Source organism: Myiozetetes cayanensis, unplaced genomic scaffold (assembly GCF_022539395.1).
Source record: "Myiozetetes cayanensis isolate MyiCay16 unplaced genomic scaffold, myiCay2020 scf24, whole genome shotgun sequence".
NCBI classification, from domain to species: Eukaryota; Metazoa; Chordata; class Aves; order Passeriformes; family Tyrannidae; genus Myiozetetes; species Myiozetetes cayanensis.
In genome coordinates, this window is record NW_026087456.1 from 9,663,294 (window position 1) to 9,802,876 (window position 139,583).

The 139,583-nt window shown below is 46.9% G+C and overlaps 4 protein-coding genes and 3 long non-coding RNA genes across 13 annotated transcripts in view; 3 read left to right on the forward strand and 4 right to left on the reverse strand.

Annotated features, from left to right (window-relative positions):
- Window positions 1-8,496: 8,496 nt before the first annotated feature.
- Window positions 8,497-32,823, reverse strand: USO1 (USO1 vesicle transport factor). Of its 4 annotated transcripts, none has more exons than XM_050320558.1 (25): window positions 32,701-32,823; window positions 32,402-32,488; window positions 32,217-32,281; window positions 28,932-29,011; window positions 25,549-25,649; window positions 24,581-24,683; window positions 24,368-24,423; window positions 23,984-24,104; window positions 22,463-22,641; window positions 21,877-22,017; window positions 21,052-21,140; window positions 20,391-20,545; window positions 19,947-20,152; window positions 19,115-19,135; window positions 17,299-17,409; window positions 16,531-16,649; window positions 16,153-16,334; window positions 15,149-15,270; window positions 14,306-14,444; window positions 13,375-13,538; window positions 12,715-12,804; window positions 11,862-11,948; window positions 10,405-10,503; window positions 9,752-9,967; window positions 8,497-9,358 (listed from the first exon to the last, which is right to left on the reverse strand). In XM_050320558.1, exons 1-25 carry the CDS (start codon window positions 32,764-32,766, stop codon window positions 9,281-9,283), a joined length of 2,877 nt encoding a protein of 958 aa, XP_050176515.1. In that variant the 5' UTR covers window positions 32,767-32,823; the 3' UTR covers window positions 8,497-9,280. The 4 variants fall into 4 exon arrangements, with proteins under 4 accessions (XP_050176515.1, XP_050176514.1, XP_050176517.1 ...); XM_050320557.1 differs by having other exon boundaries at window positions 19,947-20,158; XM_050320560.1 differs by lacking the exon at window positions 19,115-19,135.
- A 2,567-nt stretch (window positions 32,824-35,390) lies between these two features.
- G3BP2 (G3BP stress granule assembly factor 2) lies at window positions 35,391-56,038 on the forward strand. Of its 2 annotated transcripts, XM_050320622.1 has the most exons (12): window positions 35,391-35,552; window positions 42,573-42,691; window positions 43,750-43,831; window positions 44,800-44,973; window positions 45,267-45,357; window positions 45,630-45,732; window positions 46,627-46,807; window positions 47,758-47,856; window positions 51,632-51,734; window positions 51,974-52,102; window positions 52,288-52,406; window positions 53,140-56,038. In XM_050320622.1, the coding sequence occupies exons 2-12, from the start codon at window positions 42,597-42,599 to the stop codon at window positions 53,410-53,412; spliced, it is 1,449 nt and encodes a 482-aa protein (XP_050176579.1). In that variant the 5' UTR covers window positions 35,391-35,552; window positions 42,573-42,596; the 3' UTR covers window positions 53,413-56,038. The 2 variants fall into 2 exon arrangements, with proteins under 2 accessions (XP_050176579.1, XP_050176580.1); XM_050320623.1 differs by lacking the exon at window positions 47,758-47,856.
- A 2,374-nt stretch (window positions 56,039-58,412) lies between these two features.
- Window positions 58,413-59,855, forward strand: LOC126642753 (uncharacterized). The gene is made up of 2 exons (XR_007629523.1): window positions 58,413-58,621; window positions 59,406-59,855. It is a non-coding gene; the product is annotated as an uncharacterized LOC126642753 (long non-coding RNA).
- A 2,975-nt stretch (window positions 59,856-62,830) lies between these two features.
- Window positions 62,831-68,540, reverse strand: LOC126642755 (uncharacterized). Its single transcript, XR_007629525.1, has 3 exons — window positions 67,935-68,540; window positions 67,200-67,297; window positions 62,831-62,968 (listed from the first exon to the last, which is right to left on the reverse strand). It is a non-coding gene; the product is annotated as an uncharacterized LOC126642755 (long non-coding RNA).
- A 1,183-nt stretch (window positions 68,541-69,723) lies between these two features.
- Window positions 69,724-79,330, reverse strand: ALB (albumin). Its single transcript, XM_050320621.1, has 15 exons — window positions 79,165-79,330; window positions 78,846-78,906; window positions 77,913-78,045; window positions 76,979-77,193; window positions 76,286-76,418; window positions 76,016-76,113; window positions 75,145-75,274; window positions 74,055-74,269; window positions 73,776-73,908; window positions 72,904-73,001; window positions 72,625-72,763; window positions 71,746-71,969; window positions 71,127-71,259; window positions 70,149-70,205; window positions 69,724-69,918 (listed from the first exon to the last, which is right to left on the reverse strand). The coding sequence occupies exons 1-14, from the start codon at window positions 79,247-79,249 to the stop codon at window positions 70,155-70,157; spliced, it is 1,848 nt and encodes a 615-aa protein (XP_050176578.1). The 5' UTR covers window positions 79,250-79,330; the 3' UTR covers window positions 69,724-69,918; window positions 70,149-70,154.
- A 10,008-nt stretch (window positions 79,331-89,338) lies between these two features.
- Window positions 89,339-92,709, reverse strand: LOC126642754 (uncharacterized). The gene is made up of 3 exons (XR_007629524.1): window positions 92,552-92,709; window positions 91,745-91,858; window positions 89,339-89,640 (listed from the first exon to the last, which is right to left on the reverse strand). It is a non-coding gene; the product is annotated as an uncharacterized LOC126642754 (long non-coding RNA).
- Window positions 92,710-92,818: 109 nt separating this feature from the next.
- ANKRD17 (ankyrin repeat domain 17) overlaps window positions 92,819-139,583 on the forward strand; it is a 69,116-nt gene continuing 22,351 nt past the window's right edge. For 2 of the 3 annotated variants that reach the window (XM_050320615.1, XM_050320617.1), the window contains exons 1-14: window positions 92,819-93,325; window positions 127,089-127,242; window positions 127,804-127,960; window positions 129,262-129,409; window positions 129,695-129,842; window positions 130,909-131,142; window positions 132,552-132,646; window positions 135,637-135,874; window positions 136,054-136,245; window positions 136,618-136,727; window positions 137,543-137,630; window positions 138,195-138,322; window positions 138,813-138,956; window positions 139,505-139,583. The exon at window positions 139,505-139,583 is cut by the window's right edge and continues 24 nt beyond it. In XM_050320615.1, the coding sequence (XP_050176572.1) occupies window positions 92,951-93,325; window positions 127,089-127,242; window positions 127,804-127,960; window positions 129,262-129,409; window positions 129,695-129,842; window positions 130,909-131,142; window positions 132,552-132,646; window positions 135,637-135,874; window positions 136,054-136,245; window positions 136,618-136,727; window positions 137,543-137,630; window positions 138,195-138,322; window positions 138,813-138,956; window positions 139,505-139,583 (2,290 nt within the window). In that variant the 5' untranslated portion in view covers window positions 92,819-92,950. Of the gene's footprint in view, window positions 93,326-108,914; window positions 108,978-127,088; window positions 127,243-127,803; window positions 127,961-129,261; window positions 129,410-129,694; window positions 129,843-130,908; window positions 131,143-132,551; window positions 132,647-135,636; window positions 135,875-136,053; window positions 136,246-136,617; window positions 136,728-137,542; window positions 137,631-138,194; window positions 138,323-138,812; window positions 138,957-139,504 lie in introns of those variants that run through there. The other variant, XM_050320618.1, reaches the window with a different exon arrangement.

Below are 139,583 nucleotides of genomic sequence, written 5' to 3' on the forward strand. Positions count from 1 at the left end.
TAGACACTGTCTGGCAGGAGTGCACCTTTGACACTTGCATCATGATTAAGTGCCAGTGACTCAAGGAGGTCAGGACCAGGTCTTCAGAGAGGAGAGAAGCTCCCGTTCAGAGGGAAGCGGTCACAGGAGATAGCAAGGGCTGGTTTTTCACTTGTTTGATAATACTACTGTAGGACCCAGGGAACAAACGTCACTCACACTCAGTCATCCGCAAATAATCGACCTAAAGTAAACCACCTCCACTTACTTCTCCTTCAGGTGTAGACAACTTCCAGGTCCTGGCTGGGTGGGGGATTTCCTGTCTGCATTTGGTTTGTACCTTTTCCAAGGCTGGTGGTTTGCCAGCTGGTTCGTGCCTTCCATTAACACCTGCTACGTGTTTAATTCCTTTTTAATTTTTCAACCAGGGGAGTGAGGCCTGACTTCTACAACTGGCACAATCCATCCTGGCAGCTGAGTCTGTGCCTTCTTCTGCCTGCTGTGAGCCAGAGGGTGTGCTCAGTTTTGTTTTGCCAAAAATTACCTTGATAGTGTAGAAATGGAAAACAAATGGAAAGAAAGGAGCAACACGGAAGCACAGCTTCCAAGTTATCTCTGTTCATTTGCCAAGAGGCTGTGCAGAGCCATGCATTGCCCCCTTGCTCTCTTGGTTTGACACCTTTTGAGAGAGAAGCCGTTTCAAATGAGGATTTCCCTCCCTCTGTTTCTTTCTTGGGGAATCTGGGACTTGGGGCTTTCTTTGGAAAGATGCACATCTGGAAATCTGCCTGGAAAACCACAGCTAGAGATGCAGGGAGAAGCTGAGCATAGGCTCCTTCCTCCCAGGCAGCATTGTGGCCTCTGGAAGGTCTGGGTCATGGCACCAGATGGGAGCAGACAGTTGAGGCAGGCACTGGGAGCACATCTTTGATAACATTGCTCCAAGGAAAGCAGCACTGCTTTCCACTACTGGCAGAGGGGACTGGATGTAAGGAGGGGCTTTGGGGAAAAAGCAAAGATTCTCTGTGCAGATCCTGGTCTCACACTGACTTACAGCTGCTGTCAGTCCTGTCATCTTCTCAGAGATGGAAAGATGTGCTACATCATCCATCCTCTCATCCTGACACTTCAGTTGGGACATTCTTCAGGGAAATACAGCAGAAACTCTGCACGTAACAGATATTTGTGGACAGGTCAAGCAGCATGTTACCTGAGGAACAACTGCTTTGACTAATGTCCTGTTGCATACCATGAAGCAACTGGGAAGATGGAATAATAGTTATCTGCTCAATCAGAAGTCTGCACAAACCTCTGATGAGGAGCTCGGAGCATCACCAGGAACATTTAACCCAGAGGTGAAGCCTGAAGAAAATTTCTGCATAGCACCCCATTGTAAACGCTGCACTGCAAGGGTGAGAGCAGAAATGGGGGGAAATTTCTCGCTTGGTCTTTTCTGTTGAGGTCAGACAGGAGGTTTTTAGAGCAAAGGGCAGAGTGACTCAAGTGTACGTGAAACTGCCGGGAAATGGTCTCAAGTCCTACAGTTGTGACATCAGAGCACTTCACCCCGAGCACCAGGCCCGGCTCAGGCCCTCGCACGCTCTGTGTGCAGAGCAGGGGCACTCGACTCGAGATGACCAGCTCAGGGATTGCAGGGGTGATGTAAGTGCCTCAGAGAGCACAGCTAGTGCTCAGCCTCGGGGAAGGGGCATCTGACACCGCTGCACCAAGTGCAGACACTGCTGGGGATTGCTCCCCACGCGTGGGAGTGCGTGTCCAGAGGGGTCAGCTATGCCTGGGCCCTGCCAGTAAGAGGAGTGAGTAATGGGGTACCTGCAGCTGAGCTGCTCAGAGTAGAAGCCTTGTATGGGCTGCCCAACCATCATCCCTTTCCTTCCCAGTGAAGCACATAGCGTGCAAGATAACATTGGCTCCAGACAGCTGATGACAAGTTGACTGTAGGTGTCTGAGAGATTTAAAAAAAAAAAAAAAAACAACAGAGAAAGTTTGTTCTTATCCAAGCGGATTTCCTGGAGCGATGAGTGAGCCTGGCGTGTTTCCACTCTACCTTTGGCATATGCCTGTACATCTGGGCGGGCTGACACAGCCCCATCCCTTTCTAGTGAGAAAGGAACAGTTGCCCTCACAAATACTGTGTTAGAGCCTGCTCTGTCCTCACCTCTGCTGCAGCAACCCCAGCCCTTGTGCAGCCTCTGGGGCAGCTCTGCAGGAGGAAGAAGGGGAGAACTAACCTGCATCTTGCTGCTGTCACCTTGAAATGCCGTACTTGCTGTCTTTGCTTGCTGCTCTGGGCCAAAACCCACTGCCTCCTCCCACCAACAGCTGCAGTAATTCAGACCCCTGGCTGCCCCCATATTCCTGTACTCACTCGTGGCTGTGACAGGCCAGAGAAGCCCTTTGCTCCTCACCAGACATCCTATTAGGTGCTCTCTTCTTTAGCCACCTCAGAAAATGTTTTCCCCTTGTTTTAAATAAACATATGTCCTGACACTGAGCCAGCTACTGTGACTATTTCAGGTTGAGGATTACCAAATCTAGGCAGCAGGACAGCAAGTTATATTACAGCTGTTTGCCAACAGCTCTGTTTAAAACCAAAAGCTTGGAAACCACTCCACTTGTGTAACCTCTGCATCTGCAGTGCTTGAATTCCAAACCTGCAGCTCTGGCTGGCCATGATATCTGGTGGCTACACTCGGGCTCAGCGAGTGCTGGGGTGTCTGGTAGCAAAACATTCCCCAGGATCACTGTGGCAGGTGCAGATTGATGCAGAGCCATGCCTTGGAAACCCTTCCTTGTGTGTAACCTCAGCAGCCACAACACTTGTGTTCCTGCCTGTAGCGCTGGCTGGTTTGGTCCATCCGTGGGTACACCATGACATCTGGTGGCCACACTGGAGCAGCAGGTCTGTGACTGTGAGTGTGATTCTGGGTGGTTTGGTTCATTTGTGGGTACACCATGACATCTGGTGGCCACACTCGGGCTCAGTGAGTGTTGGGACATGTGGTAGCAAACTGTTCCCCAGGATCACTGTGGCAGGTCCTGATGGATACAGAGCCATGTCTGGGAAACCCTTCCACAGGTCTAACCCCAGTGGTTTCAACACTTTTTTCCTTGGCCTGCAGCTCTGGCTGGGTTTGGCCCATCCGTGGGTACACTCTGACATCTGGTGGCCACAGTGGAGCTCTTCAACTGTCGGGACCTCTGGGAGCAAAGTGTCTCTGGAGACTTTCAAAGCACACCTGGACACATTCCTGTGTCGCCTGCTTGAGGTGACCGTGCCTTGGCAGGGGCTTTGGACCATATGATCTTCAGAAGTCCCTTCCAACCCTAATAGTCTTGTGAGCCTGTGATTCTGGTTGGGTTGGCCCATCTGTGGGTACACCACGACATCTGGTGGCCACAGTGGAGCTCTGCAAGCGTCGTGGTATCTGATAGCAAAGCACCAGGACCACTGTGGCAGGCCCAGATGGATACAGAGCCATGCTGGAGGATTAACAAGGCCTAAATAATCACCTTGGCACCCTTCGCTTTCCAGACACTCGTTTCCCCCCGAGCCACCGGGAGGAGAATGCAGCCTGCAGCAAACCCACAGGCCCACAATCAGTTTAGACTGAGTGTCCTTGTGAAAGTTCAGCAGAGAGAATGTGTCACCAAACGAAGGCCATTTGTGCTAATGACTTAAACCGGAGCGTCTCAGGACACCCCTACTTAGAGGGGAAGCCTTGTTTCTCCTTTGTGTTTGCACAGGATGTGTCTCTGGGGTTAAACTGGGCTTAAAGAACCTAAAGAAGTTCTTTATCCAGTGCCATGTCCAAGTCCGTGATGGATTTAGAGGTGTAAGCCCACCCCACAAAGGGAGCCTGTAGAGTGGGAGATGTGAGCGTGCAGCAACATGGCCCCTCTGCCACCGAGGCAGCAGAGATCCTCCCACAGTGCACCTATTTTGTGTCTTAAACTGCAAATAGCAGCTGTGCAGGCACTTCGTTCTACTCTGCACTTCGTTCTGAAAGAGGAGGTAGGAATAGACAGGGCAGGCTGAAATTTGGAGTGAGGTAGGTGATATAGAATGAATAAGAAAAGGTCTTTCAGGCAACATCCATGAGAGTGTGTTCAGGTGTAGGCAATAAATCTGTCTTCAAGGGAGGAACAGGTGTTGGGAGTTCAGGAAGCAAATTTAGTCATGCAAGTGCTAGCAAAGCTTCTCTTTAGACTTGTGCACTTCCACCATTTGGATCATATTCTGTTGGAAAACTAGGATCAACAGGATTGAGGGTGTAAGCAAACAGTTTGCCAGCTGTCTTTGGCATCAACCTGGCTCAAATGTAGAGACAGGAAGCCAAAGAACAAGGTGATTCCCTGCTGTGGATGCAGAATTTGCCTTCCTTGGGCTCACCACATGGCTCCATGGTTTAAGGTGGGGTGTTTAGGATTCCCTGCCCTGCCTAGAGCCCTGGCTGCACCAGACAACTCAGCAGCCGTAAGGGAAGCTATGGGAACCCCTCTTTGGTCATGAAACTCAGATGAGAGCTTTTCTCCTGTGTGAAGATGGGGCATAGTCCTCCTGTGCTGTCTCTGATGAGGGCAGAGTGCTGAGCTGGACATATATCCATGCTGCCCTGTTCATTTTCATGGTGACACTTCCAGGCATAGCCAGGGACTTGCATAAAAGTCAGACTGTTCTTCCCATGCCTAAATGGAGACACAGCAACAGCAGAGTCAGAAATGGCTCACTGCTGTAGCACGGGCCGGATGCTGTGACCTGTGTGCTGGGTGTCAGCCCTGGGAGCTGTGAAGCTCCTCTGTTCCCCTGGTCTGTCACGTAGCCTGGACACTCAGGGCCAGCACAGAGATATGATCTGGGTGCAGGGGCTCTGCCTGCTCACATGGCTGGGGGGTCCCAGCTGTCATGTGCCTCGGGTCTCGCCGACAGTTGGGGATAATTCATTTTCTTGGTGCTGAGCTCATCTGTCACTGGCTGTCCCGGGGCCAGTCTGAGGCCCCTCTGTAACACTGACCCTGGAGTATGTGCTTTCTCAAGGACCTTCCCACGTGTAAAGGCACCAGCCTGAAGAGCCACATCCCTTCCTGACTGGCACTGGTATCTCCCTCAATCAAGAGGCTGTCTGCCCCGGGAGTTGTAAAACACGTGTCCTGCCAGCGGCCTTTAATGACCGCTGCCTGTCCCCTCCCTGCACGGCTGTGACACTCCAGCCCCAAGGCACAGCACTGCAGCGATGTATTTTGGGCCTTGGCCTGACCTTCACATGAGCCTTGGGGTTCAAAGCCATTGCACCACCATTTGCTCCCAGTAGCATGTCCATCATCAAAAACAGTGTCATAAGATTACTGGTGTTTTGTAGAAGTGATAGAAAGTGACCACAGGCTTGCCCAGATCAGTTCTTGTTTCTGAAATGTTGATTCAAATAAAGGTCACGTTCTAGCACCTGCTTCAGGGAGCAAAGGAGCTCGGTATGTACAGTAAAACCCACAGCCTGCACAACAGGGCTATAGAATTAGTAGAGCAGCTTGTAAGTGCCACAACTATCCGTGTAGTGACAGATTCACCATCTGCCTCCACAGAGAGGGCCTGTGGGCTTTCAGACGTCAATTTAGCTGGATCAGCATGCCAGGTGAACATGGCAGGGAACCCACCTCCCAACACCCATTTCTGCAAAGGGGCACTGGGGAGGCTGTTCCATGCACAACTGTGCCATGCAGGTGTGAGTCAGAAACAGGCCAAATGGTGGAACAGAGAAATAACAGCATGACAGAGTCCCACCTCAAATAGCAGTTGAGAGGGGTAGTGAGCAAATAAAAATGTGCTGCACTTCTCTTTTCACAACCAAGTTGTGCTGCAGAAGCAAAGTGCACAGCTTGGCCCACAACAGGGATTTTGGTCTTGTTTGATGGCAGTTGTCCTTTTGTAGCTGCAAAATGAGTGCACAAGGCTGAGGTAACCCAGTCAGCATTCTATTTCAAGTGGAGATGCTGCTTGGTGAACACTTGGGCACTCAGGAGGAACAAACAGGAGGAAAGGTCCTGGTTCTCCTCCAGGTCTCTGGGGGCTGAGGGACAATGACAAACCTTGCTCATGGGAAGGATGGGCTCAGAGAGGGGAGTGCAGAAAGGTTGATAATCATCGTGGTGGAAGGGAGAATGACACTGCAGGTCATGTGGGGGCACCTGAGCCATCCCCAGGTTGTTTGCCAGCAGTAAATCCCTCTCACACCACTGACAGGCGGCCAAGGAGCAGCTCTGTTCCCCAGACCCCCACACCTGCCTCACCTGAGTGCCACACAAGCCGGGCCAGGGATTTCCTTGCTTGGCAACCAGTTTCCACCTTCACTCAGTCTCCAGTCTCTCCCCATTCAAACCTCCCCTCATTGCTGTAGTTTAAAGAAAGTGAGACAGTCATTCCAGTAAAGCATTTACAAAACAAAGATCTCTTAAGCTTGTATGCAGAGCTGAACACTTTGGTTTGATTTTATTTTCTAGGAAGAACTTCACAAACGAAGAGGGTTCGGCAGTTTTTGAGCTTGCAGGAGCAGAGGCTGCGTAACACAGGTCAGACTGCTTTAGATTCCCTGAAATCTGTATTTTGCAAACAACTGATCCAGAAACAGTGTAGCAGCACCTGTCTCAAAGAAATGCCAAAGCCTTCCCATGCTCAGGCAGCACGGGACCTAACCTGGAAACCCTTCCTGGAAAGGGTGTGCACGAAGGGACCTGCACCACCTGGTCTGGACATGGTGTATAAGCCCCAGCTCTGGACTCCAGGTGGGTTATGGTGCTCTGCTCTTAGCATTCCCTCAACAGAATTCTTTGCTCCTGCTCTTCCCTCCTGGTGTTCTCTGCAGCTCAGCACCTCAGTTTCTCTGTATTATTGTCAGTAGGTGCAACAAGTAATAGAAATGTGTGATGCGTGTCCCTTTTTGCTGGCAGCAGTTGTTTGCTTTGACAAAGAGACTCTGGGGAAGGGATCCAAACACTGTGCAGCGAGGAAAACCACCGTGTGTTCATGATAGCCCAGTCACAATGGGACAAGAAAAGATTCAAAGAATTAAGAATAATTTTTATGACACAGCCAAGAATGTAGACAAGCAAATACCTCCTGGGCAAAGGCCACCCATTTGACAGCAATACAGTTATCACCAGGCACGTCTGCTGCCAGCAGGCAGACAGACCACTGGGATGGTGCAATAAAATAATCCACAAAACAGTTTTTCTGATTGGGAAAGGTGCTTTGGGCAGGCTGCTTTAAAACCTGTTAGTAACCAGTTTATCTGTCTCCTGAACTCCCTACCTGACCTAGTTAGGGCTGAACTTCCCAAGGGTAACACGGCAGAGAATGGCAACAAAAACCATGTTGTAGCATCCCACCTTTTTGGGGAGGGCACCCATCGGGGTCAGGCCACACTATCCCTCATTTGCCTTCTGCTTTCACATGCTGAGGCTGAGTTTATTTTTCATGTGATTTTGTCTCATCATGCAAGGCCAAGGTTCCTTTATCTTTCCCCATCTGCTCTTCTCCATCCCCCTTCCCTGTTCTCTAGAGGCCCACGTGCCTCCTCAGGTATAATCTGATCAACTTACAGGAATACCTGTTCATTCTGCCCTCAGCCTCTGCAGAGACCTCGCAGAACAGCTCCCAGAAGTCAATAAGGTAAAAGCACCTGGGGCAGTGTGAAGGGTGTGTAGAGCAGACTGCAAGGTCACAGGTCACCCAACAGGACATGGGGAGGGAGGAGCAATGTCCACACCGGTCCAACCCCACAGGGCACATCAGCTTTTCCACACACAACAAAGCCACATACACAATTGGCACCACTGCTCCTCCACTGTCCCCTTTGCTCGCTCCTGAAGGATCCAACACTTCCAAAGAAAAGCAGCCTCATGGGACAGTTGACAGCAATGGGGAAGAGGTTCAAGCAGATATAAGTAGGTCTGCCTTGTCCAAGCAGGGATGGGCAAACTGTCACCAGCTCCCTAGGGGTGGCACTGCTGCCAGTGTTCACTGGACACAGGGATACTGAAGCTGTCATCTCTGCCAAGGCTCTTACAGAAAGGTGTTGGTAAAATTGACTCCTCAAGCCTGGCAGCTGCAGCCCTGGGCAGTGCCCCCCACTCATGCTCTGAGTTGGAATAAAAACAATATCCCTGCAAAGCTTAGTACCATTTATGTCTATCTTTCCTGCTGCTCTTCATGTTGCCACCTGATTAAGAAATTATTTTACTTTTAAAAAAGGTCCAAAGAAGTTAAGCAGTTACTGAAATCCATAGTGTTCCAAAAATCAACTGAAGCAGGTGTACTCTCTGTCTCAGGTGCAGGGAGCCACAGGATCTGGTATTTCATTACTTGCCTGGGGCAGAGTGGATGAGTTTTAGACTCTTATGTGTATTAAAATATATTTTATTAAGACAAGAGAATAAATGAGCTAAGTAGGCATACCTATTTTTATTACCAAAAGAAGAATTTGATGCATTTACCATTTTCAGTTTTCTTTTAAAATTTTATCTTTTATTCATGTATCAAGACCCAATAAGTTATATAAATCAGAGCAGTTTTCATTTCCTCAATGAAGTAGTCAACAAGATTTTAACTGTTTATGCTGATGCAGTAGCATGTTAGTTCTTTTCCAAGAGTGTACTGGTCTTGGGTTTTCACAGAGATTCTTCTCCAAAAGGCTACCTTTCTTGCACAGCTTTTCATGGGAACTCTTCCATGGTACTAGCAGAGCACTGTGGTTCGCCAGGAGGGTCTGAGTGCAGCCAGGTCAAGTGTCAAGGCACACACCTGTGGGCAAGTGCACCCCAAGGACCAGCCCCCCAGGCTGTCAGAGGCCATCCCAGCCCTTCTGCCTCCCACTGCTCTTTAGAGGAAGCCACAAACTGCCCCGAAGCTCCACACTCAAGGCAGGGGCAATGACTCCATGTGACAGGTGTTAAACCAAATACTTTTGTATTTAATTATAGACAAATGCACAGGACTGTCAATGACAATGAACCGAGGCATCAGCATTGTCAGCTCCCTGCTTTAAACAGTGTCTAAAGCAACTTCTAAACAAGTACAACTTGGGATATTCATGTAGAACTGAAACTGTGATTTGCTTGCTTTACCTAGTACGAAGGGTTTTCAAACACTCCAGTAACTTGTAACTAGGTCCAGGGTTGCCATTTCCCATCTGCTTCCCATAAGCAGATATTTTGCTTTGTATACCAGTAATAGATTTTTCCCCAATAACAATGCAATCTCACTTCCATAGTAACATACAAAAGCATTCTAGTCTTGCTCCTCTTCATCCCCATCCTCATCTTCATCCCCTTGGTCTCCAGATTCAATATCATCTTCATCTTCAACCTGAAATGAATAGAAGATCTGCTGTGAGCAGTAACACCTCTTACTTGATCCAGCCACTGGAAGGCAAGACAAATGCCTAGGGAATGCAGCTAAGCTTATAGCTGACCTCAGATTATCATCCAGATCAATTAAAGCTTAATGCATGCAACTGTCATAATGGCACAGTTTCACTTCTCTGCTCATAGTGGCTGAGTACTGGGGACAAGAGGCAGGGGCCATCTTTTACTGCTGGCTGCCAAATGAAGTTGAGAAAGTAACTGAGGTGCATTTAGCATCCCTCTGTTCATAGAAAGAGGCCTCACCAGACTCTCTGGATCAAGCTCTGCCATACCCAGACCGGCCAGACGTGCCTGCCTCAGACCCAAGAACTCATGGCTCCATTCCTTCGCTTACCGGTACACCAAGATCCTTTAGTTTGATCTTGAGTGCAGATATCTTCTGATCCTGGTCAGCCAAAAGCACCAGGAGATCATCCTGTTCCTTCTTGGATTCTGCAACTTCTCGCTGCAGTTTGCTCTTCTCATCTTGCAATATCGCAACCGTACTACTGGAGGAGTCCAGCTGCTGCTTCAGCGACTCCTTCTCCTCAGAGAGGGCTTTCACTTCACTCTGGCAACAGCAAAAATCCCACACCAGCTTACAGTACAAACACAGAGCAGCTGCTCCCTAAAAACACATTCCATACGCTACCCTGACCAGCTCCAGCCCACCTCGTGCCCTGTGGCCTTGCTCCCACACACACCTACACATCCTGACCCAAAGCATTACCGGGACAAGTACTAACTGGGGCTCTCTTCTGCCCAGTCCAACTGCACTGTCCGTGCCAGGGTACAGCTGACTCCTAGACTTGTCCTTACCCACTCTTTTGAGGCAGACAAGGCCTACATTTCCCAAGGGAAAAATGGGAGACATCCAGCTTCCACTACATGGCCTGAGACACTGAAGATGCTGAGGAAACAAACACTTCCACCTAAAGCCTTTGCTATTGTAGAAACCCTCCTAACTAAAGGCTGATTATGTAGCAGCTTGGTTTGCCCACTACCAACCTTCAGTTCTTTTATTTCTTGCTCCAGTCGTGCCTCCAATTCAGAGCTGGTTGCTGCTGTTGCACCACTGTCTCCTAACACAGGATCTGCAGTTGCATTCTGTGGACAAGGAATTCACTATCAGTGCCTCACATACCAATGCAGCAAGCTAAGACAGTACACAGTCATTTCTTTAAAGCATCTTTTTACAGCATAGCCAAGGTATGGTCATTATATACATCCCATGCTGCAAGGCATCAGCAAACACATCTGTGATTTTGGGGTCTCAGTGAACTCTCATGCACAGGTACACACATGTTCACACAAGGTGCAAACTTCTATTACATAGAAGCCAGAGTTGAAACAGACTGTTAGGGTTTCTTTTAGGCAGACCCCATAACAGCCAACCCACTCAGACACTTCGGAGGGGCCAAAGATGCTTTTAGTAGATTTAATACCCAAATCTCTGTATGTGGCTACTAAAAATAGCACTAGTGAAGCCTCAGCCAGCCCTGCCCAGTTATGATGTCCATAATGTGGCAACTGTCTGTCAGCTACAATGGCCACCCAGCACAAATTCCAGACAGGTGCCTTCCCAGCTGTACCACACTTGAGCCAATGCTCCAAGCAAGGGAGGCAGGACGTAGGATGGCAGTGAGGTGGCCTGACAGCTGCGGGCACCATGGGACACAGACACACCTCTGCCTCATGAGCACACATGGCCAACACACGTGCAGTGGCATCTCCCAGCAAAGCAGCTGACACTTGTGACGGTAGCAGTGTTCAAAGCCTTCCTCTCTGACCAGCTGTCCATTCAACAGTTGTTTGTCAACTGTTTGTGTGTCCCATGTTCCTGCAGCTTCATCTGTTTAGTGGGTGTGGAGATGTCTGTAACACTTCCATACAACATGTTGTTCAGGTTGTGTAGCTTAATGTTCACTTCCTAAAGCTGTTTGCTAGTGCTGAGGACAGGCACATTTATTTAGCTATTCTGTGAGGCCTTACTGGTTTATCACTCCAGTACTGAGTCAGGAAAAGCTCTGCAGCATTTGGAGGCCTGCACAGACAGATGCACTTCCCACTTGCCATTCAACTGTACCTCAACTTTCTAGCCAGCATCCTCCACTGCTTGAAAGAATAATCCCTTTTGTGAACATGATATCATAGTTGTGTCTCACAAAACTACTTTCTTTTATTAGAGTGTAAGCTTAAACCCCCAAGAGTTGGTATTTGCTTGTTTCAAAATACCAAGGAGCAGTGCCCTCATAGAGCACTAGCTTGACTACCAGTCCCCTCTGTTCTCAGGAGGGCTTTGTCTCAGTAACTCCTTACGGGAGGGACACTGCTAGAACCACCTGTTGATGTGTATTCTTAAAACAAGCTTGGTTGAGGACAGCAGCTACAGACACTGTAAACAGCAAGGCAAGGCTGGAAGATTTAGTCCCCAGTAACAACATAAGCAACTTGTGCACTGGTACCATTACTTGTAGCTTTTGATTCTCCTTCTGAAGTGTGGAGATTTCTGCAGACTGTAGTTGTATCTGACTCCTGAGCATTTCTAATTCCTTTGGGAAACAGACAAAAACTTAAAGTTAATTTGACAAAGCAAGGGAGTTATTTACATGATATTTTTGTCAAGTTCAATGCTACCAGACTCACTGCCTCACATCAGCAAAGCTGCCTCCCTCTTAATGGGAGCACAGCAGCCATTTCCCTAGGAGATCAAACTACACAGTTTGCACTATTTTCTACCCTGCTCTTACAAACCATTTTCTCTGGAATGCCCAACCAAGGCACCTGTCTGAGTCCCAGTCATGTTTATCACAGTGTTTCACACCACTTACACTCCCATGGGCATCTTCGGTCTGTTATCCCTCTCGGTGCACAAACCCACTATGACGACTTACTAATCCAGGCATGATTAGTTTTGTGGTCAGACAAACTCTGCCAGGTATTTTCTTGAGCAAGAGCTACCTTTAATTCATGGATCTGCAGTTATTTAAACACTTAGTCTGTGCTGTACAGCCAATACCTGGACACTTCCTTAGCAACATTTAAACCATGTACTTTGCAGTGGATAAACACATTCTACCAGTCTGAAAGTTAAATCAAGTGTCTTGTTCTGTCTCAAACCTGCTTAACAAAAACTGACTTTTTTTTTGGATGCATAACCTTGATGCTCCAAGATTAGGAGCACCATTACAAAGATAAGTGATTCAAACCAGCACCACATTCAAGAATCAGTGCTCCTCCCTTAAAGGTGAGCAAGCTCCCTTCCCATCCCAAGCTACCCCCGTTCAGCCCAGTTTTGCTGAAATGCCACAAATTCACCTTCTGGAGCTCACTATTGTGCTCAAAGCCACCAGATTTGCTGGTCTGTGAAGACTGCTCCGTGGTTCCCATTTCCAACTGGGAAGAATTCTGTAAGAGCAACACAAAAAAAAAAAAATCAGCCTTAGAATGAAACCCCTAAATATAGTTATGTTGTCAGAAAAGAAAAAAAAAACCTCAGTGTTCTTGTGTGATCAAAATTCCCAGCAGAGAAGCTGCAAATAGACTCAGGAAGGCACATCAAAGCTCTCTGGTGACATGAGAGCAGCTGAATGGTCTCCCCTAAGGGAGGTGCAGAGGTGTCTCTCCCCAGTGCACACTGAAAGCAGCATCTGTCAACTGCAGTGTGACAGGCAGGCCACCAGGAGCAGGTTCTTGGGCATTACCCCCACTAAGCTCCTAGGAGATGCCCACCATTTTTTCCCCACCCAAAACACACTAAAACTACTGATTGTAAAGCTGCACCAGTTTCCCATGCCAACAGTGTGAAGCAGCACAGGCTCTGCTCGAGCCATCTCCTACCACGTTCCCTGTTTCCAGCATGCACTCAGGCAGGATAGCTTGGCTGCCACCACAGTGAGGACATGCACAGCTTCAGGCAAGTTACTCTTGAAACCAGGAACCGGCAGCTGGATTGAGTTCTGCTGAGACAGCACTTACCAGTTTTTCTATCACAGAATCCTTTTCCCTTAACTGCCCTTGCAGCAGTTCATGCTTGTTTTTCCATTCTTCCAGCTCCTCTTTCAACTTGCTCACTTCTTCTGTCTGAATGCCATTCATCTGGAACGTGTCACTGTGGGAGTTATGATGCTGGGTGTCCTTTCCTAAGGAACAAGAGTTTACAAAGATCAACCAAACATCATTCTAAAGCTGGCTTCGAGCACACCACTGGAAGTGCTTACTGTCTGTCCCCCTTGTGCCCCACAGGGCAATACAAACCATTCTAACTCAAAAAGCAAAGCACAATATGTAAGAATGATTTAAGAATAATAAAAGTACATGATAAAGAGCTCTAATTTGCCATTCCTTCGGGTATTAATGCTGCTTCAGCCATTCACTCCATCCAAAGTAAGGCCATAACAAATTCTATAGAGGGAAGATAATTGTTTCCAATCATAAATAATTAGGACTTTTTTCAAATAATGTCATAACCAGCTTATCAGGCATCTTGACCTTGGAATCAACTGGAACATATTGCCCTGATTTAAATACTCAGCAATTTCTCTAGTGACAGCAAAAGGCCTCACATTGCACATCTGCCCTACTGACATCTTCCCTAACCCCTGCTTTCATTCCAGATCCAAACTTCAGCACACTCTGTGGCCCTTCTATAACTGTTCTGACTGAACAGGCAGTGACTGGTTTGGATTAACTTGGCCCAGAGCAGAGGCAGCCTCTCCCAGCAGCTCCCTGGTAGCCACAGTTCCCCAGCAAACCTGTCTGCTGGAACTCTGCTGCAGTCAGAAATCTGAATGTAACTGTCAGAACTCTGCTTGCCAGAAATCACACAACATCCTGGCACAAGGCAGATTTTATGTGTGATGTTATATCATTCCCTCTAATATTTTACATTATTCTTCATGAAGCCTACCTAGCTGTACTTTGAGGAGATTATATTGGTCCTTGTGCTGTTGGATCTGGGACACTTGCTGTGTGACAGTTGCCTGGAGCTGTTCATTCTGAGATGTTAAAGTGTTGATGCGTTGCTTTAGTTCTTCAAGCTCCTGGTCCTGGGAAAGGAAAAAAAAGCACACTTAGAACTAATAACACTTCTGAAAACAAAGGAAGGTGAATAAAGACAGAAAAACCTTACCAGGACCTGCGCTCTAGTCCACTTCAAGAATCTTTAAAGAAGTTACGGTAACTGCAGGCATCCCATGGTCATTAGAGCCTCACCGGTGGCTCAGAAGTGCCCCTGAGTTTCTCATGTGCCCTAGACCCTGTTCCCTAAACTCAACACCTGCTTTTCAGTTTAAGTTCATTACCTTTGTTCCTCTACTTGCTGCAGCAACCTTGCAATTGAACTACCCCTGGAAAAAAGGGTTTGAGAGTCCACCCACAGTGGGGACAATACTCAAACTACACCAACAAACCATTTCTCCATTCAGCTCCATTTCATCTGTCACCTTCCCAAAGGTGAGAGCATAGAACTAAGAACTACATCTCTGAGGGGCTGCAGGTTCTCCAGTGACTCATGTGAGAAGAAACGCTCCAACACAAGAGCAGATGCACCTTAAGAAAAAGGAAAACTAACTTCTCCAGTATCTTGAACACTGACATTTCAGTTAAATCTAGGCAGAAGTGTTTTTAGAAGTGTCTGTGCGTTGCAAGATTCCTTGTTACTTGTTTTGGAATGGGGTATCAAACTGCACTGCAATGCCTCTGAAAGACAAAAAGCTTGTCAAGGCACATGTACAGGGTTACGCCCTCTTACCTGCTCCCTAATGACTTTTTTGTAGTGAGTCACGATGTTGTCATGCTGTTCCAGTGTCTTCTTGACCTCCTCCTCCTTTTTATCCTCCTCGCTGGACTTGTAAATCGCTTTACTTATAACACCTGTCAAAAAACAGTCTTTGTCAATTAGAGCCCAGTTTACTTCTTTTTGTCTTCAAAAGAGTTCCAAAAGTCACAGTTTGAGTTCATGGCTTGATAAACAAAACCTGCACATTAAAAAAGCAAAGGTTCAATAGCAAGCGGTGACTTCTTTATTGCAGGGTTTACACACTTACTGCTTTACTTGGTTTCACACAAGTAAATGGGTGCTTTGAGTCCATCCTATCAGAAAAGCTGTGTTTTACTTGCACTGTGTCTGCACTAGAACTGCAGCCCAAGTGGTTGTACAAATAAGTGCAAGACTTTGAACTACAGTGGCAAAATGCAGATCAAACTGCTTGGGCAAACCCATATTTACAGTTGCTGCTTTAAGGCTTTTTCCTTCTCTAGTCTCAAATATTATGTTAATAAACAGGACACCAGTTACATGTTAGGAACAATGACAACCTGTCTATTCTGTGAGGGACAGAAAAAAGACTAAAGCAAGTGTCCATCATGTCCTAGCAAGCCAGGAAATTCAGCATTAAGTTTTCTTAATGAAACAGTTGGAGACAGCCAATATTTGGCTTGTGTACTTCAACAAATCAAACCTTTATGATCATCACATGTGCTCAATACTTGAGTTTCCATGTGAGCACAGGTAAACACCTCCTGGCCACTGTGGTAACTCACAGAATCTGTTAGGAATAGTTTCACCTAAGAACACAGAGTAATCCAGTTCAAGTATTTTTACTAAACACTTGAACTGCAAGCTCAGGGATATGATGACTTCCAGCTATTCCTGTAGCCTTTTCGTGTCATCACATTACTTGAAGAAAATTACATTCAGCACACTTGGAGGCCACCAGCTCATCACAAACTAGAGAAATAAGTGCAACATCTCACCTTCCAATTCCTTTACCAGCTTGGTAAATTCATGGTCAAACATCATGTGGTCTGGGCTAGAGAAACTAGGCTGGGGCTTCTGAGCAGCTCTGGAGTAAAGTTCATGTTTGCTAATGAAGCCAAGCTTCTCAATGAAGTTCTCCCTGCCAATCCTCTTCTCAATCAGCTGCTTCAGCTTCTCTCTAAAAGCAAGAGACAAATCAATCCCAGTGCAAGAACTGAGAAGAAGTGAACTCCTTCCCTCATGACAGGTTTTACAGTTGCAACTCTTATCTGTCTCAACCCCACTGCCCTGCCCCAGTTAAAGGCTTCTTAAACCACCGCCTGCCATTCACAGAACCTTCTCCTACAGTTCTTTTATTCCTACATCATACTTACTTCCTATAATTCTCAAGGGAATTGTCATTGTAGTAGATGGAAATGCCAAGCAAAAGTGCACACAGGCCTTGGACGAGCTGCTCCTCTTCTCCCAGGTTCTCAGCTATCTGCCCTGTGAGCTAAAGCTCTTGTTAAGGATATTGGAGATATTTCAGCATCCCAGCACATGCAATGTGTTTCTCCCTGTATACATTCCCATTTTTTTTCACATCTAAGGCCGAGCTCGATTAAGAATCAGACAAAAGAGCTGTTAAAACCCTTGCAAAGTTAACTCCTATTTTGAAGGACTGGGTTAATCAGTGGCTTTCCTGAAATTCTCAGTGTTCAACCCAAGACATTTAGTTGTTTCAAAACTAAAGACTTGCAGTGTAGATAAGGTGACAGTTTAGCCTTACAGACCTCAGTATTTTTTCCTGAAAAGCGAGCACATCATTTCTTCTTAAGCAGAAGTATGAAGCACTCTTCCTGCCCCCTGAGTGCGAGTTTAATTCACACTAAAATCATCAAGGGGCTTGTTGCAGTAACACCCCCCTTGGCTGGCCAGTTGAGGTGCTTTTCCACTGTCCTTTGGTATGTGCATCCTGCAGACAGGGCAGTGTACTCAGAGCACTGGCAACAAAAGGCTGATTTTGTCTTTTGGCCCAGTGCATTTTCTTTCGTGTCACGCAGAATCCCTGTAACCTCATCTACACAAACCTTTGATGGGAACAGGAATAATCCAGGTAATGTCTAGGCGAGGGGTTCTACCCACAAGCAGGTCAAGGATACAAAAGGTACATTGGCTGGATTGTGAAGGAAGTGGGTGACAGCAATGGAGCAGTTGCTCAGCCAAGTGCAAAGCAACATCAGTAGTCCAACCCTGGTCTGTACTTTGCTGCCCTGCAAAGAATAAAACCCCCCAACGTCACCTTCACGCAGTGGATACTAAAACACAAAACCCAAGCTGTACTGGATCAGAACTCACCTACTCCCACCTCATCATTTCAAAAGTAAGTCATGTCTTTAAAAACAACCCACTCTTTAGCTATTCTGGAAACAGCTTTAGTGCTTAGATCAAACAAAAATTAAACTGTTCATACTGAACTGTCTTCAGAGCACACCAGCAAGCAACACAGATGTGAATCTTAACTCAAGGCAAGTTAGCACCAATATAAAGTCATAACACATTAGTTCTGCATTTGTAATTAATACAAGGGTGGCACAAAGGAACATACACACAACCCCCCTAAAGAAGGAACAAGGTGTACGTTTAGTCAGGTAAGGATTCCCTGGAAGAGATGCATCACCAAGACTTGCCCTGCTGACCAAAATCTGCCAGCTGGTCAGAGTATTTTCTAGGTCAAAGAAAGACAATACTGGAGTGGCTTTCAATTCACACAGGAATGCTAATGGCAGTATTTTATTTTTGTCAACTTGAGAAAATTTGGGTTTGTCTCTGAACTGACTGTCTAATTCCATCTCTCCTGCAGGGTTTTGGGGATGCTAAAACAGGCATCCATCTCTTCCAACAGTCAATAGTCAGATAGAAGCAAAAGTGCTCCCTCATTTCCGTTTGCAATACTGGCTCTGATTGGCCCAGTCCATACTGGGAATAACCCCTGGAACTGGGGGTGTTGGCCCTACAGCACGTGGGCACACCTCAAGCTTCCTGCAAACACTGGCACACACCCTTCACTCAGAAACATGGAATGACTTTTGTTTACATGGAATTACTAAGTGGAACCCAGCACTTAGAGCACACAGTTTATGCTGGAAGCAGCTGCAAACCACATTCATTCTCATGCACTGCTTCCTATTCTGAGGTCAAATTGATGTGTTCTGCCTAAGGATTTTCACACAGTACAACACAACCTCTCTATAAAACAACAGTTAGTTATTTTCTTGTTATTACACCATGGTAACAGCCACTCAGAGAAGACAGGTCTCCATGGTTGCTGCTCTACAGTTCAGGCCCAGTAACAACACAGCCCCACCCCTCAGGACAGCTGTGATCAACAGGGTAAATGAAAATATTCTACAGCAGCAATCATTTTTTTGTGCTTCAATTAACAGCCTGGAAGTCAAACAACTCTTCAAGTTCTCAATGAGAACCCAGCTATTCAGGACCAGTAGAGCCAAGGTTAAAGTATCTGCTGGTAAGTAGAACACACCAAGTGTCTGGAAGGCAGGTTAAACAGTTTTTCGTTCAGCAGTCAGGACACCAGCAGCATGTTCCCACTTCAGATGGTCCCAGCTGTTTGCTACAGGCCAGTCAGAAAACAGCACTCCCAACAGTTTTAGTTTTCCTTACAAGAAAGCACATCTGTTACACGAACAGATGGTCCATGAGTCCACCCCACTGCAAAAAAAGCACCCGTGCTGCCCAAGACCTGTATCCCCTAGTTCTGTGGAGCACCCCCAGAGAATCCCCTGGAGACACAAGGGGTTTGTTATGCCAGGGAAAACCCAAACCCACTGCAACACAAAGCTGTAAGTGGAAACACAAAAAAAGCAGTTAAAGAAAACCTCCCCAGCAAACCCCAGACAAGAGGGAAAGGTCTGCTTTTGGCAAGAAAATGCCCAAGCTGTGCCAAAAAATACATACCCGTCTGTCGATCTTATCACCCTGCAAGTTACACACACATTACTGGAGAACCTTCAAGTGGAACACAGTTCAGAAATATCCCCCCAGTTCCTTCTATTACTTAGGACCAAAGAGCCAAAGTTTTACTGACTCAAATTTACCATACATAAAAATGCCAGGAAGATAAAAATGAGTACTGGCTCTTCTGAGCTAAAGCAGCTGAAAGAAGTCACACGAAGGAATTCAAAATTCCAGCCAGTATTCTCACTTGCAGGACAAGTCCAATTACCACCAGAGTAGCTCCTTACTATTCCCTGTGCTTTCTTCCCCAGGCAGTTCTAACAAAGGGGAATGTCACAAGGAGGTATGGGCTAGGAAGGAAACTTCCCTCACCAGGCATCTGCCAGGCTGGGTATTAACATGTTGAACAAGTTCAAAAAAGCTTTTAGCCTTTCATAACAAAGGCAACAATCAATACATGAGAGCCTGCTGTTTTCATGATGTTGCTAGTTAGCAAGCCCAGGTTAAAAACCAAATGGGCACTTCTTGAACACAAAAGCATCGTGACTGGGGATCCTGTCAGTTGGCCTTGTCTCTTAAGCCAAGTTTTGTGGTTGGATGCTTCAGGGCATCTGAGAGCAGGCAGCATCAAAAAGCCATGTGATGGAAAAGCAAGATTTGCTGCTGTTCTCCTCCCTGTGAAGCACAGAGTGCTTTAAGCAGTGCTTAAAAACCACCTGCAAAAGAGGACCCTCCTCATTAGGCACCCTGTGTCCCTGCAATGCCCCTGTCCAGGAGCAGCATCCCCTGGGCCACCCGGAGCTGTATCCCGAGGGTGCAGGCAGAGCCGTACCTGGGAGAGGATGTTGGTGCACTGCTGCAGCAGGGACACGGGCGGGTTGCCAATGCTGGTTGCCAGCTGGACCCTCAGCAGCTGCTCTTTCAGAGTGGCATTCTCCTGCAGGGCATGGGCCAGGGCCACGGCAGCACACCAGTTGGACAGGGAATCCGTGGAGAAGAGGCCCCCACACAGCAGCTGACCCGCCGAGACAGAGTTACCTGTAGCTAGCACAGAGGCCAAGAGATTAAAACGAGCCCCAGAAACAGCCAAGTATTTAGGACAGCATAGACTTTAAACCCAGGAGGAAAAAACCCCAAGAACTAGTGAGGTTTTACAGCACTCCTGAGCACGGTGCCAAGTTGCCTTGCTGGGGTCAGACCTGCACAGCAGGTACTGCCTGCAGCCAGGACACAGCTGGTGCCTTAGCACCGTGCCAGCTCACAGCGCCTGCCCTACCGTCAATGGTGGATGGCAGCAGCGTGGACACGATCTCTCCTTGGCCTTTTTGGTTTTTGTAGAGGAAGCACTGGAAGCAGTAGAGAACAGCACAGCGTAGCACAAAGGGCTGCCTCTCGTTCACCATGGACATCAGCAGGACTACGATGGCAGGCCTGTGGGGAAGGAAGGCAAAGCCACCAGAACAAAGGTGTGAATGCAGACCACCTCAGCTACAATTTGAAGGGTGTTCTACAGGTAAGGAAAGATATCTTGGCCTACCACTGCATCTATAGCCATTTTAAACAACAGCATTAAAATACCAGGTGTTACTCAGAAGTTTTTCAGTTACTTAAGACACAGATGGATTATCTATCTTCTTTGCCTCCAAATGCTCTTGTTGTAGACTGTCCTTTGGCTGACAGGGGCAGCTGATCCTAATTTAGGAAATTCTCTGCTATTGCTCATTCAGTTTTCAGGTGCCACCAAATATAAATTCTAGGCCTCATCTCTGTACAAACAAACCTGACACCTTCATGCTGTACCCAATACCCCCCACATGAACTTCAAGGTGTTGCTCCAGATCATAATTCCAACTCTGAATTTAAACAATCCTTTGGATTAGACTGTCATGACCTGTACCAATACACACTACCAGGGTTAAACACTTTCCCTCCCCTACCTTGGTGGATTAGAAGGTGCATTTACAGAGGCAAAGTAGTCTTGATTGGTTTGGCATCCTCGGATGACCTCTGATACAGTATTAATGGTCTAGGGAAAGGGCAGAGAGAAAAGTTAAAGATACTGAAATGTGAGCCATCATCTACCACCTAGATCACTTCAAGTTATTCAGCCTGACCCTGACATCTCAGTATGTGAAGGCCTCAGCACAGATCAGTGCAGTAAAACCACTGCACATGAAATCAAAGCATTTACCAGCTGTGAAACACTGAGCTAAGGTTATGGGACAAAGAGCTCAGGTGGCTCTACCACACCCAGTCACCTCCAAACTTAATTTTCTCTGCCAGATCAGTTTTGCTATGTTAGCCAGTTCAACTGGACACTTCAAAGAACCTTTTAAGGAACAAAGAACTGCAACAGAGTAACCAGCCCACACTCAACCTACTCATGACAGGGCTTTCTTTCTAGAATGTAAAATTCCTCATCATTGGAAGCCTGCCAAATAAGAACACTTGTAGACTCTCATAAAAGAGAATCAATAAAAAACCCACCCCCAAACCAGGAAAACACAGATCGATTCAGCTGCTCTGGGATATGCTGAAATCCAGCAGAAAAAGTAAGCAAATCCAAATCCTTTCTGGCTGCAGAACACAATGTAAGTGACTTTCCCATTTATGCTGCCCACACAGGAAGCTGACACCTCTGGCATCTGAAATACTTGCTTAGCAAATATTCTATTTGTCTCTGCGGCAACTGGGTCTCCCTGTAGACTGCTGTTATCAGCCCTTTGGTTGCCCCCATCCTGACATCCATTTGCCCCTCTTACCTCTGTCAGGATGTCAGCAGGAACCCCAGTTGCCATGAGGATCGTGCAGAGCTGCTGTAACAACCCGCAGTGGAACATGGCCTTCTGACAGCTGCTCGTGGCACCAGGAGGGTTTGTGGGAGACACCAGCACCCGCACGAGCTGGAAAAAAGGGAAACATTCCCATGTGAAGAGAGCACAGGACATCCTAAAATGCAAAACCAAGCTCATTTGAGGTTTAATCATGAAATAGAATTGCTCCTCACAATGGAGGACTGGAGAAAAACAAGCTGTTCATCTCACTGCTACCTGTGGCTGCTCCATTTGGAGTTTCATACAGGGGATTCTTTACACAGAACATCCCTGATTATGTTTTGACCTTCACTCACTGCTACAGCTCAGGTGACATGAAGCTGTGTGATACAGCAGCCATTCCAGGCCACCTTCAGCAGTGTTGGTGCTGAAAGCAGCACAGCTCACGAGCACTGGCAGCTAATTCTGAGCTGAAGGGAACACGTGGGTTTCACAGTTGTGACGTGACACCTCACCACAAGGGAGCTGACAAAGGGCTGGCACTGGTGCTTAGGAGTTAGAGCAAGAGGTTTACCTGCAGCATTAGGTGAAGATTAGTTACTTTCTGTGCAGACCACCCACAGTTGTCATCTCCCACCTCAAACCAAGGCTTCATCCGCTGAATGTAGGAGCCTTCTTTGAAGAAGTTCTGATTGGAATTATTATTCTTCAGCAAGTTTTGTAAGAGGAGGAGACAGTCTTCCACTACTATTCCTGATGAGAGCAAGAAATAAAAATCAAAGTGAAGAGATGGAAACAAACTAGTTTCCCCTTGCAGGTAGGATGTGTTAGGTGGAACAGAGCACACTTCTGAGCTCTTCACTCTTAACACATTACACTTGGATCAAGAACTGGGCACCTCACAAAAAAATTAAGAAAATAACCCAAGGACACTCTAAATTAAACACATTGGTGTTGATCCAGCATATTTCCAAGGAAATCATAGTTGTTTTTTCTTTCACAAGTCCAAGGCAAATTTCCAAAGCACATACAGCTCACGGTCAAATGGGTAGGAATGGGAAAAACCTTAAACAAAACCTCACCATCACTGTGCCCTGATGTTCACCTACTTTAGAGTCAGACTACACTGTCTCTATCATGTGCACTCAAATGAAGTTCCTCCTGAACTGCATTGTGGTTCCAAGGCAGCAGTTTCTTCCTGGGTTACACATTCATTCTCTTCAACCACTGGTTACATCTTCAGCTCATTTCAAAGCTACTTTCTAGTTTGTGTTATCCTCAGATAGAGGTTCCTCCTATCAGAGGAACAGATGTAGCAGGGGAGAAGCAGAGAAGCCTTAGCACTTAGGAATTTACATACCAAGTCTCCTAAAATTATTAACTGCCTAAAAATAGTACCTTTAAATCAAAGGTTTGCTTAATATTTCCATGCCAACATACCTGGAATAACTGAGCTGGAAGAGGAGCATTAGCTGCTCCTGAAGCCCACAAAAAGGTCATGAACAGCAGCCTGTCATGTTACTGAAACAGACTGTGTAGTAAGCGACAACTGATTGTAAACTCATCGGGTGTTGCTAGTAAAAAAAGAGCCCCTAAGTGCTGCACTACTTTTGCTCATTTTTAAATCCTTTATCCCAACAGGTAAATCACTTGGCAAGGAGCTGACCAGAAAACTGAAGTTATTCGAGCAGCTGAAGGAACTCAGCAAGCTGTTACTTCCAGCCACTCCAAGCATCCAAGGATCTCACAGGAGGAATGCAGATGCTGAACTCTGTAAGTGGCAAATGCAGCACACACATGTGACACTGCCATTCCAAGTCCATACGTCCCCAGGCCTGAGCCAAGCAAGAACACATTAACTCATTCACACGTGCTCAGGGAGGTTAACTGATGTTTTAACTGTAGTTTTCAGGAGACACAGAAGCCCTGCCACTTGGTCCATCAGGTTTTGCTTGCTTTGTTACAACCAGTGTAAGTTTTGATCCCTCTACCCACTGACCCAGGTCCATTTACCCACGTAGGGGTAGGCAGGGGTAAACCTAATATAAACACTCCCTAATAGCTGGTGTAGAAGCACAAGACTTTTAGACTTTACCTCCATCACTGTTTCCTTCCTCTGTTATGATATCCAGAAGTCTCTCGAAGGCATTTTCAAAGGCAACAATTTTCTGTATGGCTGCATTACTTTTGGTCAGTTGCTGTAACAACAAGACTCCCTTGACAGGAGAGGGAGAGGCGAAATTCAGCTTAGTTTTTCCAGAACTCCATTGCTTTTCTCAAGTCACAGCCCTTAAAGGGATGCTGAATGAACAGCATAATCCTCAGCCAGGGTTACAGGCCTGGACTTCACGCCCTGCAAGTCAGCACATCTGAAGCCCCACCAGAGACACCAGGCAGTGGTTCCCTCATGCCTCACTGTACAACACAGAGGATGAGAGTGGCCCCTCAGAACAAAGGGGGAAGTTCCTTCTGTACTTACATCATTCCGTATAACCTCCCTAGAGTCTGCCAGTAAATCCATCAGTCTGGAGACACCTGCAAGAAACACACTTGTTTAAAGAGTAGCATTAAAAGATGCAGCTTGTTTGTGCCAGGGGTCTTCAAGACCCTTTGCTCAAGATTCCTCCAGCCCTCTGCCATGACTGCTGAGCTTCCAGCTCCAAGGTTAGCAGCAGTGAATTCAACCACTCACCCATGGGGCTGACAAGAATGATCTGCTGCACTTGGGGGCCTTGCTGCTTTAAAAGGGATGTAAGTAGCTTCACTCCAGGCCAACGAACATGGAAATCAAATTCCTGCAGAAATGGAGAGGAGTAAGTCAAGGAATCCATCCCTCAGTATTTAACTCAGGTACACTGACAGATTCTTAATACTGCTGAAAGCCTAACATGGGTTCCACATGGGAAAAGCACACTATCGTACTGAAGTCGGACTAGCAAGAAAAAAGAAAGGTATTTGTGTTGCTCTCTTCAAGTATAATACTTTTAGTTTAGGAACAAAATTTTTAACAGCTGCAAGTGAAGAGGCAGTCCTGGAGGATAAAACCATTGGAAAATGGGTTAAACATACCATGCTGTGGGAAAGCAGTCACCCTTTCCACTTGAACTCCATCTCAGACATTACTGTCTCATGATCATTTAATGATCATCTCAAAAATTATCCTTGTACAAGGCACAGCTGCTGCTGTTTGGGGAGCAATAATTTTCATTGTTTCTAATCCAGTATCTAAAACCCTTTCCCAAGTAACAGGATGAGAGGAAAGGGCCTCAAGGTGCACCCCGGGAGGTTTAGATTATTAGGTATTAGGGAAAATTTCACCCCTGAGAAGGTGTTGAGGCACTGAACACGCTGCCCAGGGCTGTGGTGGAGTCACCACCCCTGGAAGTGTTCAGAAACACGTGGATGTGGCACTCAGGGACATGGTTTAGCACTGAACATGGTGGTGCTGGGTTAACAGTTGACTCCACGACCTCAGAGGTCTCTCCAACCTCAAAGATGCTGTGATTGTACTGCATGTTACCCTGCTTTAAAAGCTGCACTGATGGTGTTCATCCAGGTCAGTCCTGACTCCCCTCCAACCCCACAGTCACTCGATGCCAGCACACCTCACACAGGCTTCACTAGGACAAAACCACGGCTCTCTGCAGCCCAAGTGCTCACCTCTACAAGAGTCAGCAGTAGAGTGACATTTTCTTGCTGTTTAATGAAAATCTCTGTGAACTGACTTCCCAAATCATCAACTTGTTTTGCTGAGTTTTCTTCTGCAATAGTAAAAAACAACATATTACAACACAATTGGAGTAACTTGAGCAGCTGCAATTTTTATTCTCACTAAAATAAGGCCAGGGGTGACCAAAAGATTGAGTCACTGCTATAATAATGTTAATGGAATTATTTTCAGGACAAACACCAAAACAAGCTTTTCCCAAAACAAACCCCCTACATTATTCTAAGTGTAACTTAAAAGTCTCAGAGCAGTCCATCCCCATGCAGCTCAACTGATCCAGGAGAGCAGGTCCCCCCAAGGACAGTTCACTCATGTGTAAAAGCAAAGCACAAGTCACACCACTGCTGCACGAACAAAAAACAAATGCAGAAGTATCCCACAAAGTGACAAAAACATGCAGACAGCCTCTCTGCACCACTGCTGTTTTTCTAGGCTGAGTGACAATTTACATAACTGCCCCACAAAGCAATGGCATGTAGGCACTACTGCTTGGCACAGTTAGGGAATGTCAGCTGAAAAACTGAGGAAGAGCAACTCTAATCCCAAGGGAAACAGATTTTTTAATAGTAGAAATAAACAGAACACAAACAGTAAAGCTAATGAATTTCTGACTAAATCTAAGAGTCTTTGGATTTTTCCTCCTACTTGAAGTGCAGGATTTACAGCCTTATCAAGAAGACATGAACCATTAACAAGTGAGCAGCTATAAAAAGGGTCAAAGGCCACACACCATCTCCAAGCTCTGCACTTGCTGGGGGGTATGGCAAAACAAATCTGGTGTCAACAACATGAATTCAATTCAATGAACCTAATTCCAACTGTTGGCCACAGTGATTCACGGCAAGGTCCCAGTAACATCTACTTGTTAAGGATTTCCAGGGCAGCACAAGTCTTTTGTTTGGCTTCCCAGATATTAATTTCCCATGTCATACAGCTGCATTTCCCCCTTCAGCAGGCTTATCAGTACAGAGCTTACAAGAGGGACAGAGAAGCAGCAACAATCTCCTGTAAGTTTCTTGCTGCAAAAATGATGAAATATTACCAAAAAGGGATAGAAGAGAGGACAGACTGTGTGCAAAAATAACTGCAGCCTAGGCATGGAGCACCTAGCACAATAAGTCCCAGAGTGAGCTCTCTGAAGCTGAGGGTCTTAGCAAGTCTGGCACACTCCTGGTTTACATAAATGAAAATAAAAACTCCACACAGGTTCAGCTTCTGCACTTGCTGCTGCAGAGTAAGAGGCAACTCAGTTGGGAATCAACCAGACATGGATTGCACACTGTAGTTTGCTGCAAGCCAAAGAGAGAAAGCCCCAAACCCTAAACATTTTACTTTTAAAATTAAGTCTAAATGTCTCATTTTGACTTTTCCTTGAGCTGAGACTGAACATCTTGTCCTTTTCCCAAGCCCAGCTGCAAATAGCAAGAGTTTGAACTCTTGATACCAACTGTTGTCCTTGCACAAGTTCCAGGTGCTAAGGCAAAACCTGAGCAGTACCCACAGCTTGCACAGCCTCTTTCAGCTTTGCTGTAGGTTATTTACTCTAGGTCAGGATTCTTCTACAAAAGGGTCAAGTCACCTTTTTTCTCTCTCAGCTCTTGCTTATTCCTGTCAGTATTTCTTCTGCTACATTCAGAGAAAAGAGGGAGCTGGACAAAACAGGCAAAGGGAAACTGCATCTTCCACTTACATGGATACACCACACATCTTGCAACCAGCCTTCTACCCATAACTGCTCTTTGAATCTAGACACTCACAGGGTTCTCAAATAAAAGACCAACTTCCATCTAGTAAGAGCAGCTCTTAGCAATTCACTAACAAGCAGCACAGCAAACTAGAATTTAATCTTAAAATAAACAGATGAAGTGCATTTTGATTAAATCAGTTTAAAAAAGGAGAACATGACAAGAATTAGTGGTGACTTGGAGTAGAAGTGAGCACTATTTTGAACATGCACTGCTTAAAAAAGACACTGTGAAGGATGCTCACGTGCAGCTCATGCATTTGTGTCCAACTTCAGGGCTGCTTGCAAACAAACTGTTCACAGACCTCGGCCCATGAAAATCCTACCAGCTCTGCAGCTGCACACTTTTATGACATCCTTATCAAGAGCTTATCATGCAATCTCTAGAGGTCTGCTGGCATTCAACATGCCAAGTCACAGGAGCAATCCAATTGGGAACACGAGTTCCAAGGAGTAAGTGTAGAGCAGAAGGCAAAGTGCTTCCCCTGAGCTCCGGTTCAGGTTTTTACAGTGTCCCTTTTAAGTGCCAGCAAGTGTTACTGGTGTGAGTAGCAACTATGGCTAAAGTAAAGTGCCATATTCATACAAGTAAAGGTTCTTTTACCTTCAGAGTCATCTGTCAGTGCAGATAAAATAAAAAGAAAGAGGAGACAGGTTTACAAGTTGAACAGCTTTCCACACCACACAACCCATGACAGCATAAGCTCAGGTTTCCCAAACAGCCATCCCAGCTTCCTACAGCAGCCCTGGCTCCTTTGGAAAGTTCTTATGGAAGGGGCTGAACCAAACCACCCCTTACTCTTTCAAGAGCAGTGATCTCTCACACATAACTCTAGTTTGACAATTCTTTGCTCATTTTAAGAGACTGCCAATAACACTTTAGTCCAGTCCATAATCAAGGCCACTACCACTAACATGGATTTACCAGCAGTGTAAGACTCTGCCCTTGTTCAAAACATCTTTCATTAAGATCAGGGCACTAGATGAACAAGGAAAAGAAAGGCAAGTAAGCCATGCAGCAATCTGCTAGTGGTTGAGACTAACATTCACAGGCCTCTGAGACCAGCTTTGATGGCATAGCAAGAAAGCAGAATGGATTTTCATAGCCCAGCTGTACAGTGTCTGCTTGGTCATCTTGGGAAGGACTGGCACAATCACTCTGTAAAGTGCCACAGCAGGGCTGAAAAGCATCTTCATACTTAGATGGTATCATTATCACAGGTACCTGAGATCTTAGACTGTAGTGTCCCATTTGACAGTAACAGCTAGAATTATCCTTTAACAATAACAAACCATTACTTGATTTTTAACTTACAAAACTAGAAAAAAAACAATTATCCCATTCCAACCTGACTGCTGTTCACAGAACATAGTTTTTAAAATTAATAAGCAAGAGATCAATGTTATTTTAATGCAAGCTGCATACAAAATTTTTAGCATTGCCCTAACAGCTACACAGTAACAAAGCAAGTCTCAGCATTAGTAAATCACAGTATTAGAGTTGATGATTTGAACAAAGCCCCAAGGAAAGGAGCCCCACAGTTAATACAACTATTACTACCAAGTGCTTACCTTGCTCCTCCTCTTCTAGGTCATTCGATATTACATTGTAGAGAGTGTCCAAGGCATAGCCAATTATTTCAGAATCTGAACTGCAAATGAAAGAACCACTTTTCTTTAATGACTTATTTCCAACTACTCTTGCAAGAGATCGCCTTTCTGCCCAGGCAGTTCCCTTGGCAGCTTTAGGTCAAGTGAGAAGCACAGATTTGCTGCAGTACCACATAACCGTGAGCTGTGCAGCCCCTGAGTGACCCAAACTCCTGTTCTTGGTTCCATACCCCCAGGTGAGCCTCAGCAAGTCTGGGGACACAAGATGACCACAGGAGGCTTCACTGTAGCTATGTCTTATTTCCTGAGTCACTTTCTCCAACCCGGTCCTCAAGTGTACCAGGAGAAAGCTCTGGGAAGGCTTCAGACCATTTCCCAGAAAGTCACCCAAGGAAGCTGCAGACAAGCTTCAGCACCATCCCAGGATGTCAGCGAGAACCCTGCCAAAGCTTGGAGGAATGCAGCACCAGCTGTGAATGCTCCCGGACAGGCCATCCTCTGTGTCACCAACTCCAGCTACACCCAGTTATTATGGGGTTTTGAACTCCGAGCATCCTCATGAATGCAGGGCAGCCTTGCTAACCCCAAAGCATTAGTTCACCTGCTCACACCCAGACCTGCCTCAGGACAGACCTGTTTCTTCTGCATTACCGAGACTGAACCATCTGTAAAGCCTGCACTACAACCGAGACACAGCCAAGAGTCCGGGAGAAGAGTGTAGCCATTTTTCTGCTGCTTGCTTTGTTACTCTTAAACCAGAAAACAATCAAAGCACAGTTGGTCAAAAAAATAAAAAAAAATCTAAGATCGCAGAGGAATGCACCTCTGGTTGCACAAAGGCACCTCACAGTACTTGCATGACTTTGCCAAGTATCTGAAAAGCACACTGTCAAAAGAAGAGTTCTCCTGCTGATTTCAAGTGCTTGCCTGCACTGATCTTCAAGGCATACCAAGTAAGGCTCCAACCAAAGACACATTTACATTTTAGGAGGCTGCTAGGTAGCTCAGAGCAGAGGCCTGAAAAACCACCACACCTTTTAGTCCATGGAAATGGTCTCATCTAGCAGGTATGATCACATCTCCAGCCTGCTCATGTTTTCCCTTTGTCATGTTAGTTCTTCAGTACACTACTACAAAGTCTAAGCTTTCCTTTTCATAGAATTGAAACAATTCCACATGTAGTAACACACAGAAGTTTCCTGGAAACCTAAAAACACCCACCAAGCTGTGGCCTTGCTTTTCCTTTCCACTGTTAAGAAAATCACAGCAGCTACAAAAGAATAAGCAAATTTAATGTACACACAGTTAAAAGTAGGCCTTATTTCTGTAGCTGAAAGAGGACAATGTACACAGCCAGCACAGGAGTGACTCACATGAAAACAGTGACATGTGAGAAGACACCTCGAGTCAGTCATTGACTTCTCTCTTCTCATCCTAAGCAGCTGCACTGCAAAGCTAGTGAGCAACAGACAGAAAAGAGCATTTTCTACTGCTGCATAAAGCTTTAGGGTGCCTCAGGTGGACACTAGAGAGGTGCAAAGGTCACACACCAAAACAGTAACCACAGCACCGCCCTCTGTCAGCCAGCCTGCCTCAGTTCAATATGCCTGTCACACTGGGCATGGGGGACAGGTGAGACTGGGGGTCACTTAACCAGTTATTCAGATGAGCTGGCTTGGATCGGTGTTGAAATAATCCCAAAGCCCTCACCTCTACCATCACTGACAGCAAACAAAGGATCCCAGCCCCTTTAGCACCTGCACTGGTCAGACACAGGGCCTGCAATGCTCTGTCAAGTAAGCCAGGGCACACAATGCTGGGCTGGCTGACGTGCTGCCAACAGCAAATCAATTTACCAACATCTTGTGGCAGACAGCGTTTCTGCAGTTGAAAACCCAAAACAAACATGTATTTAATGGTTTTTTGAGCTGCAGTCTGAGTCACAGAAAACATTTGCAGGGGCCCAGGATGCTCCAATTCCCAAGGATCAGCTAGAGGCCAAAAAGCATAGAAAAGCCTCAAGTCCCTGCCCTGAAGGGTTTGGCTTGGCATCTCAGCTAGGAGATGGGTAAAGCCCCACCTCTCTTCTCCAAGTTCAGATCTGCCCTCAGGAGCAGAGAGGTGGATGAAAGCAAGGCTCCTCAACCTAGTTTTTTTGAAGGGCTTCCCTATCATACCAGTGACAGTTACTCCTCTAACCTTCCCTTTCACTGTTTGCACCAGGTCAGACATTCAACTTTAACTAGCCAGGCAGTGGAATAGGAATAACATGGACTCACCTAGACAGCAGCCCCACACCTTCTTCCCAGCTGGCATAACTGGCTGGGCAAGGAAGGCCTCAACCAGCAGCCTCGGGTTGAGCACTGAAGGGTTTCATGTCCTACATCCATAACTAGAGCAAGAGGCCTCCTTCCAGACACACAACTGCTGCTTCCCTACCTGTCCTTTGTCTTGGCATCAAGAGACACACTTGTCCTTCCCACGTATGCACAGCCAGGTATTCCGTATAAGACCTTAACACTGTTTCATATCACTTTATCAGTTTAATGGTTCAAACCCAGATGGAAAGACTGTCCCAGTCCAAGCACTGCAAACAGGTTCCATGTTACAACCTATGCGTGCTATCAAGTACAGCAGTGCAATCAGCTGCAGAGATAGATAACCTATTTCAAACACTGGACTGCACAAGTACTACATTCTGGGCCACACAGAGCATTCGGACTCACGTCATCTGCCACAGCAGCAGCCCTGGCATCCTGCTCTCCTGTTAACCTGAACCCCTCAGTGTCAGTGCCTGCATTACCACCCAGGACAGAATTATTCTACCAATTCATTTTCTAGCACAGCAGCACTAACTCACCCCTGCTGACTTCATTCACTTCCTCTTAATTGTGCCTACTGCACCTTTTGCCCAATAACAGGCTGATCTGGGTTATTTCAAAACCTGTATTTAATTAACATTGTCATTTTGGTCTCGCCTTCCCACAGTAGTGAAAACTAAACACTGAGAAGCATGAAGACACTTCGGTACCACCTTCACTCTTGAGCTGGTGTTTCTGTCCCTCATCCAAGACCTGGAATTCTGTCCTTATCCCCTCCGAATACGCTCCGATAAACACAATCATCACAAGAAGCCACTGTCACAGGAATTATTAGAAACACAACTCCCCTCCGCGCCTTGTCAGTCCAGAGCTGTTTCAGCAGAAGGGGGTCACGTCACTGGCCAGAGGAGGCTGCAGCACTCACCGGTCTGTCTGGAGAACATGAATGAGGTGTTCCATGGCCTGTATGCCGACTTCCAACCGGTATTTCTGTTCGGAGAAAACCAGATTTGTCAGCGGTCGAAGCACGAACACCAAACAAGGCTTTTTTAGTAGTACATGACAAAGGTAGTTCAGATCCACGCGGCTCCTCGGGAAGTTGGCAGTTACCTTGGATAACGACTTGAGAGCACGAACGGCGTCCCTCCGGTCATCCAGCAACGTGGACGAAGCCACCCGGTCACAGAGCTTCTGGATCTGGAAAGGTACGTAACACCCGGGCTAGGGTGGCTGGGCAGGACCGCGGGACAGGCTCCCGACACCCGGCCCGGGCTCCGGCACCGCACGGGAGAGGTGCCCCCTTCCCACCCCGCGGCCCCGGGCACACCCCGGGCCTGGCAGCGGGGCCGGCACAGGCAGGGCGGGCGCGGCCCCGCGGGGCTGGCCGGCCCCCCAGCGAGCCCGCTCACCGTGTCGGCGCCCGAGGGCTGCGGGCCGGCGCTGGGGCCGCCCATGACGCCCCGCAAGAAGTTCATGGCGGCTCGGCCCGGCCCGGCCGCTCCCGCTCCGCCACCAACCCCCGCGGAAGCGCCGCCGCGCCTGCGCTGCCACGTGGCGCCGACGCGGCAAGGGCGGGCCGGGGCGGGGCAGCGGGGACACCGCGGGACAGCCGTCACCCGCACTCACCGGGAACAGCGGGCAACCCGGCCCTACCGGCACCTCCGGCCCCAGGCGGCGGCAGCTGCGCTCCAGGACAGATCCCAGCCCTTAGCGCACTTCCCAGCCTCGTTCGGGATCCACGGCTTGACCTGCATTTCTAGTTAGGGAGAAAAAAAAAAATCCCCAACGGGTGTGAACAGCAGGGTCAGCTCGCAGAACGTTTTGTGATGTACTGGCGCCCAATGACAGACGGATGAGCAGCTGCTGGGGGCATTCACCTGTCTGAAAAACAAACGCAGCACATCCCTGTAATCCATTTCCCCGAGGCTTCTCAGGGGTCTGTGCACCCAGAATAACCCCAAGACTTGCAATTCAGAAGTCGTCTTAAGAGTAGCTAGCACTTTTTTATTTTAACTACACGTAGAAAAACACTACTGTGTTTTTGAGACTCACTCGCCTTAGAGATAAACAGAAACTTACCCAAATAACACCGATGGCTCAGTCCAAGGGAAGGGCACCAAGTAGTTGAATTTCTTTCAGATGCTGAATTTCCCCACACTGGACACTACCACAGTACTTCCTGGATTCCTGCTGAAGAGCAGCAGCCAAGGACCATCACTCCAAACCCTTCAAGCGCTGCATCCGCACACCAGATCCCACTCTGATGCTGCCCTCCGGATGGTTACTGGTAGGGTTTGGCAGTGTTTGCTTTATTCTACATATCTAGTTAAAGCAATTTTAGTTCCCAATACGGCAAATGAGCACAGAAGGCTCCAATTGCGATAGTCAGTTCCTAAAATTGCTTTGTTTCATTCCAGGGAGAAAACCCCTCTCACAGCACAATTTAAATCGGGATCTTCAAGGATTTGGTTTTTCCCAACTAGAGAACAGAGTCAATACTTTACTTTGAAACATGCAACTAAAAGCAAACATTCACTCTTTCTGTATTCTACAATTAATAGCTTCCTCCTCCATCTCAAGACAGGCACCAAAAATCAATGTATTAGGTGTAAAAAGATGAAATACCACAGCAGTCATTACAAACTAGGGTTCTGTCAGGCACTTACCTTAGTTTCTAACTGCACTTCTTGTAGCATCAGGAGATGAAGGCCTGAGCACCTCCAGCCCTTCAGGACCCACCCAAACATCACAGTTGACCAGTTTTGCTTTTCCATTGCCCCTGTTTTTCCCTGTACAGACACCACCCAGCTCATGGCCCCAGAGGGTTTTTATCTTGCTGGGCAAGGTCTGGTCCCCAAAGTAAGCAGGTGCTTTACAGCAGCCACAGCTGGTCAGCTGCTGTGTGAGCCACAGCAGGACAACTCCAGCCTGCAGTCACCTCACACCAAACTGGCACTGGGCATCCCTGGCTCTGCTTCTCACTTCCCTTCCCAGCAGAGCACCCAGAGCCAGGTCACTCACAACTGGCCCAGTCTGGAAATTCTTAAGTTCCTCTTATAGTGTCCAATAGCAGCAAAATAAGGTGGGTGGTTGTTTTGGTTTTTTTTTCCTCAAAGAAAATTTAAGTTCCTCTCCTAAATCAAAGGGCTTCAGATACCACTGAGTTAAAAAAGGAACCCCTCCACCTTCCCAATAGGGATGGTTGAAGGTACTCACTTTTCTGAGCCAGTGCACACACAAGAACTCACCTGGAACACTCAAGTCAGGCATAAGGAGTGTCTGCTCCTTACCAAGAAACAAACAAACAAAAAAAAAACCACCAAAGAAGGTTTTTCCACTAAAGAAATTTATTTATTTCTAAGTATTTCCATACTTACACATATAGCCCACAGGAAAGTAAGTGAGTTATTTGCAAAAGAGATGTCTGACACACCTCAGCTACCCTCTGGGAGATACAACACACTACAAAGGGCAGCTTTTGCCACCTCGGAAAGAATTATTTGATATTTCACCCCCAACCTTGGCTTATTTTGTATCTCAGTATAACTCCAGGAAAGTCCTGTTTCAGCAAGAAGCCCTAAACTTCAAGCTGAGCTACGGACGGGGGCACAGCTCTGCACGGACCCGCAAGGTATCCTAACACTGACGGCACCCCTCTCTCTGCAGGCGGCTGGAGACCTCGGTCCAAGCGAAACGCAGCTCCGGTCCGGTAGCGCGGAGCCGGGGAGGTGTCAGCACCCAAACTGCCCAGGTAACACACTCCCGGCGAGCTCGTGCCGCGCTCCACGGTGGACAGCGGTGCCTTGACCCCGCAGCAGGACCCCGACGCGTACCTAGAACAGAACGAGATCAGTCAAACGAAGAACAAAGAACAGAGCGCCCGCTACCTCCTTACCGCCGCCGCTACCGCCGCTGCTGCCGGAACGGCCGCCCTTCCCGCCGACGGGAAATACGCGCGGCGCGCCTGACGTCACCGCGCGGAGCCGGCGCAGATTGGCGAAGAGCGCGGGGAGGCTCCGCCCCCTCACCGCCCCTCGCCCTCGCGGCCCCGCCCGCACGCTCGCCCCGCGCAGGCGCACGCGCGCACGCACGGGACCGCGGACGCGCGCCCTCCCCCGCCCGACTGTGACATCGCCGCCGCCGCCCTCGCCCGGGACGCGCCGCCACACCGACACCCTCGCCGCGCCCGGCACCGAGCAGCTCCTGGCGGCGTGCGGGGAAACGCGCCCCGGCCCCGCGCCCCGAGATTTCTGTCCCTGAGGTGAGCGAGGGGCGCAGGGGATCAGGGGCAGGGTAGGCCCCGCGGCGGGCTGTGGGAGCTGTGTGTGTGGCGGGGGTGACCGTTGAACGGCCGCCGCGCTGAGGGAGCGGCGCGCGCCGCGCTGAGGGAGCGGCGGGCTCGGCGCTGAGCGAGAGGCGGGAACGGCGCGCGCCGCGCTGAGGGGAGCGGCGGGCTCGGGGCCGAGGGCTGAGGGAGCGGCGCCCGGAGCGCCGCCGTGCCCTGCGCCGCACGGCCCGCCCGCCGGCTCGGTCCCGCTCGGGGCTGGGGGGTGGCGGCTTTTGTTCGCCGTCACCTTGGCGGCTCTTCCGCCTCGCCCCGGGCGGCGCGGGGACGCCGGGGAAAGGCGCCCCCAAGCCCGCGGTGTTCGATGCGGGCTGCGGCGCTGGGCCCTGCTGTCCCTCTCTCGGCTCGCCGCGGGGATCGATCGCCGTGCAGGTATGTGGGCTTTGGCACGGGCAGGGGGCCGCTTCGCCGGTCTCGCTCGGACTGCAGAGCCAACCTTAGCTTCCCGAGGTCGGCTCGGCGGGCCCTCTGCTCTCCTGCAAGTTAGGACTGCCATGGCAGCGCTGGCTCTGAGGGCTTCTCCAGCTCTGCAGACCTCACCCTTCTCCGCTCCCCCTTTCCCCACTCATAACCGGGGCTGCTCTGTTTTCATACAGTGTAATATGGCCGAAGTTGTTCGAGCACGTTTTATTCTGCAGAGCTGGATGCCTTGAGTAGATCTTGTCCGAGCTGCTCTCATTTGTCATCTGAGCTGAGCTCAGTGTGTTCTCAGGCTTTTGCCCCCCTTCCCCTCAAAGGTCACTGCAGTTGCAGTGTGGATACCCAGAAGCATATCCACAACAAAGCTTTTAAATCCCTTGGGTAGCTGGGTGAACCTGGGTCTTGAGCTTGGTGCCCAGTACCACTACATGAAAGAACTATCACAGGAGAGAACAACAGGATATGAGATTATTGTTTGATTTCGACTAGAAAGACTTAGTCATTCATAAAGATTTTGTTATTGTAGCCTTCCATGCGGGTTTGGCAATTCCCAAGCCCTTTGTATGTTCTACATACTTCAAGTTCAGTGTGCAAATGTTCTGCTTTGGTACAGAAAGCAGTATAAAGATACCCAAGGTAATTTTGAGCTGTTGAGAAATAGGGTAACTTATATCTATCCATACACAGGTTTCTTGAGGTATTATGTCTGTTTCTGTAGCATTGCAGGATTTGTCAACTTGGATTCTGAGCTGAGAAGTTGTGGTTGCTGACAAACTGGTGTTGCTTTAGCTCCCGGAGTTGATTTATCATTAAGGAGGCATTCTGTGTCCGTTGTGACATCTTTTCTGTGAAAACTGGTTTAAACTGAAGAGAAAACCGAGTGAGCTGGCCATCCATCTGCTTGGCTGCTGGTGCCCGTGGGAATAACACGTTTTCTTTCATGGAACCAAGGTTTCAAATTAGGCATCTGCTCTCACACTTAGGATTATTTCAGAGCATTGGAAATGTGCTGAGGAAACGCGGTACCTTAAACACAGTGTTGGATTTGAGTCTTCCTTCTACTGTAGCAGTTGTGGTACTGGATATCATCGCTATTGAGAGTGTTTGACAAATGAACTGCACTGCGACTCAGATAACATGTGAAAAGATGAATATGTCAAACTAATAGATGTATCTGATGAGATACTAGAAGAAGGGCACTGAACTTGGTGTTGGATGATGGCATAGTAGAGATGGAGTGGCTTCCCCAGAACAGGTCACTGCTGTTGCAGTGGGTACTGGCCCTTTTGGATGGCACAGCTGAACTGCCCAGAAGCTGGTTCCCTATGGTACTTGTGGGGCTAAAATACAGGGCGCTGTTAAACTCCTCCCAAAAAACCCCACCACAAACCAAAACCAAACCATCCTTGCAGGACAGCATGATTTGAAAGAGCTGCACACTGTGCCTTGGGGCTCAGCCAGCTTGGGTGGTAGCAGATTAGGTAAAGGAGATCATAAAGTAAAGGGAATCTGGTAGATCACTCAGCTCTGCCGGACCTTATTGCAGGTGGAGGATGATCTTACCTTGCAGACTATGACAGAGGGAAGGTGGTTTCAATACTGAAATGGGCTGTTGGAGACTTCTGATTGCTCTTTCTGAATTCTTTTCCTGGCAGCTGATGCTTTCTTTACTTTTCCATGGGGTACCTGCCAGTCTCTGCAGGGCTGTACTCAGATGCCAGCTGGACAGTCAGCTGCCCGTTGGATTTTTACCTTTATTCAAGGTGTGGCTGCTCGCACAATGTGAGGCAGTGGTGGGATCTCGGTCACGCCTATGGGCTGCAGGAGCAAACACACTCTGTAAGCTGTTACTGGCTTGTCTGCAGTAGGAAACACAGTTTACAGGTGGTAATCCGAATTCAAGAGAAACCTGTCCAAGATGGTTAAAGCTGCTCTCCCCTTCCCTTCTGTTTTCCCTGAGCTCCTGTGGTGTGGGAAGTGACACAGTGTCTTTTGTGGCTTTGCTGAGTGTGCTTATGGTGTGGGGAGCAACTTTCTGATTTGCAAGAACATTTTACCCAATTTTTTTTTTTTTCAGTTAAATGCTAAATTCAAATCTGATCAGCAGCTTGGACAGGAGCCACACTGTTGCAGATTTATGTAAAAGTATAGCTTGATGTCTGTATGCCTTAAGTTATGGACAAATGCTATGGATGAACTGTTCAGAGGGTAAAATTTACTTGTCAATAAAACAAGACACTCTACTTGTTTATAGTTCTGTATTAAAACAAGTGGTGGGGCCCACATCTCCCTCACAAAGCTTAGAAGTTTGTCTCGATGGAGGTTACCTTCAGCTTCAGGTGGCACTTTCTTGAGCTGCTGTCAGAACTCGGTTCAGCCTTTCAGCGTTGCTGTTGTTGGTCTGTCTTGATGCAGGATGGAAGTGGTTTTGAACTACCTCTTTGGGCACAATCAAAGACTTTGTGCCAAAGTTTATTCTCTGGATACCTAAATTTGAGCACGTAGGCACCATTCAGTAGCTTAGTCATTGCCTCAGGTAACAGTGCCTTGCCACAGAGACTGGTCGCGTTTCTTCTCTCTCCAGGCCAGGGGAAAGAAGAGCGGCAATGCTTGTGTGTATTATAGGGGAAAAGGCTTCTCCAGTGCCACAGCTGCTTACTGAGCACAGTGCGCGCCAGGGCACACTGACTGCTCAGCGCCCAGCCGTCTGCAGGGCTTCAGGAACTGCTGCTGCCCCACGGTGCAAACTCAGGGCTCAGGACTTGGGCTTTGGGTTTTGGCTGGGGTTTTTTATTTAGTTATAGGAACAAACACGGCTTAATAAAGTTCCGTGTGTAAAGATGATTACAGGCTGAATGAATTTTCATGCTCTCACCTCAGCACGGACAGGAGAGATTATTGCAGCAGTTGATTCTCCCATGCTTCAGCACAGTGATCCTAATTTGAGTGAGCCCTGTGTCATCCCTTCAGCCCACAGCAGTTTCATCTCCTTGCAAGGGCTGACTTTGTGCTTTATTTGTCACAACCATCCAAAGATGTTAAATAAATCTCACACTACCCTGCAGTTGCTCTTTGGAGGAAAATATCCTTTCCGCTTTTGTTCATTTGCTTATCTTTGCCTGCAAATAACAAATAATTCCTGTCCGTGCCAGTTCTCCCATTGTTTTTGTTCTCTTGAAAGAAATCCCACCTGTAAAGTTGTTGTTCTGAACCTGTGTCACACCTATCGAAGTTACAGGCAGTATTGCACTGGCACAAGTGCGTGCTCCTTCAGTTTTGGAGTTGGGTCCCTTGGGTCCCAACCTCTGAGTTTTTTTGGGGGCGGAGAGAGATTGCGTGTGTCATTTACTCTTCCAGCTTGCCAGTTTATTGCAAGATCTGTCCTGTGGCTGCTGATTCTCCTTAGATCAAGAACACACTGCAAATCCTGTGTGCCTTCCTGGCAGCACAGGAACCAGAAGTACTGAAAGGGTGGAAATGACATCTGTCAGTGAATTATGGCAGCCCAACATGGGCAGGATTACCTGTGGACGGGCAGCAGTTGCAGGGCTGGTTGTGTTACTCTGTGTGTGTAGCTTATCTAGTCATATGCATGGTGGAGGGATTTTTGGACACTACAGTTGCCCTATAAAGAAACAAGCAGATAAATGTATTTGATTTCTGGTGATTGCCCATTCCAGTTTCAGTATTTTGTTTCTGGCCAGTGTGCACATGAGTGTCTTGAGCCCTAAGTTCTCATTAAGACACTTTCCCAATGGCTGCTCAGGCTGATCTAAGAATGTGGCTCGTTTCATTCAAGTGAGAAGAGCACTCAGGATCTTCTTTTTTAGCTGTTATTCATTTTTTCTTGAGTATGTACTGAAAAAAATGGGAAGTATACTTTTTATAGAGTGTATGTGTTGATGGGGCTTCCCTTGGTGCCTGGTAAGTTGTGAAGGTACAGTTCTTAGTAAGTTTGGCCTCTGTAAATTGTTGAGGGTGATGCCCTGGGGTTTGACTTAAATTTCACTGGTGCCTTTACCTCAAAACCCCTTGGGCCTGCTAAGACTCGGTTCCTTGACTTTAAGGAGGTTCTTTACTAATTGGGACACGTGGAGATTTCAATCTTTTGGAAACCTGGTTTCATAGCGCCCGTGCTGCTATCAAGGAGTACCTGCTGGTTTATTTTACTGCCTTTTAATGACCTGGGAGACCTGAACAGTTCATTAAGCCTCTTCTACCCCTACTGAGATCTCTGAAGAGAGAATGAAATAATACTGAGACAGGTGAGGAACTGTAGAGGCATCCTGTAAAATACTGTGACTATGTGATGTAAATCGATAGCACTGTCACTGGAAACATGGAAGGGGGCACAGTGCTCCTGTCTGTGAGCATTTAAACAACTTCTGTTTGAAGTCCATAGGGAAGAACTGGCTGTGTGTGATCATTGCATACCTGCCTCTTCCAGATTTTCTGAAAGGTTTTGGCAGCCCTTCCTGAAATAGGACAGCTTCCAGTAAAGAAAAGATGTAGTGTGATACAGATCTCATGGAGTGGAATGACTTGTCACAGATTATTGTGTTTTGTCCCTGGGGGTATTTTCAGTGTTCCTTGAGGTATGCCAGCAATGTGTTACTAAACGTACTTTGCTTATTGCTATGTTCATAGTCATGTATGGTACCTATCATCTGCTTTTTAATAGGTTTTTAAAAAAAAACCTGTTGAAGCTCCATTTTTGTGTGTTTTCACAAGGACTTGTGGTGAAGATCCTGTCACTGATTTTGTGTTCTTCATCTGCTTGGAGGGGGCAGGGGATGAAAAAAAAAGAATAGTCTCACCTGTAGAAAGTGAGATGTCCTTGTTCTTTTAAGGCTGGTTTCTCACTAAAATTCCCATGTCTTGCCATTGCTGTAGAATGAGTCATGTTGGGAAGATCCTCAAATTGCTCAGATTTTGTTGTCTTTCCTTTGTTCCCCATTTGAACACGCTAAGGGCTCAAACCTTTGATGTCCCTTAGTATTCTTAACATTTAATTTTGGATCTCATTAACACAATTACTTCCCCTGGGGCTTCCTGTAAGGCACAACTAATTCTGTGTTCCAGAGTCTTGGAAAGTTATATTGGCAATTTTGGATAAGCCTAAAGTAAGCTTGCTGGTTTTTTTATCCCCAGGTTCATGATTTCTGTTTCAGGCCTTGCCTTCTGCCTTACTTACAGGATTGTGAGATTGTTGTTTCAGGTGTGGTTCCTGGATAACTGTCTTTGGGAACAGCTCTTGGTGTTGTCTTGTGTCTTGGATTGCTGGATTGAGATTATTTTGACTGTCCAGTACGTGTAAACTATTTGAGCTACATATTTGGGCTTTTTCCTTTTGAGTTCCATTATGATACAGGATCTGACATGGTTGTGGCACTGCTCCTGTGTGTGTTTTACCTTTATTACAGGCTCTTCTTGAACTGAGGTTAATCTCCCAATTTCACTTCACGTGCTTTATGTCCTGTCTGGCTGTAATTGCAAACAGTCCCTTGTATTGGCCCTTAGCGTAGATTGATGGGTCAAGGTTACTTTGGTGAGAAAACAAAAATCTGTTTCTAGGATTATCTGTGAAGTTGGAAACTTGGGGTTTTGACTTGGTCTTTTTTGCCTGCTGCCTTGCCTACACATTAGTTTTTGAGAGGGAAAGCAGGTTAAGCTTCCGTGTGAGAACTGGAGGGTAGTTCATGATTGGAGACACTGGCAGTTTTAAGTGAGCTGGAAAAAAAGGAAAAAACGATGTGCTGGCTGCTGACAAGCCATCAAAATATATTCCAGGATACTGAAGATCATTTTGTGACAGGGATGGTCTGCAAGACAAGTGTGGATGGGTAAAAGCGTAGCAGGTTGAACCAGGTGATCCACAGAAGTCCTTTCCAACTATTTCCAGTTATTGTATGACAAATGTGAAATGCAGTTTGGTTGGACAAATAGTACCTCAGACTTCAGTCGTCTCTGAGGACTGAGGGTTTCCCTCCCCAGTCTTCAGAGGATGTGAATCCAGCCCACACAGTAGCTTCAGAATATTGGTGCTCCTGCCTTCACGTTACAGATGTGTCAGTGACCTTTTGAAGCAGATGTGCTTTAAAAGGAAGGAATGGTACCAGCTGCCTTAAGAAAGGATATTCCTGTTTGCTTTGCAGCACTGTGGAACTCAGATTTTTAAATGTTCATCAGTTTATTGCCAGAGGCTCAAGAGGTTTTTAACAGGGGTTGTTGCTTGGTTGGTTGAGGTTTGGGTTCTTTTAAGCACCTGTTCTGTGAGGGACTTTGTATCCACTGTTCCCTGCTCATCAAAGTAATACATGAAGTGACTGAAATCTTTTTATTTAATCGAATGAGGGTTGGGAGGGTGTCCTGAATTGGTGGGTAGTTTCTAGTGAATTAAGTCCCTGTTCACAGAATTGTTTCAATTCTAATATCTCTGTGTTCATCCTGTTATGGGGAAACTGTGATGTATGGAAGTTGTGATCTTCAAACTAAGGTGAATGTTTGTGATTACAGCGTTTGACACTGTGTACCAAAGAAATGGTGATGGAGAAGCCAAGTCCCCTGCTTGTAGGGCGGGAGTTCGTGAGACAGTACTACACCCTGCTGAACAAAGCTCCTGACTTCCTGCACAGGTGACACTTCCACACTCGAAGGGACTAATGCGTTTGAACAAAAGTCTGTGCTGTTTGTTATACATTAATTTCTGAGTATGGGAGGGAATGGACCTGACTAACTCTTACTGCAAATTCCTTAGGCTCTAGAACCAAGTCTGATCAGACAGATTTATGGCATGCCATCAAGGTGTTTCCTCTGGGAAAAAGCGAGCTGCTTCTCAGAGGGTAAAATGGTAACATGGACAGATTCCAGAGATCCTTGCTGAGGTTGGGGAGGCTGGATAGACACTCCTGAGCAAGCTCCCCTGGTGCAGGAGATACTCTCTGCTCAGGAATATCCTCTGTCCACTTGGAAGATGGCACAAGTATCACTTACAGCATCTGTGGAGGTTTTATTAAATACCTCTGCACAGAAGAGTCCAAGAGGTTTTGGTCTAGTTTGGTTGAATTGTATCCAGTTCTTGAGCTGCTGGTATGAAATGCCTTCTAGGTGCTTGCAGTGTCTGCCACTGCTGTCCCTTTTTTGTTGTACTGAAAGCATTTGTCACACGCTTTATAAGCTGGCAGTAAAAGTCGAAATCAAAAGTTGGACTATCGTAGGCTCAGACTTTGGAAGTGGACTGAAAGTGCCAAAGGATGTGTAATGTAAGGAGAAGCCCGGAAGCCAGCGTGCGTAATTGCGTGTCAAAGATCTGCGCTCCCTGCTGGCCCAGGCTCAGAGGAGAGCAGGGGTCAGAGCAGAGGCAGGTGCCTTGTTCCACCCTGCACTGAGGCCTTGCCTGGCAACAGCCACTCTGTCAGAGGTAGATGGGGCTGGGGGGGGGCAACCTTCAAACCAAAATGGCCACCTTCCTTCAAGGAAGCAAGTGAAGGGTTGATATAGGAGTGTGCTACATTACCTTGGGCAAACTGGAATGCTGAATACAATGTTTGTATGCTTGGAGCCTCTTGAATTGCTGTTTGTTCTGAAACTCCTGTTGTATTGAGCTCTACAACTTTTGGCTAAAATACTTGTTGGATTTGGTTTCTTTTTTTTTTTTTCCACTTCTATGACTTTCACGTCTCTTCACTTGCAGGTTTTATGGCAGGAATTCTTCCTATGTGCATGGAGGACTCGATGCCAGTGGGAAACCGCAAGAGGCAGTGTATGGTCAAGCTGTGAGTATCAAAATCAGTCCTGTAATCCTCATTAATGTTCAGAATAAATCAGGTTTTTTCTTTACCAGTGGCTTTGACTTTCTCATCTGGTAAATAATGTATTGTGGTGCTGCTTCCTGTTCAGAGACAGATAGGAATTTGGTAGCTTGGCTTTTTTGGTTTGCTTCTTTCTGCTTTTACTGAGGGTCATGTTTGATTCATCAGCTTTGCATCTGGGCTGCACAAAATACATTTGGGATGGGAAACAAAATCAAGAGGACCTGATAGACTTGTGCTGTTGATGTATCTTATTTGGGTTAGAAATGGTTCCTTGGGAAAGGGACTGATCTTTGTGGATTGCATTAAATTCTTCTGTGGGTGCAGTTTTGTTCAAGTGGAATATAACTTTTTGAAGAAGTGAAATGAGGGTTGCTGTGGTTGTACCTCTTTATCACAGTAATGTCTGTCACCTAGTGGCATCTGTTCATGTGGCAGCCACGCCTTTGAGCAGCGTGGCTTATTTAGCAGCACAAAAATCTTTGCAGTGCAGATGTTCCCCCCTCCTGTGACATTTGAGTACTTTGACAATGGATGGAGGGTTGGTTTGGGGTGGTTTTGTTGTTGGGGTGGTTTTGGGTTTTCTTTATTTTCTAACACAAGATAAATCCTGTCCCTTTCACAGGCCCTTTAAAAAATGAAAGCCGTGAAATATGTCATTGGTTTTAATGCAGCTGGAAAAATCGGATAGCAAGTTGTATGCTATTTGCCTACTCTGAGAAGTATTTGAATCCTAGTGGATAATTTCAGATTAAAAGTTAGATGAGCTCAGGTAGACTCTTCTCAGTAAAAGACACTTCTTAGTTCCTGCATTTACCTTTTGAGCTTCAGGGGAGTGCCTTTTTGTGTTAGTTCCAGCTCCGATATTTCAAAGGTATTCAATAGCTCTGTAGCAAAGTCCCTGTAGCTGAAGTGTGTGTGTTCATTTCTAGGAGATACACAAGAAGGTGATGTCCCTGCAATTCAGCGAGTGCCACACCAAGATCCGTCACGTGGACGCTCACGCCACTCTGAGCGACGGCGTGGTTGTGCAAGTCATGGGGGAACTGTCAAACAATGGGCAGCCCATGAGGAAGTTCATGCAGACTTTTGTGCTTGCTCCAGAGGTAAGTGTGTGTGAGACTGTGTTAAACTTCAAATAGTGATGATGGAAACCCGACCTGTAGCTACATCTGGCTTTAAAACTTTGGTCTGGAGGCTGTCGCTGCATGTGTCACAGTTGGGCAGAGGTTACTGCCCACTTGTGTACTTAGGGAAGAGGTACTGCTTGGAAACAACTGTAGGGACATAGTCCTATTGCCAAATGTTGTTGTGTACCCACGGTTTATCTCTAATCCCTCCTTCTTGTGGACTGCTAATAACCTGTATGTGCTAAATACTGCATGTTGCTCTGTTACAGGGATCTGTTCCAAACAAGTTCTATGTCCATAATGATATCTTCAGATACGAAGATGAAGTATTTGGGGATTCAGAAGGAGAACTTGACGAAGGTGAGAAGGACTGAACAAGTACAGTCTGTGTGGTTCTTGTTCCTCTGCCGTGTGTGCACAGCTGTCTCCAGCTTATTCTTTTTGTGAAAATTATAAACAACCAAATCTCTTGAATGAGAGGAGGGGTCTTCCATCTTTTCTTGCAGCTAATTTTACTTATTTCATGTTGATGAAGCTTTATTTTGATTGCTACTATTTTAATATGCTTTTATTTGAGTGCAGCTTGTGCACACTTGCAGAAATGTATAAGGAAGTTTTTGGTTTTGTGTCAGAGTCTGAGGAAGAGGTGGAAGAAGAGCAGGAGGAAAGACAACCATCACCTGAACCTGTGCAAGAGAATGCAAGCAGTACTTACTATGAAAACCATCCTGTCACGTAAGAAGTCTTTTTTAATTACATTAAGTAAAGAAGTACTTTTTAATTACATTAATGATGTTGCTTTTTTAATAAAAATGACAAAACTGCTTTGGCTTTGGATTCTGGATGTGATTTAACAGGTAGTTCAGGAAAATACACTTGATACAGGAGTGTGTGTTACGTTAGTGTTACATTATTTTGAAACATTGCTGCTTTATTGGAGAGAGGAAATGGAGGGTGTTTGTTAGTAATTTTCACTTCTGGTGTCAAAAGAGAGGTGAAAAGGTAGCAACCCCTTGTACAGGAGTGTACACACTTAATGGCATCGTGGTTATTCTGACTTGGAACAGACAGTTGATGCGATGTAGTTCATCTGAAGAGTTGACAAAGGGCGGTTCGTCATAGAATCACAGAATAGTTGGAGTTGGAAGGGACCTCTTAAAGGTCACCTAGTCCAACCCCCCTGCACTGAGCAGGAGTATTACTCCTCAAATTTGGGTATCACTTGAAACTGAGAGGAAGATCTACTTTTGGATAAGTTGCTGTACAGCTGTATTGGAAGAATAGGTCTCTGTCCTGTGTGTCTTCAAATCAGAACAAATTTAAAGAAAAAGAATTATGATTTTATTAGAAAAATACATTTTATTACAAAAACCAGACACACAAAGAACCCCTACAAACAAACACCACCAAACCATTGTGCTTTTCTTGAAACGTAGGAATGGCTTCATAAGGGCCAGAAATGACTTCCCAGTTCCCTTGTTAAAAAAATCAGTTATGGCATCACTAGACAATGTCTGCTGAATGCATCAATGATCTTTTTAATACCAGTTGTTACCACAGCATGGCTTACAAAAAGTCATAAAATACAAAGCAGTTGAAAAGCTCATCAAATGCATTTGATTATTGTAGCAATGGGATAGAGGAGGCACTGGAAGAATCATCTCATGAACCTGAGCCAGAATTGGAATCTGAAACAAAGACTGAGGAGCTGAAAGCTGAAGTAGAAGAAAAGACCCTTGAGGAACTAGAAGAGAAGTCTCCGTCTCCACCTCCTGTAGAGCCTGTTTCACTACCACAAGAACCACCAAAGGTTAGTTAAAAGTCACATCTGTGCGACTGGATGCAGATGGTAAAACAGATTTGAGCGTTGCCTTTTTGAGTGGCCGTGCTGGTCCCTCTCTTTAGTGTCATGCTATATGAACAGCTAGACATGAACCCTGAACGTGTAAAAATGTGAAGTTTCGCTAAAAAAGGAAAAAATGTTATTTCTAAGTTCTGTTCATCGCCTGTTGTAAATTTTATGCTCTGCTTGTAAAGTGTGTGTGTGGTTTTATGCACGTGTAGACATTTTTAAATGTGGACTTAACATATGTTAAGAAAACACCTCGAGCTACCACCACCAAAAATCTCCTACAGTGGGAACCACTGCTCTTCCTTGAAAAAAAAACATCACACACTGACACGTGCAAAATTGCTGACACTATGGGCTCAAAATCAGAATGGGGGCACTGACTGTCTCCTCTAGGGGCAAGGTGCCTAATCTTAAAAACCACAGTGCACACTGTGCATCATCTGCTGTGGTGACACTTGGGAGGTTTGGAAGTGCTGGGAGAGCCAGTGAAAGCTGGACAAGGTCATTTTCTAGCTCCAGCATGTCTCCCGTACTGTTTTTCCCAATTCTTTTTCTCTTTTGCATTTTCACTTGTAACTTCTGGCATCCACTGTCTTTCTTCGTGCAGAAGACACTTACCACTCCAGGGTTTTCAGTCCTAGGTTTGGTTACATCGTGGAAAGCAGTGATCTGGGAATGCTGAGGGAACGGGGCTCACTCAGGTAGCAGGTACACACTTGCTCCACATCATCGAAGTCCACAGACAGCTAGAACTGCACATCCTCCTGTCTCTCCGTTGTAATGCTTGCACAACAATGATTTTAAAGTCGGATGTGAACCAAAAGTGTATTTTCAGCAGACGAGTTTCCCTGTAGGAATGTCAGTGGTTTGCCATGATTAGTAGCCTAGGTTTGTTGCATTTCCTGCAGGCTTTCTCTTGGGCTTCAGTGACCAGTAAAAACCTGCCTCCTAGTGGTACTGTTTCTTCCTCTGGAATTCCACCCCATGTTAAAGCACCAGTCTCACAGGTAACCCATCTGTGAACGCCTTGGATTGTCTCATTACTTCTGCAAACTGCTTCAGTTTTTTAAATTAACCGATCAACTTGTTTGACTTAAATTGCACAAATTAATTGTGTTTTAAATGTTAATGCACTCACCTTGTCGCTAGCGAAGGCACGTGCACATAACAGGTGTAACTTTGGGTGGTGGTAATGTTAAAATTGTTCACATAGAACCAGGAAATCGCTGCTGAAGGGTTTTTTACCTGTGTTAATGGGATATGGTTTGGTTTACAGGGGGAAACAAAACACCGATTCCCCACAAAATGTTAGTTTTCTGAAGTATGTTTGAAAAGGGCCTTGGTGGAACTGCCCCAGCAGTAAAAAGGGATAGCACCATTTCTGAGGTGCAAGACTGCCTTGCAGGGCTAACATCCACAGAAATATGCTGGATTTCATTACCCATGTGTAATTAACTTGTCACAGAACCCTGTACCAACTTATGACTGTGTGAGGAATGGAAGGATTCACATTTCCTTGCCAGGACAATGCTATCTTCCCATTCCCATGATGCTTGGGTGAGGAGGGGAAAGAGGAAAGAGAGTTTGACCGGGCGATAGCTCATGTCCTGCACGTGCCAAGTTGATGTGAGACACTGAGACTCTCAATTCAGCTTCCTCCTGAAATATAAAAATCCTGAAAACTTGCATCCTTTAACCCCTGGTCCTAACACTGTGTGCCTGAGCGCTGTATGTTGTGGTAGCTCACGTCCAACCTTTTCAAAAAGCTTCAGTTTTCAGCAGAGCAGCTGGGTTACTGCAGCTGTTGGTTTTGCACTGGTTTCTTCTCAATTTTTTACTGACAGAGAGGAACCCGTCTGGGATTAGCCTTCAGCCAAATGTGTGTTAAAAAAAGAAAACAGGAAAACCAAAATAAAACACCCAGACAAACTCCAGCACCTTGTATGATGTTGCTTTTGGGTTTTCTGGCACTGTCGTGGACATCAGATAATGGCTGTGTAATGAGTTGGGAAGCCTGTTTGTCTTCATCAGCCTAAACAGGGCTTTGAACACTTAGGTGGTATTTAACCTGTAAGAACTGTGGGGTTTGTAGTACAGAATAGATTTTCCTTATGCAAAACCAAAATGAGTTTGAATTTATTTGCGATAGAGAGGGTGGATTTTTTTAATGTGCCTGCAAAAATCATTTCAAATGATGAATGCCAGAGAGCAGAAGAGAGCTTACAGATTTTGTACATGTTGCCTCTGCTGCTTGTCATGCTTTGTGCCTTTTAGATGACTTGTGCTGTGACTTTATGTTCAAGCAGTCCTGTGTGGAAGCTTCTGAACAATACTGACATGGCAGGCATTTCAACTCTCAGCTCTCCTGCAGCCAGAAGAACTACTCAGTTCTGAGCTCCTTTTCTCGCACACATTACAGGAATGGGACACAGAAATCTGGTAGGAAAGGCACCTGAACCACTTCTGCAAGGGGCTGCAATTCAGGAGCAGATTTTTCCTGTTCTCATGGATCCATTAGTGCCAGTGTGCATGTAAACGAGGACAGAAGATGCACTGCTGGGTGGGTGGCTCCTTTGGAATGCTGTTCTAGCTGGTATCAGGGATGCTACAAAGCAGTTGTTAACTGCACATTCCTTTCTCTGCATTATTCCAGTTTTCCCCCCCCCTCTTCTATCAAGTTAAAAATACAGCCCCCGTAGTGTTAACTGAGAACCCCTCCAAGGACTGCACACACACTGCTCTGGATATAAACCAGTTCAGTTCTGTTTATTTACAGCTGTGGAGTGAAACAGGTCAGCATTTCTTGTTTTTCTAATTGTGGATGATTAGAGATCAACCTGCCTGCATTCATAAATGGAGACTTTGCTTTATAGCGTTTTCAGGTATTTTTATCTCCCATTTTTATTAACGTACCAGCTGTCATAGGAGTGCAGAGGGGCAGAGGCAGGCAGGGTGCTCCCTGCTTCTTGTCTTCTGGCTCGGAAGGGGTGAGTCCCTTTCCCTCCCCACGTGAGCTCCTGAAGAGAAGAGACAATCTCACCTTTTCCTTTATTGTTATCAAAGCTCCATCAGGCAGGGGTTTGTGGCACTTGGCTCCTTTAGTAGCTGTCTGTAGAAATCCTTCCTGGGTGTCTGTGCGTGCACCCTGTGCTGGCAGGTGTGAGTTGCAGTTGGCTGCTGCTTGGGCTGTGAGCGGCAGCCCTGATCAGGGATCTTGGGACGCTGCTAATAATGGCAGTGTTTTGGGGAGCACAGTTTGGCACCAGGGAGCACCGAGGCAGTCTTCCTCTGTAGAAAGGGATGATGCTGATTAGAAAACAACTAATGAGATTAGCTGTTTGTGTGCTAGATGAGAAGTCAGTGGAATGCAAAGCGAGCAGGTACAAGTTAACTGTTACTTGGGATTTAATAGGAGGACACTAAGTATCTAAGGAATGGGAGTCTGAATGTATGCAATTTTGCTTTTGAGGTATAATTTGCATTACATTAAAGATGTGTGAGTAAAAGATGGCAGAGGAGCTCCAGTGACCCATGAGGATATATAATGGAACAAGATTTAACAGGAAGGCTGGTTTTTCTAGCTTATTCTTGGAATTGAAAAAGTGATCCTAGAAGCATTCTTAGGACAGAATAAGGCTTAGCTGGGTACAGCACAAGTGATAGGAGGGCTGAACCATTCATTTGGTGTGTAATACCTGCATGTTTCCTGTAAAATCTAGTCCTTTTCCCCCTGGGAGGTACTGTCTGGCTGGAACCACCAGTTGTCTTGAGCGCTTAAAGGAAAATAAGGGAGATGTTTAACATAAACTGCTTCTCCACGGCAGTGTGGGCCTATAGCTGTTCCCCTTGTGTTTAATCTTACTTGCAGGCTAGTCCTGTATTTTTATGCTCCTAAAGGATAATTTTGGTTTTCTAAGATAAGAACTCAGCACAGCAGCAGCGCTTAACTGTTGTACAAAAAATGGAACTTAAAAAATGTTGAGAATTGCTTCAGTGACCAGCAGTCTGCATAGAAATATTTTTTATTGTTCTGTCTCTATTTTTCAAATTATCTCTAGAAGCATTTTTTCCTGGCAAAAAATAAATGGAGTAAGTGTTCTAGTACCTGAATATGAAGGGTGTACTTTGAGCATCGTGGTCTTGATATCAGGAAGGTTGAACAGTATCCTCGGCAGGCTAGTCATTTCAGGTGGCTTTATTGTATCAGAAATACTTATTACACTTCCAAGGGCTTTTCTTTCATTCTCCTCTTTCTTTTTGGTAGTTTTCATATAGTTGTTCTGCCCTGGAGGAAGAGAATTCCTCAGGAACCTGGTCAAAAAAATGTGGTTTTCCCATCTCTCGGCATTCATCTTGGACTGCCTCCTAATCTGTGAAGTTTGAGCTTGGCACGAGGAAGCTTTATGTCCTCTGTGACTGAAGTCAGGTTGAGGGATTTGTGAATAATGAAGCACTGGGGTCTCAATGCCTGGTCAAACCTGGAAAATTCACCGTAGCCATGTTCTAGGGAGATGCTCTGGTGGAGAGATGTTTGCTTTGCACCTTTTAGCAGAGAGAACTGACCACTGCAGTCCTGGATTGGTACAGAGGAATTTATAGAGGTGAAAATAAACATACTCCCAAACACATTGACATGGATGTATGTATATCTTCTGGAATTTGTTTTGTGCATGCCACTTAGCTATGTCTTGTGTCGTGGGGGGGGCTTGTTTTGGTGAGTTTGGGGGTTTGGGTTGGTTTTTATTGGGCCAGTGTTAAATAATGCACGTTCTCCTGTTTTAGCCAAGAGTGGAAACTAAACCTGAAGCTCAGTCTCAACCTCCTCGTGTTCGTGAACAACGTCCCAGGGAAAGACCAGGCTTCCCACCCCGAGGACCTCGACCAGGTAGTGTGGAATCAGCTTGTGTGTCTGCTTGGGAATAGTTAATGAGGGGTGTCTCCTGGACAGGCCTGTGTTGTATTTGGCTGATAACTAACTGCCTGTTCCTGCCGCCTTCCACTACAAATGAGGGAATGTGGACTCCAGGCTGGTTTGAGTGAATGTGCTTGCTGCTGTCTGTGGATGTGTTCATCCAAAGCTATCTCCTAACCCCAGTGATTCTACCTTCCTTCTGTTGACCACAGGGAGAGGGGACATGGAACAGAACGAGTCGGATAATCGTCGGATAATCCGCTATCCGGACAGCCACCAGCTCTTTGTGGGGAACTTGCCGCACGATATTGACGAGAGTGAACTGAAAGAGTTCTTCATGAGTAAGTAGTGATTTTGGCTGTGCAGACTGAGATGAAAAGCTGTGTTAAAAAGGCACGTAGCAGTGACTTCAGGCCACACGGGGAGGCCTTTACACAGGGCAGCACTGCAGAGGTCTGGAACCAGCGGAGCACTCGTACAGCTGGCACTGTTTTGGTAAAGTGCCTCTTCCTTTGTGTTTTCCCAGGCTTTGGAAATGTGGTAGAACTTCGCATAAATACTAAAGGAGTGGGAGGAAAACTGCCTAATTTTGGTTTCGTGGTATTTGATGATTCTGAGCCGGTCCAGCGAATTTTAGTTGCAAAAGTAAGTATTGGCCTTGAGTTTCCCCTTCCAGGGATGGACCGAATGCCCGAAACCCCAAGTAACGTGGGCCGTGCTAGATTACATTGCTGGTGGGCCTGGCATTCATAAAACAGCTGTAAGAAAAACAGAGTTTTGTCATACTCATTGTGTCAGAAGTGCTGCGTAGCTCACAAAAGCTGTGCCAGTGTTCCTCAAACTGCATCGTATGAATTTGGGTCTCTTACCTCCACACACAGACACCACACCGAGCTCAGCGCTTGCTCTTAGAGATCCTTCTGAGATGAAAGTGGAGCAGGTAACCCTTCAAAGGGCATCGCCTGGATGTCTGAACACTGCACTCTGGGGCTGAGAGAAAGGAGCAGGGTTATTTACAGTTTTCACTCAAGGAACTGGAGAGGAGAAAGCAGCAGTTTTCATTTCTACGATGTGAGAGTGAGACTGGTAGAGCTCTTCAGGAGGCTTAACCCTGAAGTGAAAAGGCTAAAGCTGGGCTTGAAGGAGGCGAAAGACAACCCCGCTTTTACTTGAGACAAACACTTTCTTGCTTGCATGCCAAGTGAATGTAGGAATGGTGTCGCATAGGGCTCAGGCCGCGTGCTGCAGGGTTCCCTTACGGGGCGCTGTTCGTGCCAGGCACGAGGCGTGCAGGCAGGGCAGAGCTGTCGCGTGCCTCGTGTCGGTGGCCTGTGTGACGCAGTGACTAACGTGTGCCTTGACCCCTTTTCCCCATAAGCCCATTATGTTCCGGGGCGAGGTGCGCCTGAACGTGGAAGAGAAAAAAACCAGAGCTGCTCGGGAGCGAGAGACCCGCGGCGGGGGCGACGACCGCAGGGATCTCCGCCGCAATGACAGAGGCCCCGGCGGGCCCCGGGGAATCGTGGGGGGCGGCATGATGAGAGACCGGGACGGAAGAGGACCTCCCCCCAGGGGGGGCATGGCACAGAAACTCGGCTCCGGACGAGGAACCGGGCAGATGGAAGGCCGTTTCACTGGACAGCGCCGCTGAAATCTCCACTGGGGGCAGACAGTCTTGGCAGTGGTACATTATCCATCGTGTTTGCATTCTCGTTAATTTTTTTTGGCTTTGGAATGTGACACAGCCCTTCTGATCATTTCTTTGATGTGAAAGCATCCTTTGGTTTCCGGTTTAAATTGAGGTGGACGTTCTTTCCCCAATTTCACAACAGGAGTCACACTGTTAATTTATAAATGTAGACTTGGAGAATTGAGGACTGAAAAAAAAGAGAAGAAAAAAAGACCGGTTAACTATCTGCAACAAAAGTGAACTAAAGGACACGCCCAGTAGAATTCAGGTCCTTTCAGTCCAAAACCCTCTGCTGCACATTTTGTGTAAGTGTTGCCATTTCTGCCTACTACTGTTGGAAACACAAATAGTGCAATTTGTGCAATTGGAGAAGCTTGCCTTTTTTTTTTCCTTCTTAGAACACTCGGCTCCAAACCAACTCGTGTTTACGCACTCATCAAAATGCACTAATGGGTCCTCTGAACTCATTTATACTGACAGCTGCAGGAGGCATCGGAGGCAAAGCCTTCATCCTCTGACTCAGACAGAATAGCTTGGGGAACGGTGCGGGCGTCCGCTCTGCTTGCTGTGACCAACCTCTGTACACACACAAACCTTAACGAGACTACACCTTTGTTCCAGAAGGAATCCATTTAGCTGTAAACTAACCAGAACCCAGAGTTTCCGAGTCGTAACCCTGAGTACGCAACAAGTTCGATAGCTCACGTCAGATTTTTCTATCTGCCCCTCTTCAGTGCAGGGATGGCTGCTCAACACACTCCTCCTTCCCCTTTCCCCTTCGAGAAGCGTTGTACAGTGAAACTTGACTGTATTTGAGTTCTCTGGTAATGTAATAAGCATGATGGTGCCTTCTATGAATACATCATTCCAGTCTCGCTGGTGATTTTGTACAGTATAGTGTATCAAGTACTGTGCTGCAAAGCCAAGTGGCTGCAAAGCATTTAAAGGAAATTATTGGAAAATTGTATTAAAAAAAAATTGCAGTATCTTTCAATGAGTAAACATTGCTAAAATGCTCATCCACCTTGCTCTTCAATTAACAAGTTCACCTGTGTTTTTGCAGAGGGGGGGAAGGGAGGAAGAAGGCATCCAAATAGACTCCAGGTTGTCTCTTCTCTTTAATCAGTGTCAGAGTTAAAGGAAGCAGAGTTGCAGTCTCTCTCAGACAGGAATTGCAGAAGTCAGTCCAGAACAGTGGACGCTTCTGGCCAGCTCCTAGTAGGTAGACCTGAGCATCCTTTGTGAAGGTGAGCTTCTAAAACGGGGATACTGCAATTTTCAGAGAACTAAACAGCAGCTCTTAAGTTCTCACATTTTCCAGTTGCACTTTTAAAAACTCGTACTCGTGTTGCACATAACTCTCAGCTGAAGTTGACAGCAGTGTGGCTCTGGAGCGAAGGATAGCGAGGAGGTCTCTCTTCTGCAGTTTGACTGGTGGGTTTTCCAGCGGAGAGCCGTGTTCCTGGCTAATGTCGTGGAGCGCATTCCTGCAACGTGCAGCTGGAGCAGACGGCACAGCTGGGCTCTGTCGGGGCACGCGGCCGGCGCCGGCTCTGAGGTGTCAGGAGCAAAGGGGGGGTGCGTCTGTGCGAAAGTGTGACCACTTGAAGCTGCTGCTGAGCACGGGAAACCTCAAATACAAAAATGGCAATTTCGAGCAAAAGCAGAGAGGGCATCCTAGCGATCTGTCTCTGGATTATGCAATCATTTGCTAGTTTCCAGTAAGCTAGAGGATTTTGCACATGTTTTCTGTTACGCTAGGCAAGGTGGAGTGGCATCTGTCTGTTCTCTGCCAGACTTGAGGTCTTCTGTGTTCCATGGTAAGTCTTGCACTATTTTCATACGCTTTTTTTTCCGGGATGCGTTTTCATATTTCAGGTTTTTTGTTGAAGGTCTCACAATTTCAGCTGTTACCTGGAAGTCTGTAGTACTTGAACTGCTGGCCACACAACTCCACTCCTTAGGTGTGAAGCCCTCGGACAAATTGCTGTTACCAGTTAGCGATTTGCCACTAGTGTGGTTTGTGTAGCCTGGAGGTTTTTTTTTTCCTTCTGTAGTGCTGTGGTGTTTTGCTGCCACCTCATTCATTTGTATGGTAAATGGCACTGGAAATAATCAAGAACAAAAACAGAGTAGTATAAAGAGCCACTGAGCCATTCTGCTTTTTGGCTTGCTTCTTGTTTAAGTGACACGAACCCTTGGAACATCATCCAGAGAAGTTTACATGGTGATAGCTCACCTGCTGTACTGTGGACTCTTACGTGTTCTCGACCCTCTCGATAGTAAATGTATCTCTTAGAACAAAGGAAGGGATTCACTGACCATAACTGTTAGTTGCTGATTTGTGAATGGTGGGAGTATTTTGTCATTACGGTTCCATTTCAACAAACTTGGCTGACCATCTTGGCTTTAGTAGGTATTCAAGACAGTGGATTACCATCTTTATTGCTGTAACGTGTCAAGCATTATATGCTAGTAGATTCTAGTTTAATTGTTGCAGGTGGAAAGTATTTTTACTTTTTAAGTTTCCATTCTGAATGTGTTTTGACTAAACATACCAATAAACTACTGATGTCTGCAGCATTTATCCATGTCCCTAATTCTCTTGCATGCAGGTGCTGTGGAGCACTGTCACCCCTGGCTTACAGGAAAGCTTGTAAGAACATTGGTGCTGACCTGGCCAGTGATGGTGGGAACCCACAGTACCGCAGCCTGATGAACCTTAAAGTGTTGGACTTTGGTGGCTTCTCTGACCTCAGGATGTTTGTGGTCCAGGGAGGACACAGACTTCTCTCAGGGGTGTCCCAGGTGGCATTTCACACCCTGCCAGGCTGTGGCATCTGGCTCCAGGATACAGCTTCCGTGGATGTTGTGGTGGTGCTGGGAGGATTGTGAGCTGTCTTAAAAAAAATGAACTGGAATTGCTTGCTTTGCGCTTTAGGGCTGCTTACTTTTGATGGTGCAGAAGTGATGGTCCCTGTTTTGTCACTTCTTGTGTTTGTTAGCAGTTACCCAAAAAGGTTGGTAAAAGGGTTATTCTCACAGTTCTCATAGATCAGGCATACCTGAGTCATGGAATCTGGAGCTCTTCTGCTCTGGGTGAAGTTCCTGGTAGCTGCTCTCTGCTGTGTCCTACAAGGGCACATCTTGGCTGTAGTATTTCCTGATAAATGGCAGTTGGGAAGTGTCTGAAAAGTGGTGCAGTTGTGTGAGTTGAAACATTGGAATGAAAAACCAGGATCCTGTAGAAGCCCCAGATCCAGAGTTACCAAAAAGTCCTCAGAGGAGCAGCCTCGACAGCTACAAGATCTGCTGGCACCAAAGATGCCCGAAGGAGCTCGATCCCCTGGGCTGCTGCTGGGGGCCCGCAGCATTCAGGCCTTGGGGCCTTGACTTGTGAGGTAAATGGTGTAGACTTGTGTTCTCTGGGGCCGAGGGGGAGGGCAGGACATCATGGGATCTAAAACCAAACAGGGTTGGCTGGGGCCTGGTTTTAGTTGTGCCACAAAGTCTCGCATCTTTAAAGTTGTTAAAAAGCACCTTTTATCATCACCAGAGCCAATTTTTAGGCCCGTAGTGGGAGTAAAATGTGAGGAAATGCCAGGGCAGATGAGGGATGTGACAAAGCAGCGACCTGCTCTGTGCTGCTGAGGCCTTGCCTGTTCCCTTGGCAGTGCCCACTTGGGGAAGTGCCCCGTTAGAGTCCTGTGGTTTCACAGATCCCTTTGCGATGCAGCTTATTGCTGGATGTTTGCATTTCATGGGGAGAAATACAGCGAAAAAACTAGAAATTAGAAAAACTAATTTATGGCATAGCAGGGCACCAAGGATCAGGGGGTGCCCTGCAGGCCTCACAGCCAACAAGTCCCGAAGTGCAGCTACATGAGGTCTGTTCTTGGCAACGTGTGGTCACCACATGTGTCCTGACAGACCAAGGACACAACCTTGGAGCTCTCATGTCACCTCTTGGCCACTGTGACCTGCCAGCACCTGATACGGAGTGGGTGTGCTCTCCCTGCAGGTCAGGGAGGTGAAGGGGTCTGTTTGGGATACAGGGTGGGCAATTATTTCCATGGTCCAGACCAAGTCCGCTCTCTGGCTCAGGGCCCCTCAGCAAAGAGGAGAAACGAGGCATGTCCCTCGCAGCACGTGCAGCAACAGCTTCCCCGGGCAGGAGGAAGCTCTTGGCTTTTCCCTGGTGCGTCAGGCTCTGCTGCTCTGCTCCTGCAGGCGGCACGCGGGCAGCGCTGGGCTGGGGTAGAGGACGGGTGGGCTATGCTCAGCAGGAATAGGATCGGGCGGAATTTCACAGGGAGAGCCTTGGGGACGTCCCCCGGCCGCAGTACCTGTTGGGATCCCATTCCCGCCCCTGCAGTACCGGTTGGAACTCGCCAGGCGGCGCCCTCGCGACTCGCACCGCCCGCGGCACCGCTCGGAGCCCACCAGGCGGCGCTGCAGCCCCTGCACCGCAGGTGTTCCCGATCGGCTGCAGCCCCGCCCCGGGCACGCGCACTGCGTTCCCGCGGCCCTTTTCCCGAGCGCCAGTGGGGCCCCGGCGGGAGCTTTGGTGTGCCGGGTCCGGGAGGAGCAGGTGAGTGCCGGGGCTGTGCGGAGAGGGGCCGAGCTGCCGGCTGCGGGTGCCGCGAGCCCGGGTGTCGGTGCCCGGCAGGGCCGCGTGTGCGGCGAGACCTTCGGGCCCCCGCGGGACGGAGGGCGCGGAGCTCGGCTCGGGCCGTCCCGGCTGCGGCCGCGGCTCCGGCCGGGGGGGCTGGAGCGGCCGCCCCTGGGCTGTGCCGGGAGCTCGGCTGCCCCCGGGCCGGGGCCTCTCCCGGAGGGACGCGCGGCGCGGCGGGGAACGCGCCCGGCCCTCGGTGTCGCGTACGCGAGTGTTTTCCCACCGTCTTTGCACAGGTTGAGCTCCGCGGGAACTGCCCGGGGCTGCCGGCCAGAGCCCCCGAGGATGGGGCTCCCCCCGAGCACGGGGCAACCGCAGCCACCTGCGGGTCAGCCAGCGGAAAGGTTTCCCGGTTGTTGCAGTCTCCAAACTCGCCGTGCCTCGTTCCCGGCAGCCCTGCCCGGGCCAGCCCGGCTCAGCACAGCAGCGGGAGAGGACGAGCCCGGCCAGGACACAGCAGAGCCCCGGGAGAGGTGACACGGGAGGGAGTGTCGGGTGAGTGCTTTGACACGGGCTGGGGGGTCTGTGCTGGGGGCTGTGGCAGGATTGGACCCCTCGTGGCTTTGCTGCAGCTGCATTTGCTGTTTGGTGCTGGCCCGGCCCAGCTGTGTGTGTTTGCTGTGGCGGGTTGAGGCTCAGCTCGTGTTCAGCTCCAGGGCTTGCTCAGACACGTTTCTCAGGGGACACAGCACAGCCTGGGGCTCCCCCAGTCCTGCCGGGGGGACGGGCACGTCCTGTGGGTTCTGGGGCTGTGCCAGCCCCGGCAGCTCTGACTGAGCATTGCCTCCCTTTCCGCAGATGCACAGGAGATGCCGCTGCTCCCACCTGCCCCGCGAGATCTGGGGGGCCCCTCCTGCCGCCTGCTCTTGGAACGGCTCCGGGAGAGACCTCCACGCAGAGAGGGGCACGTGCTGTGACCTGAATCCCTGAGGGAAGAGGCTGTGCTCCCTGCTGCTCCCAGCTCCTGAACAGGGACAGCCCTGCCTGCGCCTGCCGGGAGTCCAGAGCGCAGCAATCGCAGCTCCAGCCACCAGATCTCCCTGCCAGCAGTCCCTCCTTCCTGCTGCAGCTGCAGGTAAGCTCAGCTCTCCCTCACACAGGCCTGTTCCAGCTCCAGCTCACGGACACTCCAGCCACGCAGCTGTTCCAGCCACCGGCCAATCTGGACAAGAGTGTTCCTGCTTCGTACAGCTCCTGCTGCTGGACCCTCCCCTGTCCTACTGCTCGGGATGCTTGGAGACTCAGGTGATTGCAATTCCTTCTGTTGTTTCACTTTCAGGTGATGCCCCAGTCAGCTTCTTCAGGTTCCAGCTGTGGCTGTGCAGTGCTCCAGGTGCTTCCAGGCTGCTCCAATTGATTCCAGCTGTGGCTCCGAGATGCTCCAGTTCATTCCAGCTCTAGCTCCAAGGTGCTCCAGTTGATGGCTGCTCCAGTTGGTTCCAGCTCTGGCTCCGAGATGCTCCAGTGGATTCCAGCTCTGGCTCCGAGATGCTCCAGTGGGTTCCAGCTCTGGCTCCGAGATGCTCCAGTGGATTCCAGCTCTGGCTTATTAAATGTTGCTTCTTGTTGCAAGCCAGTTAAAGCTCCAGGTGCTTGGAGCGATTTGGGCTTCTGGCCAAGTTGTAAATCACTCACTGTCATCGAGTGTATATGAATATGAGCTGTCATAATTGTCTCAATATTGTAGCTATTCCGGTGTTTGTACAAATAAAGAGTTGGACTGGAAAAAGGGCTGGGAAGTGCCTTTCGCTCCAGAGACTATCTCGAACGCTTAAATCGGCCTGGTGCATGCCGGCGTCCCGGAGTTTGGGGAACAACGCGACCGGACCCCCCCCTCCGGAGGGGGTCCACGCAACCCCGGACCCCCTCCCTGGGAGGGGGTCCTCATGCCCAGCCCTCCCCCCTCCCGGAACCCCCTCCTCCGGAGGGGGTCCTTATGCCACCCAGCCCTCCCACCAAAGTCAGCCCAGCCCCGGCCTCTGTTTTGGGGGGCTGGAAACAGCCGGCTGAGCCGCTGCTTCCAGCCTCCAAAACAAGGCCCTGAGGGACTTTTCTGAGGCCCAGAAAGGCAACCCTGAGGCTAAATCCTCAAATTTCCAAGTTGGAAAAGTGATGGACTTAGTTTTTTTCTGAGCTTCAGAAAAGCCTTGCCCACCCTCTGCTTTGGAGCCCCAGAAGCACAGCACTTAGTTGGGTTTCTTTCTCAGAGCTGGGAAACTGCAGGACTTAACCTGCATTTCCAAGGGGAAACTGTGGGACTTAACCAAAATTTCCAAGGCAGGAACTGCAGGACTTAACCTGCATTTCCAAGGGGAAACTGTGGGACTTAACCAAAATTTCAAAGGCAGGAACTGCAGGACTTAACCTGCATTTCCAAGGCTGAATAAGTGGGACTTAGTCATTTTTGGAGCTCAAGGGGAAACTGTGGGACTTAACCAAAATTTCAAAGGCAGGAACTGCAGGACTTAACCTGCATTTCCAAGGCTGAATAGGTGGGACTTAACCAAAATTTCAAAGGCAGGAACTGCAGGACTTAACCTGCATTTCCAAGGCCATATAGGTGGGACTTAGTCATTTTTGCAGTTTCACAAACATAGGGCTGTGCTGGTGGGACCCCAAATCCTTCCCAGAGCTTGTTTTCAAGGCCCAAAAGTGCAACCCTCAGTCTCTGTTCTCAAAACATGAAAACACAAGACTTAGCTTCCACTTTCAGGCCCCAAAACACAGGACTTGGTCTCCATTTTCAACCGTGGAAAATGCAGCACTGAGTCCCTTTCTGGGCTCCAAACCCACCCCAGTTCACAACGTTTCCAAGCACCCAAAACACAGCACTTGGAGTTCAACCCCGCTCTGCATCCCTGCCCGGGACCCCGCGTGTGATGTGATGTGATGCTGGGGGCTGGGAGGGAGCGCTGCCCACCCCCCACCCAGGGCCCGGGTCCAGTCGGCGGGAAGTGCTTGGGAACTGTGCTGGAGGGCCCTCCGTGCAGGAGGGGCCCGTCCCGTGTCTCTGTGGGGCCGCGCCGGCAGACGGGGGGGAGCACTTTATTCACGTTTATTGCACCTGCACACACACAAAGAGCCGCAGCCCCCCAGGGAGCCCTGCCTGGGAACAGCCCGGCCGGGCACGGAGCACCACGCCTGTGTCCAGCCCAACGTGCCCCGCCGCCCCCGAAGCCCTCCGGCCGCAGCGAGCCCCGAACCCCCCACGGGAACCTCCCGCCCGCTCCCCGAGAGAAAGCCCCTCGGAGCCCCCAGACCCCGCCCGGGGCAAGCCCCGGCGGCCGCGGCAGCCGCTGCCCGTCCCTGCCCAGCCCGAGCGGCTCCCGGCACTCGGTCCCGCCGCCGCCGCCGCTGCCCGACCCGTCCCGGCACAGCCTCGGCCCGGGGCCGCCTCTGTGCGCCCCGGAGGCTCCGGCCCCAAGCCCGGCAGGGCTCCCGGCCCCGCGGCCCCTCACCTGCTCCGGGCTCCGCCGCCGCTGCCCCCGCGTGGAGCGGAGACCCCACAAAGAAGCCCAGACCTGAGAAAGGAGCGGCCCTGCCACGGCCGAGGCTTTTCTGGCCCCGGCCCCGCCCCGGCCCCGCCCCGGCCCGCCCGGCACCTGCTGCTCGTTCCGGGCCCCGCCCGCCCTGCACCTGCTGCTCGTTACCGGCACCGGCACCTCCTCACCGGCCCCGCCCCGGCACTGCAGCAGCCACAGCTGTGCTGGAGCTGGCACTGACACAGAAACACAGCCCGGCCCACCCACACCAAAGTAAACACGGGCTGCAGGGGAAAACAAATCTCATTGGCCGGCGCACAACAAAGTAATACTGGAGCGTTACCCCTTCCCTGCGCTCCAGGCACATCAGTGATCCCAGCCCTCAGCAGTGTCCCCAAGCACATCAGTGATCCCAGCCCTCAGCAGTGTCCCCAAGCACATCAGTGATCCCAGCCCTCAGCAGTGTCCCCAAACACATCAGTGTCCCCAAGCACATCAGTGATCCCAGCCCTCAGCAGTGTCCCCAAGCACATCAGTGTCCCAGCCCTCATCAGTGACCCCATGCACATCAGTGTCCCCAAACACATCAGTGTCCCCAAACACATCAGTGACCCCATGCACATCAGTGTCCCCAAACACATCAGTGTCCCCAAACACATCAGTGATCCCAGCCCTCAGCAGTGTCCCAGCCCTCAGCAGTGTCCCCAGCCCTCATCAGTGTCCCCAGTCTGACTGCGTCCCTGTGTCAGGGCAGCGTGGCAGGGCCACCTGCAAGGGGCACCAGGAGAGAGGGGAAAGGCAGGATCCCTGGCACGCAGGAGACGTGGGAAGCGAGGCCCTGGCAGGCAACAGTTCCGAGCTGGGAAACCCCTTCCTCCTGGAGGATCCAAGCCTCTCCGTGAAAAGAATGGCAGCAAAACTCAGGGGAGCGATCTGTTCCCGCCGGAGAGAAGGAGGGGAGGGCGCCCAGCTGGGAAATGGGGAGCGACTGGGCAGTCTGGGGGCTGGGCTGGCACTGCCTGGTCCCGCAAGGAGCCGGGTTTATCCCGGCAGGGCCCGTGTCACCAGGCTGAGAGGTCCCACTGGGGCCGCCTGCACCGGGATGGGACAAAGCCGGGGCTCTGCACACCACGTGTGCCCCTCCAGCCCGGCCCAGCTGCCCACGGGGCACTGCAGCAGCTGAGATGGAAGCTCAGAGCCACAGGCAAAAGGGGCTCCTTTACCTCCATCAGGGATCGTCCCTGTCCCCTGCACGGCTCCAGGCAGGTCCCCGTGGCTCTGACAGGCACAGCTTCCCACACAGCGCAGCAGAAACGAGCCCAGCGTGGCCCCTGCCAGGGGCTGGGTGCCCCTCCGGAGCCTGCAGAGGAATCAGCAAGAGGAGAGACCCATCACAATCCCGGCCCTTCCCAGAGAGAGGAAACTCAGCCCCGGGACTGAGGGGCCGCCAGTCAGTCCCGGAGGGGGCACCTGCTCTAATTCCAGCGGGGCCCACGGGGCCTCCTTCCGCTATTGCCCGTGCTGAGAGAGCTGGATGTTTGTCCCCGGCCCAGCCCCGCAGCCCAAGGGGGAGCAGGGCCACGTTAGCAGGACCTGCCCCTTCCTGCCACGGGCCCAGGGAGGGTCCCGAGGGCCGTGCCGGCTGACACCGCAGCCTCCTGCCCGCTCGCCACGGGGCACCTCGCGGCTGAAATCCACCCTCCTGCTGACAGCTGCAGCTGGGCAGCGTTTGGGCTGATGGATATGGGGCTCAGGGATACTGGGAACCTGCTGACAAGAACCTGCTGCTGCGTCCAGCAAACCTGGAGGTGGAATTGCACACGGTGACCCCAAGCCGGGCCATCTGCTTGCCTTGCCGAGGCCGTGTGTTGCTCCCAGTCCCAGGAAATCTGTTTCCTGCCCATCCCCAGAGACAGGCGGCCCCCAAAACGCCTGGCACTCGGGAAGCACAGGCTGCAGGAGCTGGCAGGGCCCAGTGGCCGTGTGTGGTGTGTGACAGCGTGTCCCGCAGCCCCAGGGACCTGCACAGCAGGGACAGGCCCCGGCAGCGTTTCAGTGCCCAGCCCAGAGCAGGCTCAGGGACAGCCGGGCACGTGGCAGCTCTGGGAATCTCTGCCACGCGTGGCTGGGCCTTCCGGGACTGCCTGCTTGTTGGGAGTAATCTGGACGAGGAAGAGGAGTTTGGAGGGTGGAAAGAAATGGCTTCTGGCAATATAGGCCGGACAGCATCAGACATACAGACTGTTTGTTGGATTGTGAGCTCTCTCTCTTGCTGGGGAGAGTAGGTTTCTCTGACTGGCCAATGTCCAGTCAGAGGCAGTTAGTTTTCCCAATTAAGAACCTAGTAGTTGCCTGAAGATGCATGTATCCCCTCTATTATCAATCTTAAATCCTATCCAATGCCCTGTCCAAGTTCATATATACCTATCCCCTTTTTCCAGAACCTTCCTTATCTGCATATAAACCCCTCCATTTTGTAAAATAAAGTTAGATCAGCCTCAGCACCCACAGCTGGTGTCCCTGTGTGATTTGACTCCCGAGCTCGGCCGATACATCACCGGGCACAATGACAGACACTGCAGCTCAGCTGTGAACCCGCTGGTCCAGAGAAGACCCCAAGATCCCAAACCGTGTTACCTGCTGGCCAAAGGAGCTTCTCTGCAGACCGTGGAACCAACAGTCTCAGGGACTGCAGGAGCATTTGGGGGCAGAGACTGAAAGGGGGCTGTGAAAGGTTGTGTGCTGCAGAAAGCAGCTGAGAGAATTGTTTCAGGCCGCAGTTACGTCTGTGCTTCTGCTACACCAAGCGGCGAGTCTAACCTGGCCTTTTGGCTCACCTTGCTGAGACTTTGCTAAGCTTTACACAAGGGCTGTAGCTTTTGTAAGGAAGGGGCAGTGGGGAAAGGACGTGACTTTTACAAACGGACAGAACGCGTAGCTTCCAAGTGACAGGGAACCACTCAGCAGCCAGCGTTCAAGGCTGAGAAACAAGCCATCCGAGACGAGACAGGTTCAACACTGCAAATTCTGCGGCCTGCCCGGCGACAACAAAGCCCGAGCGCGTCCAGGCTGTCAGGGACTGCAATCGTAGCAAAAGGACGCGAGATGGCAGCAAAGACCGTGAAATAAGGACAGCGGAGCCGAGGCCGCGCTCACCGCAGCTCATTCCTCCCGCTGGGCATCGCAGGAGCTGCCCTCGCCCCGTCGCTGCCCACTCCTTCTGGCAATGGTGCAGCTCCTCAGCTCGAGTGTCTCTGAGGGCCCCCGGCCACGTTTCCCAGCAGCTGAAGGAAGGCAGGGGCACCCCCGAGCTGGGCTGCCTTTCCCTCCCGGCCTTTTCCCCGCCTTTCCACTGCAGTGACAAGAGCTGCACTTTCCCAGGGAACGGGGCAGTGACAGGGAGAGCAGCAGGCAGGAGCCCCCTTCTTCTCTGCAGCCCCGGGACTACTTGTGTGGGAATGGGCAGTGACTCAGGTACCAGCTCCACCCCCGACCTCTTGCCACACATCCGTCTGAGGCCTCGTCAGGTCAATACCTGCTCTTTTCCAGAGCACCCCAGTTGTGTTCAGTGTCCTCACGGTAGCCCAGGAATCCCTCCCTGTGTTACATCAGCCTCCCTGTCCCCTTTCTTCTAATGAAGAATTAGCATTAGTGTCACACTTGTTAATGACATATACAAATTATCCTGGCAGTCTCTATGGTACAAGCTCAGCTTGGCTGAGTTGCTATCCTGTAAAATGTGGGAGGGAACAGTGTCACCATCTCTGCAGTGCAGTGCTGGCCTACATTCCCAGGAGGACTTGAGGGAGAGACAGAACGTTTAAAACATGAAACCTTGGCTGGCATCGCAGTGGTTATTTCTAAGTACGCGTTTCTATCTGATACATTTGTTGGGGTGATTACTCTGGAGAGTGTTTTTTACCTCAGGCACTAAGTCTGTGGATCAGCTTCCTCGTGAGCAGGTACCAGCACGTTTCCAAACACAGCCTGAGGTGAGCAGTGACACCACAGCAGGCTCTGTCTTGCCCATTGCAGCCACGCAAACTGGCAGCTGTAGCTGTAAAGCACCTTTGGATCTGACTCCAAATCAACACTGTACCTGTACCCAGCAGTGGCAGTGGTGCTTGATCATCCAGAAGGACAGATCCCCTCTGTGCACTCCACCAGAGCTGTGGCACCAGTGTCCCCTCAGCCCTGCCAGGGACCAGGGCCCTAGGGGGGGGCACTCACAGTGTGGGTAGGGCACCCAGAGGCACCTTTCTGCTCATACCACCCCACCAGGTTGCTCCCTGGCCTTCGACACTCCCAGGGGTGGGACACCCATTTAAATCCTCAAAATTCAGTGTCTCCAGCATCCTTTTCCATGCTCAGCAAGATGGGTAAATGCTTTTCACTTTCCTTGGAAAACCTTTGCCACTCTTGGGATGGCAATCAGGTTGTGTCCAGTGTACACTCATTTGCAGGAGGGAAATGTGTGGAGTGCTTAACTGGAAAGCAGTGTGGCCAGCAATAGGAATGAGATCCAATGGGGAGCTCGCTCCTCATTAAGAAATTGCCGTTGTCCTTCAAAGTGCAGAAAGTACATGGACAGATTCAGTATTACTGGATACACGGGACTGACCTTCCTCACACTGTAGCAGTTTGGGTCAGATCCAGCCTAATCCACTCCTTTGGCTGGACTGTTACCACTTGAGGCTTACTGAGGTGCAGCAGGGTTTTCTGCTTAGCTTTTAGGGTCTCCTTGGGAGCTTATGGAAGAGAGAGGAAGGTTTTCCCTTCAGATACTTCGGACAGTGTGACAGTAGCTGAATCTGCACCTCAAAACCTAAGGTGTGGCCCAGGAGACAGGATAACCCCTGGCAGTACCAGAGGGAGCGTGCCCAGGCTGCACACACCCACGTGCTGCTGTAAGCTGGCAGCAAATGCCTCTGTCCTTTGGCTCCTCAGAGTCACTTGGCTGAGAATGAAACAACTTTCCTCACTGCTTTTCTCACCGTGCTTCTCTCGATCCCATTTGTTTCTGGCTTCTGAGGACATACTGGATAGATGTTTTGTGCCAGTGGCATGTGGGTGGAAAGCACACTGGGTGCTTGGCGTGGCCCCAGCGTTGGAAATAAATTGCCAGGTGTTCCAGGAGGACTGCTCTGTGTGGGATGTTTTGTCTAAAGTGCAATTTGGTCAGAGGACAAAGGACAGAGATGTACCCCATGAGCTTCACTACTCAGATTTTCACCATGCCCTCCTCCTTCTCTTCCTTTTAATTCCAAGACCATGGAAAGCAAAATACACCTCTCCTACAGAGTACACAAGAAACACTCTAGTAACACCCTAGCAGCTATGGTTTGCCTAGGAGGGCATCTTTTCTGTAGCAAAAATGTTTGACAGTAAAAAAAAGTAGAGAAAATTGATACCTAATTTGGACTTGGAGGACTGATACCTCTGTTTGGGAGCTAAAGTCCCAGTCTAGTTCATGAGGTGGCGTTGGTGCCAGCAGGGCTTGATCAAGAGAATTGACTGTTTGCTTTTGCACTGTGGGATGCTTCCCTTCACAACACAGGGAAATGGCTTCGTTGCATATAACCTTGTCTTACCTTAGGTGAGGATCACTTCCAGGAGAGGCCCTTCCACTTAGCGCCTTCAGTGCAACAAATGTCATTCTGGAGGCTCTGGAACCAAGTAGTTATTATCCCTAAGAGGGAGGAAGGAATTAAGGATTGATCCTGGGGGGGTTCTCGGTGTTGGGAGGGGGATCTGCAGCCCAATTTTAGGTGTGAAAGCTTTAAAGCAGTGCTGGTTGTCGGGGCTGCAGCCCCACGTGTTTGTTACCAACACAACACGCCCTTTGCTGGGGAGCAAAGCCTGGATGCCAACTGATTGTGGGAGCATAAAATGAACCCACAGCATCTGGCACAGAAGTAAGAAATTCCTCAGGTTGAAACCTTTCTCCCCCACCCCACCCTCCCCTTCACCTCCTAAGCAGAACAGCCCTGCTTTTATCTGGGTTCCAAATCCCTCCGTGGGCCGACTGCAGCTCAAGTGGACACGGCAAAGTACAAAGGGTGACATTTCCAGCCTGTCCTTGGCCTGTGTGGCCCCGGGGTGGGCCGGTGTGGCCGGAGGAGCCGGGCCGGGTGTCCAAACAAGTTATCTCAGCCCGGCCCCGGCCCCGTTATCTCAGCACGGACACGGCCGGGCTGCAGGGACCTGCTGGCTCAGCACGGGCGGGCGAGGCAGGGACCGGCTCTGCCTGCCCCAGGGAGCGGGGCTGCAGGAAGGAGCAGGGAATCCATCGGGCAGCCCTGAAGCGGTTAAAGAACACTCTGTACCTGTGCAGGTTTGGGTACAGCTGCAGGTGTGCTTAGTCCTCCTCCTCCTCAACTCTGACTCTACAGGGGAAAAAGGAAAGTCACTCCATTAGAAACCAACCCAGATGGACAAAAAATATCAGCCCAAAAGAGAGCCTGGGAATACGAGCACTGTTGCTCAGCATGGGCCCAAAAGCTCTTGAGTAGTAATTTTCCAAACCACGTCAACACTGAGGCCTAAGATGCTACTGCAAGTGCTGCAGCTTGGCTGCAGAGCTCTGTCTTTACGGCAGCTGGAAGATACTGTGACACACGAGGGGAATAGCTGAGTTCCTATGGAGTGTAGAAATGGGGGTGGGATCCAGGGGAATATATTTTTGGTATATTGGTATTTGATTTGATTCTACTCTCGTAACACATTGCTCTCTCAGCATCAATAAACTATAAATGCAGCCAAGAAATAATCTGTTAATTCTGTATCTCTCTGGAGCCAGTAAAATGACAGACACATGAATTATAAACATATTTTCAATTACTAAAGCTGACTGGAATCCTTAACCTGCTTTGCATTTGGAATTGATCAGCTGAAAAGCCACACCAGTTGTGACAGGAAGGGAAGGGGCGCACGTAAATTGTGATGTGGAATGGTGTGAGAAGCAGATGGAAATCTAATGAGAAACCCAAGTTTTTTGTGTGGTTGGTGCTGATTTTTGTGCCCTAGAATCTTCCCTGAAGCCCTGCCACCAACAGGTTTAACTTGTCCCATGTCACTACAGCCTCACCATCCTAGAGTAAGTTAGTTTTAGCTGCAGGGAATGATTGTCGCATTTTTGGATTAATTAAATATGAGAATGGTCTTTAAAAGGACTGTTTGTGCTCCTTTAAACTAAGGGGAAAAGCTGAACTGAAACTGCCAAATGATTCTTCCTCAAATTCACAAAAGTTGGAATCTTGATGTTTGTGAATGCCTTGGGGTCACGTCAGCTCTCTAAACCAACATGTAACTGTCTCCAAGGGATTGAATGTTCAAACTTTTCAACTGTAACAAGATTGATGAGTCTTTCTGTTCAATTTTCAAGCCAGTTCCTTAAATATTTCATCCTATGGCCTGGAGAACACTCTCAGTTCAGGAACTCCAGGCACAAAGGATTTCAAGGCCAAGAAACCTGCCCTTGTGAAATGCCTTGTTACACAAAGGGCTCTTTTAGCACTACAAGAGTCCCCGTGAAAGTGTTGAAGACTTGGGAGGGGGTTGTGTTCATGGACCGACAAGAAATATGTACCAGAAAATCACACTGCTTTGGTGGCATAGAACCAGGAAATGTCTCCCTTGGGAGTTTCCTGCAATGAAGGACATGATCGAGGTGGTGGGCTTTTCAGGAGAAAATTTTACATTTTTTTTTGGAAAACAAGTTAAGACATGAAAAGTGTTTAAAGTCAGTACTGTTTGCAACTCCTTGAAAGTGAAGAGACACTTAATTTGTGGCTGATGTAATAATAATCCTTTTTTTAATAAGAGCTCCTTGTTAATAAATTTATTTAGACTAAACAGTACCTTTGAACCTTCTATTAATGTGTGAATAATGAAGTAAAGCCTAAAATCAACCCGTAGTAGAATCAGAATATTAAAGTCTGGCTAAACGTCTTACCACCTTTCGTATTCTTTCTTACAAACTTTCCAAGAGCAATAAACAAAACAAAAATCTGGATTATGGAATCCTTGCCCATATATTCTACTTAGAACTACGATTTGGTGTAGGGAGCACTGCAGAGCTTTGCCTTATGGTAGTCACCAACAGACAAGGGCAGATGCAGTTTTACAAAGCTTTTATTTTTCTTTTTTTTTTCCAAAGTAAAGGAATTGAAAAGTTTCTGGAAAAGCACGTAGTTTGACAAAAACCAGAAGGTTCATGAAATATTCACTCAGTACTGAAGGACAAAGGGTAAGGGGTGGGAGATGTTACACAGAAGGGATTTTTTTCTTCATATTTTTCCCGCTGGCAACCTACATTGGAGAGACAAAAAGGAGTATTTGGTAAAATGGCAGCATACTGGTAGTACTTCAACTTTTTGTGTCCTGTGCAATGGCAGGTGGTAAGCACCCATCAGAGAAAGCAAAGGTGGTGGTGAAAGGGAAGCTGGATGCTTTTTGGGGCTAGAGGAGTTAGGTGGATGGCAGGGTGAGCGGCGAGGGGCAGACAGACAAAGCTAATGTGCATTATTGCTGTCACCTACCTTGGGTTAAGCACCAATTCCCAATATGGCTCTGCTCTGGACTATTAGGGCTGCACCCTAGAAAAAGGAACACACACACAGTTATGAGAGAGAAATCAAGAGCAGGAACCGCTATAAACTTAAACTTGTGCCTGAAGTATGGTTCAAAGGATAATTCTAATGGTACTTCCTGACCCTATAATCTATGTGCTCCTGGATGCTGGGTATCTTTCAGTTTTGCCAAGGTAGAAAAGAACCTTTTGGAGTGGATTAGAAACAAAATAATTCTGTCCTGAGTCTTCCTATTATGTTTACCTATGCAATACTTGGATATAAATAAAAGATGATTCAATCAATAAGCAGTTTAAGATATTAGTAGTACAGTTCTATGCCTTACATGACAATGAGGGGTGCTATTGGAAACTGTCACTTATACTTCCTGGGAATGCAATATGGCTCCATATAAAACTTTTCCTGTGGCATAATCAGCTGAACTCCCCCTGACAATATATCTGTATTTGCTAAGCAGTTCTGATAATTGATGCAGATGCACTTTTTACTGGTAATCCCAGAGTTCTGTAAGGATCTGCAGCACAAAAAGAAGTTTACATATGCTAGAGGTCGAGTTTAAATTGAATGGATATTTAAATTTAAAGAGATCTTTTTCAACTCTAGCTTGTAAATACTCAACTCCTCTGACAAGGCCCTGAAGAACTTTATTTAACCTAAGATTTAGATGTGCTTTGAGCAGGTGATTGGACTAGATTACCTTTAGACAACCTTTCCAGTGAAATTCTTTAATGACTACAATCTGTGCAGCCAAGATATATGTTGTGCTCTGCACATGCATTGCAAGGGCACACGGATGAGTGACCAGAGCAGTCTGCAGAACTACTTTCCTAGTGCACAGTTTCCAGTTTCCTGTATGTGTTTTTGGGTTGGGGGTTTTTTTGTGTTGGGGTTTTTTTTTTTTTTTTTTTAAAAGAAGCTAGGAATTACCTCTTCCCCGAGGCACGTGTCAATATCTGCTGCCTTGCAGCACTTGTCCACCATGGAAGTGAAACCCCCAGCAATTGTCTTTATTTGGTCTTCTGTCATCTGGGGCTTGCGCTTGATGAGGTTGACGAGCAATCTGGAAGCAAAGCCACAAGACACAGTTAATGTTGCCTGTTGTAGCTGGGTGCCCCATTTCAAAAGACACCATTCTAACCACGTACAGCTCACTTAGGGGTTTTTTTTGGTCATGCCTAGAGGAGCCCGTGCCTATTGGTGACTCCAAACTCCCAGTCTTGTTTTGTGTTGACACAGTTACAGGTGGGGAAAAACTTAAGGAAATGACCTGTATGTTGTCTTATCTAAGTACATCTTCAGATTTCCCCTGGCAGTGGACCTACCTGAAACTCACCAGTTAAGAGACTGATTTTATTTGAAGAAAAATCCCTATTTCGCCCCTTCCAAACTGCACAATGTTACACACTGACCAGTCAGTGCAAACACATAGTTCCATCTGCTTTCCTCTGCCACTAGGGGAGCCCCAGTGTGTTTGTAGCTTCCTTCTGCACCCCCGCAAAGAGCTACGCTTCCCAAGTTTTCCTACAAGGTATTTCTTGGAGCTTACTTCAGCTGGCCTTCTTCCCGCTCGGCAGCAGGAGCGCTGCACAGCTTGTCATCAAAATTGAACATCATTGGGTCAAACGGGGGAGGCACATATTTGGTGTCTACGCCCATGGCAGTGAAACATGGTCTCTTGTAAGAGTACAGCTCGTTGCAGCAGTGTGTAACCTGGTCATTTATGGGTGTGCTCTCCTGCTTCTTGCACATTTTTTCAATCACGATGCTCAGCTGAAAAGAAAAGGACAAAAGTGAGTTACACTTTCCCCAGAAACAGAACAACTAGGGGATGTTTGTGTCACAATAGCATCACTGAAAGTGGAAGCTGTCGGATCTAACACCTGCTGGGAAATGGCATTGGTTTAAATTTTAAAATAACTAGATATTCCTGGAGTTGGGCTCTTCTCATCTGCAAACAGTCTGGGCATTGGGCTACAACCACTAAGTCTGGGGTTTTTAAGAAACTATTTAGCTCTTCCAAATACAACCTGCCACAGATTCAATCACAGAGCTCTGAGCAACATGGTCCAGTGGAAGATGTTCCTGCCCATGGCAGGGGGCTGGAACTCGATGATCTTTAAGGTTCCTTTCAACCTAGGCCATTCTATGGGTTCATATTTTGTGACTCATGATTCTATGATTTTATGAATGTACTTTTGCTTTCTGAGGGAGAGCAAAGTTTAGGTAAAATTTTCCTAAGCTACCATCAGACAGCTATTGAGGTTCTCACATGCATGAAAAATGAACAGACTTGGAATTCTGTTAGGTAGATGCTTAGCGTGGTGTTGATGAAAAATCACTTTGCATTTGCTCTCTCACCAGAACTCAGTATTTTTGAGAACTGAAATCTCCAAGAGAAGGGAGAAGAATAAATCCATGTACTCACGTAGTGCTCAGAACAAGACAGGCGCTTCTCCTCGGGCAGACTGCAGCACTTGGTGCCCACAGCTGTCATTTTCTTCCCAATTTCAAGCAAGGTGTCCGTTGATACTTGGGGCATTTTCTTAGTGTAGCGGACCAGAATTCTGACAAAGTCAAATCAAAATGACTGTCAGTAGAGCATTCTTCAAATGTGAGCAGAGCTAACCTCTGAAGACAAATCAATTTGCCCAAAGTAGCCAGCATAGTTGATTCCACTCCAGAATATTTATCAGGAAGCCCTCACCCTTTAAGGAAGTCTGCCTCGCCATGGGTATTGTAAAGGTCACAGTTTGTCTTCACAAGCTCCTGAGTTTCCTTGATGTGCTTGTTCAGTTCCTCTTCCTGCAAACAAGCACAAATATATTAGTAACATTAGAGCAGGACTTGTTGGTAAAAGTCATACAAACACCTCTTCTAAACCTTATTAACTACAAAATACTCATTTTGCATGGTTGATCACTTCTGCATAGCCAGGATAGTGTAGGCGGGACTTGATTCCCTTAGGGGTCTTAAGTTCTAACAGAAATTCCCTTAAAGGCGGCAGACACATTTTTGAAATTTAATTTACATTAATCATCTGTTGGACTCACTTTCTAAGCAGTGGGGTTTTATGCTCATTTAAGTCAAGGTAACATGTTTCAAGTACAGGATTATCAGCCATGAGGGGAACTCTTTCTATGTGTTAGCCAAAGTTGTCAGGGACTCAACTTGTGCTGTGTCTTGTGTGTGATTGAGTTGAAGATTAGGAGACCTAAGTTTAGGTGTCTCTATGTGAGTTGGCCCTGCATATTCCCATCACAATCCATGAGCAGCCATGTATAAGCAGTAAAGGCCACGGAGCCCATAGAATAATTCAGCTATCAATTGTTGCCTTCATGACAAGTAGAATCACTTTTGAGAGACAGAGGTATCATGCTGTGATTTGAGAAAAACCCTGGGTTCTTGCCATTGGCCCTGGTCTGCTTCATGTCCTATCAGAGCACTTAACTTCCCCTGGGATGAGACACTCCAAAGCTTTCTGTCTGCTCTTCCATAGGAGCTTCTCAACCCCAGTGTTCCATGGCAGGTACCAAGTGAGCATTCTAGTAATCTGCAAATAAAGCTTTTTGCACTTACAGCGTTTGCGTAGCACTCAGCAGGGTTGTCTGTCTTGCAGCACTTATCCAGGAGTGTTTCATATCCCTTAGCAACCCTCAGAATCACTGTTGTGGAGAGCTCAGGGTGTCTCCGTGAATATTCATAGACAAACCTGCAAGGCACACGAGCAGACAGAATTAGAGCTCCTGAACAACGGGGTGCTTTCATCAAGCATGACACAGTAATGACAGGGAGAGTTCCTCAGCTGAGATCCACTCGGGTGGACAATGAGCTTGGAATGCTCTTGGCACTACTTACTCTGACAGGAATGCATCGTGGCCTGCCTCATAGCTTTTACACACTTCCTTATCCTGAATGTATTTTTCAACCAGTGAAGGAAGATTGTCAGGCTTTTCATCAAAATCTGCTTCCATGATGCACTTGGTCCGTTCCACAACTGGCTTCTCGCAGCAGGGTTTGAGTTTACTTGAGAAAACATCTTGTTTAGAGCACAAAGACTTCACGAGCTCTGACTGTAAAATTAAAACATAGTATCAGACAAGTTATAAAATAATAATTTAAAGACAGATTAATTAATCAATCTCCTCTCTCTGTTTTGGACTCTTCCATTTTCATTCAGGTCACTTATTTACTTAGCACTTTCCTAAAGAAATGCTGTCTCTGTACAAGAGGGATGAGCATGTCCTGTTTACGCTGAACACGATGTTCACAGGCTCCGGGTGAATGGTTCCATCCCTGATCCTAGAAACTCTGAGACTCCAAACTCTGGAAAGCCAAGGCAAGTCACTGAGTGCTCTGGCACAAGAATGCCTGATGGATCTTGTCAGTCCTGTCAGATGCCCAGCTCTGGCAGAGGACAAAACATGATAAAACCCCAGAGCACTGGACCCCACCTGGTTCAAGTGGGCCCGTTTCAGTCAGCCAGGATATAGTGAAATCATGTCACTATTGCACAGATTTATTAATCTGTTCTCTAGTATTCAGTGGCACTACAGGAAAGCTGGATTAATGGCAGTGTACTTGACAGGACAGGAAAAAAAACTGTGGCCCTTTTGCCTCTGCTGCCTTTTCTTTTGCTTATGGTTGATTTAAAGGAGTAAATACCACCAAACAACCTCCCTGATAAATGTTTTGATTTCAGCCAAACACGTTTGCTGCAAGCAACAGCTCCTTGCCCTCGTGATCCTTAAGAGCTAGATCCAGAACTGGGCCAAAAACCTACTTCCAGTAACAGCTGAGCTGACCCTGAGTTTTTCAGTGCCTGAGGAACCTTCCAGCAGCGTTGAGTACAAGTGTGAGTTCCCTGCACTGTGAATGCCTGCACAACTTATTATCTTTCTGAACATTTTTCAAGTATGTAAGCATTTGCCTGAACTAGTGAGCTTACCCAGTCATCCACACACTCGACCATGTCCCCTTCGCAGCACTCTTTGTAGACATCCTTCACATCGTGGACCATCTTGACGACTTCTGCAAATGGAGACTTGGGGTATTTCTGGCTTAAGCGAGCAAGTTTGCTGGGTAGAAAAGGAGAAATATACCCTTGTTTTAAAGCAGTGTGGGGAACAGAAACTTTGCAAGTGGATTGTTCCAATGAAATATTCATTCTTCTAATCTAATTTCGGGTGGCTAAAAAAAAGGCATTGACAGCTGCACCAGTAAACCAGAGCTCCTTTAAAATAGCCAGAAAGAAACAGGTTTCTGGTGGTTCTTGCCTATGTAAGAATCACACCCTAGAATTTCCCACCACTCTTGAGTGATTGGAAAGCACTCCAGATTACTTGGCATGGATGGATTAAACCTTTATATCAAAGCTGACTACATCTGCAAGGTAATCCTAGCCAATGTTAGTGTATCGAGCTGGTCACAGAAGCAGTTCTCTGTGCTCAAGCAGGGGATCCACTTCTTATTTGTAAAAGCTTTTCTTAATCTTTTAACAACTGTGGTTCTGCCAAATTTGACTTTTTCATTGCCTTAAGATTCAAACTAGCAACCTACTTTGCTCATTAGTGATGTGCCCATCATTAAAAGCTGTGGGCATTGGATTGGGGCATAGCTTTGAAACAAATATGGATTAAACACAATGGAATCTCTGGTTCAGAGTGACATTCCATCATTCAACACAATGAATCTCCTGGATTCATTCCAGAGACAATTTCATTGCTCTGCAACTCCCACAGCTGAGCTTTTCACTCGTCCTCACTCTCAGGCTGACAGGCCCACTCTTTATAAAGAGGTGAAAAGTGACTTGAACTTACTTTGCCTGGAAGGTTCTCTCGCCGTACTTCTCGAGGATGCGGCACCCGTGCTGCTGCTGCACCCCTATCAGCTTGGCTCTCTCCTTGATGACAGATGCCTGTGGTGACAGGGGGCACATTGTCACATCCAACTGATTGCATCCAAAGCACAGGATCACTCCTGACCTGCCCCTGCAAGTTCCTCATGCCAAGATGTGCATGAACAGCAAAACCCTGCCTGTCTCTCACTCACTGGCTTAGTGTTCATCCATAGAGACAAATTTTCCGTACCTTTTCATCCAAGCAAGCACCAACATCACTCTCTGGGCAACAGCTTTTAAGGGCATTTTCATACTCAGCAGCCAGACCCAGGATTGCTGGGGCGTGCAGGAAGGGGTTTCTCCTTGCAACAGTGTAGACAAAACTAGAAGGAAAAGGAAAACCTAAGTTCCGTGTTCCAATGACAACAGCAAACAGCCTTACATCTCATGCAGCTTCTCTAACTTTTTTTCCCAGTTTAGAAATGCAACCTACTTTCCTGACAGAAAACCTACAGAAATGCTCTGCTAAACCCCACAGGACTCAGTAACAGTGAGGGAAGGGTAAACTCCTGATGTTGTCTGCCACCTGGCTTGATGTACATCTGCTTTTTAAAAAATGCATTGCCAAATATTTGAAAATTCTGATTTTCACTGTGAAAAATTCATCTATGGCCCTTTCACCAAGATTTTACTGCCAATTTTTATTCTGTGTACTGTTATCTTTCTTCATTCTTGCCAATTACAACAAGGGCAGTGGGAAGCTGGAGCAGCTAAGTTAGTAAATTAATGCTGAAAGGCTGTGGGCTTTCAGGGGTTTTGGGGAAGAAAAGTCACCCAAGATGTATAAAATGTGATCCCTTAACCCCCATTCTGAATGGAAAAGCTTGCATGCAATGAGAAAATGTGGTAAATGTAAGGAAGCAGAAGTGGTCATTTTCCTTACTTTCCCAGCAGTCCCACCCGGTTGTCCTGGTACTGGGTGCAAATCACATCGGCAGCAGGTCTCTCGTATGGAGGAATGAAGTCTGGCTGGTGAACTTTGAAGGACAGGAAGCACTGGTTTCTCTCGGGATCAGCCTTCCCACAGCAGTCAGCCATGTCACCGTAGGAGTCACGGAGCTGGTCAACTTGGCAGATTCTGTCCAGGAAAATGGTGGGCTGTAAGGGAGAGGCCAAGGGTCAGAATTAGTGTTTACAGACAGGGGGTTGCATTTGCTATTTATCTGCAAAAGAAAACCCAGGTTGAATAGCAAATATGTTTTTACTGTTTAAGATTTAGACCATAAATAAAAATAATCTAACTGTTTTTCACAGAATCTTATAAAGCTTTAGTTTATGTGACCTGCTATCAAAACTGTTCCAAGGCTTTATTGAAAAAACATTAATTATAATTTAAAATACTCTGTGCAAGATGATGATCTCCTTTTACTCATAATCCAACTAAAAGGGATTTTCAGATTAATCAAAGAAAGATTTGATATTCTACATAATGAGCAACTCGGGAAGCCTTTAGGGAGAACCAATGTCTAGGTGACCCACACACTTGGGTCACTTTAATACCTAGAATTAGGCCTGTACTTTACAGCTGGGATTTTGTACTTACTGCCAACACTTCCTTCCAGGCAATGCTAAAGTTAATGTGCCAAAGTGTGGTGTTTGGTCTCCAATATAAGGTCCCACAGATCATTTAGGCACTTCTGAAAGGCAGAGTTTTGGAACCCGACAAAACCAAGTTCTTTGTTTGAGCACTAAAAGCTGAGCACTGGCTAATGACAGCAGCCACACCTGGAAGGTTCAGGTGTAAATCCTCAGCAAGGGGGATCCTGGCAGCTGCACAGGGCGAGGAGAAACATAGCATCAAAGGATTCAGTGCCTACCAGTGGCTTTGTGCACTCGGGAGCATCCTCGTTGGCCACGCACTTGTGTGCCAAATCGACAATATCCCTCACCAGCTTAGACAGTCCATCGTAGGAACACTTCTGCAGGTACTGGGCAAATGTGATCATGGCACTGAAATACAAAACACAGTTGTGAATATGAAGCTGAGAAACATCTCAGTCAGCATTTTCAAAGGTGCTTCGATTTAAACTTGTTTTTTGAATGTCATGCACAAAGGGTACCAGGAAGAGCATCCTGCCAGATCCCACATCCTTCCTCTTTTCACCTCCCTTCTGAACATGTTTTTAACCTTACTTCCCAGAACCAGAATCCTGAATAATAGACTAGGAATAAACCAGAAAAGACAGTTGATTGGAGTTTTCTGCCACTTTTACCAGCATATTCATAAATGCCATCACCTAAACTGGATTTGGCCACTGTTACAAATTATAATCTTCAGGCTGCCTTCTCTCACTACTTATGTTCCTGTCAGAGCCCTCTGCCTTTCCCAAATCCAGTTTGAAACAAAAATCACAGAACTGCCTCAGAAAACCAATTGCAGGTTTGGTTTTTGAGGCTAGTGGTTTGTTTGTGGTCTTTCTGGCAATGTCTCAATCCAGCATAATTTCTCTTCATTCTAAGGATATCAAACCTGTATTCCTCACGCCTATTTTATTTTCACATAAGGAACAGAGGTTTTTCCCAAGGTTTGCAGGGAGTTCTCTTCCCAGAGAGCAAGAAAGTCATTATGACTTGTGCAGGTCTTAGAATATTCACAGGCTTTGCACAGTAACAGTAAGAGGTTAACTCAGTGTTTGAGTGAGACATCCACACTCCTCATGAGCTCATACTGTGTCTTAGTTTCCCTTTTCAGTACAATATCAACAGAGACAAAAAAACAAGCAGAAAATGGAAGCTGAACATTCACTTACACTGCCTTAAATGTCTCTTCCTTCAGGTCATTGTAGCGATGGGCAATCTGACTCTTGTGGTCTAGGAAGGAAAGCAAAGAGAACAGTGATGCTCTGCCACTCTGGCTGTGCTGCACATTCTGGGCACCACGGGCCACACTGTCACAACAGTTCAGCATTCACCCAACTTTTACACCTAAGAGCAAAAGGCCTTGCACTCTGAGGCGACCTTTCTTGTCCATTTGTCTGCAGATACCCAACTCTCACTTGTGAAACTACATTAAAGGCATTAAATTGATAGAACAAAGACTCCCAAGACAACTAATTAGTCCTTTCTTACCTGCATCTCGTGCAGCTCTGTGCAGGTTCCTGGATCTGGCAGAACTTAGGAGGAAAATAAATGAAATTAACGTTAACCACTTCATGGTTACGGATTATGATGTGAGCAAAACTGCTCAAAACTGCTAGGAAGATTGAAAGGAGAGCATGTGCTTATATACCCTTTACTAGCCGTGCCTGTAAAATATTAACCCTCGAGCTGGCATTTGTACATTTCCATTTGGCCTGAAGAAGATTACAAAACCTGGGCTGCCCTTGCCAAAAATGAATTTGATATTAGTTATTTATTATGTGTTGTTACTCTGGGCCTTTTCGTCCTGAAGAGGTCGAACCTTCCAGCACCCAAAAAGATAAAGTTTTGCGTAAATTTCCTTATCAAATGACAAACAAGGAGTTCAAGGCATCAGACAAAAAAGTCATCAGGGCTAATCCTATAGGCTTTTTTTTTTGCTGGTATTTGTTCAGAAGCAAAGCAGGTTGGTATTGTACAGTAACAACTCACCCAGATAGGACTTTGTCCACTTGAAATTAGAGATTTAATTTTAAATCACTTTACAAAGATGAGATGGCTCATCTAGACATCTAGGGCTGATCTGAGCCCCTGATTTGTGAGGTCATGTTCTGGTTTTCTGTGGGTACTGCTGCTCACCTGGGTCCGTGAAAATAGCCAAACACATGGGTAAACATGTGCAAGGGCTGTCATTTCAGAATTTCTGCAATTCCTCATTTGTACTGACATCCTCCCAAGAGTAATCTCTTAATTAAGCCCCACTCTCCTCTCTGAAGATGTCCTATTGGTCAGTCAGTAACTTAGGAGATCAGGCACAGGAAGAATTGTGCTGTTTGCACAGAGCCCCAGGACGTGGAATAAAACTGAACTGATTTTTCTAGAACACTCAGTGAGAGGCTTCAAAAAACCCCCAACAGGTATAAGGTTGGATCCTCGCTGAGTGTGAAGTGATGTAGTTCTACAGTGGAGAACACTAGGATTTATTTTAATGAATTGAGCTCCCCAGAGTCTGGATGTCAACCCACACAACTGAAGGTTGTGTTCTGATTTGCAGCTCTTTGCTTTGTCCTTAAGGTTCCCTTTTCTACTCTGTTTCTCTCCTCAGATGGGTATTTTTGCTGTAACCCTGTTTTACTCCCAATGGAAGTAGCAGGAACAAATCAATTTTCAGTTTTCTGGAAATCTGAAAAAGTAAATTTAAAAAATACTTCACTTTGTTCCTGAGAGCAAGCTTTTAAACATGCCTGAAATAAATCAATTGACATTTCTAAGCATAAAATACCTGAAGGCAACTTTCACTGAGGAAAATGCCAGGGCAGTGCATCTTGTGTTTCAGAAAGGCCGTTCTGTTCTCCAGGAATAACCGCATGAACCTTAGATGAGCTCACGGAACAGCTTGATCCAGTAAAATTTCTACTGGCTGCTGCTGTTCCCAAAGAGGTTTGTATTTTCCCAAGTCTGCTCCTGAGATTTTTGTAGGTAAAGAACAGCATTCCTGTTAGCGGTTTAAAGGAACAAGGCTCTGTTTTGGGAATTAAAGGTTATGTGAATACCTCTTCCATGAAGGATGGTGGAGGGAAAGCCAGGTTGGCAGAAAAGCAATGTTAGAAATGTCATAAGACATTGGGATTACTTTCAGGTAGTTGTAGCAAAATCCCACATTTCTGCGGAATGATGGGAATTATGATGAACAATGTGGATTTTTCAGGCCTGCGCTGGTCTAACCTAACAAAAACCCATGAAAGAGCTGGTTAAATGATTCCATCTGTAATTATTTTATTGGTCATATATCAGAGAACCATCTCCTTTCATATCTTAAGAGAGCACTCAGTGGGGCAGAAACACACGTTTAGGAGTCTTTTGGATACCTGTGAAGTGACACAAAACTGTGGCAGTGGCAAGTGATTACTTAGAACAGCTCTTGAGATGCTCTCAGTTGCACTAAAGCACTCTCCAGAAAACTGCAGTCAAGGGCTGGAGGGGAAAGCTGAAATTCAGGACAAGAAAAAGCCTCAATATGAAATGTTGCATCTTGAAAGCTCTCTGGAATTTTCCCCTGCAGCATTATGCAGTGTTAGCAAGAACACTCCTGGTCCCCTAGAGTTAATATGTAAGTTTGGAATACAGGGTCCATGTTTATTTCTAGATATCTTCTGTTGTCTGTCCTGTACTTCATGCCAATGGTTCATATAACTGCTGAGAGGGAGCTGAACTCCACTGCTCATGTTTGTTTAACAATATGAAATATTCTACTGAGCTTCCTGTTACACAATTCTTCCATACTGTGTGGTGCACACTCCACCAAAGCTGTCCAGATAGCAGAGAAAGGAATATATCAATGGCATTTTAAGATGACTCCATTTTCACACACATTTATGTCTAAAGTTACAGGTGGTAACTGGTGTTATTCCAGGTGTGGGGGATCAAAGAACAGTAATTCCAAGAGCAAGTGACCTGGGACAAAAAGGATGCACAATTTTTAAACATTCCATCATACCAGCCTGTGCTAAGTGAATGAGTAGATAAGAAGTGGACCAAAATGTACTAAAATGCCTTGAGTTACAAATGTGATATACCACCATAAGTACAAGTGCCAGAGCCCTTTTGAAAATTAAGTCCTTTTTAAAGTGATGTCTCAAAACCAAAGGAACATCAAGTAACCCCCCTGATTTTATTTACCGCTGTTTCTTCTTTGTTTTGAAGTCCAAAGTTTTGTTTGTGTGAGTGGGCCATGAGACACACACCAAATCCAGAGACACTCCAGGACGTACTGTGCCAGTAACCACAGGTCTGTTTTGGAGGGGAGTTTGTTCCTTGCTTTGCTTTTTACATAGCTCATGATAACAAGAAGGAGGGCAGCCAGCTAGTGATCTTTTTTCTTCCTCAAAATGTACAACTTTCTTCTGCCAAAGCAGAAGGAACCAGCAAAAAGAATGTTCCTTTTCACCTGTCTGCAGGTGGAGGTGAGGGAATGCTGGAAAAGGTGTTGCCAGCTCACATCTCCAGCTCTGTGCCTATAGACATGTGGCTTGCCTGTTTTCTTTTTTCCACTGGACAGTAGCTCATTTTTTAATAACTGTAATGATCAGCATTTTCTAAAGAAATGCCTGTAGCTCTGGACACCTGGACAGGTATCAGGTACCATGTTTTCTCCCTGCTCTGGTGCATGATGTCTGCTATTCTTATCACCGATGTGCGGTGCGACTCCCACGCAGAATGAGTCAGAGATCTCAGATATATGGCTTTTATTGGAACAGAGATGGACTCATCAATGTAAAACAAGCAAAGGGAAAGATGGAAAGGGTTTGATCACTGTGGCAGAACACGAAGAGCCCTGCTCAGGTGTAGCTAACAGCTCTCCAGGACAGGTGTACCTCCTGGGCACATCCTCAGTTCTGATGCTAAACTGTTCATCTTGGGGCATCAGCCACTCATCTGCAGTTTTACAGAGCTCTTGGTCATTAAAATAAGGATTTTTGAATCGAGCAGAATGACTGTTCTCGCTAATCCTATACATTTGATCCCTAGGGAATTCTACCATCCCTACCCACTTGTCTCACAAGTCAACAGTGTGGCGATGTGGCTTTTTCCTTACCAAGTGCCAGTTGCCAACATCATCCTTTGGCAGCACGTACAAGTACAGCTTTGCTTTGCCTATCAAGCACCCGCTTGCTTGAATCTACCCAAATTTAGAGCCTTTGGTGCTCTGGGAGGGTGTCAGCTGGCATGTTCTGGGACTTGTCAGAATATCTCTCTTCTCTCCATGTCCCCATGACTCTTTTTTCTGTCAGTACAAGTAGGTAATCTGCAAAGTAGGTGAGTACTGCCTTGATCTTTTTATCCATCTCTAGTTACAAAGCCCCTCAAACAAAACTAGTGTGATGTTTTGGTATGGGTGTATCCAAATACTGCATCTAAACACAAAGCAGGAGAGGCAAAGAAACCCCCAAGGTACAGCTTTGCTCAGTTCAGCAGGTCCTTCTCAGGGAGGCCTTCTGCTCCAGAGTTCCTTCTGAAGCCTTTGATCTGCTCTCTGGAACAGAAATGGCTGTGCTGGTGTGACTGATGTTTGGTTCATGATACCACTGGCACTAGGGATCTTTTTTCTTCCTCTTACATAATTGCCCAGAGGCCTTTGGAGTCCAGTGCATTCACTTGTGCCCTAGAAACTTTTTGGCACTCGGTTTCCAATTTCTTTGCTGCTCTGCTGTGCTGCTTGATGGCCTTTGGCAGGAGAGAAGAGCCACGGGACGTGGTTCAGTCAAGAGCCAAGGCTGAAAGCTTTTGTTTGGCAGGAGATTGTTAATATTTCTTCCCTAGGTCTGATGCACTTCAGGTTTAACAATAAAGGAGATACTGAAAATTTTTGAGGACCAGCAGGAAATGTTGGGAGGTTTGGGGTTTTTTTTGAATTCCTTTAAGTCATTTATCCAGGATCTCCAATCTATTTAAAAACATGGCTACAAACTTTTCCTCTAAGTGTGGGTATTTGCTAAAATCAGAAGCAAAGCAGGTTGAAAATGAACCAATGGTTTTGGGAGCCCTACTGGGTTTGCTCCCAACTTGAAACACTTGAAGAGTTGAAAACATTGCTGTATGTCTAGAGGGGCTGTAGGACTTGTGGAAAATTTGTGCTACTGTGCAGCTGACCCCCTGCTGTTACTGCATCACTGATAGTGCTGACACTCTTATTTTGTCCTATTTTTCACTTTGATTGTAAACTCTCAGTTTTCCCACTCTGGCCTAAAAACTGCCAAGCTAAATAAATATTTTTTCTTCGATGTCCATCTCCATAGAAACAGAATCTGTGTTACTGCTATAATTGTTCTCTTGTGCTGTTTTTTTCTGTTATGGTCTTGGGTTTTTTAATGTTGCTTTCTTTCTTGGGAAGAGACCAGTTCATCTATCTAAGACAACTTGTAAATGCCCAAGCATTAAGGAGAAAAGAGAGTGATTTTTTTCTTATTCTTTCCTCTCTTCCTGAGCAAATAATTCCTGAAGATAAAGCCCTCACAACTTTGAAAAATGGAAAGATAGTTATTTTAAATGAAGTCCTGGAGCAAGAATAGCATTTTCTACCTCAAATATTCCCTAATGCCTTCAGTATTTCTTTAGCTGAGAGTCATGGACTCAAGTGGCACCTTAGCAGGAGAATAGAAGTTTGTAAAGCCACTTTAAGTTCTTGTTCCTGGAGCAGGAGATTAAGACATTTTAAAATTGGCACTGTCATTCACTCACACTGAGACAGAAAGATAATTAGAAGAGACCTGGTTTTGCAGCAGCAGCAAAATGTTGTCTTTCTTCTGGTTGCTGTTTTCCTTCCTATGTTCTCCTTTACCTGGATTTGTTACACTATGACATGTCACACCGGAAGCCTGGGATTCCCAGAGTTAGGGAAATGACTAAAAATAGCACAAAACAGGGGAAATGTTGCTCGGTTAGTTTGTTTTTCTTTAGAGTAGTGCTTGCAAACTCTGGTTTTCAAAGGAGACAAGTGATCAGGATTTGAAATTCAATCTCTCTGAATTTGAAAGCCTCCAGAAAGACCTGATTTAAAAAGAGGTTCCTCAGTACGTTCCCAGAATCAGGACTCATCTGAGACCAAAAGCTGTGACTGAGGTTAGCAATGACCCGTATGGTCCCTGTGGTTCTCTTAAATAAGCACTAGAAACATGGGCCCACACATGCAGGGAACTATGAAGAGGCAGCAGGCACAGTGGCCAGCTGTGATGTTTGGTTTTTAAAATTTGAACACTAACCCAAGAATCCTTCTCAAGCCATGCAAAGAAATATTAACAAGCTCTTTGCCCACAAAGCTTTCGGTGTTGTCTCTCGGATCAATTAGGCCGAGGCCGTTCCTCTGTGGTGCCCTCCAGCCCCACTGCCGGTCCTTGACATCTGCTCTCTGCCCAAAGGCCTTTCCTGCTCATACCAGCTGCACTGCGACACTGCCAGCCAGGCATATCCATAACCTGTCCACAGGCCTCAGAAACAGCTCAGGAAATTCAACTGCATCAATTCATTTGCAATTGCCCTTATCTGGCACCTTCACTTTTTGAGTGAACTCAGGTTTCTGACTTTTCTCCTTGACTCTGAGTGCAGGAAACACAGAGTGGGGGTCTACAGTACAGGCAAAGGAGCTACTCCATGAAAATAGGATTGAGACTTCCCTTTATATCTAGGCAGGTTGCCTAGGACTGCCAGATTCCTGGCTCCCTGGGCAGGGAAGTTGGAAGCTGTGTGAATTATGCATTGAACGAAATTTCTCACTGGCAGAGGGGAGAGCCCAGCACTGAGCTAAGAGTCAGGACTCCATTCCTGGTCAATCCAGCAAGGCTGAAGATGCTGAAAACCTGACCTGAACACAAGCCTCAGTCACCAAGGCCCTGCTGCACAGTTGGGCACTGCAACCTCATTGCTATTAGCACTGAAAGAGTTTTGGGATAGATCCTTTGACATTCCAGAACACAGATGTTCTAGGATCATTTGACAGAAATCCCTCAAGCAGGGGGCCTGTTTCCCTGGGGGTTTGTCAGAGCCAATATGGAAATATAACCGTGGATTTCATCAAAGTTTATCAGAACTCCAATGTTTTCAGTGAAACATTTTGGATACAGCTAACTGACATGGTTTATCGGTGTAACTGCCAGCGAGTTAATGGTTGGACTTGATTTTAAAGAGGCCAGACTAGTCAGGCACGATTTGCCCTTAGTGAAGCCATGCTGGCTGTCCCAGATCACCTCCTTGTCTTACATATGCCTTAACATTGCTTCCATGAGGATCCACTCCATGATCTTCCCTGGCACAGAGGAGAGGCTCACTGCTCTGTAGTTCCCTGGCTCTTCCCTTCTTTCCTTTTTATAAACTAGAGTGATGTTTCCCTTTTTCCAGTCACTGGGGCTTTCCCCTGATGGCTGTGACTTTTCCAGTACGATGGAGAGTGGCTCAGAGACCACACCAGCCAGTTCCCTCAGAACCTTGGGATGCATGTCATCAGGCCCCAGAGACTCGTGGCTATAGAATGTTCCACGCCATTCCCAGGATCACAAAACAGAACCTCCACTGACACGGGCTCAGGTTATTTTATCTGGCCACCCACCACATGAAAAGTTCATGTTCAAGCTGGTCACAAATTTCAATCCAGAACGAAGCAACATCAGAACTAAAAATTATTGTGTGGAGGTGGTGAAATTGAGACTCGGCTTCAGGTCCACGGTGTAGGATTTTGAAATACATTCAGCACTGGCCTAATTCTGTTCACGTCAAAGTCAGTGCCAAAACTCGCCTCATGTCACTGGAAACCGAGCTCAGCAAAAGGGAGGTTGGATCTTGGTTTTTTTCATAAGGATTTTCAACCCTCTCTACAGTATTTTAGGGAAGTTATTTCTCACCAAATCACACAAATCCTTTTAGACTGGTGAGTGGAAGAGTAGAAATGTACCTGCTAAAAGCAGGTCTAGCTCAGGTTATATTGAGATGACTCTAAAACTGATGTTCAGGCCTAATCCTTTCCTAAAAGAGAGCTCTGGCAGGGAAACCTGGGCCTGTCCTGAGTAAACAGGTACCAGCATTCCACAAGAACTAGCCTGATGAAGCCTCTTCCAAGCTTTCACGTGGGATATGTCTGCCACCTACTGTTGACTAAACTATTTGCACAGGGAGGCCGTGGACATTGAAATTGAAAAAAATTTCACGTTCCTGTGGGCAAAGAAAGAGCCAGTTTTAGAGAATTTGCCATAATGATGTGTCTAAAAACCCCAGCTCTTGTTGGGGTTTGATTAATGATGGGAGAGAAAACTTGACTTGTTGATTAATAATAATTAATGTGTGATTTATTTGATGCTCCTATTGCAAAGTATTTGTGTAAGGCTTGTAGAAGTACTTTTGTTGAGAACCATTTTCATTGTCGCTACATGGGTCTTTTTAAATTAACAAAAGATATTTGAAATAGAGAAGGTGAGAAGTTCCTTAAGGTACTAGGTAATGCTGATAAAGAATTCCAAAAATTCTCAACAGCTTTTCTGGCTAGTGACTGTCACTGTTTAACAAAGAGGTCTGCAGGATTTGGAATTAAGGTGCCTAAAGGCTACAGGTGAAGTGCTTTGCCGAATCCAAGGTGGTTTAAAACTCACTGAAGTTAAGTGGCACTTAAGAGCTTTGGTGAACATGGAGAGACTGTAGCAATATCTGAAGATAAACTTGGGAATTTGTGTTCAAACTGAGCTCTGGAACACAATGTTAAGTACTGGAAATTAATACCTTGTCTACAATTGCAAATGACACACTTGAGAAAACAAATCAGATGTTTCAGGCTGAGTCTGTGCATCAGAATTTGTGAATGAGAATAAAAGGTCCAGACCTACCTTTCAACACACTCACAGGTTCACGCACCAGACAGCTACAGGTAAATGTCTGGCTGACTTTTGAGGTACTTCCTCTTTTAGAAATATAAATTAATTCATATTCATGAAGGAGAAGACAAGTGACAAAAAGGAAAATTCACCCTATCAGCATTTTTTCTCCTTATTGAAAAGGTCACTCATTCAGGAACACAAAGCTATTCAAGGCAGCTCCTAACTTTGTAATTATCTTGCATTAAAGTCAATGGCACTGTAAATGTCACATAAGAAACAATATCTGTGTATAGCCTGCTGAAATAAATCACACAAAAAGAATCACTTTATTTTTACTGTAGAATGAAAAAATCCATCTCTGTTTTAGGACACATATGTTTAAGACTCAAAAGCTTTAGTAACATTTCTTTTCCATAGTGGTGGGAAGGGACAATAGTTTTAGCTGTGGGTGGATTACCGGCTGCTAGCTCCATCTACTGAGTCCAACTGAAATAACAGAAACATCGAGCTTTCATCTTTTTCTGCAAAAATGTATCCAACTGCCCCCTAACAGGGATCAGGAACCAGCAACATGGAGCATGAGCCAATAAGTAGCACAGCACACCCTATCTGTCTGAAAACCAGAGGCTCCGTCGGACCCTGGGGGTTATGGAATTATAGACCACTGAAAGCTTGTAGACAGTTTTTCTAGTTCTAATTTGAACTCTGCAAAAAAATGTTCTTATTCCACTTGATGTGCCTTTTTGAGATACCACAGGCATTTCTTACGTTGCTTTCCCTGAATTCAAGGTCTTACCATGTTTTACACGAAGATTCTCACTCCCTTCCTTGTCCAGAGATAAACTACTCTGGGAGGATAAATATTTTCAAGGCACACTTTATATGAAGATAGTAAAAACCAGCTTGAACCTCGTTGTTCTGCATGTCAGCAGAAGGCTGCTTGCACTGAGATCTCCCAGGCTGATCCTAGAGAAGCCATTTCAAGGACTAATTTCAGAACTAATCAATTGTTTACTTAAAAAGTGGTTACTATAGAAATTATCATTATGGACTGGTAGAACTCAGGCAAAACACGAAGTGTAAGAAATGTTTAACTTGCTAGCTGACTCCTGTGCAGTCCACAGTTGATGCTGCCTTAAATGCCAGTAATAAAACAAACCTCAAAGAGCAAAAGATTAATTTGACACATAAACTTTGATATTCAAATACAGGCAAGGTGGCTTTGGCTTGAGAGGTCTCATTTACACTTTTGGGTTACAGATCCATCATGCATAAAGTGCACCCAAAAAATCACTTTATCTTACGATTTGTCTTGTCTTTACTTTTACCTCTGACGGCGTTTGAAGAGAATGAGAAAGAATCCAGAAGCTCACCCACATGCCCTTTGCCTCAATTTGACATGGTGTTCTTCAATTTTATACTCACAAAGGATAAACATTTTGAAACCTGTGTAGCAAATTAGGAGCCTGAAGTACACTTTGAAAAATCATTTGTGCATGTTAAAATATAAGTCTCACAGAACACTAATGCATTTTAGGATTTCAAGTGCTCGAGCCCCTTCTTATCTAAGACTCCCAAAGAACTAAATATATTACAGAACAAATGTTTTATTTTTTAACAGAGCACTTGCAAATTTCTTCAGCAAATCAATTGTTAAAAGTGTTGATTTCTGGCCTTGTTTTTGCTGTCCCAGTTCTCCCCGTGAGGAAGCGGTCAAAGCTGGCATGATGTTTTAAGGGCAACTATCAGGACATGTAAACCTGGTGTCTGAGATGGAATACAAATCGTTCTCAAGACACTGGAGAGGGACATATAGGGCTATTTCCAAGTGGCATTTATGATGGATAAGTATAACAAAAGGCAGTTCACCTGGTTTACCACACTAAACTGCAGGCAGAGGTGATCCAGAAGTGGCTTTCCGACTGGGAGTGTTTGAGCATTAATTGGAATGTAAGTGTGGGGTTTGAGTGGTAACAGTGATGTAAATTTACCTGTAACTCCAGGCACTTCTCCCCAGTCAGCACCACTGTTCTTAAATTCTCGGTCTGTCTGGATTGTCTTCATTTTCTTTACTCTCAAGGCCACACTACTTGAGACGTTCACAGGAACCTTGCTGTAATGCAGAATTAGAGATGATTACAAAATGGAATTTAAAGCAAATGTCATGGCTGCATAAAATCAGCTTTTAATCATTCTTTTCCACATGTAATTTACAGGTATTAGAACAGAGTTTTTTAGACAAATCTTAAAACGTACATCACAGAAAACAGTACTTTTCTGAAGTAGAGACATTCGTGCTTTTTTCCTTCTTTCTCCCTTTGCCTTGGACAGCAGTCCATCAATGCTGAACAACTTTGATTTTATTATGTCCATTCAAAATAATTCATGATGGTCTAACTTCAGTTTATTTTGCCTCCCATTTCAGATGGATCTTCCTTTTGTTTGGTTGGTTTTTTTGGAGACAATGCTATGCACCAAGGAGGTGCAGTGAGCCTGTTGCTTTGGTATGCTTGTTGAAACAATACAGTCTGGGCTTCCCAATTCCCAGAACGAGATGAACAAAAACAACAGCTGCAAAACAGTATGTATCAAAGATAACCATATTCACTCATTCCATCACTAGTGAGAACGGCAGGCTTTAGGTCTTGGAATAATTTTATAGTTTATTTGATTAATCATCTTGGTAGCCTTGTGGCAGATGTAGCAGCCATGAGTTTGGGTTAAAAATGCTAAAAGTTAGAAACTTTTTTCAGTTCCTGTATTAATTGCAAACAAATTCACTCCCCCTGCTTCCTGACCTTGATGATGACACTGCTTCCAGCAGCTACAAACGAAACTGAAAGCAGATCCATACAGATAATTACACCACAGAGGAGGTTTTCAATGTGTCGGCTGTTCCACAGAGCCTTTTTTCCAGGCTGCGCTCCCCCAGCTCCCTCAGCCACTCCTCATGACTTATGTTCTAGACCCTTCCTCAGGCCCTTCTCTGGACACATTCCAGCACAGAAGGCTCAAAGGAGGGGGGCAAGGAGAGCAGGCATAAACTGGATCTTATAAAAATGGAGGAAAAGGCCTTGCTCTGCAGTGCAGGGTGAGGAGGTGCCACTCTTTGAACAGGACAGAGGTCACCCCATAAAAGAAACTGAACAAACAGCCTCCGACAGGCCACGCTGCCCATGCCAACACAAGTGGTGCTGGTAATAACTCCTCCATCTCATCCGGGCCTTGGGAATACCCTGCAGAGAGATAAAATACTACCCTCGCTTTCATCAGCAAGAAACTGGACCCTCTCCAAGCCTAACAACTTGAAGGGATACCTGGAATTAGGTGCAAACGTCCCCAGCATGAAAGGCAGATTAGTGATACAGTGTAACAGAGCTTAACGCGGCACAAGGACCCTTCAGCCATTTCCACCTTACCCTACCCTGCAAATACACACAGAGGGCAACTAACAGCTCAAAGAGTAAAACCCAGCCCTGCAACTGCCCTCCCCAAATCCAGCCGGGTCAATTTGGTGCATTTGGACAACTTGTTTGGCTGCTTGTACAGCCAAAGGAATCCAAGACGTGTGATCTGCTCAAACAAGTCAGTCACCTCTGGGACTAAACAATGAGGATGAGGTCACTTTTCCAGGCTCATCCTTGTCATACCACATGGTGAATCTCAGGTGCTAGGGCTGAGGTTACCTATACTCACTCACAGTTCTTTTTTCTGCCTCTTGTGATGACAGTATAGCAATATAGCAAATAATGTACAACATAAATGCTAAATAATACATAATATCTTATATATATATAATAATGCCAAATCTGTGCTTGTACCTCAATAGAAGCCAGTAAAAATCAATGCATTTACATTATTTTTAGTGGGGAAAAAAAAAAAAGTGGTGCTCTCCAACACCAGCCAAATAAAAAAGGTAACAAATAATCAAATAACTACAATGTCTTTGCATTTCTGTAAATTAGAACTGGAATAGTTATAATATAACTGGAATACCAAACCATCTGTAGTGTACCACTGCATTAGAGCTATGACTGACCTTTCCAACATGTTTCTGTGCTTAGTATAATTTTTATTTCCAATAGGTCTAAAAAAAAATAAATTGGAAAAAAGCTCATTTCTCCAATGAGCATGCATCAACTGCCCAAATTTAAATATTTGATGTATTTAAATTAACTATATATTTTATACATATAATATATATATATTTAACTTACATTTTTACTTAACACATTTAACTTTTCATACTGCAGAACTTGATATGCCCCAATGGAGGTGATGGCATTAACATTCTGAGGACATCTTAGGGATGAAAAGTCTGGGGTGGGGGCCTGAGGGAGGAAATGGGATGTAGTGATACAGTTAACAGGTGTCATTAAAGGAACACGGTCTAATTGACACAGGAATTTTGATGTTTCTGCCATTTTCAGTGGTGTTGTTTCAAAACAGGGTTTTGGGGGTTACCTTTGAATGCACAGTCTCCAGTGAGAACGAACTGTATGGAAGAGCACAGAACCCCAGAATTATTTAGGTTGGAAAAGACCTCAAAGACCATCAAATCCAACCTTTGACCGGCCACCACCTTGCCAGCTACAGCAGGGCACGAAGCGCCACCTTCGGTCATTCCCTGAACATCACCTTTAACTGGAATTCCGCGCGTCGCGGTTTCGGCACCGCACTCGGACTAATTTATTTTACACTTTCAGCGACGCCCCAACAGTTTCTTTTTTAAAAAAGGGGTTGGGAGGTTATCTTTTAATGCACATTGGCCGCACTGTGTGAGGGAACACCGCTTTTAACCCGAATTGTGCGCGTTGTGGGGTGTCCCTGCCGGCCGCTCCCTCAGGAGGGTTTCCCGCCCTGGGCGCGCGCTCCCTCCCTCACGCCCGGGGGACAGCGCTGGCCCCACAGACCGCTCTGACCGGGCAGCTCGGCACCGCCGCACCCGCGGAAGCCTCCCGGGGGACACTCCCGGGAGACGTTCCCGGGGCGGGTGGCTTGGCCGGGGGTCCCGTTCCCCTCACCGAGGCGTGGCAGGCTGAAGGCTGGAGGCTGAGGGGTGAGGGCTGAGGGTGATGACGCGGCGGCGGTTCCGGCGCCGGGGCGGTGACCGAGGCGGCGGCGCGGGCGGAAGGAAAGGAAGGAAGCGGAGGGTGGTCTCGCCGCCGCCGCCGCCGCGCTCCGGTTGCCTGGAAGGGGAGAGGGGCGTGAGGGGCGTGAGGGGCGCGGGCTCGCGGCCTGAGGGCAGAGCGGGAGCGCGAGCGGCGAGCGCGCGCGGCGAGCGGGAGCGGCGCGAGCGGCCGCCTCAGGAAGTATCGCGAGAGTTGGCGCGGCGGCGGCGCCGGCGCTAGAGGTGACCGAGGCAGCGGCGGCCGCGGGCGCCTCCTCCTCCTTCTCCTCCTCCTTTTCCTTCCTCTCCGGCCATGGAGAAGGCGGTCGGCGCGGCGGTGGCGGCGGCGGTGACGGCGGAGGAGGGAGGCGGTGAGGGCGGCGGCGGTGAGGCCGGCAGCGCCACGGCGGGGCCCGGTCCCCCGGAGGGGCCGAGCGGCCCCGCCGCGCCCCCCTCACCGTGTGGGCCCGGGGCGGCGGGGCTGGTGCGGGTGTGCGATCTCCTGCTGAAGAAGAAGGCGGCGCCGGGCAAGGCGAAGCGCGGCGGGCGGGCGGCCCGGCCGGCCAGCAGCAGCGAGAGCGGCGGCGGCGGCAGCGAGAGCAGCAACAACGGCAGCGACGAAGACGACGACGAAGAGGAGGAGGAAGACGACGACGACGAGGAGGAGGAGGAAGAGGAGGTCTCCGAGGTACGGCGGGAGGGAGGCCCCGGGGGTTTCCCCGATGATCCGGTTTCATAATTCCAGCCCGCTGCCGGCTCCCCCCGCCCGCGGCCCTGCGGCACCGCCGGGGAGAAGGGGCAGTACCTCGTGGCCAGGGCACGGCCGATGCTGCCCCCCGGGCACCCCCGCCGCGGGGAGCGGCCCCCGCTGTCCCCCACGGTTTTCCCCGGGGGTTGGAGGCTCCCTGGGAGCGGCAGCCAGCGGCCGCCTTGCAGCCTGGTGTGGCTTTATCCCGAAGGGAAAGGCCCGGGAGCTGCAGCAGGTGCCCTCTGCCGCCGTGCTGCGTGCCATGTGCCGTATCGCGATGGGTATGGGAGCCCGGAGAGCGATGGCTGGGCGGTGGAAATGCTGCTGGCACGCCCGGGATGGGGCTCCGGGGACAGGCCGGAGCATGCGTGTCTCGGAAGGTGTGGGTGCTCCCAGATTTGGGAATAGGTCATCTTGGACGGAGCGTGCAGGGAAAGCAGGTGAAGGTGGAGGGAAAGCGGGTGAAGGTGCAGCCGAGTCGAAGGCTGTTGGACAGCCCGGGGTGTCCCGCTGTCGTTCAGCGCCCTCTCCAAAGCTGCCAGCAGCCCTGATTCCGTGTAAAGCAGAGCCGAGCCCAGAGAAACATTAATAACTGCGTTTTGTCTAATGTTCGGTTTTTCAGGTAGGTATCTCCGGGAAAGGCCAGGCGAGGCTGGAAGGTCCTAATTTACATCCGTGCTCGCACACAGATCTTTGCTGGGTGGTTTTAATTCTGTAACCCCCTCAGCTGGACCTGCACTTCCGCCTTTTTTTTCTTTTTTTTTTTCCTTTTTTTTTTTTTTCCAGTAGTGTCCTCAAAAAACGTCCACTTGAAGTTTATTGGCTTTTCTTTGAACTCTGTTTCGGAGCGGTTTGACTTTCAAGTGGTACATCTGCATTTCTGTTAGAAATTGAGCAGGAAGGAAGAGTCTGATAGGTTCGAGGAAGGGCTGGGTCAAGATGCTGATAGGTTTTTCCCTGGTCAGGCAGCACTCTGCATTTTATCCCTGCTAAAGTTGATACAAGAAGCATTTTATCCACGTGCTCCGAGATAAATTGCACACAAGAAACGCGTCACAACAAGTCCTCACACCCGGCATTTTGTTTCTGTAGTGCTGAGTTTCAGGAAAGTGAACATCATTGTGTAGGTAGAAGTTTTTGAGGTGTAAAACTCATAGGATAACTGTCTTGGTGCCAAACTGTGGTGTCCAGCAGTCCTACAGATGCTTGGAGAGCTCTCTCTTGAGCAGAATCCTTTGAGCTTTGCTGTGGTGGTGTGTGGCCCTTCAGTGACTTCGATGTATCAGTTGACAAGCCCTGAGCTTAGCTGTGTGTGATGGAAACAGAATTTGTGTCGACTGAGACTTACTGGCAAAATCACAGGTCTGTGTAGTGGTCCATGTAGAGGCCGTTCTTCCCAATGGCTCCTTTTACTGGGAGCTTTCAGGTGGAATGGCGTGTGCAGCGTGACAAGAAGGGCAGAGACAGCCAAGGGGTACAGATAGTTGCTGAGGAATTCCCTACATGAGGCGAGCCTCTATCTGCCTTACAGAACCTAAGGCACCTACTTCACATGCTTTGAGACCTGCAGAGAGACGGAAAAAAGCAAATTATTAAATATCATGAGGCAGAATACTCGGCTCTGTTTTCATTTCATTTTGACAGTGTGACATGTGCTATAGGTACTGATAGCTGGGAAGGCAGTTGGGGCATCTGGAAGCTTCCCTGATGGTTTCATCATGCAGTAAGTGGAGGCTCTGCCAGACTGGGTGGTCTGGGATGAAATATTAAGCAGTGCTAAACAAGCAAGTGGATAATGCTGAGTTTATGAAGTTCAGGATTCATGGCAAAATGTATGCCATCGGTGTCATTTGTAATTATTCCTTTTCTTGATTGTGCGGGTTGCTTGCAAAAATTTGTTCTAGTCTTTCTCCCACTGACTTCAGGATAAAATGGTGCAGCTGGAGTCACAGTTTTTGGGAATGTGAACGTGGGGATGGCCTGATTAATGGAGCAGAGCATCCAACTTCAAAGTCGTTCCCAGCAGCTCCTGGGGAGGAAATGTGTTTGGAGTGTTCTCGGCAAAAGGGAGGTTTCCTTGTCTGAAAGCAACCTCGTGATTGGTTTTGGCTTTTAGAAGCCTAAAAAAAAAAAATCCCACGGTAGAAACAAAGGGTTTTTTAGTTGTTTGGGGGTTAATTTTTTTCTTAATTTCAGATTTACTTGAGTTGTGCCCAGCTCTGCAGTTGGATTGTGGTCTTCTGACCGCTGTCTGTCTGGAAGGCACAGAATGAAAAACACAAAAGAAATATAAGTTTCTGGTTTTGCTGTAACTGGAAACTACTGTGGGAACACTGCAGACGCTGGTGTTCCCTCCCAGCCATTCCCTTCATTATCTCTGTAAACTTAAGACAGTTTGTCTTAGGCTATTTTTTGCCCTTCCCATGCCTAATACATTAAGACTTCTCTAATCTCTGAAGCAAAGTGCTTCTAGATTTGGCTGCTAGCGAGGCAGCTTCAAAAAATCAGGAGTAGCAACAAGTGCGAGGTTTTCTGAGGGGAAACCTGGCAGATCTGAAGTCACAGAAACCCCGGGAGTGGGAAGACATTGTTTGGCTCACGTGTTGCTGGGCTGATGGAACGGAATAAAGAGTTGTAATCGGGTGTTTTCATCTCTGTGTCTGAACTCTGTTGGATCCCCGTGTGGAAGCACGGGCACTGGAGAGGGCTTTGGCAGAAGCGAAACGGAAATTTAGAACCAGCAACTTAATGAGCTCCTATGACACTGTTCATGGCCACCCTCAAGGTTGATTTTTCTTTTTAAACTGCAGCAAATTACTGCAAAACCCCAAGATCTTAGGTAGCGTGGTCTGGTGCTGTCTGCAAATGGCAAATTGCCTTTTCCCTAAAAATGAGTTAGTAAAAAATGATAGCTTTTCTCAGTACACAGGAGAAGGAATCTTGAGGTACGAGAAAAATGGCAGTAGGAGTTACACAGCAGGGGAGGTCAGGGTGCAGCTTCCTTGAAGGTGTTCTCGTGTGTAGTGATTTTGTTCCCTATTTGTCTTCAACAAATAGTGAAAAATATTAATGATTTCTGGTAGCAAGTTGCTACTTGAAAATCTGATGTCCAGAGTGCATTAGGGCTTCTCTTGTTTAACACAGAAAGGTTGGGTTGTGTAATAAAAACTGTTCCCAAGCTGATTTCTAGTCTTTGAACTTAGAGGAGGTTTGCTGTTGGCAGTCAGGTTTCTAATTGCTCTTCCCGATACTTTGTCCATCTCAAGAGTCTGTAAGTTCGGTTTTCTCCCTGAGTTTCATGATGATCCAAGGTGTAGCTCCATTTTGGATTTATGTTTGCTTCTGTACTCTCTTCCATTTTTTTCCTGTCACGGGATTCTTCCATGATGTGCAAATTAGCTTCCCAGGACACAATCCTCCATTAACTGTACCTCAAAGTGCTGTCCTAGGCAAAGGATGCTTTTTGAGATGCTTTGGCAGTTTTTTAAGCATTCTTGGTATCACTTGGGCCTGCTGTAAATACAAGTTCATGTTTGTCTTTTCAGCTGCAATTGCATTAGTAATTGAACTGAGCTAGTAAGATGAAGTGAGTAGAACAGCAAAACAGCACAGGTCCTCTAAAATGTCTTCATACAGAAGAAACTACTGTTAATCCTTTGGTTTCAGATGTGAGGTGTTAATGTGAAATCTCAGCCTTCCTGGTGTGGTTTGAGGAGCGTTACCGACGCAGGGGTGTCACACTCACATTGGAAAAGGCTCGCAGAGCTCAAGTGTTCAAGTGAGCTGGTTGGAAACGCAGAACTCATTTTACAAATCTGGTTGTTTTAGCCCCAGCTGTCTTAGTTAGAGTCCTGGGATAAGGCCTTTGGGTGGTGCAGGGCTGGCTGAGTGCTGGGCCATGTGCTCGCTCTGCTGCCGTTCCTTTGGTGTCCTTGGGTGTCGGGGACGTGACTGAGCGTGCGGCTGGTGTGGCCCTGGCCTTGGGAGTGGGTGACATCCCGAGCTGCGCCTCAGCCCCGGGCTCTGCCACGCTGTTTACAGTGCAGTTCTCTTTTTTTCTCTCTGTTTTGGCTGGTTCTGCCAGCACTGCTTTGTTTCCTCCCTTCAAAAGAGGAAATAATAGTGAAATCCCTTAGGATGGTTCTTAAAAATCCCTGAAGTATCAGGGCTAATCCCAGGGCTGTCGAAAGGTGAATGCCACTGACCCCAGGAAGCATTAGGCAAAAATGGTTAGCATGCCTTCCTGTTCAGGCTGCAGCCAAATCAGTGTGATTACGCCTAGCACGTAAATTTTTGAAGAAATCATAAATATTATTCATTTTCTTTTGTCTGCTCTACTTAATTGAAGTAATTAACTGAATATATGGGTTGAAAGAGAAGCCCCTACATAAAGTGACCACTTCAGAAGGTGGAGTTCACTATTGGTGGCACCATGTGAATTTGTTTACTTCCTTGGATATTTCTTCAGGAAATGTCCCTATAAACATAATTCTGCTGTGCAGGCTGGAGCCAAACACCCCATATTTTAAGCCAGTGATTCAGTTCTTTAAAGAGAATAGTTTCTCTGGAAGAGATTTAGCTGAGAGAATTTCCTCATCTGTCAAGGTTGAAAGCAAATGGGATTACGTATGTTTGGTTTTTTCCCCCTCTGTCTGTGTTCTAAAACCAAAACTGTTGGTGCTTATTTAGGATATAGCTGATTTGGCAGTTGGATTTGGGAATTGAAAAATCAGTGCAGTGCTGCAGATCTAAGACAAGTAAGAAACCTTTGTTTCTGGGGTTAACTTGGTGTCAAATAAAAATTGCTCAAACTTGATATCAGTGGTTTTAGGCCATTTGAGCAGAATCCTGGCTGGGTTCTGCCTTGTTTTTTTTTTCTGCAATGGTGTTCTCCTGGTTTGATGATGGGGTGTCTTTGTAGGTGACTAAACTGAAAGTGCTGTGTCTGTAGAGCTTCTGCACCAGTGTGCAGCTTTGTCGTGTCCGTAACCTTTGGTCTGTTAAGAAAGAAAACCCTGTTAACAGAAGAAATCCTGGGGAAGGATTAATCCTGGCAAATGTTTTGGGCAAGGGCATTTAGCTAACACGTGCACTTAGGGAAAAAGTCTTCCTTAACGTGAGGTTACCTTTGCCAGGGAATATCAGTATGTCCCGGTGTTTGTGGGGGAATTCTGGTGACCTCCATGCAGTCATTGCGCAGCATCCACAGGAATTCTGGGGGAAAAAAAATCCCATCTTGACCAATGAAGGGCAGCATTTCCTCTCTGTTTTCACCGAGCAGTGCTTTGTGCAAATCGGTGCTTGAAGAGGTTATCAACGTGTTCCAGATGTTTGTCAGCCACATTTGTCCCCCTGTGCCATCCAAAGCCTCGGGAAGGTGTTACTTAAGTGTTGTGTCACCTCATTTTCACATGAGGTAATAGTTGGACACCGGGCTAAAAATCAGCCATGAAGCCAGGCGTACCTTTTAATACATCTTTGGGTGTGCTTGTCGTGTTTTCTTCTAGGCTGCACGTTGTCATTAGGGTGATTTTGTTGGCGTTGCCCAAAGCAGTTTTTGACAAATTGACATTACTGGTGTTTGATGTACAGCTGGTTTTTCTCTGCTCTGCTTCAGCTGCATCCTCAAGTCTTAGGAGTATAATGGTGTATTCTAGGAAATGAGCTGAAATGAACCTTGATTTTATGTCTTCCCTGCCCCACCCCAATAGTTTATGTGGTGTTAATCATCAAGAATGGGTAATATGTGCAAATAGGCAGTTGCTCAGATGCTAGAAAAAATGTTGGAATATTAAAAAATATGATGAAATATTGCTATTTAGGATATCGGTTTGGGGTTCTGGTCTCCATTCTCCTCGAGTGCAAGTTGAAACAGTCAAAAAGTTAAGTGTCTAGATCTTTTTTTTACTTCTTTTTTAAGTAAAAAATGAAGGCATCCTGCACACAGTGATACGAGTTCTTAGTGCTGCTAGGGGGGCTGCCTTGTGTTTGGGCTCAGGTTGGATTTGCCCTTGCCCTGATGAACAAGGAATGCTATTTCTGAGCCTGCACATCTGTCCAGCTGTGCGGGAGCAGTCGTGGGGGTTGCAGCCCCGGCAGACAGGGAATATCTGAAAGCTCTCTGGAGGGCAGGGAGTGATTCAGAGATAAGAGGAGGAAGGTCGTTGTTATCCTCCCGGCTTTTCCTCCCAGTTCTTCCCACACACGGGAGCAGAACTTAACACTTGAAGGAGAAGCTCCCTCGTGCGTCTGTGTCTGGCAGGTGACTCACATGTTTTCCTGTCCCGCAGCTTTATCGTTCCCAAACTTCAGCTGTTTCTTGCCTTTGGTTCAGTCTTGTCCTGAAGTGCTTTGCCAGCGGAATTTTCCTCTGGATGCTGCTGTGCAGGTGTGGATTGTTCTCCTCCCCAGAACGGGGAACAATGCTTTCATGAAGTTGAACATTTCAAGTCATGATGTGACTTAGTGGGTTTTTTTCCCTCAAGTGCTCAGTGTTGTTCAGCCCCTGTGTCAGCGTGGGTACTAATCCTACTGAAGTTGGGGGAGTTGGGCTTGAAGGAAGGGAGGGAAAAAAAAAAAAAGGCATTCATTGCTCCTCCCAACCCCTTGGGAAATGATCTCGTTAAAAAAAAAAAACCCTCAGCAACAGAAAAACTACGTTTCCAGTTGATCAGTTCCTGGATCCAGTTTGTCAGGCACAAGAGCTTGTGCTGACACAGCGAAGAGCCAGGAACAGGCAGGGAGGAGGATGAGCACAGCCTCTTTCGGGGGATAATTCATTTAAAGACCTGTCAGAGAAACACTTGCATTGTCTCCGAGGGCTCCAGTTGGTAAGAGTGGTACAGATCAGGGGGAATTTTTGTCTTCAAGGGCAAACTAGTCCTCTTGACGCTTCCTCTGGATCTTCTCTTTGGAAGTGGCTGGCACAGATAAATCACACAGAATTCTTTTGCATGAGGCTCAAAAACTTAAAGCTTCGTGAGATAAAATCAGCACTGACTTTTTGTCTCTGGTATTTGTTCAAGTTCTTGAAAGCAGTGTATTAAGAACAGGGAGAAAGGGAAGAACAAAGCAGGATTTTATTCAAATATTGCAGCATTTTGGTTTATGGCCATCACTTTTGCGTGGCTTAGTGCAGTGCAGCAAAGGAGTCACTTTGGACACTGATTGAAGAAGTCACAAAGCACAATTGTGATGTTATATAACCATAAGACAAGAAACAAACTGGTTTAGAGGAAAAAAGCACTTTGAACATAGCAGTCTGCTCCATGGATGAACATATGCCTTCTGTCCATCTCTGCCACTAACAGAAGTGAAAGTTGGCATAACAGCGCTCTGGTATTTTTGTGAAGCATCAGCTTGATCCAGGATCTCCTCAGGGATAAATATAGTGGCCAACTTTCTGTGCTGAACTCGGGAAGAGGGCTTTTCTGGAGCTTGTATGCAGGGGAAATGCCTGCAGTTCTGTGGAAAATCACTCCATGGAAATGCACTTGTGTCTTGGAGTTGAGAAACTTGTGTCTTTGAGTTGGGGTGGAACAGCTTCCTCTGTGCCTCTTTAGCCAAGCGCTGGCGGAACAGCTGTGCCAAGTGTGGCGTTTGTTATGAAAGCTGATGTGGATGCTAATTCCTGCCGTGCTCTGGAACACTTGTGTTGTGTCCCAGCACTGCTTACTTATGTCAGAGTATGGCCGAGACCTCCGTTGTGCCTCCAGTGATTTTACTGTTACTGGTTTGGAGAAGCGTGTGAAGCGGTGACACCCAGTGACACACACTCACTCAGCTCTTTCTGGAGTGAGAATTGCACTTAAAGTAAGGTTGCTAGTAGAACTCTAAATTAATTTAAAATATATTTTACATTGAAAGAACCCCCCCTCAAAATGTTTTCAAGAAAGGCTTATGTCCTTATGTCTTCAGTGGGGGCTTTTGTTGTAATCCAGAGTTGGCTGTTACGGATTATGCAGCCTTCACAAACCATTGGAATACTTGTCAATAGAAGTAACTGAAGCAATTGATTTGTAACCAAAGTATTGTGCAGCCAGTCTCATTTTTCTTTACTTGTTGTGAACTTGCAAAGCATTTCTGAAGTTTTGTCATAGTGCAGTCATTGTTTAGGCTCTGTGTGTATGATGTGATTTCAGTGTGGTGGAGGGGAAGAGGTGCTGCTGTGGGAAGGGGGTGCACATGTGTTGGGTTGACAGGGGACCTCAGCCTCACTTGTCAGGGCACTGAGGGGGTTAGTTATGCCTTTGAAGACTCCTGGAGATTTTTTTGGGTTCGGACTCTGGAAAGTCTTTAGGGTTAGTCTTGCACTAAAACCAGGCTCCTGCTGCAAGCACATCTTGGATTGAGGGCAAACTTTTGCAGGGTAATTGTTGTATCTGCTGATAATCTGAGATGAACCAAACCTGTGATTTTTATTTCTGAGGACCCAACACAGAAGACGTGGGGGAACAGGAGGTGTTGAACTCCAGTGTTCCGCTGAGCGTGTTTCCATCTGGCAGCTGGTGCAGCTACACTGACAGGAAATGCTGGGAGTTGTGCTGTGGTCCCCAGGTAACCTCAGATGAAACCAAAGTGAACAACCATATTAAAAGAAAATAGAGATCACAGTAGTATCTCCTTTTTTTTATTCAGTTTATATATTTTTCCTTCTTTAGCCTTATCTAACGGCGTGCTCTCTGTTAAAGTCCAGGCTTGGTATTACTGCCAGTGAATGGAGTAGGGTTTCCAGCCATTTTAGTCAGTGAAGTTGAAGATGCCAGCTAGGTAACTCTGATTATTGAGTGCTTTGTAAAGGAAGGAAACATAAAGTACGTTGTTAGGGGTCCTGCCTTCGGGACAGGTTTCAAAATCTGGTATTAACCAAGTGTGAATTCATTGCAGACAGCATATCTGAATGTAGAGCTGCTGAAACAACCACCTGGTTCACAGCCAGGAGAAGGAAGGCAGGGCCATCCCGATCCAGCAGATCTTGGATTACAATTTGACGTGGAAATACTTGATACAATGTTCACTAAGTTGGAATTTATGCATAGAAGTAAATTATGGATGAGGCCACTCGAAGAGGAGGAGGAGACTTAGTTCTAAAAAGTGACTTTTTCTGATTGAAGGGTTTTTTAACTCTTAGCAAGGAATGTGTCTGCACTTAAACTGCTCAAGAGCTTGCACTCAAATTTCCACGTGCTGATGTGGAGATCTCTTGGGTTGGTACCTGCCCTAGGATTGCAGAGGTGTTACTGTGAATGTTTCTGAGCTGTACATGGTGCTTACGTTATACACAACTTTTCTGTCACCAGTCTTTCATGTGTGGAATGAGAAAGGAATATATATTCATTTGTTTGAAGAAGGATTTTCCCTGTCCCAGGTTGGCTGTTCTGAACGTGTTTCCAGTCTTGTGTTTTGCCCAAGCCCAGAGTTCTTTAGCGTGTTCAAAGTCCTTGGACTAAAGACTTGGGCATTGTGTTACCCAGTGAAAACATGGATTACTGAAAGGAAGATCTCTTACAGAAACCTCCCCTTAGACAAAAATTTGTGGCAGTAATCTCACGCTTCTGAAAATGCTCATATAATGTTGTCTCCCTTTTTCACCTTTGTGCCAGGTACGTTTGGATTTGCATTGGGCGGTTGCTCTGTACAGCAAAACTGTAGGGGCTCCTTGAAGAGGAGAGAAAAACCACTGCACAGATGGGAACCACGGGAATTTTGGAGATGGATGGTGTAAGAATAAGAGGATGCTGATAGAATTGAAGATGATTAGCTTATGACTCTTGACTGGAGTGTTGCAGTCTCACTCCAGACAGAGCTTGCTTTTGACATTCCTTGTCTTCCAGTTCCTGGGAAAAGTGCTGTAAGCTGAGTGCTTTTGGTTTGAGCTTGTATAATCTGTTGGTGAATCCCTATATTTCCCTTCACTTCCTGGCATGATGGTGCTGACTCTTAATTCAGTTGTGGAATGGGTCACCTTTTTTTGCTGAAAGGTGAATGAGAAATCTTCTGTGAAACGGTAATGCAGTTTGGATGCTGAAATTGCCAGTTCCCCAGCTATTACTGGAAGGACATAACAGCTATCTGAGAAGGCTTCTCTGGACATGAAGTCCTCACCTTCCCCAGTCCCACCACAACCAGGTAGTTCGTGCCAGCTTTGCTAGTGTAGTGCTTTGTCAGGGGAGAACAGATCGGGGAGGGGGGGTTATGAAGGAAATTGGGCAGGTTGGTCCATCAGACAGGTCATGATCATACAAGTGTCTTGTAAACAATCAGTGTGAAACCTTTTTAGCCCTTTTTCAGATGGATATAAAAACCCCAGGATGTGTTAATCGTGGCGCTTTCAAAGGCAGTTAAGTCGGACACATTTCAGAGATCCTACTTTCCCTGGAGCTGTGGAAAACCTAGATCTCAAGGATACCATAAGGAACAGAATTTCATCCTCTCCAGTTTTGTCTCCTTCCTGAAATGAGTAACAGCAACTGAACAGAAAACACGGAATGTGTTGGAAGGGTCTGGAATGCCTTGCTGCTGCCCTAGGCCAAGGGAAGAATAGGCTGGAGAGAAATGAAAGATCTGTCTTGACAGAGGAATGTGCTTTTGAGTGGGAAATCATCTTGGACAGTCAAAAAAGTTGTTACATGGTTGTTAGAGAAGGAAAAATATGTGGATTTGTTATCAGAGTTTCCTTGTCTGGGGGGGGTAACGGAGCTGAAGCAAGGGTGGTGCGATAGTGACAACGGGCAGCAAGGATCATCTTGTGACTGGAAAACTCACGTGAAAGCTCCACTGCAGCTTCTGGCAGGGAAGTCAGAAAGGCTCAGAAAGAGTTACAAGGATAAGGGAATACAAAGAAAACAGAATAAAAGTATGTGTTAAAGGGGGTACGTTTTGATCAGGTTAAAGCCCATCATCCCTGCACACCTTCACCCCAATAATGAAAATAAAGGAAGAAAGTAGGTTTCTTTTATTTGAAATTCACTGAAGTGCCCGCCTGAAGGATGTTAGAAACTCAGGCGGGCTGACAATTGTGGAGCTGTGATTGCTGCAAGAAGTGAAGGAAAAGAACCCAATATTCAGAATGAAAATAGAAAAAGCAGATGAGGGTCATGACTTCAGACTTGAGCTGACTGGTTTTTATATAGTCACTAAGCACTGAGGATCTAGAGGAAGGAGCTGGGTGAATCTCTCTGCAGAGAGGAGCTGGAACAGTAGGTTTAAAGCTCTTTTTGGTTTGTGTTGACAGAGAACTAAGCGACCTTACAAACTGCACAAGTGGTGACTGATGCAAACTCCTACAAAGCAGAGGTCATACTTTTGGGGTATCACATGATTTTTCTACTTAAAAAAGAAAAGACGATCCGAGAAGTAGCAGAGAAGAACATTTGTAGTGTCCTAGTGGTTACAGTGATAGGATGCAGTGCTGAAAGCTCTAGGCTGTAGTTCCTAATGAAGGCTGATAAATCCTAGTGCATTTATCTGGAGCAGTGAGTACCCTTAGGGGGGTGTGTTTGGGAAAACATTCAGTTCTGACTTAGTTGCAGAGGGTTTTGAGAAACTGTTTTTATTCTAGGAGCAGATAGGAAGAACTGGTCTTGGTCCAGCAAAATGAGCGTGGGTGGGAGTAGCATCACTCTAAAAAGGGAAGAACTGGGCCCAGCACAAGTTTGAAGCAGCCTTTGAAAAAATCTATCTGGATATTCCTTGCACCATCCAGCATTTTCTTGCATATAAACAACTGTTCCTGTATCTTATCATGGGTTTTTATTTCATGTTAGAAGAGGAAATGTGGTCATTTGAGCGTTTTAATGATGGAAATGTCCCCTTTAGGGGTTAATAATTCCAAGGGTATTTCTAATCCATGTGAAATGTCAGTCTTCTCTTTGCAAGGGTTTCCTGGGGGTTTTTATGGTGATAGGTACCTGAGTTCTCAAGGTATTCCATATGACAGCAGTGGGAACTTTGCTTCTTTGTGCTCTACACTTAGCAGATAAACAGAATGTCACAAAATTGGGGCTGGAAACCCACCCTGATTTTTGGTCTTAACTGCCTCGGGAACTTTTGGATTCTATGTGGACTGCCTGCCTGCTGCTGGAAAGGGAAATACTTGGAGAAGCCATGCTGGAGGGGATAACTGAGTGATAACTTGTCCTGTATTGAAGGGCTGTTTCCAACTCTTTATGTTTTCCGTCTCAAAATGATTTCGTTTTTTAGTAATTAATGCATTTCATGATTTTGCTGAATAAGGTGTTACCAGCTGCGTGGGACAGGGTTTAAACATCCCAACCTTGACACTGTGCTCTGTGGCTCTGAAAACACACAAAAAAGTGTGTTTATATGCTTTGGGACAGTTGGTGACCAGTACTGCTCGATCAGCTGGAAATAGATAACAATGTGCTTTTGTGATATAAGAGTGGGAATTGTCTGATCAATTGTTCAATGCTCACATTTCTGGGTGCCAGAATCTGTCTCGGATCAATGGTTGAAATGCTTGTGCTTCGGGGTGACGTGATGCCAGTTCAAAATTCCTGGTGGCCTGTGTGGTGTACTGGAAGATGGAATGAAGATTCTGTTTAAAAACTGTCTGAGCTGTTGAGCACTTACAGCTCCACTCTGCGTGAACAACTGTGTCCTTGTGAAGGTTTTTATTCTCCCTTGGTCAAATTCTGTGCTTTTTATTTTATTTTAGTTACCAGTGCTGTTTGGGTAGCTCAGAGTAAACCCACCTTAGTTTGTACCCATCCCTGGCTTTGCCTTTCCCAGAACACTCTCAGGATTCCCTCTGGTCTAACACGTTTCAGTGTAGCTTGAAATGGGACTTCCTTCCCTCTCTTTTTAAGGCTAAGATTGTCTCCTCAAGCTGCACTTCAGATGTTGCCTCTGCCACCTTCTGTGTGGGGAACAGGAGGGTTTGTGTGTTTTAGGCTCACAGGCTGTAAGGGACATGATGGATGGGCACAGCTCAGACAGCTGTGTGGTTTGAGGTACCTCTTGGTCAGGAGAAAAGGCTGATTTTTGGTAGTGGATGGTAATAAATGAGTGCACAGACTGGATCATGCCCTTCAGAATAAAGCTGAGATGGTTCAGACAGATAGTGTGTTTTATCTTTTCTAATCAAACACTTCAAGTAATTCCTAGAGCTGGACTCGAAAGTGAGGAAGAAATGGGTTTGTGTTTACCTGTGCAGAACTTGAAGATGTATTTCCTGGCCTGTGTGTAAAACCCAGAAGCACACAATAGATATAGGAAAGACAGACATCTAAATATGTTTTGGTTTTTCCCCTAGAACGTTCTTTTTTTGTTTCGCTTTTTTATTTTTCAGGAACAGAATGGAAGCCTTCATTAAAGGCTTTACTTTGCACCACTGTGAGTTGTTCAGTAAAACACAGCGTTGGGAATGGGCTTTTTTTGGAATTCGGTATTCCATGCTGTGAATATTTTTACTGAAGCACAAAGGGAAGTACGAGGAGTCATTTGGCAAACAAATGCTTCTCTAAGCCGGGACCAGAGAGCTTCGGGTTAAGGTGGGCCAGGAGAGGGGATGAGGTGAGGGAACAACAGGGTCACAGAGTGGGTTGGGGCACAGGGGATTTGGAGTGTGAAATGTGGAGTGCTTTGTTTGCTGCCCTCAAGCAGACGTGTAGGGTGCCGTGCCCTCATGGCTCACGTGTAGAACCTGAGTCCCCATGGTGTTTCTCACGGTGTGAGACAAGGTCTGAGCTCTTCCCTGGGCTAGGGGCTTGTAGGTGAGGTGATGCTGTTGCAGACAGGACTCCGTAGTTTTCCACGTGGGATGGGAAATGGCTCAGCTCTTGGGGGGAGCTTGTTCCTCCTCCTCCTCCTGCTGAAAGTCTTGGGTTGTTTTGTGGAGCTGAAGGAGCCCGTGCCATCAGCTGGCCCTGTGCAGAGCAGACAGCTGCTTTTGTTCCTGTCTTACGCTGTCTCTCCATCTGAAAGTGTTTTCAGTGGTGTCCTGTGAAGTGGCTCAATTTCAGCACTAAGTTGTGTGTCTTACGGGTTTTTTCGGTGTGATATAAGGTGTCTGTTAATTCTTTCTGAGGCTCAGAAGACTGAATAACTAGTCTTTTGAGACATGAGTGTTGTGTGGGAGGTGGTGGCTGGTTTTTCTCTTTTCTTTTTTTTATATATGTACAAAGAAATCCTTCGAGCTGGCAGGGACAGCTTTGTGCTTGGGCTAACGTTGGTGTGTAATTGCTGGGTTTTGTGTACACAGGAGCCGTTTCAAGGGGCTGCTGGGGATATTAGAAATGCTGCCCTAAAAGCAGGACTCCAGGAGGAATCACAAAATATTATCTTATGATTCTTCCTTGAATTAATTCTAGTAAACAAAATCTGGGGTGTTCCTTAAAGTGGAAAAATAGTATGAGCAGCCCGAGCAGGTGTTGAATTTGTATATAATGAGGTACTTTGTGATGGGTGAGTAGGATGTAATTCCCGTTTTAGGTGATTAAATAACATTTTTTAACAGAAGAACATGTCTATGCCTAAAATTTAGGTTGATAACTAGAATTTCTCTTTAGGATGTTAGTAGCCAATCTGGTCAGCTTTCTAGGAATTAGGTAAGAATATTCTTGTGTTCATATAAGAATATTCTTGTGAAGAATATTATGGGAGTGTTTGTTGAAATTAGAATGTTTTTTGGGAAAAGATGATGTTGATTAAACCAAGTGATTACTATGAGCATTTCTTCCAAGTCAGAATGTGAATTTAATTCCTTTGGCCATTAGACCCCTTTGTGCTCCACTACAATGAGATCACGAGAGAGGAGATTTTTGTGGGGTTGACAATATTTTTTATTCTGCATGTTTTGAACTGGAAAATGAATTATTTTGACAGCCACAAACCTGATGCTCAGTGATCTTTGACCTGCTGTGTGCAGAACGGGTATCACTGTCACGTCTGTTGATGGAACATGTAAGATTTCATTTTTTTGGTCCAGTTGATGTTTTGGGTGAAGCAGAGACATGTGTCGCTAAGAAGCGGATGCCCATCTTGGTGGATAGATGATGGTCCTCAAAGCTACACTGTGGAGATGGGGTCAGTACCTTTAATATTGGTGTCACAGCCTACTTCTGGAATTCCTGCCACCCTGGAGCAGCAAAGGCGGAAAGCACGGGGCGGCTGGAAACGCAGCACTCGGTGGAGCAGCGTGTAGAAGCAGGTTAGTTAGATTAGGTTTTGCTGTACTGGGAAGCCGGGTCGTAGCACACAAATAAACGTGCCACGGCACGGATCTGCTTCATCCGAGGGCCGGGCTTTCTGCGAGTTCACGGCGGGGAAGGGGGTGAACCGGTCCGTGAGCAACGCAAAGGGCGCCGGCTCCGTTCGGGTTTTGCCGTCCTGCGGGTGTATTTGGCCGTGCCCGAGGCGGCGGCGGAGGGGCGCGGGGCCGAGCGGAGCGCGGTCCCCCCCGCGCGCGGGTGGTACGCGCCGGGCGCGCACGGGGTGGAACGGTCCATTTCCTGTTCCCGTGCCGCCGCCGGGGGGGGGCCGGCCGTGAGGGAGGGGGCGGCGGGGCATGGCGGCGGCGCGCTGAGGCGGGGCGGCCGCGATGGAGGCGTACGTGCTGGAGGACATCCTGGAGGTACGGCCGGGCCGCGAACAAAGGGGCGCGGGGGGCCCGGGGCCGCCCCCCGGCCGTTGGCGCTGCGGCGCTCGCTGGGGCCCGGGCGGGAGCGCGGCCGAACGGGGCCGAGCACCGGCGCTGCCCCCGGGAGGGCTCCGGGGCGCGCACCCCCGGCGGTGACATTGTGGGCACGGTACCGGGGATTTCAGCCACTGCCTGCCGTAACTCGCGCTTTTTAATCTTCATTTGTGCCAGCGTTTCATTTTCACGGACTGGAGTCGTGGAATGGTTTGGGTGGGAAGGGACCTTCCAGATCATCTAGTTCCAGCTCCCTGCCATGGGCAGGGCCACCTTCCACTAGCCCAGGCTGCTCCAAGCCCTGTCCAGCCTGGCCTCGGACACTGCCAGGGATGGGACAGCCACAGCTTCTCTGGGCAGCCTGTGCCAGGGCCTCCTCACCTTCACAGGGAAGGATTCCTTCCTAATATTCAATCTAAACCTCCCCTCTTTCAATTTGAAGCTTTTCCCCCTTGTCCTGTCACTCCAGGTCCTTGTAAATAGTCCTGCCCCATCATTCCTATAAGTTTCCTTCAGGGACTGGAAGGCCGCAGTTATGTCACACTGAAGCCTTTTCTTTTCCAGGCTGAACAGTCTCAATTCTCTCAGCTTTTCCTCACAGCAGAGCTGCTCAATTCCTCTGATCATCTGGGTGGCCTTCTCTGTTCTCACTCCAACAGGTCCATGTCCTTTCTATGCTGAGACCCCAGAGCTGGATGTAGCACTGCAGGTGCGGTCTCACCAGAGCAGAGGGGCACATTTTTGCACCATGTAATTTCTCTTACTGCATTTCCAGTTGTCTAAAGCATAGCCTGCTCTTGCTTCCTCTGCAGAAGCAGATCTCCTGCTGCAGCAATGATTTATTATGAAATAAATGACATTATCCCTTCCTGTGAGACTGAGTTGGAAATGCCCTTTCAGCCAAATAGAGAGGCCAACCTAGAAATCATAAAGTGAAACTCATGTTCCAAGTGGCACAAGTCTCTATTCCAGGTTATATTCAGTGTAATAGTTCAAGTAAGTGTTTGCTGGCACAGGCTGCCCAGAGAAGCTGTGGCTGCCCCATCCCTCGCAGTGTCCAAGGCAGGTTGGACGGGGCTTGGAGCAGCCTGGGCTAGTGGGAGGTGTCCCTGCCCATGGGAATTGTAACTAAAATGAGCTTTAAGGTCTCTTCCAACCCAAACTATTCTATGATTCTATGAAATACCTTTTTCTTGTTCCTGTGGTTTTTCAGGTTTTGCAAGCAAAAACATGATTTCATTGCCAGGTGACTTGTTGAAGTATTTGCATGTATTCTCTATTGTAACAAGAAGCTACTACCTTATTAACTGCTGTCAGAATTTACACAAAGCAGTTCTTCCAGTGATGCTTAGCTTGTAGGCTTTTTCCCTTAGTGGCCACACTTAGGTTGCTCTAAAATTTTAAATTAGTAGGAATACTTGGTGTTAACTTCCGTGTGACCCTTGGAACTGTTTGACATAATTGCATCCAGAATATTAACTCAGCTGTTCACTTTGTGCTGAGGAAACCAGCGCAGATGTGTGAGCAAGGCATTTCCACCAGTGTCTGTTTGTGTGGCTGGGCTCGTGTGGGGAGGTAGGAAGAGCAAGAGTGAACTGGGCTTTGTGCCACCAAACAAATATTTCAGTACTTCACTTGTCTCATTGCACACTGAAAGCTTTTTTTTCTTCTCTTTGTTTTAACCACAATTGTCATGTGCAGCTTCACTGTATGTCAGATTAATAAGGTATGTGGTGCTTATTAATAGTCCTGTTTGGAAAGGCAGTTGGGAAGTTAATTTTGTCAGTATAGCAGAATTTTGGGGTTGTTGTGTGACTCGAGCAATTACATCTTGCTTCTCAGAGTGGATGTGGTGGCTTTTCTTTTGAGAATTTCGTCACATTCTCTTCCTGGTCACAAGACCAACCGGATCCAGGTATAACATCCTCAGGAATCAAGAATGGCTTGTCTGGCCTTGGCTGTGTGGGAATGAATGGTTGAATCAGTCTGTGAATCCCTGGTAGCAGTGGAAGCTGTTCATAATTTCTTAGCACATCTGTGGAGGCAAAGTAATTGTCCTACATTCCAAGACGTGTCCAGAAGTACAACTGCATTCCCTCAGAACTTGTTTCTGTTGTAACTTAGAGCAACGTGTTTAAGGTGTGTGTCTTATTTTCCCATTTCAGGGCTTTTTATCTCCCATGGAACAGTTTCTGGTGCTCATTCCAAGACAGCAGCGTGAAGGTTGAGAGAACTGCTCTTACTTACGCAGCAGGATCTGTCACCTCTGTTGCATTGAACATACCAGGGACTACGTAGTATGTGTTTAAATTTAGAGTGATCAGACCTTGCCTCTGCACAAAATCTTCAAGAATGGTTTCCCTCTGAGTTGGTTAGAATTTAAAACAAGGAAAATAGATGTTTTCTGTAGAGTGCTAGTTCTGTTGAGTTAGTGCAGAGACCGAGGTTCGAATGTTGTTGAGGTCCTTACTGCAAGAGGGGTGTGAGTGCTTCTGGGGCCAAAATCCCTTCTGAGTGATGAAACAGAACTAAGTCTTCAGCAAATTTAATGCAGCTGCAGGCAGGCATGGCTGTCAGCCCAGAGGATTTCATGCGGCGTCCTGACTACCCTGTGCTTAGGCCACCTTCAGAGAAGGTGCACTTGGTACAGAACTGGAGCTGGCTTTGCTGCTCTCAGCTGAAGGTGAACGTTGTCTTGGCTCTGGCACTTGAATCTGGCATTGAAAGCTTTGTGTGGGAATACAGTTGAGTAAAATGACAGCACCGTGGGGTTAATGTGCAGTCAGCTTCTCTTCACTTGGTTCTTTTGCTCCTGTATCTTGGCCACACTTGTTAGTTGGTGTGTGACCTTACTGACACAAGGCTGTTTTTGTTAGTGTAACCTTTCAGGTTTTGGCTTTTGTGTGCCAGTGAAGGAATAGTTACGTTACTGGAGACCTCAGTATGGTATGCAGAGAAGGTGTAAACCCATAGTTGTGCTTTTGCTGCTTGAGTTAGTCAGCAGAAACATTTTCTGGGCTGGGAGAATAGGTTCTATCCTGACAGATGAGGATGTGCTCTGCATTGTTGTGTGCTGAACTTGGGCCGCCAGCTCACAAACCCACTTAGGAAGCTTAGGACGGTGGAGGGGTAAATTTATATTTACTGTGTTGCTTTGAGACTTTTCAAGGGAGCGGCCACGTGCTCTGACCTTCAGGTTCTTTGCAAGCTGGTTTGTGCTTGGCTTTAGGGAGGCAGACTGGAGTCCAGCACAAGCCCGTATGTGATACTTTCTTTGTGTCCTTACTAACTGCTTTTATGTCCTTCAGGTTTGGAATGTAAGGTAAATATCTTCCACCTGTCTTGAACTGAAACACAAAATCAGAGCAAAAAAATCTTCATTTGTTACTGTCATATTGGGAGTATTTCCTGACTGCTCTGTGGAATGCTGATGGAAGGGAGAGCAAACATGGAATAGCAGAGTCATGACTACAATGCACGTTCAGAGATCAGGGAGGCCTCTGCAATGCAATTTTTCTTTTCTTTAACAGGCCAAGGCTTTTAATATTTATAAACATTGTAGTCTCTTAGTCTGAAGATTAAAATCAGCATTATATTGCAGTATTTGGGCATTAGTAGCTTTCCCACGTTCCAGCTCTTAAACAGGCTAATCCTTTCCCCGTTTGCTTTCTCACAGTTTCTCCTGGTAATCTTGTCTGGTTTACTTTTTACCTGTTTTCCTGTCTGGTTAAGAGTTTGCCCCGATGAGGTTGGTATCAGCCACTAATGTGCTCCAGTGTTCCCCGACGATCTCAGTCATAGAATATCCTGAGTGATTCCCTGTCCCTTGGAGCTGCTCTCCTCCTCATACTGCCTCATCTGCCCATTTCTGCTGTGGTGTCAGGCAAAGGGCTTGGCACAAGCACGCGTTGAACCTTCTGGAAAACCAAATCCTCTCTTGGATTTCTGTGACTTGCCTCCTCCCAGCTGATCTGCTCAGGCTGCTGTGCAGGGCAGGGAGTGGGAGCTGGGTTCCCTTGTACGGCACACGGGAAGTGAAATCTGGGAGATGCAATTTCTCTGGGTCTTAAGCTGTTTCCCCTTGACTTGCAGGAAAAGGACACAAGCTTGATGGTATAGTTTGGAACCATTCTTGTTATTTATGCTTTATTACTTTATCTTTTTCAGTAATGGTTTGTTCTTGGTGCAGTAATGTGAAAAGGCAATTATTGTGCGAGAAGCCTCTAAGGCAGTAAAGCAAATTCATACTTGGTAACTGCTGTTGAAAGGTCAGTGTTATTCATTGGTTGTGTCTGCCAGGGAGGGCCTTGCTAATTGGGAAAGCTTAACCAAGACCTAGACAAGTGGGTGGGTCTATGTGATTTGCAAAGGTCTTTTTGGACCTAGGCTCTTCATCTTTTAAGCTGTTTGTTCAGATTGAGTCCTTAGTGCAAAACATGAAGAGAATTGAGAGAGGTGTTTCTGGCAGGTGGATTTATTTAGGAGTTTTTTCCCCTTTTTACACCCTCCATACATCCTGTCTTTAAACTTCCATGGAAATGTGTAAAAAGGTTATTTTCAAGGCTAAGGTACTCATTCCTTTTTTCCTGCATGTGCCTGAAATCTCTTCAGATCTTTGCCTTGCTGGAATTTGCTGGCTGTGTTGACTGATAGGAAGTCACATGCTCTAAAGCTGTAACCCACACTCAAAACAACCTGTTGCACTGCCTCAGCATCAAAATCCTGTGGGAAGGAAACCCAGGGAACTGCCTGGTGTAAATAGTGCTTCTCTGTCGCTTTATGGCCGTGTAAACACGGAATAAATATGGGAAAATACTTTTGTGGAACAGATGTGATTGGGAGCATTAAGAGGAGCGTAGAAATCAAAATTGTGGTGATTTGAAGGAACTTGGCACATGATGTTTATATCTAACGTGGGAAGCCAACAGTGAAAAGGAAGGACTCCACTTAAATTGCTATCTTTGCCCTAAACCTTGACTTACTTCTTTTAATAGAACCTGGTTTTGATATGATGGGGAAAATAGATACATTTGGATTTAGTCGTACTTGTGCCTTGCTTTAGCTACCTTCACAGATCTGTTCATTTACCATATGTAAAAACTGTTCAAAATATGCAGCAGCTTTCAGTTGGGTGTGCCAAATAGAGCAAAAAAAAAAATTGTAATTCATTTATTAGGTATGCCTAACAGTAGTTTGTATTGGTGGAAGAATTCAGTGACTGTCAGGCTTGTCAGAATTTTAACCAAATGAGTCGAAATTATTAGAAATAATTGCTTCTGTGCTGGGTTCCCCGGGCGGTAACAATAGGAATTCTAATCAGGTACTGAATCCAGCTATCTCCTGCTGTAACCTTATCCTCTTGCTTCTCTTCGGAAGAGAAGGTTGGTGAACTAGGCCATACTGGTTCCTTCAATTAAAAAAATCCTTCTTTGTAAAGGCCAAAAAAGGGAAGGAAATGCGCGTTCCGTTTCGGCTGGTTCACTGCACTGCTTTGCTGGGCTCAGTTTCGGGCAGTGTAAGTGTGGTCTGTGGTTTGGGACGGTGGCACAGCTGTTTATCCAGTGAACTTTATGGGGCAGGAAGAAATACCAGTGAATTAAATGGGAATTACTCGAGCTAATGTCAGAGCTCTTGGCCTAACGAGTCATATCTTCCCAGGCTGCTTTTGGTTAACTTTATAAATATCTCTGCATAATACTTTGACTTGGTTATGCTGCATGAGGAGAGATACCAGCAATTATTACTAACAGTAATTATTTCAGCAGGAGAATTACATGGAGAAATGTTGATGTCCTCTAAGGACCTCTGGTTTCTACTGTCCCCTCCATGGTCCTGGTGGATTAAATGGAATGTGGACTACAGAACTCCTGGAGGCAGGATACAGGCAAATTCTTGTCATCTGCACAGGGGAGAAAAAAAGGATTTCTATAGCTTGCTCTGCAGTTGGCACTTGGCATTTGGTTTTCTTAGGATGAACCTTTTTTCTGATCTTCATTTAAAACACTTTCCTTACGGAACCAGTCTTGAATCTCCAGGCTCCACTGGATGGTGAATTTTGGGCTGTAGCAGCTTTGCTGGGGTCTTTGCTGTTTTCTACCTTGGGAAGTTAAGGTGAGGGGAATGGGAGCTAAACCTGCATGAACTAAACAGCATGGCCGTTTCACTTACATTTAGGGCAGGCTGGAAGCAAAATGCACATCTGTTGAGTCTCCATCTTTTTTTCATCAGTAGAGAAATGTTTGATATCTCTGTCCTTCCAGGAACAACAATTTCCTCTGCATTGTGTAGTTTTTCTTGTTTCTAATGTGCTTTAGTGTCCACATCTCCTGTCCATCGGTCACTTAGTGTACCATGGTTTGGGTACAGGAGGTACCACCTGCCATCAAGAAAGACGGGTTGTGGGACAAAGAAACCGCATTTCTTTGGTTCCTTGGGACCCTGGAATAGTGTTTTGCTTTGGGACTGTGAAGAGAGGGGTGGAGTTGTCTTGTGGGGTGCCGTGTCAGTGGACTGATGCTCTAATTGCTCTGATGGTGGGAAGGCAAAGCTGTGACTAAACCAGGCTACTCATGGCATTACTCGAAGACAAAATTTGTTCTCACATTGCTGCTTTTTGCTTTACATATCTGCTCCCCCGTAGATCCTGTATTGCTGTGAAGAAGCCCGTGCACATGTCAGTGTTCCATTCATGCCAGAGGGAATTCTGAGTTGGACTGGAACAGAGTAGCTGTTTGTGTGTTCATCCTGTCCCTCCTCCACATGTCCTCCTTCCCTTCTGCTGCCTCATCCCTCAGTGCAGAGCACTTGCTGTTGTGAAGAGCAGCCGACCAAAACTACTTACAGAAGGGAAAGATTTCCTGCCAACTTTGTGTAAGAAAACATGTGGGCAGCTTAAAACTATTTCTGATTCAAGCCCAACTACTGGTGTGCAGTTCAGGCCACTCACTCACTACATTTTATGCTCAGTAGCCACAGTGAGTGAATGAGTAAATTTGTGTGTCCTTTGGGTGACTGCTGCCTGAAATGCACATGGCAGAGTACGGGCAAGAGTGGTCAGAACTGAGAGTCTGAGAGGATTTCCTTTTAGCAGGAACACTGAGGAAGAAATAGGCAGCTTAGGTGCATTTGCAGTCATTTTTTTCAAGACTTTTATTCCGCAGTGTTGTCTTGGAGGAGAGAAATGGTTCTGGAGGGAGATTGGGTTATACATAGTGGGCAAAACAGGCAGACTGGAGTGGGAGGAGAACAGCTTTTCTTCCTTGCAGTGGTGGGAGAGATGGATGTCTGTCAGGGACGTGTCTTTTCCTCCAGAGTAGATCTCCACTTTGCTGAGCACAGGCAAAGAGGCAGTGTGCTGCCATGGAGGGGACAGGGAGGGCTGAGGGTTGGGTGGCAGCGCTTTTTGTAGAGCACGGCAAGGTTGCTTCAATCCCTGCTGCTATTTTGGACTCTGTTCTGATTTGTACCCTTCCCAACAAGGTGGTGCAGAGGGCTGGGAGGTGCAGTGGGGTGCATGTGTTGCACCCCGGCTGGTTCCTCAGTACTCTGAGGAAAACTCTCCAGGTGGTTTTTGGACGTGAGAAGGTGTTGGAGGTGCTGCTGCAGCAGTAGAGTCGTTTGTGCAGCAGGGAAATTGGTTTCCCTTAGTTTTGCTGGTAACTGAAGGGCTTTGTGGTTGGGAAGGGGGAAGTCTCCTAAGCATCAGGTTTGTGTGCAGCCTGGATCCATTTGAGCAGTAAATTGGTGTGATGCACAGAGCCTTTCAAGCGTCTGTTGGATTCACAAAGGTTGATCGTGTTTTCATGGAATGGTGGCATTGTGGGCTCCTTTTCCCACGACAGGAATGCGTGGGAGCCGTCATCGCTGCAGAGCCAAGGACAGCTGGTCCTGCTGGGTGGGTGGCTGTGGGTGCTGGTGGTGGGTTCCGGTTCCTACAGACACTGTCGTGGGGGCTGCACTCCAGGAAAAAAACAGAGCTGTTATCTGGAAAGCTTTGGGTAAGGCAAGGAGTTTCACAGAGACAGGGGACATGGTGTTTGAGTCAAAGGAGAGCATTAGGAATTAGAGTAACTTGTGACATAATACAGGGTTTTTAATCCTTTATTTCTGTTCCCGTTATTTCTCCTGTCCTGTGATCTTACCAGTCTGTATATCTCAGCATCTGTGTTTGGGGATGAAAATATGTGGACAAACGTGGATCACTTACCTTCTGATATTGTTGAAGGAAATTACTGTTGGCTTCGTAGCTTATCTGCATGCCAAAACTTCCATGGAATGGAGGTCTGTCTTCTGCTGGGAAGCTCTGGGATGTAAATGAGCACATGAACTGCCCTCTGTTTTGGAGGCAAATTTGGCTTTTATGTCAGAGTGGGAAACAGAAATAAGTCATTTGACAACAGTTAGGGCCAAGGAGTATGCTCCTGGTGGGAATCCTAGCTGCTGTCCCACTGCTGTAGTCATTGCAGCCGCAGGAGGAACGTGGCCAAGCTGACTAGGCTGATTGCTGAAAGTGTGCTGGCTGAGAAATGCTTTCTGGCACATTTAGTGTAAAAATCTAAAGCATCTTGTGGTGGAGACTGGGAAAATCCGTGGTTTGTCTCTGCTTAACCTTAGAAATGGAGCGTGCTCTGTCAGGGAAAATGCACTGTGTGGAGACTTCCTTTGGAATGGATAGAGGTGATTCTGATTGAAGGGTAGGGGGGTGGTCTTGCCTGTGACTGACACGATGAGCTATAAATCCTCTGGATCTGCGTGGTTTACAGAGTTCAGCAGCTTCCTTGGCATGGACTGCCAGGCAGTGGAGCTGCTCTGGGTCATCTGAGGGCTGGCTGCACGGCGAGGAGAGCTCCTGCATGGACACACTGCAGCTCGTTCTTAGGCAGTCTGGGGGAGGGCAAGGCCCCGCAGCTCTCTCTGCCCGGGGCTTTATTGCTGCTGGCTTTGTCCACAGACAAGTTCGGATGTCGTGTTCCCATTGTTCAGCCGGGCTGAGCTACAATCCTTAGAAAAACAACTTGTTTCAACTGGAAATGGATGGGTGTGCACAGTTCTGAGCTGAAACTTCAGCACAGTATGTCGGGCCAGGGAAAGGGAAGAAGGGAAAAATACTCCAGAAAAAAGCATTTGTGAGAAGCTGGGCCACCTTTAGTTGTGCAAAGCTGCTGTAAACTCCCTTCTCGAAGGATTAGTGAAGGGTCTCGGTGTGTTACAACGAAGCCCGAGAGTGACAGAGAAATGGCTGCTTGTTGAGCTGTGAAAAGAAAGCTCAAGGTATTCTCCTTGAAGATTCCACGGGCAACCAATGTGTAGACAAGCTTCCTGAAGTTAATCAGTGATAAAGATAATAGATTATCATTGGGATTTCACCCTTGGCTCCTGTAGAGATAGCACTGAAACAATGCATTTGTGCAATTAACAGCACAGGAGTTTGGGGGTTTTTCTTAGGTCTTTACCCTTGGCTTAGTTGCCACTTTAAAGGAAGATGCTCCAAGGATCCAAGTCAGTCGCTGTGGATCTGTCAGTGCAGCAAGGTGCTTCACTGCAGGCTTAGAAGTGCTTGTATTGAGAATTAATTAAATCTATCCTTGGAATATACAGTCAAGGCAAAAGGTGAGTCCGGTGGAAAAGGAACGTGACCAACTGTTAGAGAAGGATTTTCTCTTTCTTGGGAGCTCACCTTCCTTAAACAAGGCTTAAGAGAATAATTAGTCCCTTGAAAGTAGGGCAGTGAGGAATAGGATGTAACAGTGCACAGCAGGACTCCTCAGTCCCTTTTTAGCAGTGCAGTTGCCGTGTGGAGATGCCGGTGTTGCTGTGAACCAGGTGTGCTCCAGGTGGACGCCCAAAATCTTCTGTTAGGAGCAGAGTCATGCTTAATGTACTTCCCAGTTTTTACATATTGAATGACAAAACTGAAACAACTTCGTCCAGCAACGCTGTTCTGTACTCCTTGTGTTCTTTACAGTCCTTAGTTCTTACTGCTGGATCTGTCAGAGCTGGCTGTGTCATGATTAAGGATCTGTCTGAGTCTGTGGTGGTGGGTCCTCAGGATGTGCTTATCCAGGGAGGTTGAGAGTCCTTGAGCTGTCCTTCAGGAAAACTCTAAAATGCCATTTCTGTAGCTCTTATTACCAAGTCCATGGCACAGCCCGGGGGGTCAGAGGGAGTGTAACCCCCCTAAGCTTTTCACACCTGTGGTGAGGAGACTGCTTGGAGTGGCCCTATAAGTAACTTGGTAAGCAGCTTAAGTGATGCTTAACTCAGGTACTTGAGAGAGAGTCTTAGGGGGCTGCATTTGCTGTCCAGGTGTGACATTGGAGGATTTTGGCATGGAAGGGAGGGGCTGACTCTGGGAAGCTCGGTTGGACCATCTCCTTCTTCATGGTTCTGTGCTCCCTTTGCTTTGTCTCTGCTAAAGCGACTTAGCAGTGGGGAAGATGTGGCAGGTGACTTGCTAAGGGCGGCAAAAACTGCCTGCATAGGCTCAAGCTGCCCCTTTAGTATCCCTCAGTTGTCAGGGGTACTTTGCAGAGAGCAGTTTCCATTTTGGTTCTGCACCAGCGTGGGCAGAGCCTTTATTAAAGGTGTTACCTGTTTGTCTGTGGCTCTGAGGCACAGCACCTCTCGGCTGGTAGAGTTGTGTAGGAGTTATTTATACACTGTCAGAGCTTTGCTGCTCTGCTCACTTCTTTCCAAGCCCCCTCCAGAAGAGATGGTTTCTGTCAAAAGTTCAGCTTTCCTGGGGTTTGGAGGGAGAGGGAAGGTGCAAACCGCGTTTGTGGGGTTGGATCGGTAATGTGGCAGCTTTTTATTTTTGATGTAACAGTGTTGCCTGAAACTGAGCTTTCAGAAGCACGAGTATGTGTTTCAATGGGTTTTTAATTGTGATTTTTATATCTCGTTATTCATGTCAGAGACTAAAACGTGTATATTCCCCTCCCCATCAATGTGAAATTGGGGCAGGGCACTTGAAACCATGGTGAGATGAGGTGTTGTTATTTTTGCATTGGCATGAAATTTTTCTTGCACGAATGGTTGCAGCTGAATACCAGCTAATGCGTGAATTTGCTTGATGTGGAAGTGTGCCAAGTGCTTGGAATTAGGATTTGAGACGGAAAAAAGAATATTATTCCTTGTAGTTTCACAGCCACAGCTTTCAGCCTGCCTCTGTTTTCCTGGCTGTGTGTGCTGCCGGGGATGCAGCGTGCAGGGGAGAGAGGGAATTTTCCTGTGAATACCTCAGCACCTGTCTCGTCATCAGAAGCACACTGCAGTCCTAATGCAGGTGTCCCTGCAGCAGAGACTCCGCTGGTGCCAGTCTGGGGACTCTGTTATGCCATTTCAGCATCAAGGACTGTTACTCCTCTCACCTCCCTCCTCCTTGGTATTTTTTTTGGCAGCAGCGAGAGAAATGGAGTGTATAGTTGAAGGAATAAAATGAAAGAAGATACTGTTGAGATGTTCCAGCTGCCAGACTTCAGATTTCTGCTGAACGAGGCGTTTTGGTTTGGGGAGGGTCAGTCCGCGCTGGGAAGACAACAGATGTGATTGTGCATCCCAGATAAATGGGAGCGATCCTCACTGTGCAGGGAAGAGATGGTGCTGGCAGACGGAGTCTGTGGTGACAGTGCTGCTGTAGTAGCAGGGTAGGGCAAGTGAGAACCACACAGCTTGTTCCTCATGGAAAATAGATTGGAGGAAAACCCACAAAATCTGCAAGGCTGAAATAGAGTGGGCAGGATGATCTGCTGCACTTGGCTTCTGTGTCTGCTTTCCCTTGCAGTGACCAGGGAGCTGGTCTTCAGATAAAGAAAATGGTGTCTTAAGGAACCAGGAAACCATCCCTTTCACTTCAGAGCTATGTCATCTAAATTGGCTGGTGGTGATGCTCTGGTTTGATCCACAGAAATAGCAGGCGCTGCCAGAGCCTTGGCTTCAGTAAAGCTTGGATGGAATTTTTTCTGTAATACATTATTAATGCTGTGAAGATCTGCGTCTTAAAATGCCTTGAAACCTGTGTAGCTAAGTGGTAATTTCACCTGGAAACATGTAGGTGAAAAGGCAGAGCCATAGCCCTTGCCTTAATATTTAGTTTGAGGAAGCCCAAATACATCCCCACTGTTTTATTTGAAGACATGTTAAGTTGATTTCTCTGTCTTGATGTTTCAAATCAGAGTATTTTTTCTGCTGAGCTGTGTTGAGACTGAGATGGGTTCATGTATTTTGAAAGCATCAGAGGTGATATTCTGAGGGCTTAAAGGTAGCAGGCTGAGGGAGAGCAGGCATGAGGTTCTTGCTTTAGTATGGTGTATTATACATCACAATTTGCAGGTTTGGGGTTGCCTGTTTGCCTGTTGGGTTTTGGATCCTGAGGTGAAAAATGCTTGGCCCGGTTTGCCATGTTCCAGATATATCATAGCTCTGGTTTAATCCACTCTTGCCTCAGGAATCCCTTGATGTGCATCAAATGGCTAGATATAAGACATTAAAAATACTTACCAGTGTTGTGCAGAAGGAGCTTAGTTATCAGTCAGAGCTGGACTTTGTTCTTGCTCTGGGAAGGGGTTTATTTCCTCCTGTGTGTTCGTCGTTGCAGGGTAATGGTATAAACGTTGCTATTTCTGGGTGAAACAGTCACAGAGTGCATTCATGAACAGTGACAAATATGTTGTTGTAAAGAAATGTTGTATGAAAGACTGAGATAGATATATATGTATATATGTACTTTTTTTGGTGCAGTGTCTTGGAGGTGTGAGAGCTAAAACTGTTCCGGAGTGAAAGCTGAGATTATCTTGGCCAGGAGCTGCTGGAGCACCAGGGAAAGCAGTGTGGCTGGGGGTCAGGCATGAGGAGTTCCTCATGGAAATCAGGATTAAAGCTGCTCACCCTAAGGGAGTCACTATTAGCTGAGTAAGGGAAGAATCTGGAGTGGGACTAAAGTCACTGTAGTAGGGCTGAAGTTTATTAACTGACCTGGCAGTGGTGGTGGTTTTGGTCTGAGGTGGCTTTGCAACACCTGCCAGACTCAAAAATCCTTGTTAAATTTCATGTTGTCTTTAAAAACTTTTTGCTGCTCTAACAAAAACTTGAGAGCTGGGAAAAATCGACTGTTACAGCCTTTGCTAACTGGCAGTAAGTACCTAGTGAACTAATCCAAAAGCAGTGTCAAGTAAGGTGTATTTGGGGGGGTACAGTTTGCTACCTGGCAATAACCACTGGCTGTTCCTTGTCCACAGGGTTGTTTGGAAAGGCTTTGTACTGGTGCTTATAGGATCCATTTGGCACCCTGTGGGTGTCAAACACCAAAGGCCTGAGTGCCAAGGTAAAAATTTAGCAAATTCTACATTGTATTCAGTGTCTAATATAAGGCAGAAGTTATGGGAGTCATCTGAGAAAAGCTGTGTTGGATTGTAAACCTGGAAAATAGGGACCAGCCCCAGGAATAAGGATAAAACCTGCAGAGAAAAATGTTCATGAAAGCTGGGGGAGTTTTGTCTTTTAAAATACTTTGTCTGGGCTAGTGTGATTCATCCAAATGGGGTTTCAGATGCTGTCCTTGTATGTTATGGTGCTTAAAACCACTGAAGGTTAAAAAATAAATGCTGTTATGTTAATGAGCCCGAGTTGCTATTTCACAGCCTGTGGAGAGCTGTTGGGAGCCTGACTGCCAGACACCTCACTGCAGTGCTCTGCTGCCGTGGGGCTGCCTCAAGAACTGCTTAGTGCTGCTTTGGAGCATGTCTGCAAGACAGAAGAATATTACCTTGTCTGTTTTCTTACTACAGATGGCCAAAATCCAGGAAGATGTCACTGGACGTTTGGCCAGGGGTGCCTTTCAGGTTCTTCTGAGCAAGTGTTTGGGCTGGGTCATGACACTGTGTGCCCAAATGTACCCTTCAAGCAACTCTTTGCTGCTCTGCATGTGTTCCAGCAAGGTTATTTTAGGGTTTGGAGTTTGTATGTGATGTGGGGTCTGGAAGGATTGCTCTGTGTTCATTTCTGGCGAAATGCTGGAGAGCAGGAGCACGGCAATACTGGGTGCCTGCAGGATGGACTGAAGGGGAAGGAGCAGGGAATGGGATTGGCAAAATGGGCACTTGGAATCAGGCAGGGGACCTCGGATGGGAAGCAGAAAATGACTTTTTACAGCCTTTTCTTTATGCCTCTGGGTTGTCCTTATAGCACAGCTGTGATTGAGCAAAACTATAAATCAGTAATAACCTGACACCAGAGATGCTCTGTAAATTAATGAGTAGAGCCATGTGTTTATTAGATGGATAAATAATAGGCTTGTGGCATTTGAAGTGAGGGTGGTGGGTGCTGGAAACCAAGTGGTTTCTACCATTAGTCATAAAGGACACTTGAAAGAGTTGATTTTATTGTTCTCTCCCATCCATAAAAGTTTAGCTCATCATAAAGCTCTGTGCTAATGGTGGCAGGTTCTTCTCCTGATAATAAGATTAGAGTTGCTGTCATTTTAAGCTTGTGAAGTTAATTTAGGCATTTTATACCCATTTTGGTATTTAGGAGACTTGCCTAGCTTGATAGCTTAGTTGGTGTGGTTCTGGAGGAGCTGCTTGGTGTTGGGTACTGGATTTCTATCTCCAGTGTGAAGAGACAGTTGTTGGAATGTTTCTTCCCTCCTCCCTCCCTGGCGTGATGTAAAATTAGGAAAGTGCTAATCCATGTTTAGCCTTATAAGTAATAAGTTTGGAATCAATAGGTAATTCAAAGGTTTTCTTCAAGTCCTTAGTGCATGGGTATTCCTCTTGTTGTGTTTGTTTCTGTTGTGGGGGGGGATTCTGTGTGTGTAGTTACTTGGGGTTTTGTTGGGTTTTATACTGTGAGGGAAACTATGGGAGAAAGATTCTTGTTTGACTTTAGTTCATATCTCTGTGAGATGATGTGGAAGCTTCTGTATGGACTTGTGTCCAGGGTGGGATCTGTGCTGATGGCAGTTTTCTCTAACTGGCTTGATGGAGAGAGATGGCTGAGGGTGGAGTTACCATCAGGAACTCAGTTCTGTCTCTGTTGGACTGAGCATCGTGTGGTGGCAAGAGCCACGTCAGAGCAGCTCAGGTGTGCTTTGTCTCTGTGCCCTAACCTGGCATTTCTTAAAAGGCATGTTCAGGATTTTGTGTTTGGCAGTCAAAATATAAAATTATTGACATCTTACAGGGCTGTCTTCAGGGTGTACAGACATGAGTCCTGTTTGAGAGCAGCCAGAACTTGGGAATTTTGTTGTGCTTGATTGTGAAAGCATCGAGTACACTAGAAATGATAATGAGCCAAGTAAACCTATGCAAGCACAGAACACGAGATTTTGATTGCAGGATGGAAGAGAGGAGAAGTCTTGTAAGAGGGCTTGTGTTGGGCCTGGCTGAACAATTGGGTTATGTCAGAGTGTTGTTGGATCGGAGCGATACTGATGGAGAACACAGATGAAACATTCTGATATGTGAGGTGGAGCATTTGTGTGCTATTCTATGCTTTTTTTTTAGTTAGGGGAAATAAAATACATCTGAAGCCCTTTAAAGGAAATGTCTGTTTACTTGGCTTGGTACATGGAAATGCTTTGTCTTCGGTCTGTAGCTTCTGTGGAGAAGGCAGGATTTTCTGAGAAACCGAAGAGGAGTTTCCTACCAAAACACAGTTGTGTTCCTCCACTGTTAGACACTGTGTCTTTTATCTCTGTCCCCTGTATGGTGTTTGGTGTCATGTCAAAAAGGTGAAAAGGCAAAGCTGTAAATGTAATGAAACTCTGAATCTAAATGGCAATTTTGAGACTGCAGGGGAGTGTAACTGGACACTGGGTGAGAAGGCTGCAGGTTGAAGGTGGATCTCTTCTACCTTGCAAAAGGAAAAATTTTTAATCTATATTTAATATTATAAAATAGTCCAGAGTTTTTTTCAGTAAATAATGTCTCGATGTTGTTCTGAAATGGTTTACATGGCAGCACATAATACAAACATTCTCAAAACTTTTCTCCTGGTCCCTTGTGGGTGTCTCGGTGCTGGGTTGTTTGTGGGTGGATTGTTGCTTCCCCCCGTTCTCCTTGGGTTGTTTATTTTTAATCACACCACGCTCACATTCTTAGCTGGAAGGAGGCTTGGAAGATTTTTCCATTCCAAACTTAAAGTGCATAAAAGACCTAATTTTGGGGAGAGGATGTGAGTGGGGGAGAGACATTTTCCTATTTTGACTTTGTTCTTAGCAAATATTTCATAGTGTTAGGAAGAACCACGACCAGCTGTTCACTATCTCTCTGGGAGGAGTTTTTTTTCAGTTAGTGTGAGCAGTTGGGATGTTGCACGAGTTGGGTGAGCCAAGAATCCTTCCAACGGCTCCGCATGTGCCTTTCCAGTGGTGAAATCCGTCACTTGGCTCCCGAGCAGCACAGCGGTTCCTCTCCCTTGCTGCAGCAGCCTGTCCTCTGGAAGGACACAAGTGGCAAGTCCTCAGATGAACCACAGCTGGCCTAAAATTGGTGGGGTGGGTGCAGGGAGCAGTGATGGGAGAAGGGCCCTGGTGAGGCAGCAATGGGAAGTTCTTAGCACTGGGCAGGAAACTGGGAGTTGCCCTCACCAGTTTGCCAAACTGGAAAGAGCAGCCTGTGTGGGTATGACTTGGGAAAAGTAGTGCTGAGGAGTGACTTGGAATGCTGCAGGAGTGTCCCACTGGCATCGGAGCCACTTGGATGACATGCAATGCTGCAGGACTGTCCCACTGGCATCGGAGCCACTTGGATCTGAAGCTGCAACTCCTCCCTTCAGCTCTGTGTTCCCAGGTTTGGAGGAGGAGGAGGGCAGAGAGGCTGCAGAGCAGCAGAGGGAGGTTTCAGAGGTGCCCTTGAGATGAGTATTTGTGTATTGCCAGAGCTGACCAGAGGTTTTGTTCCTTAGTGATGCTGTTGAAGGGATAAAACAAAGAAATTTGGGAAGTAGTTCTCAGCCTGCCTTCTTTAATGAAAAAGGCTGAAGCTGAACATGTCTTAGGAAGTGTTGAGCAGCAGGCAGAAGGCAAAGTTGTGTGAGCTCTGCCCTTGTGACAAGAGAATGGATGTGAGGTTGGAGAGACCTTCCGGGAGGCCGGAGATGAACCAGTCACTTCTCTGGTTCCTCTACCCACACAGATGGATTCTTGGGGCATTTATCTGCAGGAATCTCAACTTGTGATGCTCATGGGACTGCTTTGAAACTTTAGAGACACACATGAAGCTGAAGAAATAAAACAAATTGTATTTCTGTCTCGATGAGCAGTATTCCATGTGGAAATAGATGGCTGCTGTACTACAGACAGTGCAGCTTTTATCCAGAGGTACTGAAGTGTAATCACTTGTGGGGGTGGCTGGCACATGTGGTTTGTCTGTCAGGAAGAGTGGCGTTTGGATTGATTGTGATTTTGGATTGGGATTGGTTTTCATTTTTTAATTCCTTTGGGGTTTGAAACGGGAATTTTGGAAGCTGCAGAGCTTTGTTAGAGGGGTGATTACAATTGGTCTTTATAATTTAATAAATGTTACAATGACTACCTCACAGGCTTTGGAGTGTGTTTGTGGAACTCTTAGAGAAGAGTCTTGTCTACACACTGCTTGCCCCCTCTGACAGGCAGGATAGCACAACTGGATATTAGGGGCTTTCCTCTCTGATATACCTGATATATACCCCTTCCTTAATTTCTACACGTTTCACAACTAAAACAAATGGAGGGCACAGCAAAGTAGAATCGTGAGAAGGACTTGGAGCACTCAGTGTCTGTTTTCTGACAAAGGCAGATAATAATGGGTTGCATATTCTGCAGACAAAATTCCAAATAAAGGTTTTCTTGAGCAAGAATCTGTGAAGCTCTCGTGTGTGGTGTTGGAGCTGATGGTATGTACAAAGTGCTGCTGGTCCTTTTGGCAGTTTTCTTTGGATGTTGCATTAGGAGACATCAGACTTGAAGTGAGATAGCTAAGGCCAACAGAGTACTTAAAAAGCAAACGCTTAAATGGTAATTAAGTCTGTTTTGGTCAGTTATATCAGTCTTAAACCAAATCTGTTACTTTCCAGGTGGAATCGTTTATCTTGGATCAGGATGACCTCGAAAACCCCATGTTGGAAACAGCTTCCAAATTGCTGTTGTCGAGTACTGCTGATGGTGCTGACCTGAGAACAGTAGATCCCGAAACCCAGGCAAGATTAGAAGCTTTACTTGAAGCTGCGGGTAAGTCCTCGTGTCCCGTACAGGTTTAACCCCGGAGCCCTTACCCGAGTCCATCCTGGAATCGCTTGCATAAGGCTAATCCGTGGGAGCATGATACAGCTGTACTGCAGGGGGGCTCGGCAGGGCTGTCACAGAGGGGGAAGGACTCGGTTTAGAGCATTTCAAGACTGGGAAAATCACATGGAGATGCTTGGGGTCAGCTTGCTCCAATGTCAGATTGCTAAAAGCCGGTGTCAAAATGAACACCTGACCTCTGCTTGCACCGTTTGATCAAACCCTGAATTGCTGAGTGAGGTTTTATTTTGTAACACTTGCTGTATGAAAAGCTTTAGTAGTTGCTTATATAAAGTAATTGTCAGTAGTTGAAAAGTGTTGCCTTCTGTGTACTGGAGGGCTTTAATCTTGCACAGCTTTTAAACTAGTGTTGTAAACAGTTAATCCTGTCGTGGTGGAGCCGGGAGTTGAGTGTGCTCGGAACGTTTCTGCCGACGGATCTCACAGGCTCAATCTGAACTTGTCTGTTCTCTCCCTCTCCCCGTCGGTTGGGAATTGCAATGGAAGGAATCGGGAAGCTGTCGACAGCGGACGGCAAGGCCTTCGCAGACCCCGAGGTGCTGCGCAGGCTGACGTCGTCGGTGAGCTGTGCGCTGGATGAAGCCGCGGCGGCGCTGACCCGCATGAGGGCGGAGAGCACGGCCAGCACCGGCCAGACAGACAAGTAAGGCGGCCCTGGGCCGGGAAGTGTGACGGCTTGTGTCACTGCTGCTCACGGGGGGGATGAAACCCCTGCTCGGGTGGGATTGGTGGCAGCTTATCACCTGGGCTTCTCCTGGTAAACATTTCTGCACTGGCAGGTCTTGCAGTGCAGAGTGAAGCAGTTAATGCTGCTTTGAATTCGGAATCACACTCCAAGGAGTGTATCGTGACCAACTATAAAAGCATTTCTAAGCTCTTCAATAGTACGGGCCTTAGAACTATAGCAAAAAGTTGCAAATCCTAGAATGGGTCATTCAGTGGCAGCATGAAACTAGCTTTAGGATCAAAAAACACCTTTCAGGGAACTTCAAAAAATGCCTTTTTAGTTGAGGAAGGAAAACAGTCTTGAGGAACTGGGGCTTCTTGGTGATCAGCATCACTTAGGACCCTGGACAGAGCCTCAGACAGGGAGTTGCTGCTCTTACACTGGACTTTTTGGCTTTACTAGTTGGATTTTGTCTTACTGGGTTATTTAGGAGGGAAATTTAAAAAGTGGTTTCCTTCTGGGCTCTAATTAAACTTCAATAAAGTGGAAACAGAGTTAGTAAGAAGAACAAGTGCTGATGTGCTGGTTGGCAGTTTGTTCCTTCTACACCAAGTAACTCCAAAGGAACATTCCTTGGTGAGGGGACAGGACACGTGAAAAGCAGAATAATTTTGGGCTGTGGCTGCTTCTGTTCTGTGTGCATCCCTCCTTCTCCCCAGCCTCCTCTTTCCTGGGAGCAGTGGCTGTTGCCAAAGTTTTTACTGGGACAGAGAATCCGAGAAATAAAAATAATCATCGACCTGCTGTGAACAGGCATATTTGAGAACTAATTCTCCATATATTAAAATTGCGTCTGGTTACAAGATTCTGGTGTTTTCAGCACAGGGCAGAGGGGAAGTGGTTTATTTTGTTCCAGGAGAAGAGTGATGCGGGTGATTTGGTTTAGTTTCATTACCAGTTACAGTGCTGAACAAGTAAAGGTTTCCCAAGATGGATAGGTGATTTCCATGTCCTCTGGTCCTGCAGTATACTGCAAACGTTTCTCCTGGACACTTCTGTTAAAAATGCATAACAGGAGTGGATGTGGACATGACTTAGTTCTCAGCTGAGTTAGCTGGGAAACGTTTCCTCAAGTGTAAATCTGGCACCTCTTTAATTAGCAGTTGGCAGGTTTTTAGCTCGCGTTTCCTTTTTGCTGACTGCGTCCTCATGGCACGTTGGATTCCAGGCATTTCAAGCCCAGTCCGTTCTCACTGCTGAATGCTCTCTGTCTTCAGCCGCAGCTTGGCCGAGGCTTGTTCCGAAGGAGATGTAAATGCCGTGCGGAAGCTGCTCATTGAGGGCCGGAGTGTGAATGAGCACACGGAAGAAGGGGAAAGCCTCCTTTGTCTGGCCTGCTCAGCAGGATATTATGAGCTTGCGCAGGTTGGTTTCCAGGCTCTTTGTAGTACGTGTGTGTCGTACGAGAAGAAGTGTGAAATGAATATATTCCGGTCTTGTGCACCTGGAAGGGGGTGTTAATGGAGCGGGAAATGCCAGTTCGCTGGCAGACGAGTCTCAAACACAAACTGAACGTTGCTGATGCGTTGGGGGTGCTTACTTTCTGTAGGGCTTTCTCACACAACACTGTGCAGAAGGTGGGGGCCCGGGGTGGTGTTTGAGGCCCCCTGCTTTGTCCCTCGTGTGATGCTGATCCCTGTGTGTTGGCAGGTTCTCCTGGCAATGCACGCCAATGTGGAGGACCGGGGAATCAAAGGAGACATCACGCCTCTCATGGCCGCTGCCAACGGTGGGCACGTCAAAATTGTCAAGCTGCTGCTAGCTCATGGTGCTGATGTGAACGCACAGTCATCCACAGGTGAGCAGCGTGCTGGGAACCACTGCAAAGCTGGGATTTGCGGTGGGCGGGGAGCTCGGCCTGGAAATCTGGGAGGAGTGGCTCTCAGCCAAACAAGGCAGAGTGCTTCCTTGTGGTTTTACTGTTTAAATTCTTTTTGTTTTTTAAATGAAACCCTCAAATGTTGCTGGGTGCGGAAAAAGTACTTTTGGATGCAGACATTGCATCAGGTCGGTTAGTAACTGACAAGTGTTTGAGTACATAGGATTTGTTGTCACAATTTAAGCACAGTTTGGTAAGTTTGTGTAGTCGTGTAAAAGTTATTTGGTGGCAGGTCTAGGAAACCAAAGGGAAAATAGGAAATGTGACAAAATGGCCCCCTTCTCCCTGTTCCATGAGAATTTGGTAGGCATTTGTATTGCAGTGACCAAAGTGGGAAATCATCTTAAGTTTCTGCAGCCTGGAAGTGGAGAGCTGGTGTGGAGTCAGCAGTGACTGACAAAGGGAGAGATGGCCCTGAGTGAGGAGGAGAGAGGGGTACCAGAAGACACACCTTATGTACTTTTGTTATATTTTTTTCAGTGAAGTAGTCTGAGTAACAATACTGCCTTGACCTTTAACTTTTTTCAAGGTATCTTTCGTAAAGGCACGTTCTTGGACTGTTATGTTCAGATTGACTTTTTTTGTGGTTTGCCTAGGGAGACGTGAAGATGATGGGCATTTTGGAACCAGCCCTTTAGAGGTGTTTAAAACTTGATTTAGAAGCAGCAGTTCATTCTACTCCCTGTTTTGAGCTTGCATTCTTACAACATAGTGTGTCCCTGCTGATTAAAAGGAAAAAGGATGGGGTTTTGTGATGGAAGCTGGGCTGGCAATGCAAAGAGAGGTGCATCAGCAGAAGCACAAAGAGATCCTCAGTCTGTCAGCACTGAGCTACTCAGTGCCATTATTTATTTTCCCCTCCCTGTATCCTGAAAAACCCTACTCTGTCAGGTATCTGGGTAGAAACAGACGGGAGCGTCAGGTGAAGTTCCCACTGTAGGAACACCGTGAAACTGTTTCCACCCCTCCTCCTGTCCGGCTTTAGGCAACACGGCCCTGACCTACGCCTGTGCCGGGGGCTACGTGGATGTCGTGAAGGTGCTGCTGGAGTCGGGTGCGAGCATCGAGGACCACAACGAGAACGGCCACACGCCGCTGATGGAGGCCGGCAGCGCCGGGCACGTGGAGGTGGCCAGGGTGCTGCTGGAGAACGGCGCGGGCATCAACACGCATTCCAACGAGTTCAAGGAGAGCGCGCTCACCCTGGCCTGCTACAAAGGTACGGGACACGGCTGGACAGCTGGCACGGCGCGCAAAGCTCGGCTCCAACGCGGGGTCGCTCGGCCCTGCTGGCAGGGAACGAGCGCACTTAAAGGCTGTGAGCGGACACTTTGTGGGGCTTTTACCCTGGCTGGGATATCCCACAGCGTGTGTGTGCCACGTACAAAATGATCTGTGTGGAGCGTTTCAGTGTCGAGATACAAACCTTTGGTCTGGGTTACGGTGCTTAAAGGTGCTCTGTGAAATGAACTAGGAGACAAAGAACTCATATGGTACAATAATAAGCATGCTAGACCTTCTGTGTGGTACCTGTATTATAAAGAAAGCTCTGCTTAGATACAGAAATTATTTTTAATTTTATAGAACTTATGACTTGAAAAACATGCAGAATCAAAGACCTTGCCTTCTAGGTGTCAATGCTTAGGCAACAGCCCTTTGTGGCCTCCCTTAGAGCATTAGGCAGCAGTCTTGCATCACCCAATGAAGGGATGAAGATGTTTAATTAAGAGGCCAAATACATTCCCTCAGCTCAGCAACTGCTGTTACAGTCACTTAGAACATGTTTTATTAGAGCTATTGGAGTGGCCCTTGGCATCACAGAGTAGTTGGTGTTGGTGGCAGAGGCACTTGTGCAGCACCTGTGTAGAAGTTGGGTCTTAGCATTTCATTCATGTTTTTTAATCTACCTTGATAAATTCTTGGTTCGCTGTTGCAGAAGGCTGTCATAAATTGTGGGGATTTTTTGTGGTGGCTGTCAGAGAAAAGGCTGTGTTTGAAAGAGAAGTGAGACCCCAAAACCCTTCCTCTCTGAGGAAGTGTTCTTGGCCTCTGAAGCCTGAAGTGAGGCTGGAAAGCAGAGGTGAAAAGTTAAGACTGTGTGTGGTCAGTGAATTGGATTGTATTTATAGTAACTACACTGTTAAACCCCTGTGCATGTTGATTGCAGAGATACAGACACGCCTTTCCAGAGGAAGTGGGGGTTTTGTGTTATAGTATGGCCATCCAGGGAGCCCCTGGTGGTCTAGGGGGTAAAGGCGCCGCGCTATCACCGCGGAGACCCGGGTTCGATTCCCGGTCAGGGCCACTCCCGGGCAGGTGGGGCTCGTTAGCCCTTAAAGGCAACCCACCTACGTCCTAAGGACCTCGCTGCCACCGTCCAAGCTCGCTTGGCCCCGGCAGATGAACCTTAGGATTAAAGGGTGGGCTCAGTTCCGCGCACACTGTGTCTCACCTAAAAAATCCAATGCGCAGGCTGGAAGGTGCAAAGACCTTCCCCGGATCTTCGCTCGCGAAGACTGGCCATTATGGCCATCCATTGCCTGCATTATGTACTTTAGACCCCTTCTGTGAGTTGTGAAATGCACTTTCTCAAGCAGTTTCCCTCTGTGAACTCTGTTCTCCACACAGGCCACCTGGAAATGGTGAGGTTTCTGCTGGAAGCTGGTGCAGACCAGGAGCACAAGACAGACGAGATGCACACTGCTCTCATGGAGGCTTGCATGGTAAGAGACTGTGGAGTGTACAAATGACAGAACTTCAAGTGGCAATTTTCTCAGAATTTGTTCAAGTACTTTTAAGAATTCTCATGTGCTAAACATTATGTGCTGTTGAATGTTGGAACATTATTTCACATACCTAGACGATGTGGAAGGAATTTGTAAGCTGAGGAATTTAAGTCTCTCAGTGTAGGTGGTTGGTTACCTGTGTGACATGTTTCAGTGTGGTTCACATAGCCACGTGCTCCTTGAAAACACCCAGTCAGAATCTGATTGGGAAGCAACTGGGAAATGGGAGCAGAAATTTTTAACTTCTTACTAATCAGTGCTTTGATGTTGCTGCTTTGTCCATCTGAGGCGGTTGTATTCATCTGAATACATAACTTCACTGTTAAACTGAGAATTCGTCTCTTAAACTTCCTTTTTCTCCTTCTCTCCGAACAGATTCCTCGTGGGTTGGGTTTTTCATGCCATTAGCCTTGTGTAGTGTCACATTGTGAACCCATGGCCATGGAAGAGGGCAGTAAATCCCTGTTTAGCCTGCCCTTCCCTGAAACAACTGCAGTGGTTTTAAAATCAGCCAGTTATGTCTGTTCAGGGAAGTTAATGGCTTTGGATGGGGGAATCATTAACAGAAACCATTATACTTCTCAAAAGTTGTTGGAAACAAAGTCACGTAGATAAACAGGACTCCAGCTGTCCTTTGTCTCACCCTGAAATCTTACTAGAGCAGCCACATAAATATCCTGGGTGCTGGCCTGGCAGGTGATGATAAAATTCCCTTGTTTGATGTGTCAGTCACATTCTCAGCAGGACATCTTTTTGGTGCAGCTACGGGATCAAGCCTTCCTTTCCTTGCCACTCTTTTCTCCCCTTTTACCTCCACCAACAGTCCAAGAAAAGGCCATAAGACTCACAAAAAGGTTGAAACCTAATTTTTATTAAGAATTACTGAGCAATAGGAAAAAATTGTTCTCTCATTTCTGCAGGAAGCTGTTCCTAGGGAGGTATTTCCACACTGCTGCTCAGAGCTGGCAGATCGTTGAGAGTCTCATACCTTCAGCCCTGCTGCAGAGAGGAGGCACTTTTCTCCAGCAGTATTTAAAGAGCTTGCAGTGTGAAATGAAGCAGAGCAGGGACTTCCATTTCTGCGTGTTTTTTATGCAGAAACAGTTACTGCTCTTCAAGAGCACAAGGAAACCTCCTTCTCCCGAACGGCGCTGAACCTGGCTGTGTGCTACAGAACTGTTTATCTGTGGCGCAGCAAGGGAGGGTTTAAACCTTGTCCTACAAGGCGTTCAGGAAGAGAGCTTTTATAGACTGCAGCTAATATTGATTTAATGCAAATGAGGTGTTGGGCAATGGCACTTGCCTTGTGGGAGCCAAAAGCAGGTTGGTCTAGTTTGCGTTTCCTCTCGCTGAAGGACCGATGCCCACAGAGCTTCGTCTTTGAAATCAGCTCGCTCAGAGACTTTTTCTGCTCTTTTAGCAGCTGGGAGGCTTTTCCTGGCTGTTGTAGGAGAGCTGGATGGCCCCACCCCATTGCAAGGTTTATGAAAGCATGGATCCAATTCCCCTGTGTGGTGAAGCACCAGGAGTTCTGCTCCAGGCTGCTTGGCCCACATAGGCAGCTTTGTGCACAGCCTCGGTGCTGCTGTGTGCCATCCTCCTCGTGGGTCAGGGTGAGCGCTGAGCTGTCTTGCCAGAGCCTGATGGCTGAGGCGCCGTCTCTGCAATTCCCTGAGGAAAGATTCTTTATGGAGTCTTGGAGTTTCTCCCTAAAATAGTACTGTCATTTCATGTAAAAGGTGAATATGTCCTAGTTAATGTCCTAGATATTTTTTCCGAGAGGAAATCGTGTTTTGCTCCCTGGATATCAGAAGAAGGTATAAAACACTTGGGAAAATGAAGCGGAAAAATGTCAGATGCAGTTTGGTATTTTGTCTGGAAAGGAGCTTTTTGGAGTTGTGGTTTCCAGCTTGGCAAAGACGGCAGTGGCTGCGATTTGCTGCCTCTTAGGACTTAATCTGAGATCAAGGTGTACTTAGCTTGTTCAGAGACAACCTTGGGATAGCCTTGTGTTCCTGGGGAGCAGCTGTTTATTCTCTGCAGCCCTCCCCTGTTTGGCGTGTCAGGTTGTGGTTACTCCAAGTTGGAATGGTGGCAATTTCCTCGTGGAGAAAACCAGCTTGGAGGGTTTGTGCTGTTGTTGGAGCACAGCGACCAGGCCAGTCTCCGCTTCTGTCTGAACAGAAGCAGAATGGAATGGCAGTTGGATGTGTCACTGTCAGGCCTCCAGTGTAAACACGGAGCTGAAAAGCCACTTCAAATAGCTCCTGAATTTATGGCATACTGAAAACATGACTGAGATCCTCTGCTCAAATATTTCTGAAGGAAGAAAGGACTTAGGAGCTGCCTTTTGGTAGAACGAGTTTGACAGCGTGGTCATGGTACCTGGATACCCTGCCAGGATCCTGCCAAGGGAAGGCTGTTGCGCTGGTGGCTCCTGGGATGTGTGAGAAACCCCTGACAAATGGTTTTGGTTGGGCTTTTCTCTGGGAGGGAGAAAGTAGGTCCTGACTCTGCTGTTAAATTGAGCAGTGAAATAGTTTTGCAGGATCCAAGAGGCAAGCCAGGTCAGTGTGCACGGCTGCTGCCTGAGAAAGGAGGGAAGCAGAAAGATGTTAGTGTTGTTCTTGTGGATGAGGCCAGCTTCTAAAATAGTGGTGAGCTCCCTTGCAACTTTCTGGGCTTTATTTTGGGGTCCCCCCCCTCAAGTAAGTTGATCCCAAACACTTGAGCTTGAGTCTGATATGAAGAAGTTGCATAATACTTGCACTATCGATGGGCAGTTTTGATAGGAGGTTCATGGCATTTTAGTTTTGAATTGAAGCATATTCAGTAAAACATCCCTGAGGTTTCCTCAGGTGCCTGTTTGCTAGGAGATCTTTATCCAAATGTTGGCCAGTGTGTTGACCTTGTTTCTGGGTCCCCAGGACGGCCATGTGGAAGTGGCGAGGTTGCTGCTGGACAGCGGTGCGCAGGTGAACATGCCCGCGGACTCGTTCGAGTCCCCGCTCACTCTGGCAGCCTGCGGCGGGCACGTTGAGCTGGCGGCTCTGTTAATCGAGCGGGGGGCCAACCTGGAGGAGGTCAACGACGAGGGGTACACACCGCTCATGGAGGCAGCTCGAGAAGGCCACGAGGAGATGGTGGCGCTGTTACTGGGGCAAGGTAACTACTGGGGGGCCTCCCGCGGGCTGGCAGCCACCAGGCAGCTGGACAGATCTGGGGGGGAAAGCACTAAGTGACGTGATTTTTGTTTGCTTTGGTGATAAGGTGCCTCGTGCCCCAGGAAATGGTTTGTCTGCTGATCCTGCTTATTCTAACTGGGGTTTTTTTTTTGTTTTAAGGAGCAAACATCAATGCTCAGACAGAGGAGACTCAAGAAACCGCCTTAACTCTGGCTTGCTGCGGAGGGTTTCTGGAAGTGGCAGATTTCCTCATTAAAGCAGGAGCTGACATAGAACTTGGGTGTTCCACACCTTTGATGGAGGCTGCTCAAGAGGGGCATTTGGAGCTGGTTAAATATTTATTAGCTGCAGGTATGGAGTCAATTTGTTAACGGTTTTGTAAAGGCTTAATCTGACTCTTAAGAGAAAAATATCTTGTTCGATATTTGTTACATTTTCATTAGCATCTTCTTGAAGTTGACTGCTAAGGTCTGTGGAGCCCTAAATAATTTACTGGATGGACTCTTAATTTAGCTTTTGAAGACTGATGTGAACTTGCTTGGAACTGGACTTAGAGTTTATTTCTTTATTCCTATAGAGTATGATCAGGTTAACAGTTTAATAGGTGTTGGATTGGAAGGGGGAAGTTTAATTAGCTGTCTGAACTTGTAAAGATTACACAGACTGTGTATTTTCTGTACTAAACTTCATAAAGCTAACATGCTTTTGCCGCTACTTTTTCAGGGGCTAATGTGCACGCAACGACAGCGACGGGTGACACGGCACTGACATATGCCTGTGAAAATGGCCACACCGATGTAGCAGATGTCTTACTTCAGGCAGGTGCAGATCTGGTAAGTCATTACCTTCTTTAAAAAATTGCATTAGGAAATAAAATTATCGACATCTAATGATTTGTTTATTTTTTGTTGTTGTTTTTGTGTTCGTTGCTGAAGGTTTACACGTTTCTGTTAATTTGAATACAGCTATAGCAATTATCTTTTAACCTTTTCTTCTAACTAACTGAGAATTGGTGATGGTTCTCTAATCTATTTTTAGGCTGTTTAATTACCTGAAAGTGCTGAGGTCGCTTACACTAACCAGTTACTCTGGTGATTGATGTCTAAAGCATTTCCAAGCCATTCAAGGTTGCCTGGACAGGAAAATAGGGGATTTCATTCTTTTGTCATGGTATTCAGCTTCGAATTGTTGAGCTGATTCTGGGTTAGTCCTTGTACCTGCAAATTTGTTCTGTTCCTTGTGCAACAGACAGTGCTGTTTGGATATGATCTATTTGGTGTACTGTAACAGAATTAAAATGGTGGAGGTAAACTGATTTATACATTCAGTAGGCTTGTACATCAGTGCATTACCAAAAAGCAAAGTTAAGCATGGCAGAAGACATCCCGTTTAACTTAAATCCCCACCATGTGCCTGAGTGCTTCTCGTCCTGGAGTCTCACACCTGTACAGACAGGTGGTAGATGGCTCATCTGCCTTCAAGATACCCTCAGTTCAGATGTTAACTGGATATTTACATCTGACTTTGTGAAACACTAAAAAATGATGTTCCATGTCTAAGAGCTTTCCATTCCAAAAACCCCAGGGCTCACTGGCCTCCTTTCACATGCAGTACTTTGGATTTTGAAGCCTTTCTTTATCTGCTCTAGGAGCATGAATCGGAAGGTGGAAGAACCCCTCTCATGAAAGCTGCCAGGGCAGGTCATGTTTGCACTGTTCAGTTCTTGATTAGCAAAGGTAAGAGCACGGAAAGGTTTGGGTTCCCCTGGCATTAGAAATACTCCGAGTTAAGAACATGTCAGAACTAGTGTAACTTCTTGGATTTGTTTCAAATGTCTTCACCCAAGTAGGTCATTGATTCTCAAATGAGGCATGTAATGATCACCTCTGTTTCTGCTGAGATTAGTGGGAATGCAACTAGTAATAAAAATAGTGTATTCCAGTCTTTAATTCCTAGTAAAAGCATCAGTACTAGAGGTTACTGGGGTCTCCATGCCCCGGGGGCAGCCTTGGAGCACTGTTTTCAGGAGTTTTACCTTCAGGTGCCTGTAGGTTTCCAGGTTTTGACTATAACTTGTTTGATGCTTTGATACAGAGCCCGGAATTCTTATTTTCTCTCACTTGAGCTGATTCTAATGTTTTTTTTCTTGTCCCTACCCTGTATGGAGCGGGACAATCAGCAAGATGGAATTTTCCCGTGTAGGTTGCAGAGTAGTTAAATCCTGTTGCTTTTGGTAGAGTTGTTTTGATGGAGCTGTTGAAGTCTTTTTTACGTGATCTTTTCCCCCTGTGTTTTTGCAGGAGCAAATGTGAACAGGACCACAGCTAACAATGATCACACAGTGTTGTCACTGGCCTGTGCTGGAGGTCACTTGGCAGTTGTGGAGTTACTGCTGGCCCATGGTGCTGATCCCACACACAGACTGAAGGTTTGTCCCTCAGCTCCCTCATTCAACTCTTAGATAATTTATCATCAGTCTTAAAACTAAGGATACCCAAGCGAATTCTCTCCTTTTGTATTCTCTGCAACTGATGCAGCATGTCATGATTTAAATGGAAATAAGATGCAGGAGCCGGTGTTTCCACAGGCAGGTGTTGTGCTCATGAATATATTTATAGAAGTCGAGGTTAGGAGGAGTGCAGGTCCATTGATCACCATGAATGTAAAGGTTGATCTCCAGTTGCAAGGTCATAATTGTGGCAAAGGATGGAACATTTTTTAAAGTATTCATTTTTTTGGAAAATAGTTCATCGAGGCCTTAGGTTTCGATGTGAACTTGCTGCAGATGGAGTGAACATTTATTAAGGCAGAAAGCAGGTAGTGGATTGTGTTTCCCAAAATGCTGCAGTGTTGTTTTGGTGATGTCAGTGTTGTTTTGCTGAAGCTCTTCTCTAACTCTGTGATCTTTCCCTCTCCAGGACGGATCCACTATGCTCATCGAGGCAGCCAAAGGTGGTCACACCAGCGTGGTTTGTTACCTTCTAGATTACCCAAACAACTTGCTTTCTGCTCCTCCACCCGACGCCACTCAGCTGACCCCACCATCCCATGATCTAAATAGGGTAAGATTTCAGGGCTGGTGCTCTCTGGGGCTTTCTCGCAGCTCTTTTTGCAGTTTAAAGATGAGAGAAGAGTCAGTCATGCCATTTCATGAGCTGTGGGTGAACACACTGAAAATTATTTTGAGCTGTGATGAAAATGGGGAAGTCTTTTGAGCATTGTCGCGTAGTGCTTTCGTAATTCTTATTCTTCTCTAAAGATTATTAGAAAAAATGTTGAGGGGGGAAAACCAGCAAGAGTAAAGGTCTGCTTTAAAGAGGCTCTTCCGAATTTAATTTGTGGCCTGTCGCTGCTCAGGTTTGCTGTACCACAGCACAGCACCGTGCCATGCTGAGTATGGTTTGGCAACTTTTCAGGTTAAAAATGCAAAGTGTATCGAGATCAGATAATCTCCAATTGTTAATTACTGATCTGAGCATATTAAAAGCCGTGTTAACACTACTTAGTGACCATTCAAGTCTGCTCTTCTAACAGGTTTTGCTTACCTTCTATTGAATTATAACTAGCATAGAGTATGAGAAAAGTAATCTGTTAGTCTCCGACGTTTTAGGCTCCTCGAGTACCAGTGCAGGCGCTGCCCATGGTCGTCCCACCCCAGGAGCCTGACAAACCCCCTGCTAATGTCGCCA

Coding starts and splice junctions, on each gene's coding strand:
- G3BP2 (XM_050320622.1), top strand. CDS start 42,597: ATGGTGATGGAGAAGCCAAGTCCCCTGCTTGTAGGGCGGGAGTTCGTG. Junction 51,735..51,973: donor ACCCCGAGGACCTCGACCAG/GTAGTGTGGAAT, acceptor TGTTGACCACAG/GGAGAGGGGACATGGAACAG. Junction 52,103..52,287: donor ACTGAAAGAGTTCTTCATGA/GTAAGTAGTGAT, acceptor GTGTTTTCCCAG/GCTTTGGAAATGTGGTAGAA.
- USO1 (XM_050320557.1), bottom strand. CDS start 32,766: ATGAACTTCTTGCGGGGCGTCATGGGCGGCCCCAGCGCCGGCCCGCAG. Junction 24,105..24,367: donor GGGAGGTTATACGGAATGAT/GTAAGTACAGAA, acceptor TCTCCTGTCAAG/GGAGTCTTGTTGTTACAGCA. Junction 15,271..16,152: donor GCTGGTAAAGGAATTGGAAG/GTGAGATGTTGC, acceptor GTTTTTTGACAG/GTGTTATAAGTAAAGCGATT.
- ALB (XM_050320621.1), bottom strand. CDS start 79,249: ATGAAGTGGTTAACGTTAATTTCATTTATTTTCCTCCTAAGTTCTGCC. Junction 78,046..78,845: donor GAAGAGACATTTAAGGCAGT/GTAAGTGAATGT, acceptor TTTGTATTTCAG/TGCCATGATCACATTTGCCC. Junction 76,114..76,285: donor GTGCTTGCTTGGATGAAAAG/GTACGGAAAATT, acceptor CTGTCACCACAG/GCATCTGTCATCAAGGAGAG.